Below are 144,179 nucleotides of genomic sequence, written 5' to 3' on the forward strand. Positions count from 1 at the left end.
TCCATTGTCACCCGTTCTCTTCAACATTTACATTCGCCCACTCCTTCAAATCATCAGATGCTCAGATCTCTGCTTCCACTCTTACGCTGACGACACGCAACTTTATTTCCGGATCAATGGAAAAAAAGATCACCAACAACAACTTGAAAACTGCCTCAAATCAATAGAGGACTGGATGACCACCAACTCCCTCCAGCTGAACCAATCAAAGACAGAGCTTCTTATCTTACACCCAAATCATAAGCCCGCAACCAAAACCTCCTGGTCTCCACCAACCGTCTTTGGGCAGACTATCTCCCCAAAGACCAAAGCGAAGAGTCTCGGGGTTATTTTAGACGCACAAATGTCAATGGATGCACAAATAGGATCTGTAGTCAGTCGATCTCACCATCTACTGCGCATGCTTCGCAGACTCATCCCTTTTATCCCAAAAATGACAAAGCAGTGGTAGTTGGAACAATCATTAATTCAGGACTGGACTACGCAAACTCGCTTTACATAGGATTACCACAATATCAACTTGCGCGATTACAACTGATCCAAAACACGGCGGCAAGGCTGATAACAGGAAAAAAACCCTGGGAATCCATTTCTCCTTCACTGAGGAGCTTACATTGGCTAACCGTAAAAAATCGGATCACGTTCAAGACCCTTTGCCTCACCCACAAATGCGTGCATAGAGAAGCTCCGCAATACCTAATGGAGAAAATAAATCATTACACACCAAACCGCAGTCTTCGATCAGCCAACAAAAACCTCCTCCTCGTGCCCAAAGCCCGGTATAAATCCAAGGGTGATCGGAGATTCGCTGTCCAAGGGCCTCTGCTATGGAATGCTCTACCAATCAACATCCGCCTGGAAGAAAATCACCTGGCTTTTAGGAAAAAACTCAAGACCTTCCTCTTTTAGCAGGTGATCAAAGCTTGCCACAGCGCCTAGAGGCGATTCAGTTCGCATTGTGCGCTATATAAGTATTTCATTCATTCATTCATTCAATAAAGCCACAATCGCGACATGGGATCGTGGATTTTTTTCTGATCTCATGCTTTCCAGCCTGGAGGAGAGATGAGGGGTCTCATTGACCCTGCATCTCTCCATAAAGAAGAACTGTCACAAACAATTCCTATTACAAGGGATGTTTACATTCCTTGTAATAGGAATACAAGTGATAAAAAAAAAGTAAAAATAAAAAGAAATAAAGTAAAATAAAAAAATAAAAAAATAAAAATTTTAAACGCCCCCGTCCCCGGTAGCTCGAATTCCAAAGTGAACGCACACATAAGTCCTGCCCACATATGTAAATGCTGTTAAAACCACACATGTGAGGTATTGCCACGTGCGTTAGAGCACAATCAACAATTATTGCACTAGACCTCCTCTGTAATGCGAAACATGTAACCTGTAAAAAAATTTAAAGCGTCGCCTATGGAGTATTTTAAGTACCGAAGTTTGGCGTCATTCCATGAGTGTGTGCAATTTTAAAGCATGACATGTTGGGTATCTATTTACTCTGCGTAATATCATCTTTCACAATATACAAAAAAAATTTGCTAACTTTACTGTTTTGTTATTTTTTAAATCATGAACTAATACCAATATATATATATATAAATTCTGTTTTTTACATGTAGGAGAGGAGTGCCAGAATAGTGCTAGAATATTCTTTATTATTATTTTATTGGATATCACAGTTCATTGTTTTTCCTTGTAGCGCTACACTATATATTTTTATTAGTGCCAGAAACGGCCCGGTATGGAAGTGGTTAATATATTATTTTTTTTATCCGTCCTGCTGTAGTGGTCTCTAGAAGCAGCATTTGTCCATGAATCATCGATATGTAACCTGGGTCATATTCAGTGATAGCTAGCCCTTTGATCTTATGTAGCCCAACTCATCAATCATCTTGGCAGCAGTTGTTTTCTTTGACGCTTGTTTGCAGATGTGTTAATCAAGCATTTCAATCTTTTTCACACCAGGTGGGTTGGAGCCAAGCTCTACCCCTCCACCAGGGACATGAATGGACACTCTGCTGGGTCATCTTTCAACTTACGTCACCTGGCTTTATCAACCAAAAAGTAAAACTCCAGAAAAATTATATTAAACCATGTTGCCTTCCAAAAGGTCACGTTGCACCTAAAGGGCGCATATCACCCTTCTTCAGACACAGCTCCTATAGAACAGTCCATAACTGTCTTAACGCTTTGCGCTTTCTAACATGTGCTTACAAAACAACTCCTATAGAACGTGTTAGGAGATGTGTTTTGGCAAAATCTTACTGAGCTGTGATGCTAACTAATAGGACCACTGCCCCTCATACAGAGACTGTGCAATCAGCTTGATGCTGGTTGATAAATCCACCTGCCCCTGCATGTATGCCAGAGCCATAACACATGTTTGCCCTGTACCACCACACTCTCTACCAACCTCTTAAAATGGTGGATAAAATCTTGAGCCACTTTAACCTGGGTATTTATGTGACTTTGTTGAATGCTATCAAAAATGTAATTAATCTCCCTCTGAGTAACAAAACCCCACTTACTGTCGTCTGAAGCTATGGTTGAGAATTTGTTCCTCAGGATACTGAAGTCCACTCCATTAATAAAACCCACCCCAGCTCCTATGACATCAGCACAATATAGTGCTGAATACATTTCTCCTCTTTTGGTTACTCCTCAGAAATAAGCATCCTGCATGAACCTCATTCTGTGTCCGCACATCTATGGGAGTAATCCACTAGTACAATGCCCACACTTGATTCAGTGTATATTCAGCACATATAGGGTAATAGGATTTTATCAACCACTGTGAGACGTTGAAATGCATTGCGGTGAAGGTATACTGTACCCTGGTAGCCGTTTGCGAAGAGCTTAGATCTATTTGTAGTGGTTCCCCTTTCTTTAACGGAGAATGCCCCTGTGTGTAGTCACTGGCATTACCTGTGCAGGGTTTCAGCTTCTCAGGTGACATGAACCAGGCGTATCTCCCCCATGTCCAGTCCTGCTGCCCACATGTCCAGTAACTGACAGCCTCTCTATTGGACCAATAAGACTGAGATACCACCCCCACAAGGACATTTTCATTCCGTTGATGTGTCATCTGGAGCTCCTTAGTTTGGCCAACAGACACCATACTATGCCTAATGCCGCGTACATATGATCAGACTTTCCGGCAGACTAGGTCCGACGGTCTTCGCAACGGACTTTCAGCAGATTTCCGATGAACTTTCCGAATGAACGGACTTGGCCACACACAAATTAACTAAGTCCGTTTGAAAGTCCATTTGTTTTGAATGTGATGACATAAGACGGGACTAAAAAAGGAAATTCGGGGGGCGTGGCCGGAAGCCGAGCGAGACGGACGTACCCGAGTGGAGCTCCGCCGAGGCCCAACTGTATCCGTGCCCATCCTCGCCTGCCGCACGATTTTACTGCCCACCGGCCCCTCCATCCCGCCGGTGGGCCCTCTAAGCTCCGGACGGAGCCATTATTTTGGGCAGATTCATCGCCATAATCGCTCCCGCGGCCGCGGGCAGCGATCCAGGCCTGACGCCGCCGCCATCTTGCGGCCTACACCGCTCTGCAGAGCCTCCGGGCGGCGGATCCTGAGTCCCGTCTTGGCCGGGACCACCGGAGCTGCACATCGCGGACCCCCCGAGGCGCCCTCCACCTGCGCCGGAGCCCCGCTGGCTGCTGTTTGGATATCTGTGGAGATGCCTGGGATTCAACTGGAAAGGTGAGCTCCGGCGGCCATCTTGCTACACCCACGGCCTTCTGCAGTATAGTTGCTCTCCCTCTCCTGTAGCTAACTTGCTGCATCCTCCAGCGGAGGCATTAACCCCTGCCTCAATGGAGCCTGCCCCCCCCTGAGTGACTGCCTGCCCTCATCAGCCGTACTCTCTTACCCTGCAACTGCCCTCGGCCTGGTCAGCGGCTATCTTGGTCCATCCATCTCCTTCTTCTACTATCTGAGGCCTACACCTGCCTGCTATCTGCCCTGGTTTCTTTTTTGCCCTGCCTTCTGCCTTGTTTCCTCATACAGCCTAGTGGTGCAGTGGTATCTGGACTTCCCACCCCTGATTGTTAGAGAGTGCTGCAGCCTGCTTTCCAGCACCGGCCCCCCTCCCAGTTGGTCTGTGTTCTCCAACCGGAAACGCACTATTTTGGGGTCTCATCTCGGGTCCCCCCTGTTTGACAGACATGTGATCGTTCTACATGGGCCTTAGCCGCCTTCCAATGCTCCTGTGCAACTCGCAGTCGCTACTTCTCTATGGGAAGCACCACATGTAACTGAATATATGCCTAGTCCCAACGCCTCATTTCGAAACACGGGCCGAAACACCTTCCTCAGTCTTTGTCCCCGGATTTGCGGCCCTCACAGACTCTGGATCGATTTTTGAGCAGGCCGGCCTCCCCAGCTCCTTCTCCAGGTTCTTTTACATATGCACAAGTGGCCTCCCAAGTGTCGGCGCACGACGTTCCAAGCTCTCAGTCACACAGCCACTCAATCACGATGTCCGCCCCGGTCACAGTTGACGTACTTGATGATAAATTGCGAGCTCTTCTGCAAGATCTGATGAGCAATGTTTCTAAGGAAATGGGTAAACTGGCCCATGAATTACGGGGAGAGCTTGCTCAGATTGGAGAACGGACTGATGTCCTGGAAACCAAATTTGATGACCTGCTACAGTATGTTCACGCTTTAGAAGAAGACAACGCCGGTCTGAAGCAATCTGTCTCCCAGCTTCAATCCCAACAGGAAGACCTGGAGAATAGGGAACGTCGCCAAAACCTCCGTATTAGAGGTGTCCCTGAGGCCGTCAGTGAGGGAGAGATCAAACCATACCTACTCTCTACTAGTCTCTTTAATGCTGTCGCCCCTAAAATCCCGGACATAGACTGGAGGTTGGATAGGGCTCACAGATCCTTAGCCCCAAAGCCCCCTGCCGGCACCAACCCTAGAGACATTATCGTACGCTTTCACTACTACGACAGCAAAGAAGCTTTGACCATGGCCACCCGGAACAAATCCCGCTTGGAGTTTAAGGGGGCCAAGATACAAATTTTTTGTGACTTATCCCCTATCACGCTTGCCAAACGTTGTAGTTTTCGCCCTGTGACTGCACATCTGCAGAACCATCAGTTCCCGTATCGCTGGGGGTTCCCCTTCCGCCTTTCAGCCACCAAAGATGGGACTCAATACTCCATGAGAGATCTTCAGGAAAGTGAAGCTTTCATACGCAACTTGAGTCTACCACCGTTACCAGAAGAGGATCCCATGCCGCTTCCGACGACACCTAGACCCTCCTCCGTTCCTGCTCGGATCTGGACCCCTGCACGCCAGAAGTCGCAGAAGCCCTTTTCTACTCCTCAGCATAACCTGCACCCTAGACTCCCTCCTTGATGGAAACCTCCATGTGTAATACTTGGCTGACCTAGGCCTCGGCCCTTATCTCACCATGTTTTCTCCTTAATAAGGGGTGTTTGCAATTTTAATTACAGGTATATATTTTTTTTCTACTGCCCCTGTTTTTGGTTGTTGGGACTACAGTATACTGTTCTTATTTCCTGTAACTTTTGCTGGAAGGTGGCGGGGTCTCTCCAGATGAGCTGGAACCCCTGATGTGCCTCCTCTTGTTCCGCGGCTACGGCTGTGGACTCCTGGGTGGTTTTTACCCCCCAGGCCTTTTTTCTACCATTAATGTTCTTTTTTAGGCCTTTTTTTTGGCCTTTTTTTCACTTTTCGTGTGAATTTGATGCTCTTTTCTACGCTATATAGATGCATTGTTATTGTTATATGCCTTCACTTGCTTTTCATTCCTAGGACACACCACGGGTCCCAATATCTTCTTGGTTTGTATGGTTATATCCGTTTCTTATATGTGTATTATGGGTACTTTAAGCTTCCACTGTTTTTTCCACCATGGCTTTGAGGGTGCTCACTTACAATGTTAAGGGCTTGAACTCGATCCATAAGCGCTGGTTAGCTTTGAAGGAGTTCAAATCCTCAAACGCAGATGTGGTCCTAGTCCAGGAGACTCATTTTCGCCCAGGGGGATCTCTTAAATTTGCAGCCAAACACTTCCCGGTCTCTTTTATGGCCTCTGACCCCTCTGGTAAAGCTGAAGTGGCGATACTGATTAAAAAGACATGCCCGCTACGGGTTAAGTCTTCATTTCTCGACCCGCAGGGTAGATATATTCTTCTGGACTGCGACTACTTATCTCGCTCTCTTACAGTTATTAATGTTTATGCTCCCAACTCTGGCCAGCTTCAATTCCTTACTAAGGTCTTGGATAACCTGGGCTCATATGCCCAACCATTCATGATCATTGGTGGGGACTTTAATATGACCATGTCTGCTAGGAAGGATAGACAGACCCTGTTTTCAGACAATCCCTCCTCAAAAACGGAACGTCAATCTACTGCGTTTTCGCAAGCTCATTAGATCTCATAACTTTTTAGATATCTGGAGGATTAAACACCCTACGCACCGGCAGTTTTCCTTCTACTCCCCCCCACACAAGATGTACTCCAGATTAGACTACATCTTTGTTACGGCACCTCTTCTAACGTCGGCGGTAGCCTCGGAGTTGAACCCCATAACATGGTCCGATCATGCATCGGTCCAGCTTGACCTCGCCCTCTCTACACCCAGGACCTGCCACTGGAGTCTTGCCGAATTTTTTCAACTTAACGAAGGGTCTGTGCGGGACGTGTCCACCCTTTGGGAGGCCCACAAGGCCTTTTTCAGAGGATTGTGTATTTCGGCTGGCTCCTGCCTCAAGCGGGACTCAGCTGCGCAGAGACTGGACATTCTTTCGCAACTGCTAAAAGCTGAAGCTCTGCTTGTGTCTTCCCCATCGGTGCCACAGCTTCGCACAGTGACCTCTCTACGTGAACGGTTAAAATCTTTAGATATGCATAAATGTTCTAAGGCTCTACTTTGGGCGAAGCAGAGGTTTTATGAGTTTGCCAACAAGCCTCATAGGATGTTGGTGAACAAGCTAAAGCCCCGTCGCTTTCATTCCTACCCCGATCTCCTGCTACAGTCAGACGGCACTCCGACTTACTGCCCCTTGACGATGTCTAAAGTATTTGGTGCTTTCTACCAAAAATTATATAATTGCCTAGCTTCAGATCCCAACCACGTGTTCTCCCAAGACAGCTTTAATGATTTCTGTGCTTCCTTGAAGCTGCCAGTGTTGTCATCCTCACAAGTAGCTACCCTGAATGCACCCGTCACGCCAGAAGAATTGGCTGCGGTTGTAAAAAACCTCCCGTCCCATAAATCCCCGGGTCCTGACGGGCTTCCCTACATTTATTATAAAACTTTTCTCCCGACACTGAGCCCTCATTTACTTAATCTCTTTACCTCCCTACAGAAGGGCACTGTACCGCATTCTCAGTTCCTCCATGCACACATCACAGTTATCCCGAAACCGGGTAAATCCCCTACCTTACCAGATAACTACAGGCCCATAGCCTTACTAAACTCTGATTATAAAATCTTCACTAAAATCTTGGCTAATAACAGTTAAATTTACAAAAAAAAAATCTTGGCTAATAGGCTTTCCTTAATGATTCCCGCCCTGGTTCATAATGACCAGGTGGGATTTGTACTGGGTAGACGAGCTGGGGACAATACTAGACGCACCATCGATCTCATAGACTTGCTCGATAGGACATCTTGCCCGGCCATCGTTTTGAGTTTAGATGCACAAAAAGCCTTTGACAGGTTGGGATGGCCATACATGTTTGCTACACTCCAGCGTTTTGGCTTTTCTGGTTCTTTCCTCTCAGCCCTGCAAGCCTTATACTCACTTCCCACATCCCAAGTCCAACTGGCATCTTACAGGTCCCCACTCTTTACACATAGTAATGGTACCAGACAGGGTTGTCCCCTCTCCCCCCTGTTGTTTATACTGTGCCTGGAACCTTTAGCTGCAGCTATACGGGAGGACTCAGACATAAGCGGAGTCTCGCTCAGATTGAAAGAATACAAGTTGTCTCTTTTTGCAGACGACATACTCCTCACCCTGACGAAACCTCAAGTCTCCCTTCCCAAACTTCACACTCTTCTAGACACGTTCAGCAGCCTCTCGGGTTATAGGGTTAATACTACTAAAACCGAAGCGCTCCCTATTCATATCCCTCCCCCATTTTAAGCTTCTTTGAAACTTACATACCCCTATCATTGGTGCCCCGTTTCCCTCAAATACCTTGGCATCAACTTGACCGCTAGGGATGAGCTTCGTGTTCGAGTCGAACGTATGTTCGACTCGAACATTGGCTGTTCGTTCGTTCGGCGAAATCCGAACTCTTGGTCCGTTCGCGTCAAAATTCGTGTGGCACGCACGGCCCACAATGCACTGCGATGGCGCAGTGCATTGCTGGCTCGTGATTGGCCAAGCATGCACTGTGACCCCGCATGCTTGGCCAATCGCATCGCCAGCAGCGAGGAGAGCCATGATTGGCCACAGGCATCCTGCCTGTGGCCAATCATAGCTCAGGCTGTGTAGTGCACGCCCCACACTATATAAGGCCGCCAGCGCGGCGGCCTCGTGTAGTGTGTTGGCGTCTGAAGCAGTGGGTGTTCTGTGTACCTTCAACACAGTTACACACCAATCGTTTTTGGCTGATTTCCTATCTTGCTCTTGTGTAGTGGTTATTGTCTGTGCCCTGACCGCAGTATACACCACTATATTCACCTCACCTATATAGCTAGTGATCTAGCTTTAATAATAGAGCTTGCAGTCAGTAGTGTTAGGAGATAGTGCGTGCTGTCTGCGTGCTCTGTACCCAGTACATACCGCTATAATCCACCTACATAGCTGTTCTCTATTTGGGCCCAATTGTCATCTGCAGGAGTTATTGGAAGTTGTGTGTGCTTCCAGCACAGCACAGTATACATCTGTATATACCCCTTTAACTCTGCTGTTTTCTGGTTATTGTCTGCGTGCCCTGACCGCAGTATACACCGTGATATTCACCTCACCTATATAGCTAGTGGTCCATCTTTAATAATAGAGCTTGCAGTCAGTAGTGTCAGGAGATAGTGCGTGCTGTCTGCGTGCTCTGTACCCAGTACATACCGCTATAATCCACCTACATAGCTGTTCTCTATTTGAGCCCAATTGCCATCTGCAGGAGTTATTGGAAGTTGTGTGTGCTTCCAGCACAGCACAGTATACATCTGTATATACCCGTTTATCTCTGCTGTTCTATAAAAAAGGCATCTGCAGGAGTTAGTGGGTGTTGTGTGCCTCCAGCACAATATAAACTACCCAACTACTGTTTTACCCAACTCCCTTCAGGTCATTACCATGTCTGGAAGGCCAGCAAGGAGAGGCAGACAGGCGCGAGCCGATAAAAGAGGGCAAGCAGGCTCTGTGTCTAGAGACAACAGTGCTGGTCGTGGACGCGGTGCATTGTCATCAGCACGTGGCCATGGGACATGCTTGTCCTTCTTTTCTGCAGCTGGACATGTTGAACCGCAACATGCCAATGACTTGGTAGAGTGGATGACCAAGCCCTCTTCATCCTCCTCATCCTCTCTCACCCAGTCTCAGGGTAGTAGCAAAGCAGCTGCCAACGCATCGTCTTCCCTCCTCTCAATGTCATCATCAGTGACTCCTTCCCTAGACCCACCACGTCCTCCTGAGGAGTCTCCTGAACTCTTTGAGCACAGTGTTGGGTACATGCTCCAGGAGGATGCCCAGTGTTTGGTGGGCTCTGATGATGACACTCAGCTAGAGGAAGGCAGTAGCGTGAGCGCAGAGAGAGGGGATGCTCAAGAAGGACAGCAATCTGGCAGTTATGTTCCACAAGCTGCAGCATACTGCCAGGTTTGCTACAGCGATGAAGAGGGAGGGGATGATGAGGGCACTGACTCCACGTGGGTGCCTGGAAGGAGGGAGGAGGAGGAGGAGGAGGAGGAGGCACATGTCCAACGAGGCAGGATGCCCTCCGGGGGCCAGCTTAGGGGCAGCACACCGACTGAATCACACCGCAGAGCTCCGCCTGCGCAGAGCGCTTCCTCTGCGCGTTATTCTAAAAGTTCTTTGGTGTGGGCCTTTTTTGAGACGAGTGCATCAGATCGCACCGCTGCTATTTGCAACATATGTCTCAAGCGTATCTCACGTGGCCAAAACATCAGCCGCTTGGGCACCACATGCTTGACCAGACATATGTTGACCTGCCATGCAGCTCGTTGGCAAGCGTACCTCAAAGACCCACACCAAAGAACAAAGCGGACCTCTCCTTGCTCCTCATCAGCTGGCATCTCCAACCCCACTAGACCTTCAGTCCTCTCTGAAACCTGCTCTGAGAGGAATGAAGGTGTAGAATTAGGTGTGTCACAGCCAAGTGCTTCCGGGAACTCTGCTAGTGGTACATCCACATCCGATTATAGCAGGCAAATGTCCCTGCCCCAGCTGCTGGACCGGCGGAAGAAGTTTACTCCCAGCCATCCACATGCCCAGCGGTTGAATGCTAGCTTGGCTAAATTGCTAGCACTTCAACTGCTGCCTTTTCAGTTGGTAGACTTGGCCCCCTTCCGTGAGTTTGTACAATGTGCGGTTACTCAGTGGCAGGTCCCCAAACGCCACTTTTTCTCACGGAAGGCGATTCCGGCTCTCTACCGGCATGTGGAAGGCAATGTCCTTGCCTCGCTGGACAGGGCGGTCAGCGGTAAGGTGCATAATACCGCTGACTCATGGTCCAGCAGGCATGGACAGGGACGTTACCTGTCTTTCACGGCCCATTGGGTCACTCTTCTGGCTGCTGGGAAGGATGCAGGACAAGGTGCAGTAGTGTTGGAGGTTGTTCCGCCACCACGCCTCCAAAATGCTACTATTGGTTGTGACACACCTCTCTCCTCCACCCCCTCCTCTTCTTCTTCCTCCATGGCCTCTTCCAGTGCTCTGTCCTCAGAACCAGCGGTGCTCCGTAGACGTTCCAGGGGCTACGCAAGTACGCAGGCAAAACGATGCCATGCCGTGCTTGCGCTGGTTTGTTTGGGGGACAGGAGCCACACTGGGGCGGATGTTTTGTCAGCTCTGACGGGGCAGGCCGAGAGGTGGTTGACGCCACGCCAGCTTAAGCCAGGAATGGTGGTTTGCGACAATGGCACCAACCTCCTCTCCGCCCTCCGACAGGGACAACTGACCCATGTGCCCTGTGTAGCTCACGTCCTTAACCTGGTGGTGCAGCGGTTCTTGGGCAGGTACCCCGGCTTACATGATGTCCTGAAGCAGGCCAGGAAAGTCTGTGTGCATTTCCGCCGATCATTTAATGCCTGTGCTCGGCTGGCTGAGCTCCAAAAGGAGTTGAACCTGCCCAAGAACCGCCTTATATGTGACATGCCCACCAGATGGAACTCACCATTGGCCATGCTGCAGCGGCTGCACACGCAACAGAGGGCCATCAATGAGTACCTGTGCGACTACGGCACCAGGACAGGGTCAGGGGAGCTTGGTTTTTTCTCACCACGCCAGTGGGGCATGATCAGGGATGCATGCACTGTCCTGTCACCGTTTGAGGAGGCCACAAGGATGGTGAGCAGTGACAGTGCATGCATCAGTGACACTGTACCTCTTGTCCACCTCTTGGAGCATACGCTGCGTGGAATAATGGACAGGGCACTTGAGGCAGAACAGAGGCAGGAAGAGAAGGACTTCCTTGCCTCTCAAGGCCCCCTTTATCCAGACAGTGTTCCTGCTGTGCCACCCATCACACAGGAAGAGGGTGAGGAGGAGGAAGAGGAGGAGGAGGATGATTGTGTCAGCATGGAGGTGGAGGCTGGCACACAGTCTTATAGGGATGATTTACAGTCCCAAGAAACACATGGACTTGTACGTGGCTGGGAGGAGGTAGCTGCGGATCATGTTGTCCTTAGTGACCCAGAGGACTCCGGACCGAATGCCTCAGCTAACCTACGCTGCATGGCCTCCCTGATCCTGCAAAGCCTGCGGAAGGATCCTCGTATTCTTCGGATCAAGGAGAGGGACCATTACTGGCTGGCCACTCTCCTTGATCCACGGTACAAGGGTAAGGTTGCCGACCTTATCTTGCCATCGCAGAGGGAGCAGAGGATGAGACATCTCCGGGAGGCCTTGCAGAAAGCTCTGTGCAACGCGTTCCCAGAGACTGGGAGGTCACAAACTCCTGGTCCTGGACAACGTGTTGCTGAGGCATTAGTCAGAAGGAGCGGTGGAGAAGGTGGCCGTCTGACTGATGCTTTCAGACAATTTTTTAGTCTGCAGCCCCAAGGTATGATTGGTTCCAGCACCCATCGCCAGCGTCTAATTTGCATGGTGCAGGAATACCTAGGGGCAAGGTCAGACTTGGACACCTTTCCCACTGAAAATCCTCTGGCTTACTGGGTCTTGAGGATGGATCACTGGCCAGAGCTTGCACAGTATGCAATTGAGCTACTGGCCTGTCCTGCATCCAGCGTTCTTTCGGAACGCACCTTCATTGCTGCTGGTGGCTTTGTTACCGATCACAGGGTGCGCCTGTCCACCGAATCAGTTGATCGACTGACCTTCATCAAGATGAATCAGTCTTGGATCACCCACAGCTACCAAGCACCTGAAGCTGATGTAACCGAATAATTTTTTTTGAAATACCACATCCCTTCAAGACTGCCTATGCTGATGCTGAGTGACTGTCCTGTTATGTTGATTGTCTATCCTCTTCCTCCTCCGCTGATATGTTGGAAGAACATTTTTGGTTCTGGGTGATGCCAGCAGCCCAATTTTTCTGCCCCTGTTTAACAGGGGCGTTTAATTACAATTTTTGATGCAATGCTTTGCAGCAGGGCTAATTCCTGCAATAAAACTAGAGTATATGGCAGAGGTTGGATTGTGGTGGCACCAGCACCAGTGCCTAAGGCCCAATTTTTCTGCCCCTGTTTAACAGGGGCGTTTAAGTACAATTTTTGATGCAATGCTTTGCAGCAGGGCTAATTCCTGCAATAAAACTAGAGTATATGGCAGAGGTTGGATTGTGGTGGCACCAGCACCAGTGCCTAAGGCCCAATTTTTCTGCCCCTGTTTAACAGGGGCGTTTAAGTACAATTTTTGATGCAATGCTTTGCAGCAGGGCTAATTCCTGCAATAAAACTAGAGTATATGGCAGAGGTTGGAGTGTGGTTGTTAGAGTCCAGATGTGGAGCCCGACTTGTAGGAGGAGACCTCTCTTACAGCGCTGGTTCAGGAGCCGCTGGAATGGGAACAGCGGTCTCGAGAGCACAGTGGGTAGGAGGGCCTGCTGGATAGAGCCGCTGGAGCTGGTAGAAAAGCGGAGATCCCTCTGAAGGCTGAGTGGACTGCGGGTTGCTGGAAGCTGAGGAATGCAGGCAGTAGCTTCAGAGACCGAAGGTTGGAACTGGCAGCAGGCTGGAGAAGAGTCAGACGGTCCGGGTCAGAAGGTAAGCAGACTGATGGTAACGGAAGGCAGAAGAGGTGTCGGTAAGCAGGCAGAGGTCGGCAACGGAATCACAAGCAGAAGAGGTTTCGAGGTCAGGCAGGCCGGGTCGGGATTGGAGAAGGCAGAGAAGTCAAGCAAGCCGGATCGATAACGGTAGCAGGTAATCAGGTTCAGGATCAGGTATTCAAAGGTAACCGGGTTCAGGATCAGATATTCAGACACACGGAAGCTGAGACGAAACAGCGCCGCACCGGCGCACTTGAGAGTCCTTTAAACGCTCAGTGGCGGGAAGGAGCGCACGCACGCCACGCACGACCACGTGGACGAGCGCGCGTACGAACGCCACTCGCGAACGTGCACACTAACGCGTAAACGAACGCGCACGCGAACGCGTACGCGAACGCGCAGAAGACACACGCCGACGCCTGTGTGCACGCAGCTGTACTTGTCTATTGCTGGTAAGTTCCTGACATTGCCCCCTCCCAAGGGGCAGCCTCCGGATGCCCAACAGGTTCCTCTTTTCTGGATGGGCAGACAAGTATGCGTGAATTAACCGCCTGGCATGGATATTGCTGTTTGGTTCCCAGGAATTGTTCTCTGGCCCAAATCCCTTCCATTTGATCAGAAATTGGATGCGTCCCTGTCTTCTTCTGCAATCAAGGATGGCCTCCACCTCGTACTCCTCGTTTCCATCCACTAAGATGGGTTCTGGAGGTCTAGTTCCTCTATCAGGAAAGGGATCAGGGGTGGCAGGTCTCAGCAGTGACACATGGAACACAGGATGAATCCTAAGCGACTCAGGCAGGGTTAGCTCGTAGGAAACTTCATTAATTTTCCTCTTAACCGGAAATGGTCCCATAAATTTAGGTGCAAGTTTCCTGGAGGGACAAGCCATTTTAATGTTATTGGTAGAAAGCCATACCTGGTCGCCAGGTTGTAGGATCAGTTCCCCTCTTCTTCTCCGGTCAAAGGCTCTCTTACTGTCTGCCTGGGCCTTGGCCACTGCTTCCTGCAACACCCGGTTATTGTGGCTGAGGAAATCCACTGTCTTCTGGACCGCTGGAACTGAGGTTTCTGGAAGAAAATCAGGCAAAAAGGTTAAATGAAAGCCATAATTGGCGAAAAAAGGGGACTGACCGGTGGCCGAATGACAAGCATTATTGTAGGCAAATTCTGCCAAAGGCAGCAGGGACACCCAATCATTCTGTACGAATGATGTGAAGCACCTAATGTACTGCTCAAGAGTCTGGTTGGTCCTTTCTGTCTGCCCATTAGTTTGGGGATGATAGGCCGAGGACAGTGCCAGCTCAATTTTCAGGATCTCGCACAGGGCCCTCCAGAAGCGTGAGGTGAACTGCACTCCTCTGTCGGAGACTATATTCGCTGGAATCCCGTGTAGCCTCACAATCTCCTTAATGAACACGTGGGCAGTCTCCACGGCAGATGGGGTGCCTTTTAAGGGTGAGAAGTGGGCCATTTTGGATAGCCGGTCTACAACCACAAAAATAGTTGAACATCCCTCAGAACATGGAAGCTCGACAATAAAGTCCATACTAATCATTCTCCAGGGTCTGTCGGGTACAGGTAGGGGTTTCAGCAGTCCCCAAGCCCGGTTCCTGGGTGTCTTGTTCTGGATACAGACGGGGCAAGAGCTGATGTACTTTTCGCAAAAGTCCTTCAAATTGGGCCACCAGAACGTGCGTTGTACCAGATCAAGGGTCTTACGGACCCCAAAGTGGCCTGCCAGTGGGTGGTCATGAAGAAGGGACAGCACCTTAACTCGGACATTCTTGGGGACAAAAATTTGACTTCCCCTCCAGAACAAGCCATCTCTGGACATTAAGGTGATTCCGGGGGGTCTTGAGGAGTCAGAGGATGCTTCTCTGATCAGAGAGAGGAGGTCAGGCTGTAAAAGTAAAAAATTCCCGGCAGGTAAAATGGTGTCAGGAACAGATGAGTCCTTAGGATTGTCATACATCCGTGACAGCGCATCCGGTTTCACGTTCTTCGATCCGGGTCGGTACGTGATGTGAAAGGAGAAACGTGAAAAGAACAGGGCCCAGCGGGCTTGTCGGGGTCTCAGTCGCTTGGCAGACCGTAGATATTCTAGGTTCTTGTGGTCTGTGTATATTAGTACCGGGTGAGCAGCGCCCTCCAATAGGTATCTCCACTCCTCCAAGGCGGCCTTAATGGCGAGCAACTCTCGGTCGCCTACGTCGTAATTCTTCTCCGCGGAAGAGAGTTTCCTGGAGAAGAACCCCACGGGATGCATTAGGTCCTTGTTGCCTTGACGTTGGGAGATGACCGCTCCTACGGCCACTTCAGAGGCGTCTACCTCGAGGATGAAGGGTAGAAACGGGTCCGGATGGCTGAGAATTGGGGCGGACGTGAAGAGTTTTTTAAGTCTTTCGAAAGCACTCTGGGCCTCCTGAGTCCAGCAGAAGCGGAAGTTTTGTCTGGTCAGTTGCGTGATGGGCGCAATTATAGCTGAAAAGTCTCTTATGAACTTTCTATAAAAGTTCGCAAAACCGATGAAGCGTTGTACACCCTTCTTATCCAGAGGCGCTGGCCAATCTAGTACAGCAGACACCTTTTGGGGATCCATCCTGATACCCGTTGGAGAGATCACTAGTCCCAGGAATCGGATGCTCTGTAACTCAAATTCGCATTTCTCAGCCTTTGCGTAGAGTCGGTGCTGGCGAAGGCGGTCTAGGACTTTACGGACGTGTTCTCGATGCTGATCAAGAGAGTTGGAAAATATTAAAATGTCGTCCAGGTAGACAATCACGAACACGTCGAGGAAATCCTTAAACACGTCATTGATTAGGTGTTGAAATGTGGCCGGGGCGTTGCAGAGCCCAAAGGGCATCACTAAATATTCATAATGACCGAATCGGGTCCGGAAGGCTGTTTTCCATTCATGCCCGGCCTGGATGCGAACTAGGTTATACGCCCCCCTTAGATCCAACTTGGTGAATATTTTAGCGGATCTCAGTCTCTGAAAGAGTTCGGGTATCAAGGGTAAGGGGTAGCGGTTCTTAACCGTAATCTTGTTTAAGTCTCTATAGTCCACACATGGACGGAGGGACTGATCTTTTTTAGTGACAAAAAAGATTCCAGCTCCTGCTGGGGAAGTTGAAGGACGGATGAACCCCTTCTCTAGGTTCTCGTCCAAGTAGGTCTTCAGTGCCCCCTGCTCCTTTTCTGATAAAGGGAATATGCGTCCGAAAGGAATCTCGGCCCCAGGGAGTAGTTCGATCGGACAATCATAGGGACGATGAGGAGGCAGAGTGTCTGCTCCCTTTTTACTGAACACATCAATAAAGTCATGATAGTGCTTGGGCACAGTCTGCAGTAGGTCTTGATCAGAGTCTACACATAAAAGGGTGGCGGAAGGCTTGGTGGAATCTGTTAGGCAGTGTTTCAAGCAATAGGAAGATGGGAATGTGACTTCTCTGGTAACCCAATTGATGTAGGGGTTGTGGGCCTGGAGCCAGGGTATGCCCAGAATGATTGGGAACATTGGAGAGGAGATGACATCCAACGTCAGGAATTCCTTGTGTTGAGAGGAGATAATGACAGGTAGAGGGAGAGTCTCTTGAGTTACCTTTCCAGAACTGATGCTAGACCCATCGGCCAGAAAAACTGAGAGTTCATGAGCCTTGCCTCGTAACGGGATGCCCTGTCGGCCCGCAAAGGTGGAGTCTATGAAGCAGCGGCATGCCCCGGAGTCAATGATAGCGTTGACTGTCACCGTCCTTCCTTGGAGCTGTAGTGAGAGAGGAACAGCAAGGTGGGTTGAATTGGCAGTCAATGCAGAGAGACTGGTAGAAGCAGAAGGTAGACACTTACTTGTCTTGACAGGGCAATTAGAGACATAGTGACCCGAACCACCGCAGTAGAGGCAGAGATTCTGCTGCCGGCGACGTGCACGCTCTTCTGAAAGCAAAGCGGGGCGCAGTAGTCCTAATTGCATGGGCTCGGAGGTGTCAGGAGCCGTGCAGGGCGGAATAGGGCTGGACGGAGATACATAGCGAGAAGCAGGCATTGGGGCTCTCGCTGTCATCCAGACTGGACGGACTTGCTGAGCGGAGCGCTCTGATCTTCGCTCCCTGAGACGGCGATCAATCTGGATTGCCAAGGAGATCAGGGCCTCCAGGGTTTCTGGTATACCGACTCGAGCCAGTTCGTCCTTAAGTCCTTCAGATAACCCCATGCGAAATTGATGCCTTAAAGCCGCATCATTCCATTCCGTGTCTGCGCTCCAGCGTCGAAAGTCCGAGACATAATCCTCAGCCGGTCTGCGGCCCTGCTGGAGCGCAACCAGAGCAGATTCAGCCGTGGCAGTCTTTTGGGGGTCCTCGTAAAGCTGAGCCATGGCCTCAAAGAAGGATTGCAGAGAGAAGGTTGCGAGTGAATCTCCTTCAAGTAAACGGTGGGCCCAGGTCTACGGTTCTCCTTGTAGGAGGGAGATTACAAATCCTACCTTCGTGGCTTCCAGGGAGAAAGTCCGTGGTTGTAGGGCAAAATAGAGTTGACAAGCGCTCCGAAAAGCCCGAAATTTGGTTCGATCCCCAGAAAACCTTTCCGGAATGGGTACCCTTGGTTCAGGTGGAAGCATGACAACGGATGGTGAGGCGACGGGCTGTGCCGATAAGGAGGCAGGAGCAGAGGCCATGTGACCAGTATCTGTAAGGTCCTGGACCTGTCCTTCAAGCCTGGCGTAGCTATCTTGAAGCGATTTTACCGCTTGGGTAAGGGCCGACAGGTGCGTGCAGATCTCCTTCATGGGAGAGGTCTCTCCTGCGGGCTCAGTCATGGCTGTTTCGTACTGTTAGAGTCCAGATGTGGAGCCCGACTTGTAGGAGGAGACCTCTCTTACAGCGCTGGTTCAGGAGCCGCTGGAATGGGAACAGCGGTCTCGAGAGCACAGTGGGTAGGAGGGCCTGCTGGATAGAGCCGCTGGAGCTGGTAGAAAAGCGGAGATCCCTCTGAAGGCTGAGTGGACTGCGGGTTGCTGGAAGCTGAGGAATGCAGGCAGTAGCTTCAGAGACCGAAGGTTGGAACTGGCAGCAGGCTGGAGAAGAGTCAGACGGTCCGGGTCAGAAGGTAAGCAGACTGATGGTAACGGAAGGCAGAAGAGGTGTCGGTAAGCAGGCAGAGGTCGGCAACGGAATCACAAGCAGAAGAGGTTTCGAGGTCAGGCAGGCCGGGTCGGGATTGGAGAAGGCAGAGAAGTCAAGCAAGCCGGATCGATAACGGTAGCAGGTAATCAGGTTCAGGATCAGGTATTCAAAGGTAACCGGGTTCAGGATCAGATATTCAGACACACGGAAGCTGAGACGAAACAGCGCCGCACCGGCGCACTTGAGAGTCCTTTAAACGCTCAGTGGCGGGAAGGAGCGCACGCACGCCACGCACGACCACGTGGACGAGCGCGCGTACGAACGCCACTCGCGAACGTGCACACTAACGCGTAAACGAACGCGCACGCGAACGCGTACGCGAACGCGCAGAAGACACACGCCGACGCCTGTGTGCACGCAGCTGTACTTGTCTATTGCTGGTAAGTTCCTGACAGTGGTGGCACCAGCACCAGTGCCTAAGGCCCAATTTTTCTGCCCCTGTTTAACAGGGGCGTTTAAGTACAATTTTTGATGCAATGCTTTGCAGCAGGGCTAATTCCTGCAATAAAACTAGAGTATATGGCAGAGGTTGGAGTGTGGTGGCACCAGCACCAGTGCCTAAGGCCCAATTTTTCTGCCCCTGTTTAACAGGGGCATTTAATTACAATTTTTGATGCAATGCTTTGCAGCAGGGCTAATTCCTGCAATAAAACTAGAGTATATGGCAGAGGTTGGAGTGTGGTGGCACCAGCACCAGTGCCTAAGGCCCAATTTTTCTGCCCCTGTTTAACAGGGGCGTTTAAGTACAATTTTTGATGCAATGCTTTGCAGCAGGGCTAATTCCTGCAATAAAACTAGAGTATATGGCAGAGGTTGCAGTGTGATGGCACCAGCACCAGTGCCTAAGGCCCAATTTTTCTGCCCCTGTTTAACAGGGGCGTTTAAAGCGGGAGTCCACCGGGACTCCGCGTTTTTTTTTTTTTTTAAAAGCCAGCAGCTACAAATACTGCAGCTGCTGACTTTTAAATAGTGACACTTACCTGTCCAGCGCGCCCGCGATGTCGGCACCCGAAGCCGATCGCTCGCTCGTGCCGCCGCCATCTTGGGTATGGGAATCAGGAAATGGAGCCTTTTGGCTTCATTTCCCGGTTCCCTACTGCGCATGCGCGAGCCGCGCGGCGCAATCCGGACGGTCCCCGCTGCCTCTGGGAGCTGTGTGTTTCCCAGCAGGCAGCGGGGCACTTGCTGAAGAGGGCGGGCGCTTGCGGAAAGGGGCGTAACGTACGCCCCTTTCCGCAGAGAGCTAGCCCGGAAGTGGGTGCAGTTACCTGGATTATCCAGGTAACTGCACCCCCCTCCCCCCTGAAAGGTGCCGATTGTGGCGCCGGAGGGGGGGGGGATTCCGATGAGCGGAGGTCCATTTTAGGTTGGACCTCCGCTTTAAGTACAATTTTTGATGCAATGCTTTGCAGCAGGGCTAATTCCTGCAATAAAACTAGAGTATATGGCAGAGGTTGGAGTGTGGTGGCACCAGCACCAGTGCCTAAGGCCCAATTTTTCTGCCCCTGTTTAACAGGGGCGTTTAAGTACAATTTTTGATGCAATGCTTTGCAGCAGGGCTAATTCCTGCAATAAAACTAGAGTATATGGCAGAGGTTGGAGTGTGGTGGCACCAGCACCAGTGCCTAAGGCCCAATTTTTCTGCCCCTGTTTAACAGGGGCGTTTAAGTACAATTTTTGATGCAATGCTTTGCAGCAGGGCTAATTCCTGCAATAAAACTAGAGTATATGGCAGAGGTTGCAGTGTGATGGCACCAGTGCCTAAGGCCCAATTTTTCTGCCCCTGTTTAACAGGGACATGTAATTACAATTCTTGATATAATATTTCACAGGAGGGCCCCTTCCTGTGCCCACCCAGAGTAACGGTGAGGACTTATAGTGTTGTGGCACCAGCACCACAACCACCAAAGGTCAATTTTTCTACCACTGTTCAACAATGGCATGTAATTACAATTCTTGATATAATCGTTCACAGCAGGGCGCTCCAGCGCCCACCAAGAGTCACTTTGAGGGCTTACAATGTTGTGGCAAAACCAACACCTTGTTCCGCCATTTCTGCAGAGCATATAGGGCAGGCCCCTACTTTCAAACATCCAATTTACAAACATCTCCTACTTGCAAACGAAAGGAGACAACAGCAAGTGAGATGAAAAAAGATGGACGACAAAACAAATTATACAGGGGTGATAACCCTTCCCTATGTTTTCCAAAAAGCTTAAAAATAGTTTTTTTGACTGGAGCTACACTTTAAAAATGTACCAGTTGAAAATTACAAACAGATTCAACTTAACACAACAAACCTACACAGTCCCTGTCTTGTTTGCACCGCCTGTATACTGCTGTTCTGAGTATATAGGGCCTGGGGGCCACACGTATTTCCTTTTTTTAATATGGGTACGGGGTTCCCCTTAATATGCGTACAAGACCCAAATAGGCTGGTAATGGGCAGGGAGGGCTACCCATGCCATTTTTCTCAATGATTTTCAACCATATTGCAGGAACCAGATATAACATTAAAACCGCAAGCAGTTTTAAATGGTGTTATTTCCGTTTAATGTCATTTTGTGCAGGGACTGTTTTAAACACGGGAAACACGTGGCACTTCACAGGCATACTACAGACACCCCCCAGGCACCATATTTAAAGGAATATTTCACTTTTTTTTTTCACTTTAATCGTCATTAAAATCAGTGCTCCCGCCAAAACGGCCATTTTTAAAAACATTTTAGGCATTGACCCATGTCCCCTGGGGCAGGAGCCAGGTCCCCAAACCCTTTTTAGGACAGTATCTTGCATATTAGCCGTTAAAATTAGCACTTTCCATTTCGAACGTTCGAGTCCCATAGACTTCAATGGGGTTCTAACGTTCGTAACGAACGTGGGGTCCGTTCGAAAGTTCTGGTGCGAACCGAACCGAACCGGGGGGGTGTTCGGCATATCCCTATTGACCACCAAGTACAGCACCCTCTATGAAGCTAACTATGTATCTCTAATTGCGGAAACGCATAGCCTACTCAGAAGTTGGACGTCGTGCCCCCTATCTCTCTTGGGCAGAATTAATGTATTAAAAATGGCCATACTCCCTAAGTTTTTATATCTTTTTGAAACATTACCAGTTGCTATCTCCATGCCTCAGCTTAGGAATATTCAGCGGGCCTTTGCTAAATTTATATGGGGGAATAAGCTACATAGGATAGCCCAAACAGTGGTTTTTGCTCCACGGTCTCATGGTGGGTTGGGAGCCCCCGATATAGTGAAGTACTATTATGCAGCGCATCTTCTGGCGGCTATCTCCTGGTCGTCGTATTTTGCTACCAGTAGATGGTCGGAGCTGGAAATGAGTGTTGTTACTCCTGTTCACCCCTGTGCCATGCTGTGGTCCGATCTGACCTCCTCTATGGCTCAGCTTAGACGTCTAAGCCTTGGGCCGATGCTGTTTACTTTGTCCATATGGAAGAAATGTCACAAGAGGTTCTCTCTCTCTTCTCCATGCTCACCCCTGTTGAATGTCATTTTTAATCCAGACGTGCCTGATAGCCTCTCTGTGAAGAATATGTTTCCTTGGTACAGGTCAGGCATCTTCCAATTACGCCACCTGGTGCACCCGGTGTCTCGCAAATTCCTATCCTTCCCAGAGCTTCAGGATAAATATGACATTCCGGATCGGCTCCTCTTTTCATATCTTCAATTTAAACATTATTTTCATTCCAGATCTCCTGACCTGACTTTGGCCAACCCTAGCACCTTTGTGCTCCCATGGTCCCTGTCAGAAAGGACTTATATCCTCTATCTACAGTATCCTACACGATTCAACCTCGCCCACCGCGGAAACGCATCTCTATATGAGGAGATGGGCCGCAATTTTACCAACTCCCTTAACTATTTCTCAATGGCAGGATATCTGGACTTCTACTTCTAAAGTTTCTAGATGTGTGGAGCAGAGAGAGACGGCTTATAAGATACTAATGTTTTGGTACAAAACCCCTGAAATGTTACATAAATACGATCACACCGTATCTAAGCTGTGTTGGAGGTGCTTACGACATGAGGGCACCCATTACCATATCTTCTGGAGCTGCCCTCTGATTGTACCTTTTTGGGCTATGGTCCGTTCTCTGCTCCAATATGTTTTGGAGATAGATGCTCCGTTAGACCCTAGACATTACTTGTTAGGCTTGCCTATTGCGGCGCTATCTACACACGCCAAGAAACTGACAGCTTATACAGTGGTGTGAAAAAGTGTTTGCCCCCTTCCTCATTTCCTGTTCCTTTGCATGTTTGTCACACTTAAGTGTTTCGGAACATGAAACCAATTTAAACAATAGTCAAGGACAACACAAGTAAACACAAAATGCAATTTGTAAATGAAGGTGTTTATTATTAAAGGTGAAAAAAAATCCAAACCATCATGGCCCTGTGTGAAAAAGTGATTGCCCCCCTTGTTAAAACATACTATAACTGTGGTTGTCCACACCTGAGTTCAATTTCTCTAGCCACACCCAGGCCTGATTATTGCCACACCTGTTCACAATCAAGGCATCACTTAAATAGGAGCTGCTTGACACAGTAAGGTCCACCAGAAGATCCTTAAAAGCTACACATCATGCCGAGACCCAAAGAAATTCAGGAACAATTGAGAAAGAAAGTAATTGAGATCTATCAGTCTGGAAAGGGTTATAAAGCCATTTCCAAAGCTTTGGGAATCCAGCAAACCACAGTGAGAGCCATTATCCACAAATGGTGAAGACATGGAACAGTGGTGAACCTTCCCAGGAGTGGCCGGCCGCCCAAAATTACCCCAAGAGCGCAGCGACGACTCATCCAAGAGGTCACAAAAGACCCCACAACAACGTTCAAGGAACTGCAGGCCTCACTTGCCTCAGTTAAGGTCAGTGTTCATGCCTCCACCATCAGGAAAAGACTGGGCAAAAATGGCCTGCATGGCAGAGTTCCAAGGAGAAAACCACTGCTGAGCAAAAAGAACATCAAAGCTCGTCTCATTTTCTCCACAACACATCTTGATGATCCCCAAGACTTTTGGGACAACATTCTGTGGACCGATGAGACAAAAGTGGAACTCTTTGGAAGGTGTGTGTCCAAGTATATCTGGCGTAGAAGGAACACTGCATTTCATAAAAAGAACATTATACCAACAGTAAAATATGGTGGTGGTAGTGTGATGGTCTGGGGCTGTTTTGCTGCTTCAGGACCTGGAAGACTTGCCGTGATAAAAGGAACTATGAATTCTGCTGTCTACCAAGAGATTCTGAAGGAGAATGTCCGACCATCTGTTCGTGTACTCAAGCTGAAACGAACTTGGGTTCTGCAGCAGGACAATGATCCTAAACACACCAGCAAGTCCACCGCCGAATGGCTGAAGAAAAACAAAATGAAGACTTTGGAGTGGCCTAGCCAAAGTCCTGACCTGAATCCTATTGAGATGTTGTGGTATGACCTTAAAAAGGCCGTTCATGCTCGAAAACCCTCTAATGTAACTGAATTAGGACAATTCTGCAAAGATGAGTGGGCCAAAATTCCTCCAGGACGCTGTAAAAGCCTCATTGCACGTTATCGCAAACGCTTGGTTGCAGTTGTTGCTGCTAAGGGTGGCCCAACCAGTTATTAGGTTTAGGGGGCAATCACTTTTTCACACAGGGCCATGATGGTTTGGATTTTTTTTCACCTTTAATAATAAACACCTTCATTTACAAATTGCATTTTGTGTTTACTTGTGTTGTCCTTGACTATTGTTTAAATTGGTTTGATGTTCCGAAACACTTAAGTGTGACAAACATGCAAAGGAACAGGAAATGAGGAAGGGGGCAAACACTTTTTCACTCCACTGTATCCTCTTGGCTGCTAAGAGAGTGATTCCTGCTCTTTGGTTGTCCCCTTCCCCTCCATCCCATCCGCAGCTAATTTCCGCCATTGCGTATATACGCAGGATGGAACATATGACTGCGCTAGTACAAGACTCCCTACCCAAGTTTTCCAAAATATGGGACAGATGGGATAGTTCCGCGTTCAACCCTGAGGCAACATCCTAACTTGTGGCTATTTACGTTCGGGAATGTTTTCCTCAGGCTTGTTCTCGGGATTCTTACCTTACGTCCACTCCCACGAATACAACTCTTGGTTTATTCATGTATCTTAATCAGCGGTCCCGTGGTGTGTCCTTTCCTCCTTACCCTTTAACGTGATGTATCAAGAGGTTAACATGCTGTATTCCGCCTGCGGCGGTTTTTTCCTGTTACTGTTGCACTGTCAATCTTGAATGTCTACATCGGATGTACAAATTTATCTGCTGTACAAAAATCTTTTTTCAATAAATATACATAAAAAAAAATAAAAAAAAGGAAATTCAATAGCCAGTAGCCAATAGCTTCCCTTGCGTCCGTCTGACCAGCATATAGACGAACGGTTTTCCCGATAGGAATTGAGTCCGTCGGACAGAATTGAAACATGTTCTATTTCTAGGTCCGTCTGATTTTTTTCATGAAAAATGATCGGATTAGCCCACACACGATCGGATTGTCTGACAGACCGATTCCGTCAGACCTAGTCTGCCGGAAAGTCTGGACGCGTGTACGTGGCATTAGTTCAACCTCCTGGGCATCTGCTTCATGTCAATTTAGTTATGCCAATATATGCCACACACAAAAACATATTTCCCTTCTTTTAATTCCTCGCCAAAAACCCCATATCCTACGTCCCTTGCTTCCAAAGAATTTTCAAACACTGTCAAAGTTCGGACCTGAATAACGAACCCCATTAAAGTCAATGGGACTCGAAAATCTAAAGTGCCCATTTTGAAGGCTTATATGCAAGTAATTGGGCATACAATGGTTTTAGGGGTCTGGGTCTTGCCCTGGGGGATATGTATCAATAAAAAAGTTTGTGAAAAACTTCATTTTTAAATGAGCATTGATTTTTGTATTTTTAAAATGAAAGCAAACAAATAAAAAATCCCTTCCAATATAGTGCCTGGAGGGTCCTCTTAGTCTACCTGTAAAGTGGCAGTTCTGTACCATGTCTAGAATCTGCTGCAGCAATAATTGCATTTATAAAGCCCAAAAAAATATATTTTCCCTGCAAGCTGCCTTTATTCTGTTCAGAAACAGCTGGGGAGCCATTGTGTATGATGAGGTCACAATGTAGTGCACTAGGAACAAGATTAGAGATTTTTTGGATACATTCTGGTATCACTTTGACTTTGGGTAGAAGTCACGGGTGCAGAAAAATTGGTCTTTGGGTGTCAGTGGCACCTTCCCACCATAAACCTATAGAGGTACTCTTGATGAAAGCAAGAATTGGCCTTGCTGTAAAAAATTGCAATGATATGCACCTGTCAAACAGATGCAGAAAAATTGGTCTTTGGGTGTTGGTGGTGCCTTCCCACCATGACCCTATAGAGGTACTTTTGATTAAAGCAATAATCGGCATTGCTGTGAAAAATTACAATGATATGCACCTGTTAAACAGGTGCAGAAAAATTGGTCTTTGGGTGTCGGTGGCGTCTTCCCAATGTAAAACTATAGAGGTTCTCTTGATGAAAGAAAGGAATGGCCTTGCTGTAAAAAAAGTCAATGATATGCAACTGTCAAACAGGTACTGAAAAATATATATATATAATTTTTTCAGTGTTATTGTGCCCATGAAACCTATACCAAAAGCATTCTTCCAGATGAAATGATTGAACACCCTCAAAGCCAGGCAGCCTTGAAGTCATGCGGAGATTCCAAATCCCAAAAAGTCTTAATCAGTGACATCGGCATCAGAAGTGTCATAGCTGGTAATCCAGGACTGATTTATTTTTATAAAAGTCGTACGATCCACAGAGTCTGTCGACAGACACATTCTATGATCAGTAATAAAACCTCCTGCAGCACTGAATGCCCTTTCTGAAAGCATGCTGCATACAGGGCAGCCCAACAACTCAATAGAATACTGGGCAAGTTCTGGCCAGTGACCTATTCTCATGACCCATTAAGTCAGTAGATCATCAGCTGGAAAGCTCTCCATCTCTGTTTTGTCCCCGAGGTAATCGTCCACCATGTGATGAAGACAGTGCCGATGGGATGTGGAATCTGACAGCCCTGGGCAGTGAGGACTAAAAAAAAATCTGAAATGCCTCACTTAGGTGGATGCTTTCTTCAGCGCTCCTCTCTTGACCAACAGAAGACTCAAAACTATGTTTTCCATGACACTGTAACCTACTGGAGTCAGGAGAAACATTCAATAAAATCCTCTTTAATGTGTCCTCAAGAGATTTTATCTTCTACACTCTCTGTGGGGACAGGATGAGTTCTGAGACCTTCCCCTTATAACGGAGGTCAAGGAGGGTTGCCAACCAGAAATCATCCTTCTCCTTTATGTCACGTATTATTGGGTCCTTTCGCAGGCTTTGAAGCATGAGGTTGCCGATGCGCCTCAAATTTTAAGAGGCTTGAGAAGCAGACTCCTCGGGGTCACTCAGGATGACTGCATCTGGAACTTCCTCTTCCCAGCCACGTACTACTCCCAAAGGTCCTGGGATTGGAAAGCTAACGCTTACAGATTGACACATGTCTTCAGTGCCAGAATCCTCCTTCTTATCCTCCTCCCCTCTCTCCTTCTGTGTGTTCTGTGACATAGGAATTATGGTGTCTGGATAAAGTGGGCCTTGAGGGGAAAGGGGTCCTCCTCTTCCTCCTGCTGCTCTGCCTCCAGTGCCCTGTCCATAATGCCACACAGAGTCTGCTCCAGCAGGAACACAACACAGATTGTGTCACTGATGCATGCACTGTCACGGCTCACCATCCTCGTGGCCTCCTCAAATGGTGACAATACAGTGCATGGATCCTTAATGATCCGCCATTGGCACGGGGAAAAAAAAGCAGAGGAGCCTGAGCCTGTCGTTGTACCGTATTCGCACAGGTACTCGTTGACGGCCCTCTACTGCATGTATAGCCACTGCAGCATTGACAAAGTTGAGTTCCACCTAGTGGGCATGTCACAAATCAGGCGGTTTACAGGTAGGTAGAATTCCCGCTGAATTTCAGCCAACTGAGGATGGGCTGTGTATGACCGCCTGAAATGGCTACAGACTCTTCTGGCCAGCTTCAGCACATTTTGCAACCCTGGGTATGTATTTAGGAAATGCTGCCCCACCAAATTGAGGACATGTGCCAGGCATGTCACATGTGTCAACCTTCCCTGTCTAAGGGCGGACAGGAGGTTTGAGTCATTATCGCACAACACCATTCCTGGCTCCAGTTGGCGTGGTGTGAGCCACATCTGGGCCTGTCCCTGCAGAGCTGCAAGAATCTCTGCTCCGGTGTGGTTCCTGTTCCCTAAACACACCAGCTGAAGCACTGCATGACACTTTTTAGCCTGACTCATGGAATAGCCCTTTGAACGCTTCAGGGGTACCTGATGCTCATTAGACATGTGCAAAAGGAAAACATTTGTTTAGTTTAGTTTTAATTCATTAATTAATTAATTTTGTTTAGTTATATTCATTAAATTAGTTTTCGGATTACGTTTCATTTTCTACCCAATTCGAAAAATCGGTCTCATTCGAAAATACTTCAACCAAATTAGAAAATATTTCTACCGGATTCAAAATGATTTCAACACGATTCGAAATAATTTTTAACCGCATTCGAAACTATTTCAACTGGATTTGAAAATATTTTGCGACGCGAATTTAGGGCCATGTATCTCGGGGTGACTTGGGGCTAGAAACCACACATTTGGAGATATTGTAGTGCTAGTTCTATTGTGTTTGCTTACCAAATTTGGTGTTTCTAGCTATAAGTGACCCCGAGATATGTGGCCCCAAAGTCGGGTCGCAAAATTTAATTCTCTGCTGCAGAAAAGTGCTTGACATTTTTTGACCCGACTTTGGAGCCACGTATCTCGGGGTCACTTGGTGCTAGAAACCCCAAATGCAGAAAAGTACTTGGCATATTGCCCATATCTGGGGTCACTTGGTGGCAGGTGACGTGGCAAGTGGACAATCCACAACTTGGTCACATGGCACTCGTGGCCGGTCACATGGCACTCGTGGCAGGTCATGTGGCACTCATGGCCGGTGTCGTGGCAAGTGGACAATACACAACTTGTGGCAGGTGACGTGGCAAGTGGACAAATACACAACTTGTGGCAAGTGGACAATGACATGCAGCATATGCACTTGCCTTGCGATCGACATCCGTGACTTCTTCAATCAGGCATGCTGACAATTTCATTGATATCATCAATATAAATGAAATAAGATGTGTGTGGTGCACTGATACACTGCAAGTATGAAAAGTTAACGTGACAGATATATATAAGTAAGTATAAGTAAATAACCATCTTCCAAAATTTCTAATTCAAATAGAAAAGATTAGAACAGAATAGAAAAAAAATATAATTTAATAGAATAAAATAGAAAGAATATACAACCATCTTCTGAAATTCGAATTTGAATATAATAAATTAGAATTTCGAATAGTATGAATTCAAATTTTTAAATTAATTAATTTTAAATTTGGATAGAAAAGATTATAATAAAATAGAAAATAGACTAGAAAAACAATAGAACAGAACAGAATATAATACATTATATTTTATTCTGTTCTGTTCTATTGTTTTTCTAGTTTATTTTTTATATTCTTAGCATCTATTAAATTTTTTTGCAGATCTCCTGCAGACTATTAGTATCTATTTCGTTTTCTCACCAGATCTCCTGCAGGTCGCAACATGTCATTCTCTGCTGCAGAAAAGTGCTTGACATTTTGCAATCTGACTTTGGGGCCCCATAACTCGGGGTCACTTGGAGCTAGAAACCCCAATGCTGGAGATGTTGTAGTGCTAGTTCTACTGTGTTTGCATACCAAATTTGGGGTTTCTAGCTACAAGTGACCCTGAGATACAGGGCCCCAAATTTGGGTCGCAAAATTTAATTTTTCGAATTTGATTGGAATTTCGTCCGAATTCAGTTGAATTCGTTAGCATTGCAATTTGGTAATTCGGATGCATCCGAATGTCCGAATAATGAAAATTCGTCCGAATTTTGATTGGGAGCTAAACGTAATGCACATGTCTAATGCTCATAGGACAATTCTGCAGAGGAGGGCATGGAGGCGTCAGAGGAGGAGGAGAAGGGGGTAGAGCTCACAGGTCTGGCATCATCGCCACCTGCTGTATGGAGACGTGGGGGCATAACAAGCTGCAGCACCGAGCCCTTTCCTGCATCCTTTCGAGTTGCAAGCAGTGTTACCAAGTGTGCTGTGAATGAAATATATTGTCCCTGCCCATGCTTGCCCGGCCACGTGTCAGCAGTAAAGTGGATTTTACATCTGACTGTCTTGCCCAACGATGCAATCGCCCCGTTGCCCCCCCCCCCCCCCCCCCCGGATCCGCCCCTGCTGTCAGTGGAGGCTGCTGAGAGGTAATGACTTGGTATAGCAAGGGCAGACTGAAGTGGGTAAGGAGGAGGAGGAGGAGGAGGGACAGATTTTACCTCTTTATTTATATGGGTACAGGTATTGACTGCTCAGAAGGTACTAGTTATCCTCCGAATCCTCTAAGGAAAATTTGTCTCCCAGTAGGATCCTTTTGAAGTTCAATATTCGTTAAGATGACAGCTGCTCCTGTATCCAAAAGTATATTTGTGCGATGGCCCCCTACTGCCCCTTGGATACTTGGTCTGCCGCTTTTGTCCCTCTCCAGATGACAACACCAGGGCCTGACATCCCTATTGTTCATTGAATGGGGGGTGGGGTTTTATATTCCTTTTATATTCCTCCTGGATTTCTTTAAATCCCCTTTCTATCCTATATAACACTCTCAAAAGAGGACCATACAGTGTAGCATCAGGTGACTTGCTCGGCTCCATTGCCACCTTATCTGATCCAGGTTTTTGCTGCTTTTCATGGCCTTTATAAAGGTCTGGTATGAGGTGGCATTCCTCAGTGCAATTCTGGTATGGTAATCAACACATATGCTCTTATTAGTCATAGAACACAGAAAACTACTGTCATCAGGAGACATATCAGGACAATTGTATGTGGTTTTATAAATGGAGAAGTATTCACTGCAAAAGAGTATTGGATCAATTCCCCTCCTAAATTTTGTATTCTCTAGAGAGTCTGAGCCCATAGTATCTCTTCCTCCCATTATGCATTTCCCTCATCCTACCTGCCAAGTTTCCCCAATTTGAGTTTAACTCTGGAGATAGACCTCTGTGACTCCTGACTGGTAATTGCAGTTTTTCACACATTTGCAAAGGAAGCCATGCACAGAGGAGTGCACATGCATCCCATTGTTTAAAATGTACTGTGCCACTATAGCTAACAGCATGTTTGAGAGACTAATGGGTGAAGTGTCAAATGTCCCCAAAATCTTGTGTGGAGAGTGTTGTGGATTGGGTGCTACCCTCCCTTCTTATAATTCCTATTCCTTGCCCAGCACTTTCTGGCACCGAAGTAAAGAGAGAAGAACTCTGATTTGTGGACTCTTCAGGATTGTCAGTCAAATACATTGTTTGCTGTTCCAAAAGCATCCTGTCTCCTTGCTCCTTTGTCACAAAGCAAGTTGTATCCTTGTTAGCACGACAATGGCTGTGCACTTTATCCATTGCCTGTGCTTTCAAATATAGAATTACATGATCTTTTTTGGGCTAGATGAGTTTTACACTTTTGTAACTCTCTTTTAAGTATTCTTTTTTATTTATTTTCTTTACCATATTTACCATTTAATTCAGACTGTTATTTGAGAGAGTCTCTCTGCAAGCCACTAAGGTCCAGACGTTCCCACTTATCTACTGCTGAGGCTTCCCCTTTGGGTGTTATTTTATTCGGTTATCATTGATCGATTGGCTCTTTGTTGAATCCATTGCAGGTGAGAGCTAAATTTCCCAGCCTTTTGATCCCTGACTACTTAGATGTCCTTATCTCTGTATATATTTTGATTATTTATTTTTCTGTTCAATCTATGTCTACATATGGTTTCTCTTGGAACATTGTTTGCAATGTTATATATATTATGTATCTAATTTATTCATATGTCTATCCATACAGCACTACAATTGTTATATCTATACAAAGCTCCTGATGAATCTCCTTTGTAAGTGAAACATGTCGAGCATCGTATTAAACTGTACTGACTGAGTTCAAAAGAGATTCTTCAAAATCATTGTGTATTGGATGGATCTTTACACATGGTGTTTTTAGTAAAATGTGTAAATTTTCTATTTTTCTTTGTAATACATTTATGAGATTTTTTTATCTTTGGTCTATTGTGTCTGATCCCTATTGGGTTCTCCCTATATTATGTAATTTCGATACCCTTAAAAGTCCCGTGAGGTTGGTTACCTCTTCCCCTGCTCTATATTCGTATATTTATTTGGGATGTGGTATCGTCTGATTTGGTGGCTCCACCTCGTTTCTGAAAATGTTGTCTATAGCTTTAATTAGCTAGACTATCAGAGCTCTGATAATGTTACTGGTGATAGTACAATTATATAAGGTTAGCTATGAAAATAAACACAGAGAATATAATAATATATTAAATACAGAGCATATAACAAAAGAACATCAATGATACTTTATGCAAGGTCGTCCTCTAGATATTGTCTCATCAGCTGGGGTTTTTCCTCCTGGCAGCATTTTTAAACTTCATTCATACACCGCCCAGACACAACCCCATTACCAGCCCATCTAGTATTCTGACAAATCCAAATAGTTAAGAGGCCGTCCTTCTTAATATATAATTTTTCTTTCTGTCCTGCTGTAATGGCCTCTAGAGGCAGCATTCGTCCATGAATCATTGCTATGTGACCTGGGTCATCTTCAGTGATAGCTGGCCCTTTGATCTTGTGTAGCCCAACTCATCAATCTTTTTGCCAGCAGTTGTTCTCTTTGAAATGCTTGATTAACACATCTCCAAACAAGCTTCAATCTTTATCACACCAGGTGGTTTGCAGCCAAGCTCCAATCCCTCCCACCAGGGGCATGCATCGACACCCTGCTGGGTCAACTTTAAACTTAAGTTACATGGCTGTATCAACCAGAAACAAAAAAGGGGAAAGAAGAAAAATTTCCCAAGTAATTATTCAATGAGGAACAGCCAGATTCATCAAAAAATATATAATTCTTTATTGAAAATAGCCACTCCCCTCCAGCTCTTAATTCTGAACATTATTATTTTTTTTATTATTTTTTTCTTTTTTTTATTTCTTTTTTATTATTATTATTTTTCATTTTTTTTCTTCATTATTACTATCTTCAGCCTTGTTTAGTCATACTTTATTACCTGTTTAAAGCTCTGCTGTACTCCATGATCGGGCATTCTTAATGTTGTTACCATGTGACTGGCAGAATAACCGGAAGTGGATGTCTGATGCACCTAGTGGAGACACCATATGTTGTACTTCGCATGGGCTATTTAAAAATACTTACCAGACGTCTGCGCATGCTCTGAAAAAAACTTGAGTGACGAGTGCTCCCTGCAATGAGGACACAGATTACCTACTAGTGGACCTCCCCCCCTCTGTATTCCCCAGGAGCTTTGAAAAGAGACAGGACTAATAGTGCTCAGCGTCATGATACCCGCATGTAGCTATAATGGCACTGTACGCCTATGAGACATGTGGAGTAACAGACAGAGTTTTTTCTCTATCCTATGTGGTTCCCATCCTCCCCGGAAATGGGGGAACTGTCAGTCTGATTGCCTTAATGCTGTGGATGAGGTGGATGTCAGGAGAGTGGTGAGCTGTATTGATTCCCTGTTCCTGGCTGAGAAGTGTACATATACACACACTCACCTGCCCCCTAGATTTCCAATAGCCCGTCCCCATCTGTAACTGATAACCTGGACATTCCCTGTTTACCCTGCTACCTGGGTGAACCCTGAACACTCCTGTCGTGTCCCTCTTTGCTCAACTTACACCTATAGGAAACCATACTCTAATCCCATCATTACCTTTGCTATCAATGCATCTTTAAATTTTCAATTTGCCTTACCGGGGTTAAATCTTGAACTGCTCCTAAATATCGTATATCTATATCTCAGCTGTGGAGAGGATAAATGCTCAATGTGTGGTATCCTTGAGATATTGAGCAAATTGCTCTGAGACTACATCCATCCATGTCCTCACTGGGACTTCTTTATGAGGAGGGTATGTCTGCTTGTGGTGGCTATCTGTGTCCTTGGACAACATTTTTTTTTACTGTAGGTGATGGAGGTTTGCTATACACACAATTTTACTAGCTTTCAGTGTTTATGTGGATTTTTCAATAAAGAATTATATATTTTTTTGATAAATCCGGCTGTTCCTCGTTGAAGAATTACTTGGGAAATTTTTCTTCCTCCCCTTTTTTGTATGCTTACCCCAAATTCAGAGGAACACACCTCAAGTCTTCATCTAACTTAACTTTTGAGGTGACGGTATACGATGACTACATGAGTAATTGTTTAAATTTAGTTTCCTTTTCTAGTCAGGCTTGATTTAGGTATAGCTGTAGTGACAATTTTATCTCTGTTGTATCAACCAGAAAGTAAAACTTCAGAAATATGATATTAAACCATGTTGCCTTCCAACAACTCCAAATGAAACAAATGGTGGGGGATTATTTTTTTCCCACTGATGTCAGCACCTTTTCTATTCCCAATGGCCACAGTCTGGCCCTCCTGAAGTCTGAAGCACAGTAAACTGGCCCTTTGTTTAGAAAGTTTGGTGACCCCTGGAGAGACGATGATAATTGGGGATGAACAAGAGAATTTATCAATGATGCAACCTTTGCACATTCAGTATTCTTATACGGTTATTTTGCAATATGTGTGCATCTGTTGCTCATGCATAGGAATGTGTTTGTTAAAATAGATGCTTACTAAAGCACTGTGCATTACAAGCAATTACTATTTTCTTCTTTTACAAAGTACTTTTATTCACCTTTCTTTCATGCTATGTCACATCTCAGCGATATGGTCCTCCTGCAGCCTCTTTGCAGCCTCTTTCTGCTACATGCATATAATATAATTATGGTTTAATGGCATTTCTCAGGGCTGGCTTCTTGATGATAAAACCAGTGGGATATGATAAAAACAGTGAATATGCCCAAACACTAAACGTCAGCATGGCTGTTTGTAATCTCCACCTGAAGCTTTTATGATGGGTGGCAACACAGGAGTACAATTTGGAAAAAATGTATGTTACCCTATAAAAGGAAGTGCCCAAAATCATGGAAGAATCACCAAGTACTATTGTGATGAACTACATTAATGTGTTAATGATTATGTGAAATTCTAGCAATTGGGGTTATCTACTTTACCATGCTAAAATCTATATGGGATTTAGGTGATTAGGTTTACATATATTATTTTCACCCATCTCATTATTAGCAGGTTGTACAGGAACAGGATCTGTAATTGTAGATTTCACATGCATTAGCACATGCTGCTGAAACCAAATGTCAGCCTGCCATGTACAGTAAACTATAGCAATGCTTATACTGCTTATTAGAAGGCAACAGATAAATAAGAAAAGTCATATTACGATCCAAAGGAACATGAGTACAGGGAAGTAAAATCGAATCATATCCATCACCAATACAAAGAGTTTTGGCCATAGAAGGTTGCATTAGCCACGCAGGACCTTAAGGGAATAAGGTGATAGTATTAAGGAATTCAGTTTGGTTTATTAGTTGAATGGCTGTGATAGTATGATATGCAATCATGCTTTATGAAAGAGGAACTTGGAGCAATCCAAAACAAATTTATGTCTGCTTCAATATCTAATTTTCAATGGGACAAATATTAAAAATATATTCCCAGATTAGTTTATTGTGAACGGGAGAGATGTCTTTATTATTAAAGTATAAAGTCTCACTGCCACTGAATGAAAGACTTTTAGGGAAAAGAATAACTGAGATGGGCACATTTGTCATACATTTTAAACATTTAAAGCCAAACCTTAGTGTATTCTCACACTCTTATTTGCTTTATGTGCTGTATTTTTATCTACATGATTCATATACCCTGTTGTATGTGCTCTGAAGGCTTTCTGGCTGCAACTGGCATCCTAATTGACTGCTTAAATATATTAATTCACAGTACAACTCACCATGATATTGTAATGTATTGCATTAAAATGATCAAAAAATCTCTATAAACTCGACATTAGACTTCCATTGTGATGAAAACTTTAAAATAGAGTCACTAAGCTTCACAATTACAAATTAAGTACATCTAACAAGTAAATGTGCCTGCCCTATATTCATAGATTGTTTAGTATTATAACTAGAAGACAAGGATTTTGAAAGAGAGAGAAAGAGAAATAAAAAAAAGAATAATCACAACAAAAATCCTATGTACACCTACTGTATGTATTTTTGGACCATATTAATTGGATGTGCAACTGAATAATATACTGTAAGCTCCAAAAGTTTGTGGATGCCAGACTTAGAATTGTGCAATTCATTCAATTATTTTTGGTTGCAATTACATTTTTTGGTGAGAATGGGGTGGGTTCTCTGATGGCGTCAACTACATTAGTCAAAGTCTGGCCAAACACCCCAGCAACCCCCTCTCCACACACACAATTACTTACCTGAGCTCTATCTCTCTCCATCGATGTCCACAAAAGTCTAAGCCATCCAGGATACTCCTCCTGATTGGTTGAGGCACAGCATTGGTGCCATTGGCTCCCACGGCTGTCAATCAAAGTCAGTCAGCCAATCGGGGTGGGGGAGAGATTGGGTGGGCCGGGTCAGGACTCCGTGTCTGAATGGACACACAGAGCTGTGACTTGGCTCCAGTGGCCCCATAGGAAGCTGCTGACAGTGGGGGCACTCAAAAGGAGGGAGGGGCCAGGAGTATTAAAGTGTGACCCAACAAGAGGAGGATCTGGTCTGCTCTGTGCAAAACCAACTGCACAGAGGAGGTAAATGTAACATGTTTGTCATTTTTTTAAAAACAATGCTTTACGATTACTTTAATCAATGAGGAAAATCAAATCATTATTATATGGGGCACACCATAACCACTAGTTAGGTTTCAGCTTACTATAGATAGATTGGTAAGTGATGAAATGAGACTGATTGCTTTAGACACATTTTAGGTGCACTTATACATAATTATCAGCATCTTATATATTTAGTACATATAGGCAAATAGTGCCAATATGGGGTAAACAGACACAGCTGGGGATGAAATGAGTTGACAAAAATCCAGCGATTTCCACAGTGGGAAAACACACAAAGTCTTCTAGTTGGAGGGGGGGGGGGGGCGCCCAAAGGACAAACTGAACTAGATTAACACCCCATGAAAAATGGGTAGATTCCCCGTGGGATTTTTTAGCAGCAATGAGGATGCATGCAATGAGGTCATAAAAATCATTAATTATGCATATTTACTTGAACACTGTCTTATCCTTTCAAAATGAATGCATGAATCACATTTGTACCCTTACGTTAGTAGGACTTTCTGTCTGTTGTACACCAGAGCTCATAGTTTAAATTCTTGTGTGTACTGTACATTGTATGATCAGTGTTTTGACTAATAAAACCAATGGATTTTTACGAATAATCAATTTTTTCAACACACAAAGTCTAGGAGGATGGAAAGCACCAGCAACCATCTATGCATGCAATCAAGTGTGTTCTCAAATAAAACACTAACATAAATAAAATTCAATGGGGATCAGTACAGTGAGCATATCTTATATAAACAAATACAGTCATTTCAGGGACCCCTGTCTTTTTGATCACTAACCTGCACTATGCAGGGGGTATGGAGATGTATCTTTAGGTCCTAAATAGGTTATTTATATACAACACATGAGATACTAAAGAGGTGTAGCCACCTATTAACCCATTTATAGCAAACTCTTACAAAAAGGGAGGTTCTTAAACTATACTGTAATACATATTCTAGCTGGCCAACTGTGTCAAAGTGATCACTTGCTGGCCATTCTCTACTCTACTTTCAAAAGATTTTATTTTACAATAAAGGCACTTACATACATATACCAGAATATAAACAATCTGCAGCAGGGAGGGCCCGCTGACACAATGTAAGTAATGAAAACAGGAGACATTAGTGAAAAACAGACAATATCAAAAGGGTACAGTCGGCATGCCCCTCCTCAGCGAGGGGCTAAACAAAAAGAGAGGTAAACAAATGGTGACCCCTCAGGGAGAGCCCACCCAATAGAACCGTTAGGGGTAGCACCCAGGAGCCCCCATCCCGACACCCCTAATAGGGAACTTGCTGTGCCAGGATGGGGGAGTATCCTCCCAGGCCCCCCCCTCTCAGAGGGACAAAGAAGTTGATGGACCGTCCGCAGTGGGCACCGCAACGTTAAATTGGACTGTACGGTGAACCTGTCAATTACAGCTCTGTTGAGCAAACCAAAAACTTAGAACGTCTAGAAGGACAGAGGAAAGAAGAGAGGAGGAGAAGAGTAGGACAGAGGGGTAAGGGGATGTAAGCTATGTCCTAAAAGGGTGCAAGGTTATAGCGTGAGAATGTTTAGCATTCAATGTAAGAGGGGGCGCTTTAGGGGTGAGGTCTGGTCACTAGGGGAGAGCCTGGGGGTACCCCAGGCAGCAGAGAGATTCCCATGTAAGGGGCCCAAGGGTCCCACACCTTTCGGAATTTAGGTGTGGTATCTGACAGAATACCTGACAGTTTTTCTTGGGACATTATCCACGATATCTTCCTCTTAACTGCGAGGAAGGAGGGTCTGGGTTGCTTCCATGCGGAGGCAATCGCAATTTTGGCTCCTAATAGGATAAAATAAGTTAGTTTCTGAGTGTTACCAGACAGCAAAGGAACAGGGGCATTGAGTAACGCAACCTCTGGAGTTCTCGGAACCCGGCAGCCTGTGACTAAGTAAATCAAGTTAAAGATTTTAGTCCAGAACGATCGAAGCCTAGGGCATTCCCACCAGATGTGGATCATGGAGCCACGAAGTTGGCACCCCCTAAAACATAAGGGGTTAGCCGTGGGGTATATTTTGGCTAGCCTGACTGGGGTGAGGTACCACCTGGTTATCAATTTGATGCTAGCCTCCATTAGTGAGGTGTTTTGGATCCCACGAAAGGATCTGGCTAGGGCCAGCTGCCAGGTTTCAAGACTGCCAGAGGTCTGGAGATCAGATTCCCATGCCATCATATAGGGGGATTTGCCCGTTGGGGAAGTGAGAGCCGCATAGATCACTGAAATACCACCCCTCTGCTCCTCGATCCTACCACACCAGGCTTCATATTCAGTAAAGGGAGGAGGAAGGGGTTTGTTTTTCCAAAGTGAGTTCAAGAAGTGAGATATTTGTTGGAAGCGGAACCTCTCTGAGTCTGGTAGCTCTAAGTGTTCAATACAATAAGCCAGGGAAATCGGGCCCCTTGAATTGAAAAAGTGACCTATCCGGTAAAGTCCCTTGTCCAACCACCATCTGAAGGCCTCAATGTCCAGACCAGGGGGGAAGTCGTGATTACGGAACATGTGAGCAAGGGGTCTTAAAGTGGAGACTAGGGAAGGCTCTTTACGAAGACCGTCCCATAGGGCGCAGGAGTGAGATAGGGATGGGGACATGATGGGCGGCCTAGCTTTGGGCGGGCACCACAATAGAAAATCTAGTGTAAAAGAGGGTACGGAACAGCGTTCTATGGACTGCCAATCCGGTTTCTCATATTTGGAGTAAATCGAGGATAGTTGGGCTAGGCGAGCTGCAAGGTAGTATTTGTGAAGGTTAGGTAAGCCCAGCCCCCCCCTGCGTCTGTGCAGGAAGAGCGTATTTTGCGGTAGACGGTACCCCTTATTACCCCAAATATATTTCAGTATTTTGCTTTGCAGAGAGCATAGGTGGTCCTTCCGCACTGGTATTGGGAGGGCTCTAAAATAGTAGAGGATTTTGGGGAGAAGGGTCATTTTTATGGAGTTAATCCGGCCAAGCCAGGATAGTTCGTGTTTGGACCATGAGGAGAGATCAGTTTCCAGCTGTCTGTATAATTTGGGGTAATTGTGGGCATACAACATCTCTATTTTAGGTGTAAGGGAGATACCCAAGTATTGGATGGCAGTGTCACTCCATTGGAACGGAAAGGATTGTTTGAGTGAGAGGACTTGGTGGGTGGGAAGAGAAACATTCAAAGCCACCGACTTGGAGTAATTAACCCGCAAGCCTGAGACCTTGGCAAAGTCGTCTAGTACCCGGGATAAGTTGGGCAGGGTTGTGAGGGGGGAAGTGAGGAATAACAGTATGTCGTCCGCGAAAAGTCCGCATTTGTGCGTTTGACTACCGCACTGGACACCTCCAATGTCTATGTTGTGGCGGACTGCGATCGCCAGTGTTTCAATGGCTATTGCAAATATGAGGGGGGATAGGGGGCACCCCTGTCTGGTCCCCCTGGTGATGGGAATTGGAGCGGAGAGGTATCCCTGCATTCGAATTTGGGCCCTCGGCTGGGAGTATAAGGCCCGTAATAAGCCCAGGAAACGAGCCCCAAATCCCCACCTGTCAAAGAGCTGGAAGATGTACTGCCATGAGACCGAGTCGAAAGCCTTCTGAATATCTAAGGAAAGGAGGAAGCCAGATTGTTTGGGTCCCCCTTCCCAATTAGACTGCAGAATGGATATAATATCGATCGCCCTCCGAATTTGATCAGGTCCCTGTCTGCCGGGGATAAAACCAACTTGGTCCTTGTGGACGTAGCGTCCGATGAAGGAGGCTAGCCTATTGGCCATAACTTTCGTGAGAATTTTGAGGTCATTATTAATAAGGGAAATCGGTCTGTAGTTGCTGACATCTTCCAAGTTCTTGCCCGGTTTGGGGATGACCGTGATATACGCCGTGTTAAGGTGGGGATCCAGGGGGCCTCCATTAGCTTTATGATTACCGAGATTGGCCAGGTGCGGGGCTAGCGTGTTGGCAAAGGCTTTATAGTAAGGGATCGAAAGACGGGTCCAGGGGCGGAGCTTTTTTTAAGATCCTTTATGACTCCCAGTATCTCCTCTACCTGGAAGGGGCCTTCCATGACTTGTTTGTGAACATCCGATAAGGCAGGGATGGGGAGTCCCTCCAAGAACTTTGGAAGGAGGTTATCCTTGGGAGGTGGGGGGTTACTGTAGAGAGAGGTGTAAAAGTTCTGAAAGGCATTCAGAACTGTGACCGGATTAGACGTGGGCGGGTGTCCTGCGCTTCTGATCCGAGGGAGGGTGCTTAGCTTGGTTCTAGGGGAGAGTCTATTAGCCAGGAGTGTGCCTATTTTGTCCGCCTGTGAGTAAAACTTGTGGCCAGACCACCTAACCGATTTTTCTGCTTTCGTGGTGAGGGCGAGATTGAGTTCTAAGCGAGTCTTGTCTAGTATGGAGGTGGGGGTGCGGAGGGGGTCCTTTTTGTGAGGGGCTCTGAGTTTAGAGTATTCCTCTTCTAGCTTCAGGATGGTTGATTGCCTTTCCCGTTTTATTTGAGAACCTAATTGCATGAGTTTTCCCCTAATAAACGCTTTGTGCGCTGCCCACAGGGTTTCGGGGGAGACATCAGGAGTCGCATTAATAGAGAAATATTCCTGCAGTGCTTTGTCGAGATCCATAACTCGTGATGGCTCTGAAAGTAGAGATTCATTTAACCTCCAATGCCTGGGGTGTCTCCCACTCGAACCCCCTAGGGCCGTCACAATTACCAGCGAGTGATCCGAGATCACTGTGTCAGTGATGGAGGCTTTGAGCATCCTGGGAAGGAGCGAGGAGGGGACAAGTATGTGGTCTATCCGTGCATATGATTGGTGTGGCGCTGAGAAGTGAGTGTAGTCTCTCTTTGTGGGGTTTAATTCCCGCCAGACATCGGATAAACCATGAGCGTGAAGCAATTTGGCGATCCGTAGGCTTGCCTTCGTGGGCCTGGTTAAGCGGGAATGTGAGGGGGAGGATTTATCAAGTCCTTGATCAAAGGCGACGTTAGAGTCCCCTCCGACAATAACCGTTCCCTCTAAAAGAGGCGCTAAGGTGCGTAACAGGGATTCGAAGAATTTGGCCTGACCCGTGTTCGGGGAGTAGTAGGAAACCAAGGAGTAAAGTTGGTCCCCCACCGTGCCCTTTACAAGTAAAAACCTGCCCTCCGGATCCGCTTTTTCAAAACTTTTATTGAATTTGCATGTTTTAGCAATCAAAATGGCCACCCCCCTGGTCTTGGATTCCGCGTTGGCTAAGTAGAACTGAGGGAAGTGGGCATGTAGGAACTTGGGACTATACCGGATAGGAAGGTGTGTTTCCTGAAGTAGAATTATATCTAGTTTCAGGGATTTGTAGTAATCAAGGGCTTTTCTCCGTTTGATGGGGGAATTAAGACCCTGAATGTTATGGGTGGCTATCTTAAGCCTAACAGCCTGTGGATCAGCCATGGAGCAGAGGGGGAGCCCAGCTTCTGAAAGCGACCTCACTTACCCAATCCATAGCGGGGTTCTCGGTAAGAGCGTTGGGATCGGTGGCCCGTGGTTGTTTCCCAGGATACCATGCCGACTGGGTTAACTCAGCCAAACCTGAGGAGAAAAAAAGTAGTGTCACGTAAACATTCAGCAGGGGTAGCTTACCATCAAGGGGGGAGAGAGGGGGAGAAAGGGCAAGGAAAGAAAGCGTTCCTGAGAAGAGAAAGAGGAGATCAGGGCAGGAGACACCCCCCGAAATCCCTAGAAAGAACAATGTAGACAACCGACCCAGAAGGTCAGAAGTCCCGACCCTCTGGCGCCTGGGAAAGGCCGAGGGAGGGAGAGTTACACATGTGGTCCCTCGCGGAACTGGAGACCCCTAGTCGGGTAACTACCCGAACTGTTAAATCAACATTAAATAACATTAGAAGATAAGCAGCAATAAGAAAAAAAAGAAAAAAAAACTTTAAGGCACGGCTAAACATAATGATTAGAAGACACTGGGGCTAAACAATGAATGCTGGTCGATAGGCAAAAGGTAGGATGGTATATCCAGGGAGGGTGCTGGGGAATACAGCCCCCTGAAGGGTCCTCAAAGCAGCCCTAGGGCCCATTTCGAGGGGGCACAAATAATATGAGGGGTTACAGGCAGTCCAGTAGATGGACGAAGTACTGCATAGCGTCCCAGGATATTGCAGGCAATGGGGAAAAGAGTAGCACAAGTCCTAGGCAAGGGGAGGGCAAAAAAGGGTGGAGGGCCAAACTTTCAACGTTTGGGGAGCAGTCCTCCGGCCCTCTCCAGGACCTCGGACGGTCAGTCACAGAATGGAGAGTCTGAAAAGGGGTCTGAATGTTGCTCAGGTGGGTGCATTATCCTTGACCTTCTTGGCTCTTCCGGAGGTCCACAACGGGGATTGTGGGCTGTTAGGAGTGGGCCGTTTGTTGGAGCTTTGGCTAGGGTTGGAAGTGTCCATATCAGCTTCTTGAGAAATGATTTTCAGCCTGGTGAGGAGCTTTTCCCCCTCGGGGAAAGTGGAGAAAGCAAAAGACTTCCCTTTGTCCGTGAACCTGACCGCAAATGGGAATGACCATTTGTATTTTATGTCTTTTTGCGACATTGCAAGCAAGAGGGGTTTCAGAGCTCTCCGTCTCTGTATAGTGGAGGGGGAGAGGTCCGCAAAGATCTGAACCTGGTGGCCCTGGTATGTGACGTGTTGCAGGGATCTGGCTCTCTTCATAACTTCTTCTTTCACCGAGAAGTGATGTGGCTTGGCCAGAACATCGCGCGGAGTGCCATCCTTCCTAGGGGGGCCGAGGGTTCTATGGACCCGATCAAGTTCAAGCTTAGTAGCTGGGATGTCAGGGATTAGCTGTTGAATGAGGTCTTGCACCGCCCTGGACACATCAGTTATTGATTCTGGAAGCCCGCGAATTCTGATGTTATATCTGCGTGACCTATTTTCGAGGTCATCGATACGGGCCATGGCTAGGTCTAATTGCTCCTGTACTGAATAAATGTGCCTGGAGTTTTGGATGGATCTGGCTATGGTATCCTCCATTTTATGTTCGATCGTTTCGATCCGGGAGCCTAGGTTAATAAAGTCAGCTTTCAATTCCCCCGTGATTTGCAAGGCAGTTTGGGATAGGCCCCTTTCTAATAGTTCAGAAAATTTGCCAAATAGGGCATCCATGTGGGAGACTGGGTCTGCATGAGCAGCCTCATGGGAGGCCATGGCGGCCTGAGTAGCCCTGTAAGTCCCCGCTGGGGAGGGGGAGAACTCCTGGAGGGTGCGTTCCAGCAGCGAGACCGTGGAGGCCGGGGACGGTGTGGCTTCCTTGGGGAGACCCCTGGGGTTGCCTGGGGTGGCGTGGAGAGGAGGAAAGTCTGTATCTGACCTGAAATCCACTGTGCCTGCGGATCTGTGATCCTGAGATAGGAGCTGTGCTGCGGTGGCCATCTTGGATTTCTCCCACACGTCCAATGAAGCGAACAGCGGGCCCAGATTGCGTTTAGCCAGTCCACCGGTCATTCGGTAATGTGCCCCAACTCTTCGGGAGTCCGTCCCTATAGCTCGGGAAGCGGAAGGGTAGCCGTGTCGTGCGGTAGGGGTTCCGTCGTTCCGCGAGGCAGCGGGGCTTTAGATGATCGCGGCCATCTTGGAAGCCTCGCGCATGCGCACTCCGCCATTCTCTACTCTATCTTGCAGATTGACAACCTCCTATTTGCAAATTAAGCTTACTCTTTACAGTATGGACATACACAGTAACTCTCAAAAGTGAGTACACTCCTGATATTTTATTATATCTTTTCATGTGACAACAATGAAAAAATTACACTTTGCTACAATGTAAAGCAGTAAGTGTACAGCTTGTATAACTGTAATTTGCTGCCCCCTCAAAATAACTTAATGTCTAAACTGCTGGAACCAAAAGTGAGTACACCCCTAAGTGAAAATGTCCAAATTAAGCCCAATTAGCCATTTTCCCTCCCTGGCGTTATGTGACTAGTTAGTGTTACAAGGTCTCGGGTATGAATGGGGAGAAAGTGTGTTAAATTTGGTGTTATCACTCTCACTCTCTCATACTGGTCACTGGAAGTTCAAGATGGCACCTCATGGCAAAGAACTCTCTGAGGATCTGAAAAAATGAATTGTTACCCTACATAAAGATGGCTAGGCTATAAGAAGATTGCCAAGACCCTGAAACTGAGCTGCAGCAGGGTTGCCAAGACCATACAGCAGTTTAACAGGACAGGTTCCACTCAGAACAGGCCTTGCCATGGTCGAACAAAGAAGTTGAGTGCACGTGCTTAGCATCATATCCAGAGGTTGTCTTTGGGAAATAGACATATTAGTTCTGAAAAGCATTGCTGCAGAGGTTGAAGGGGTGAGGGGAGGGGGTAGCCTGTCAGTGCTCAGACCATATACCACACATTGAATCAAATTGGTCTGCATGGCTGTCGTCCCAGAAGGAAGCCTCTTCTAAAGATGATGCACAAGAAAGCCTGCAAACAGTTTGATGAAGACAAGCAGACTAAGGACATGCATTACTGGAACCATGTCCTGTGGTCTGATGAGACTGAGATAAACTTATTCGGTTCAGATGGTGTCAAGTGTGTGTGGCAGCAACCAGATGAGGAGTACAAAGACAAGTGTGTCTTGCCTACAGTCAATCATGGTAGTTGGAGTGTCAAGGTCTGGGGCTGCATGAGTGTTGCCGCCACTGGGGAGCTACAGTTCATTGAGGGAACCATGAATGCCAACATGTACTGTGACATACTAAAGTAGAGCATGATCCCCTCCTTTCGGAGATTGGGCCTCAGGGCAATATTCCAACAGGACCCCAAACACATTCCAAGATGACCACCACCTTGCTAAAGAAGCTGAGGGTAAAGGTGATGGACTGGCCAAGCATGTCTTCAGATATAAACCCTATTGAGCATCTGTGGCGCATCCTCACATGGAAGGTGGTGGAGCACAAGGTCTCTAACATCCACCGGCTCTGTGATGTCATGATGGAGGAGTGGAAGAGGACTCCAGTGGCAACCTGTGAAGCTCTGGTGAACTCCATGCCCAAGAGGGTTAAGGCAGTGCTGGAAAATAATGGTGGCTACACAAAATATTGACACTTTGAGCCCAATTTGGACATTTTGACTTTTTCACATACTCACTTTTGTTGCCAGTGGTTTAGGCATTAATGGCTGTGTGTTGAGTTTTTTAGAGGGGGCAGAAAATTTACACTGTCATACAAGCTGTACACTCCCTACTTTATATTGTAGCAAAGTGCAATGTATTCAGCATTGTCCCATGAAAAGATATAATAAAATATTTACCAAAATGTGGGGGTGTACTCACTTTTGTGAGATATTATATATACAGTATATATAATATCCAAAAGTTGCCACTGCACACATATCAGAGATAAAAAAAAAATAGGCCTGGGTGCACAGCAAAGACTATTATTAATTGTATTGCATATAATCTAAAAGTAAGAGCGGCACTTACAGGTTTTGAAAGGTGAACGCACAATGAAGATTTTATTTGGACATTACAATGAGGTACAAACTTGTCCCGAGGAAGACAAGCTGAGCTTTGGTCTCATCAAAACGTCATAAATAAATAAATAATATAAATAATAAATAATAATAATAATAAAACCTTCATTGAGGGGGCGTAGTGACCGAGCTCCGTAATGGACGCCTGAGAGACAGGCTCTGCTCGGCCGCCAGAGAGAATGGAAAGATCCGAGTATCCTGGCATCCCACTCTGCGCAGACGCATCCACGGGGATGCCTTACCTCTCGGCAGCCGACAGACATGCCGAGGAACAAGAAAGACTGTCCTCATCCCCAGAAGCTGCCTAGCTTCTTCTAGCCTCATGGACACTCGCAAAATGGCAGCAGCGGAGGCCTCCACACGCCGCCCACAGCAGGAGAGCAGGCAGCCTCAGCACCAGGGCACATAAGCAAGGCAGCCCACACAGGCAACAGATGCAGCAGCTCCTCTTCAGGGACAGCCAGCCCATCGGTAAGCAGCCCTGTAAAACAAAAGATGAGGATTCTATCTCCGGACAGGCCTCACCAGGACCCAGAAATGGAGGTAAGCGGGGCCACAGAAACTAATACAGGCACACCATTGCAAGTAACTGACCCCATTGCGACCTACCCCACCTCCAACAAGCAAGGAACAGATGCAGTCCTCAAGGAAATGCTAATGTCACTTAAAGTATCCCTACAAGCAGATCTTACAGCAGGCATCAGAACCTGCCAAAAAGAAGTGCATGCTCTAGGGGGTAGAGTAGACCACATGGAACAACAAATGGTGGACTACTCTATATTATACAACACGCTGGTAGACTCGCATACATCGCATAAAAAAGAAATAATTTGGTTGAAAAATAAGCTGGCAGACCCGGAAGACAGGTCCAGGAGACAAAACATCAAAATGAGAGGAATACCTGAGACTGTCCCAGCTACACAACTGCTCCAATACACCAAACATTCGTCTCAGCTCTGATCCCAAACCAACACCACAAGACTTTGTGAATCCTGTTAATTATTGAGTCCCTAAACCTTTGTTTCTGCCAGAAAACACCTCCAGAGATTTCCTCCTTAAAATGCTACTACCACATAAAGGAACAAATTCTAAATGCTGCACATAGAGAAGAAAACAAACAACCCCAATTTGCGGACATAATTCTGCTACTTGACCTGGCCAAATACACTCTCCAGCAATGCCACAACTTAGCCACCATAACCAAGGCGCAATACCCCGCAAAACTTCTGATAACACACAACGGAGATACAAAACTGGTCTCCACCCTGGACGAGGGACTTGGAGTACTGTGACAGTGGGACATAATACCCCCCAAGACCCACAGGTGGCAACACCTCCCTCACACAGGCCAACTGGCAAGTAGTCTACAGTAGTCGCCTCTACACTAGTAGCAGCTACAACTGCACATGGATCACAACAAGGATCCCTTTCTTAATGTTTTTTCTTACTTTTTTTTAAATGTTATCATTTTCTTACTATTTGTTATGCACTGTGTTCACCAGCAACTATAGAAGATAATCTAAAAGTACATCCTGAATGACACCTTCAGACATAGAGCAACATCCACCTACGGAGGAGAATGACTGATAGACAACAACCTGGTCGCAGTGAGTACGTCACCATACTATACACCCTGAAATATAACAGTGACTATAAAATGCCTATCGATTAATGCTAGAGGTCTCAACCATCCAGCCAAAAGACGTTTCATGTGAGTGGAGGCACTCAAGCATAAATCCGATATACTGTGTGTACAGGAAACCCACTTCTAAACTAACAATCACCCGAAATGCACCCACAGGGAATACCCTCACATATATCTTGCCACTACTCCCGAACGCAAAAAAGGAGGAGTACTTTTGGCAATACAGAATTCCGTATCCTTTCAACACAAATAAACCATCCAAGCAGACAACAGAATATACATCATAGTTAAAGGTGACATCAACTCGACTTCCTATACCATAGCCCTCTGTGTACGCACCAAACTCACGCAAATAGGATTCCTGGCCCGACTATTTAAGAAAATACTATCGCAGCCATATGGTAAGGTCATCATATGCAGAGACTTCAACAAGATCCCAGACCCAAAAATGGACACTACAGCTCACAAAATCCCCAGCACCATGAATATAAACAGCCTAATCCACAGGGTGGACTTGTAAGACGTGTGGAGATGCATGCATGAAAATGAAAGAGACTACACCTTTTTCTCGCATAGACATTGCTCATACTCTCAGCATAGATATGCTCTTAATAGACAAATGGTCCCTGCAGAATATTGATTCCACACAAATCCACGATATTACGTGGTCGGACCATGTAGCAGTATCTATGACAATAGCAGAAAAGGGTTCTCCCACTCCTCACCTATCTGGCGCAGTAATGTTAGGATACTACAAGACCTCAAAATATCCCACAAAATTTCCCAATACTTAAAAGAGTTCTTCCACAATAATGAGCATTCGGCAACTAACTCATTCACAACCTGGAATGCCCACAAAGCCTATATGAGAGGCATACTGATAAAAATTGGAGCTAGGGAAAAAAACGCCACCCATTAGAACACTACTCTTGCCAATATCTGTACTTTAGAAGCACAGAACAAAACAGCACCAAACCACCAATTGACTCACAAACTCACACATCTGAGCCCTTGTACACACGGTCGGAGATTCCAACGGAATGTGTCCGATCAGACCGTATTGTCGGATAATCCGACTGTGTGTGGTCTCTATTGGACTGTTTCGGTCGGAATTTCCAACTAGTTTATAAAATTTTCCAACAACATGCTAATATCGGACATACTCCGATCATGTGTAGCCTACTCCAACGGACAAAGTGCCAAGCATGCTCAGATCAAATTCCTAGACCAAAGCTATTGGCTACTAGCCTGAACGTAGTCCCTTCATAACGAAATAACGTCATCATGTTATGTACAATCGGATTTTCCGACAACTTTGTGCAACGGATTTGGTTGTCAGAATGTCCGACCGTGTGTACAAGGGCTAAGGGAAAGATTAAGAGAACTCTTATTGAACCAATACGATGCATACATCAGACACCTGCAAATAACCTCATATACCAGTGCTAATAAAGTGGGCAAATACCTGGCCAATAAAATGAAAGCAGCCAGAATTAAAATGAGAATACCAAACCTCCTACACTCCATTCACAAACACAAGGTCATCAACCCGCAAGAAAGTGCAGAACAATTTGCTACATACTACAGTGATCTATACAACATACAAAAGGACACGACAGTCACCCAACCTACTATCCCAAACATACAGAAATACCTACAAGACATACAATTGTCTTCTCTTTCAGAAGAACTACTGAACACTCTAAATACACCCTTCACTATACCTGAAATTGAAAAAACAATAGCCACCCTGCCTAATGTCAAATCACGGACCCGGGTGGGTTCTCCAATGAATACCTCAACATTTACAAACATATCCTAGCCCCACATATGCAAAAGACATTCCACAAAGCAGTCAAAGAAGCATCATTTCCCCAAGAGATGCTACAAGCATACATTGTCACTATACCAAAACCCGGTAAAGACCCAACAACACCAAGCAGCTTCAAGCCCATATCTTTATTGAATTCAGATATAAAGGTGTATGTCAAACTCATAGCTAACAGATTAGCAGAATTCGTCCCAGCCTTAATTCAACACGACCAGATGGGATTTGTGACGGGGAGACAAACCTCAGACGATACCAGGCGTATTATAAATGTAATTCACCATGCTAAAACTACCCGAGCACCTTCTCTGCTTCTCTCAATAGATGCAGAGAAGGCATTCGATAGAATACATTGAGGATACATGCCAGAAGTACTAAACAGATTTGGGTTTAGTGAGCACATCTTAAATGCAGTAATGGAACTGTACTCTCACCCATCTGCACAAGTGTACACAGGTATGCTGTCTTCCCCGTTTAATATCTCCAATGGCACTCGCCAACTTTATAATAGAGCCCCTGGCGGAATCCATAAGGAATCATCCTGACATCTGTGGCTTCCAGTTCGAATCCAAAAAACATGTAATTAACTTATTCACAGATGATGTCATATTGATGTTATCCAGCCCACTCAGATCACTGCCATTGGTGCACACCACACTACAGAGATTTGGTGACGTATCATACTACAAGGTGAACTTCGCCAAGTCCCTGATATTAAATCTAGGAATGTCCCAGAAAGACAGAAACAAACTGTAAAAACTCCCTCTCCTACAGCTGGAGCGACAAAGGTGTACCATACTTGGATATCATCCTCACAGCTTCCATAAAAAACTTAGCAGACACTAATTTCAAACCTCTCATGACCAAGCTGGAAGCTCAGATGAGGGACCTAGCTACAAAGGAACTATCATGGATCGGAAGGCTTGCAGCATACAAAATGACCATCCTACCGCAAATTCTGTAAATGTTCAGGACACTCCTCATCCATATCCCATTTCACTATGTCAAGCACATCACCTCGTCTATGTGGAAATACCTATGGAAAGCCAAGAAAGCTAGATGCTCACCTAAAAACTTAATATCACACAGGAAAGCAGGAAGAGCAGGACTCATAGATATCTACGATTACATGTGGGCAACTAGACTCGACCAAATAAGGCAATGGTTCATAGACCTCGACCCACCACTATGGGTAGAAATTGAAAAAACAAATGCTCCACTACTCATAGGGGACATCTGAATGCCTTGGGAGAGCAAAAAATTGCCACCTACTGTATTGATAACTCTCCAAGCATGGAGATTTCTCCTTAACCACTTAACGACCGTCGCATGCCATTGTACGTCATCACAATGGCATGTACAGGCACAAGCACGTACATGTACGTGCTTGCCTTACAGCGATCCGGGATGAGGGGATGGCCGTTGGTTTCTGGCCATCCCCTCTCGATCGCTCCTGGCGAATGAGAAGCTTCCTCCCACTGTGTATTGTATACACAGGCAGGAAGGAAGTGATGTCATTCTCCTCGGGCGGTCTTTTTGACCGGACTACGAGGAGAAAACTAAAAGTAAGTGCACCAAACACTACACTGACAGTAACTAACACACAGGCACACAACCCCCCCCCCCGATCACCCCCCCCATCGCCCCCCGCCCCCCCTCCCCCCCAGTCACAGTGTCACTGATTGCAGTGATCATTTATTTACTGATCACTGCATTCAGTGTCAGTTGTAAAAAGTGTCAGGGCAGTAAGTGTTAGGTCCAGGGTAGCCCCCTACCACCCCCAATAAAGATTTAACCCCCTGATTGCCCTTAGAGTTAAGCCTTTCACCCCCTTTTGCCAGTGTCACTAAGCGATCATTTTTCTGATCGCTGCATTAGTGTCACTGGTGCCGCTAAGTAGCTAGTTATTTTTTTAGGTTCACCGCCAGGTTTTTATAGCGCTAGGTACCCCGATATACTACCCAATAATGGTTTTACCCCCTGATTGCCCCTAGTTAACCCTTTCACCCCCTTTTGCCAGTGTCACTAAGCGATCATTTTTCTGATCGCTGCATTAGTGTCGCTAGGTAGCTAGTTATTTTTTTAGGTTCACTGCCAGGTTTTTATAGCGCTAGGTACCCCGATATACTACCCAATAACGGTTTTAACCCCCTGATTGCCCCTAGTTAACCCTTTCACCCCCTTTTGCCAGTGTCACTAAGCGATAATTTTTCTGATCGCTGCATTAGTTTCGCTAGTGTCGCTAGGTAGCTAGTTATTTTTTTAGGTTCACCGCCAGGTTTTTATAGCGCTAGGTACCCCCATATACTACCCAATAATGGTTTTAACCCCCTGATTGCCCCTAGTTAACCCTTTCACCCCCTTTTGCCAGTGTCACTAAGCGATCATTTTTCTGATCGCTGCATTAGTGTCGCTAGGTAGCTAGTTATTTTTTTAGGTTCACTGCCAGGTTTTTATAGCGCTAGGTACCCCGATATACTACCCAATAACGGTTTTAACCCCCTGATTGCCCCTAGTTAACCCTTTCACCCCCTTTTGCCAGTGTCACTAAGCGATAATTTTTCTGATCGCTGCATTAGTTTCGCTAGTGTCGCTAGGTAGCTAGTTATTTTTTTAGGTTCACCGCCAGGTTTTTATAGCGCTAGGTACCCCCATATACTACCCAATAATGGTTTTAACCCCCTGATTGCCCCTAGTTAACCCTTTCACCCCCTTTTGCCAGTGTCACTAAGCGATCATTTTTCTGATCGCTGCATTAGTGTCACTAGTGTCGCTAGGTAGCTAGTTATTTTTTTAGGTTCACCGCCAGGTTTTTATAGCGCTAGGTACCCCCATATACTACCCAATAATGGTTTTAACCCCCTGATTGCCCCTAGTTAACCCTTTCACCAGCGATCACCGTATAAGTGTCACTGGTGACGCTGGTTAACCAGTTAGTTATTTAGGTTCCCCGTCAGGTTTTTATATAGCACCAGGGACCCCCATATACTACCTAATAAAAATTTGAACCCCCTGATTGCCCCTAGTTAACCCTTTCACCAGTGATCACCGTATAAGTGTTACGGGTGACTCTGGTTAGTTAGTTTGCTTTTTATAGCATCAGGGCACCCACCATTTATTACTCAATAAAGGTTTACCCCCTGATCACCCGGCGGGTGATATCAATTAGGTTTTAGGGTCAGGGTCTGAGTCGCCCCAGGCAGCGCTAGGCTAGTGCCAGTACCGCTAACACCCATGCGCAAAGCATACACCTCCCGTAGTGGTATAGAATCTGAACAGATCAAAATCTGATCTGATCAGATCTATACTAGCGTCCCCAGCAGTTTAGGGTTTAAAAAAAAACGCATTGTTAGCGGGATCAGCCCAGATACCTGCTAGCACCTGCATTTTGCCCCTCCGCCCAGCCCACCCAAGTGCAGTATCGATCGATCGCTGTCACTTACAAAACACTAAACACATAACTGCAGTGTTCGCAGAGTCAGGCCTGATCCCTGCGATTGCCAACAGTTTTTTTTGGTAGCGTTTCATATTTAAATCCGGAAGGCAGTGCTTGGTTTTCGGGGTCCCGTACGTGGCTAGGCTCCCAAAAAGTCCCCCACATGTGGTATCCCTGTACTCGGGAGAAGCAGCAGAATTTATTTTGGGGTGTAATTTGACTTATGCCCATAGCATGTGTGAGCAATATATCATTTAGTGACAACTTTGCGCAATTTTTTTTTTTTTTTATATTCCTGCAACTTGTGGCAAAATATAAAATATTTTATGGACTCAACATGCCTCTCAGTAAATAGCTTGGGGTGTCTACTTTCCAAAATGGGGTCATTTGGGGGGATTTTGTGTTATTTTGGCATTTTATGGCCTTCGAAACTGTGATAGTGAGGAGTGAAATCAAAAATTTGCACCCTTAGAAACCCTGAAGGCAGTGATTGATTTTCGGGGTGCCGTACGCAGCTAAACTCCCAAAAAGTCCCACATATGTGGTATCCCCGTACTCAGGAGAAGCAGCAGAATATATTTTGGGGTGCAATTCCACATATAATTTTTTTTGTGTCATTATTCAATCACTTGGGACAAAAAAATAACATTCAATGGGCTCAACATGCCACCCAGCAATTTCTTTGGGGTGTCTATTTTCCAAAATTGGGTCATTTTGGGGGGATTTGTACTGCCCTGCCATTTTAGCACCTCAAGAAATGAGAGGCAGTCATAAATTAAAAGCTGTGTAAATTCCAGAAAATGTACTCTAGTTTGTAGACGCTATAACTTTTGCGCAAACCAATAAATATACGCTTATTGACATTTTTTTTACTAAAGACATGTGGCTGAATACATTTTGCCCTAAATGTATGACTAAAATTGAGTTTATTTGATTTTTCTTATAACAAAAAGTAGAAAATATCTTTTTTTCTAAAAATGTTTGGTCTTTTTCCATTTATATCGCAAAAAATAAAAATCGCAGAGGCAATCAAATACCATCAAAAGAAAGCTCTATTTGTGGGAAGAAAAGGACGCAAATTTCGTTTGGGTACAACATTGCATGACCGCGCAATTACCAGTTAAAGCAGTGCAGTGCCAAATTGTAAAAAGACCTTTGGTCCTTAGGCTGAAAATTGGTCCGGGGCTAAAGTGGTTAAACAGCAAAGTACAGACAATACTAGATTAGACTGTCACCTATCATTGGATATTCTGGAGTCTATGATACCAGCAATATCACTTAAGAAATTCCCACAATACCGAATTAAAACAATACAGGACTTATACCTAGATAACACACTACTAACGAGCAACCTCCTAATCTCCACATATAAACTCCCACAACATATGCAATTCACATGCCTTAGGATTACACACTTTCTTTTTACCCAGCCTGGAAATATCCCAAAACCTATAAAGCTTGGTCTAAGGCTGGTATCACTTGTCTATATAATTTAACTTCAACTACATCAATAAAATCTTTTACAGATCTATGTGAATTATATAAGCTTCCACAATCAGAAATATTCAGATATCTCCAAATCAAAGATTTTTATACTCCTCTTCTCAATTTAAATGTAAACTTACATAATATTTCTCAATTTGAAAGATTTTGTCTCAAGGAACCACATGCTAAAGGTCGTATTACATAATTGTATACACAATTGATATCTAATTCTAATACTGTTATACCTAAATATGTGGCCAAGTGGGAAAAAGATTTGGATTGTACGATCGATTCTAGGTCTTGGTCCAACATATGGTCTTTCACAAAATTTTCCTCTATAAATATATTGGCATCTGAATCATCATATAAAGTTCTCACACGCTGATATTTGGTTCCTGCGAGAATCGCCAAATTCTCAACAGACAACACTGGCCTCTGCTTTCGTGGCTGTCCAGAAAAAGGTACCTATATACATACCTGGTGGCATTGCTCAATTGTACAATCATTTTGGAAAAAGATCTTTCTGATAATTACAAAATTTTTTGATCGTCCAATTTTTCCAGACCCAATTATAGCTCTCCTTAATTTAAAACCAGCCTTTCTGAATCAGAAACAATTCAAATTAGTTCTTACACTCCTGATAGCCGCAAAGCAGACTATAGCCAATGCGTGGAAAACAGATGTGTTGAATATTGCAGAAACCAAACGTAGAATGAATCAATCTTTCATCCATGCTAAAATGGACGCTATAGATAAAAACCAGATGACAAAGTTTGATATCATATGGAAACCCTGGATTAAATATTATACGTCAGATAATATTGACAACCGAGTTTTATTGTTATGGTGATTAAGATTTTTTATAGAATTACAACATTAGATGATATATAAAACCTCCTCCGGAGAATAATTCCCTCCCCTTCCCCTCCTATATACCTTTTATGTTCTTCCCTTACTATATAATACTTACTATAAACATACTTTAGAAGTTATGGTCAAAACTTTAAAATCATATATTTTCTTTTAGACATATTTATATTTTCATGGGATTAAAATGTTTATAACTCAGCTATAAGAATGTTTTCAAATTCTAAAATATATAAAGGCCATTTATTGTCATTCCCACGAGAATATCTTGAAATTCTTCTTTGCTTTGTATCATTCGTACTTCAATATGTCTACTTTTAATTTCTGGTATCACATAATTTGTCTTATATTCTGTACATGTAATTTATTTTATCATAAAATAAACATTTTTGAACGAGGATTACACACTTTCTATGGACAAACCCTCTCCCAGCGTTAAACATACTGTCCTCAGCTTGGCAATACTATACACAACCACAAATAAAAAGAAAAGGCATATCACTATTCTATAGCTACCTACAGGATAAAACCACCTTTCAGAAAAGCAGAGCAACTGACATGTGGGAAAAGGACTTAGGCACGACCTTCACAAATAATCAATGGCAAAAAGCACTCCAGGAATGCCAATCAGCATCACACAGTGTAGCCAACTGGGAAATGATGGTTAGGATAACAAATAGATGGCAGTACACTCCTACTCAAATCTCAAAAATCTTTCCACAGGCATCAGGATTAGGGATGAGCTTCGTGTTCGAGTCGAACATACGTTCGACTCAAACATCGGCTGCTCGCCCGTTCGGCGAATTCCGAACGTTATGGGCCGTTCGCGCCAAATTCGTGTGGCGCTCATGGCCCACAATGCACTGCGATGGCGCAGTGCATTGCTGGCTCATGATTGGCCAAGCAAGCACTGTGACCCTGCATGCTTGGCCAATCACAGCTCCGGCAGCGAGGAGAGCCATGATTGGCCACAGGCAGGATGCCTGTGGCCAATCATAGCTCAGGCTGTGTAGTACACGCCCCACACTATATAAGGCCGCCAGTGCGGCGGCCTTGTGTAGTGTGTTGGCGTCTGAAGCAGTTAGTGGGTGTTCTGTGTACCTTCAACACAGTATACACCGATCGTTATCGGCCAATTTTTCGATCTTGCTCTTCTGTAGTGGTTGTTGTCTGCGTGCCCTGACCGCATTATACACCGCTATATTCACCTATATAGCTAGCGATATATCTATCTTTTATAATAGAGCTTGCAGTCAGTGTTAGGAGCTTGTGCGTGCTGTCTGCGTGCTCTGTACCCAGTACACACCGCTATATCCACCTACATAGCTCTTCTCTATTTGAGCCATCTGCCATCTGCAGGAGTTATTGGAAGTTGTGTGTGCCTCCAGCACAGCACAGTATACATCTGTATTTACCCTTTATTGCTGGTGTTCTATAATAAAGGCATCTGCAGGAGTTAGTGGGTGTTGTGTGCCTCCAGCACAATATACACCTGTATCTACCCTTTATTGCTGTTCTCTAATAGAGCCATCTGCAGGGCTTAGTGGGTGTTGTGTGCCTCCAGTACAGTATACCCCTTTATCTACCCTTTATTGCTGGTGTTCTATAATAAAGGCAACTGCAGGAGTTAGTGGGTGTTGTGTGCCTCCAGCACAATATACACTACCCAATTGCTGTTTTACCCAACTCCCTTCAGGCCATTACCATGTCTGGAAGGCCAGCAAGGAGAGGCAGACAGGCGCTGGTCGTGGACGCTGTGCATCGTCATCATCAGCACGTGGCCATGGGACACGCTTGTCCTTCTTTTCGGCAGCTGGACATGTTGAGCCGCAACATGCCAACGACTTGGTAGAGTGGATGACCAAGCCCTCTTCATCCTCCTCATCCTCTCTCACCCAGTCTCAGGGTACTAGCAAAGCAGCTTGCAACGCATCGTCTTCCCTTGTCTCAATGTCATCATCAGTGACTCCTTCCCTAGACCCACCATGTCCTCCTGAGGAGTCTCCTGAACTCTTTGAGCACAGTGTTGGGCACATGCTCCAGGAGGATGCCCAGTGTTTTGTAGGCTCTGATGATGATACTCAGCTAGAGGAAGGCAGTAGCGTGAATGCAGAGAGAGGGGATGCTCAAGAAGAACAGCAATCTGGCAGTCATGTTCCACAAGCTGCAGCATACTGCCAGGTTTGCTACAGCGATGAAGAGGGAGGGGATGATGAGGGCACTGGTCCTGGTAGGAGAGAGGAGGAGGAGGAGGAGGCACATGTCCAACGAGGCAGGATGCCCTCCGGGGGCCAGTTTAAGGGCAGCACACCGACTGAATCACACCGCAGAGCTCCCCCTGTTCAGGGTGCTGCCTCTGCGCGTTATTCTAAAAGTTCTTTGGTGTGGGCCTTTTTTGGGACGAGTGCATCAGATCGCACCGCTGCTATTTGCAACATATGTCTCAAGCGTATCTCGCGTGGCCAAAACATCAGCCGCTTGGGCACCACATGCTTGACCAGACATATGTTGACCTGCCATGCAGCTCGTTGGCAAGCGTACCTCAAAGACCCACACCAAAGAACAAAGCGGACCTCTCCTTGCTCCTCATCAGCTGGCATCTCCAACCCCACTAGACCTTCAGTCCTCTCTGAAACCTGCTCTGAGAGGAAAAAAGGTGTAGAACTAGGTGTGTCACAGCCAAGTGCTTCCGGGCACTCTGCTAGCAGTACACCCACGTCCGATTATAGCAGGAAAATGTCCCTGCCCCAGCTGCTGGACCGGCGAAAGAAGTTCACTCCCAGCCATCCACATGCCCAGCGGTTGAATGCTAGCTTGGCTAAATTGCTAGCACTTCAACTGCTGCCTTTTCAGTTTGTAGACTCGGCCCCCTTCCGTGAGTTTGTACAATGTGTGGTTCCTCAGTGGCAGGTCCCCAAACGCCACTTTTCTCACGGAAGGCGATTCCGGCTCTCTACCGGCATGTGGAAGGCAATGTCCTTGCCTCGCTGGACAGGGCGGTCAGCGGTAAGGTGCATATTACTGCTGACTCATGGTCCAGCAGGCATGGACAGGGACGTTACCTGTCTTTCACGGCCCATTGGGTCACTCTTCTGGCAGCTGGGAAGGATGCAGGACAAGGTGCAGTAGTGTTGGAGGTTGTTCCACCACCACGCCTCCAAAATGCTACTGTGTTAAAATTAGCACTTTTAATTTCGAACGTTCGAGTCCCATAGACTTCAATGGGGTTCTAAAGTTCGTACGAATTTGGGGTCCCTTCGAAAGTTCTGGTGCGAACCTGAACCGGGGGGTGTTCGGCTCATCCCTAATCACCATTATGTTGGCGGAACTGTGGCCACCAGGGCCACCTCCTACATACGTTCTGGGAATGCCCATCCGTAACTAGTTTCTGGAACCAGGTTTTCCAACCAATATCTTCAATCACTGGCTTAATTACACCCACAAAACCTGAACTAGCACTACTACACATTGGTATAGAGATGTTCCCACGCAACATGTAATATCACACATATTGCTAAGGGCCAGATCCCTAGTGTTCCAAGCATGGAAGGACACCTCACATCTTAACATCACAGAAGTGACAAGATTAGTTCAATAACACTATAATTTAGAAAGATCACTAGCAATCAGTGCACTGAAATGCGCTGAATTTGACAAACAATGGAATATATGGACAGTGATTCACAAAAGGATATAAACCCACACCTAAACCTTGTACGATTATCTCAACTGTACTACTCAAATTTTGGTACGTACATAAGTGCTTCATGTATTTTTTATTTCTTATTTCTTGTTTATGGGTTCATATGCTATGTTCATGATATGTACAATGACCAAGTAGCCTCCCAAGGTTGAACTCTCTTCTATCCAATGATGCAATAAAGGCACAAATAGAGGGTGTTCCACTCTTCAAGGTGCAGCATGATCCCTTTGGGGCACCTGAAGAGGGAATGAACCACAAACCCGACCGTTCAATGCTGAGAAACATGACCCGTAACTCATTTGCATAAGACTACAGTATTAGAGTCAATATACTACTTCTGTATAAATTCAGTGTATGAACCATACAATGTTTGTAATGAAACCTTTTTCAATAAAAAACTAATGATTAAAAAAAAAAAGACCTGCATTGTGCGTTCGCCATTCAAGACAAACAAAAAAATATTGAAGAGTTCCTACCTCAACCCTAATGTAAACTAAAAATCTGAAAAAAATCAATTTGACTCTAGTATGTTGCAAAATACAACAAAGCCATAGAGATTTTCTGGAAATCCAAAATATTGAACCATTTGTAAAGTTGTTGGTAAACTAACTTTTACCTGTAGCATCATTGCCCTGAATTAAAAGTACTGTATATAACTACTGTATATCCCTTCTTGCAGCCCCAAACTCCACTACCCTTCACTGTTGCCTTGCTCTCCAGCTTTTTGGTGAAAAGACTGTCTCTCACTACAGCCAACTTCCACCTCCCTTTAGATTGTAAGCTCCATGAGCAGGGGACTCCTATTCCAACTGTATTGAGCTGTATTGCAATTATACTGTCTCCCATTATTTTGTAAAGTGCTGCGTAAACTCTTGGCACTAAATAATTCCTGAATATTAATAAAAATAATAATATGCCCCTTAATACTTGCTGCTAATGTAGTCTTAAGCAATCCAAAAGTATATTGATTTTTAAAATGCATTTATCTGGAGCATATCTAAATGTATTAAACAATATATAGAGCATTACATACGCAGTTTGCAGGACTCTGATGTGACTAGCACAAGAAGCAGTACTTGTAAAAAGTTAAATGTATCTATCTTTATTGTAACACCTTAGTGCTACAATCAACCAGCATTATAAAATACACAATTCCACTTCATGGACAGAATCTCAGTTTAGGGTAAACTGTTTATCTAAAATGACATTTATAGAATTATCTAACACATTTGCCACTAGGTTTGAGGTGGAAAGATACATATCTTAAGTTATAGATTCTTCCCTGAAGAAAGTAGATAAAATAAATAAGAATTCAACTTTGTCATATATTACGAAGACACTGGAGGCATAAAAATGAAGCGACCAATAAACCAATGTTTGAGCAAAAAATAAATAATAAATAAAATAAAAAAGCTATGTTGTTTTTTTCTTTTCTATCATTCATTAATTAATATGTTTTTATTTTAAGACATTAAAATAAAGGTCTGTTCTGGATGTTACATTTTTACTCCACAGTGGAGTGTCTATCCCTTTTCAATCATTCCACAACGTTGTTACTCACAACTGTTTTCTATACTTTAGTGATCAACATGGCATTTGTAGGAATGCAAATTTAACATATCATTAGTGTTCTTTATCTTCCAGCAGGTGGAGCTACAAATGAATCTGTAACTGCAGCTCCTGATCCCAGTAAAGCCAAAAGCATGCTATGAAAGCTAAAGAAGCAAGAAGGGAATTTTTAGGAAACAGCGATTAACAGTCAAATAGTGATCAGCAAACATTTGTTTAGATGTGCAGGTATAATTTGATGGCCTAGTAGGGTTATCCCAGATCAGCTCATAATCATATATCCTCATATCACCTGAGGATCAATGTTTATGGTGATGATGTAGGTACATGGAGCATATTTAGAACTTAAACACTAGCCAAACATACTCAACAAAGCTAATCAGCATTGTTGGTAAGCTTTTAATGTTTATTGGTATCTGCCGTTCTATATAGAGATGTGGATTCTTGTACAATCATGTCTTTTCATATCATAGGGAGAATATCTCTTGCCTATGGGTTCCCTAATTAATTTTAAGTTCATATTTTTAAACTTGCATGCAATGAAAATGTAATGTAAATTGACAAGGGCAGACTGACCATTCGAGCACTTTGGGCACTACCCAAGGGCCCGGGGTCAGTAGGGGGCCCGATGAGAGACTCAGTCAGCCCCTCCTACCCATCCCTGCCAGCGGTTGATGCAGAGCTGGCAGAGGACTTATGTGCTAAATGGGATGAGAGCAATGGTGACACCACAGTGGTGATAGGAGCGGGAGCCGCTCTGACCACCTCTCCCCCTGGGGAATTCAGCTGAGGGGCAGGGCCACAATCTATATCCCCACCATGTGGGACAGTCGGTGCTGAACTGGGGTGTGCTGGAGAGTGCACTGCAGAGTGGATTGGTCTCAGAGCTGGTAGTGACCTGTGTGCAGCACAGCACCAGGTTAGTGTGTGATGCCAGCTCAGTAGTTTAGTGTATCACTAAGTTTTAATCTATACTAGCCAGGCTGAGTGTTTCTGCCCAGTGTCTATCCACTAGGTACTATTCCCTGTCCCTGCCCTATATCTAATAACCCTGTTATCTATATACACTGAGTGCCACTTGGTGTTCAGACATCAGTGTCTTATATAGGGAATAGCACTTAGTGTAGTACAGATATTAGTGTCAAAGGTATCAGCACCCTGTACAGAGATCAGTGTTATAAATAGGGAATAGCACTTAGTGAGTGTTATTCACTATATATCATTGATATCTGTACACTGAGCAGTAATCCCTGTATATAATACTGACATCTGTACACAAATGTGTACAGTGCACCGATGTCAGCCTTGTTTATAGGGAATAGTGCTCAGAGAACAGATATCCAAGAACGAACTGACTATTCGAGCACCCGGGCAGTGCCGAGGGCCAGTAGTGGGCCCCACGAGAGGCTCCTGTCCTAGACGTCACTCCCTCCTTCTTTGTATAGAAAGGGTGAAGGAGGAGAGGAGTGGGCTGACATGGGATGGGGGTGGTGTGTACATGGAGGGCACAGTCTGTACAGCTGAGGACAGTGTACACATTTGTGGTGCACAGCTCCTCCACAGGTGAGGAGTGCCATGATGAGGAGAGAACCCACCCACTGTCCTATGTTGTATCTGGGGACAACTTCACTCATGTCCCTTCCTCTCAAGGCTGAATCTGATCAGACTGTCAGTCCAGTCTGGGTGCCACTTCCCCTGCCTGTCTTTTGTCTCTTCATGACTTTCCCTGCCTTGGAAAGCCTCTGCTATGCCTGAGCTGAGGGACAGGAGGGGTGAAAGAGGCTGTCCCCCAGCTCAGGCATAGCAGAGGCTTTCCAAGGTAGGGAAAGTGTCTGTCCCCCAGCTCAGGCATAGCAGAGGCTTTCCAAGGCAGGGGAAGTGTCTGTCCCCCAACTCAGGCATAGCAGAGGCTTTCCAAGGCAGGGAAAGTCAGGCAGAGACAAAAGACAAGCAGGGGAAGTGGCACCCAGACTGCACTGACAGTCTGATCAGATCCAGTCTTGGGAGGAAGGGACATGAGTGGAGTTGTCCCCAGATACAGCATAGGACAGTGGGTGGGTTCTCTCCTCATCATGGGACCCCTCGCCTGTGGAGAAGCTGTGCGCCGCAAATGTATACACTGTCCTCAGCTGTACAGACTACTGACAAAGGATCACTGACTGAGCACAGTACGCTAAGGTAAGTGCCCAGCCACTGAGTTCCCATGTCCCCCCACCCATCCTCTCTCTCTCTCACCCCCTCTCTTTCACCCCTCCTCTCTCTTTCACCCCCTCTCTCGCTCACTCCCCCCTCTCTGCCACCCCTTCTCTTGTGCTTTCACCCCTTTTCTCACCCCCTTTCTCTCACCCCCCTCTTAGTTTCTCTAACCCCCTCTCTCGCTCTCTATTGCCCTCCCTCTTTCTCCTCCCCTCTCTATCACCCCATCTCTCTCTCACCCCTCTCTCTCTCACCCCCCTCTCGGACACCCTCCCCCTCTCTCACCTCTTCTCTTTAACCCCCCTCTCTCTCAACCTCCCCTCTCTCTCCCTTCTCTCTAACCCCCCTCTCTCTCACCCTTTTTCTCTCTTTCACCCCCCCATCTCTCTCCTCCCCTATATCTTTCAATCCCCTATTTTTCTCTTTCTTTCACCACCTCTCTCTCACTCTACCCTCTCTCTCTCTCTCTCTCTCTCTCTCTTTCTCATTTTCTCTCTCACCTCCTCTCTCTCTCTCTCTCTCATCCTCCCGCTCCCCCCTTCTCTCTTTCACCCTCCATCTCTCTCCACCCTTCTTTCTTCCCTATATCTTTCAATCCCCTATTTTTCTCTTTATTTCACCACCTCTTTCTCACCCTCTATCACCCTCACTGCCTCCTCTTTACAGCGGGGTCACCTTTCATCATTTCAGCCTGCTGGGTCACCATCTTTTGTAATCCCGCTTTCTGTTCACTCAGTAAGCAATTTTTTTCCTGTTGTACAGAGACTGTCTGCATCAGGATCTGCTCCTGCCGAGCCTGGGCCTCCTGATGGTGGGCCTGCGCTTGTGTATTAGCCAGTACCAGCTGCTTAACCACATCCTCCATGGCTCATTCAGAAGATTTCACTGTCTGTGCAGCTTTAACCCAAGACATGGGATTAGACTGGACTCCTCAAACTGCCCGCATTCTCCACCAGTTGTAGGGGATCAGAGGGGTGAAGAGGCAGTCCAGTAAAATAAAAGTGGCTTTTAAAAAAACATGAGACCAGACAGACTTGTCTTATCATATGGATGTGCACACAGGTACAGCTTAAAGTTCATCAGCACACAGGCTTAGAGGTAACAGTTCATGGCTCGAAACAGAGCTGCAGTCTTTTTGTGGTTTAAGCTCACCCAGCAGGTACACCATCCAGCAATGGATGTTTCCACACAGCGTGCTGCTGTCTCTCTCTCTCTCTCTCTCTCTCTCCTACTAGCTCCACACTGACACTTTCAGCACACCTGATAATAAGCAGGTCTGAAGGGGAAGTACCTGCCTTCTTCGATTAACCCCCTCTTAACCCTGCCCCAGGCTGACCCTCTACAATATATATATTATATTGTAGGGAGTCAGCCTGGGACCGGTTAAGAGGGGGCTCATTGAAGAGGGCAGGTACTTTTCCTTCAGACCTGCTTATTAGTCAGCTGGTCTGGAATTGTCAGTGGAACTGTGTGCTTGAAGTGAGAGAGACATCAGCCCATTGGGAGGACAGCTCCATTGCTGGGTTGAAAAAGGTGATACTCTTGCACTGTATACTAAAACTAACTGATTGAAATAGACAGCCTACTGTGACAAGCACCGTACAGCTGATCCGTGGCAGATAAATACATGTAAAGAAGGTGGTGCTGTAGAATAACTAATGCATAAACTAAATGACAAAATATCTTCAATTTAAAGTGCAGGTACAAATAATATGGTTGTAAACAAGTCACAATAAATACACAATAAATCAATACAATGAATGAATAGATGAAGTAATGTGCAAAAAACAGTTAATTGAAAAGGTGCACTTAAGATGCAATAAACGTGAACAGCGCAATAAAGGGATATCCCGTGTATCAAACTGGGCTCAAATGACAGCCAAAGTTATAATGTATAAATGACCGATGTGCCAAACTAGGTACAAATAATAAACAAAAAATTATGAGTCCATCAGGCAGTATAAAAAAGGGTGATGATTCCCTTCACCAAGCAGTGAATGGACAGCTGGTGTCAAGCCACTCCAATGCGATGAGACCTCAGTGTGCAGTAGCTTATCACCTTACAGCTGTAAGGTAACAGCGTGTATCTGAATCCAATGTTCAAGATGGCCTCTGGGGGTCCTCTGTATAGCCTCCTATGTGGTTACCTCAGTGCTAGTGGTTAGGACGGAAGAAAGATCCCACATATAACGTAATTGTAGTTTCTAAGGACTCCATTTTGAAAGGAGGAACAATCATAAATGAATTTGGATACTTTAGGTCTAACACAGGTCTGAAGGCCCTCAAAGATTTTATAACCAGAAATAAAGGATAACATATACTTTTGCCCCATTCTTATTTTTGAACTGGAAGGATGGCTCAAATAGTCAATAATTCCTTTACATACATTCGCAAACAGTGCAACTTTATTGGACACATTGGTATACGAGTATCTGAGAAAAAGACTTGAGGAGGTCTTTTTGCAAATGCTAAACTTTGGATAGCATACAGAGTCCAGGCATCTTCCCCCTCATCTGCCCATGCCTCTCCAAAAAGAGCCAACCTTGCTCCTACCTAAGGGGACTGGATGGAAACATCCTCGGAAGGTTTTGTTGGAGGATTTAGCCACCTAATTAGGCTTGGATTTGGTCCCCTTGGCAAAGGATTAGCTGATATCCGTCCACTGCTTGAAGAATAAATGACCAGGTCTGTACAAACTAGCCTCTTTAAAGCTCTCCTTTGACCTCACGGGTGGATGAAAGGACTAGCATTACCATCTTCTTTCTTGTGGGATAAGGCCTGATTTACATCCCGAGGCCCACCGAATAGCTCTTTCCAAGGTCTTGTCAATAAAGAGATTCCCATCGAATGGAACACAATGGGTGATGAATCTCTGTACCTATCTACTTCTCCTGAACCATAGGAATCCATTTTCATCACCCATACTCTAATGCCTTGTACACACGGTCAGATATTCCGATCACAAGATGCGTCAGATTTTTTCCGGCGGATTTTGTCCGAAACTGGTGTTGTCTACACACGGTCGTACAAAGTTGTGTGCGGCACCCTTTGGGCTCCTTCTGCTGATCTCGTGTTTATCGCGTGTTAGTAGAATTTTGGTTAAAAATGATTCACGATTTTCAGACTTGTGCTTCAGATCATTACTGCTTATTAGTGCATGTAGTCAGTTCGCATTTTTTTGTCATTGCGGCCTATATTTTATATAGTACGCTTTGATTATCAGTGCTTATTGTCTGCTCGTGTCTGGTTTTCAGTTCATTCTTTCTGGTCTTGCTGTTTATCGGTGCTTTCTGTTAGTCCGTTCTGACCAGCCAACCGTTTTGAAGCCATGTTTCGTGTACGTACTCATCGTAGAGTTTGTGCTGTGCAGGGGCTCGGTGTTGGGCTTTTAGCTTTGACACAAGCCCAGTCCATGAACAGGGCGAGGAGGAGCTCATGGAGCAAGAATTGGTTGCTCCAGCGTGACCAATTCTCCCACATGCCTTTGCTTCATGAGATCCCGGAGAATAATCCCGATGAATTCAGGAATTATCTCCGGATGACAGACCCCGTTTTTCACCATCTGCTGGCTTTGCTGTCTTATATCAGCAGGCAGGATACCTGCTTGCGGCAAGCCATCACTCCGGAGCAGAGGCTAATTGCCACGTTGCGGTACTTGGTGTCAGGGAGAAGTCTTCAGGATCTAAGGTTCTCGACAGGCATCTCCCACCAGGATCTGGGGATCATTATTCCAGAGACCTGTTCTGCCATTATTCAGGTCCTGCAGAATGACTATATTAAGGTAATTTTTCTCCTTTAACATCACATTCTATGTATTTAATGTTTGCCAATGTATTGTAATTATTTCATCATTCCCTAATTACCATGATTGTAATATGCTGTGCCCCTTTGTCCTCATGCATGCTGGAAGCTTTTAAAGTTCCTTTTTTGTCCTTCATGCATATTTGCCTTCACTAACTTCCCCAGCAAGCTCTTCTGGGCCCATACACTTCTGGCCTAGTCACTTAGCAATGTATTTTGTCACCTCCATAGTAGTGCTTTCCCTTAAACACCCCCTAAAATGTGTATAAATGTTATGAGTGTTCTTAAATTCATGCAGAGTGCCAGGGTTATTTTTTTTTTTGGTGGGCCAAACCCATTAGGAACCCTCCTCCCCCAACTGCTAGGTGTCAGCTGATAGCAATCCTCTATCTGCTGACTTTGCCAAACCCAATACACACTATATCTACTTCTTTTGTGGTCACATTTATGGATGAATTCACCAAAGCATGTAGTTCAAGTGGCTGCCTCAATACTTTCAAATGCTACTGTTTTAAGTTTTTTCTCCTATTATTATCTTGATAGGTAATAGCAGCATGTAAAATGTGCTTCCATTTGTTTATTGTTTTTTTGGGGGGGGATTATGACACTTCTTACCTGTCCAGTGGGCTGCCAATAGTGTAAGTAAGGAGGGGGATGGCCAAAGTATTACACATTATTTATGCATTCAGCTCTCAATGAAGTGGAGAGGGTTACCTGTCCAAAACATTCCCCCCCCCCCCTAATTTTTTGCAATGGGCCATCAGATGGGGTGAGGAATCTGATAAGGGGACCTTATACTTTTGGCTTTAAATACTGATTTCCAAAAATGTTATACTGATCTTGGACAAAAATGTTTGTGTCTAATCTGCTTGCAATGTTAATGTGCAAAATGACTCATTTTTTTTTCTTGTTTGACTCCACAGTTTCCTTTAACGCCACAGGAATGGCAGACTGTGGCCTCCCACTTTGCCACCGTTGGGACTTTCCCAATTGTAGAGGTGCAATTGATGGGAAACGCGTCTGCATCATCCCACCCCCCAACTCGGGGTCCTGCTATTATAATTACAAGGAATATAATAGTATTGTGGTGTTGGCGATGGTGTCAGCGACATACGACTTCCTGTATGTGGATGTGGGGAAAAATGGCCGAATGTCGGATGGTGGAGTGATCGTGCAGATGGAGTTCTACTGGCGGCGTTTCCGGAGTGGCAGTCTGGGCTTGCCACCTCCAGAGGAGAATGTGGAAGGACTCCCCTTTGTCTTTATCACGGATGAAGCCACGCATTGTTCATAATTAAATTTTTTACTCAAAGCACATTCACATGTGCGTTTATAAAAGGGTTTTACAACAAACTAACATATTTGGTGTATATAACATTATTTTCGGTAACATTAATATGACTTGCCGTTTTTATAAAACAGGCATGTATCAAAGCATAACATAAAGAACACAGGAACTTACAAAGTTCAACTTTGAAAAGTGAAAACAATATCAGACATGAGTATGTACAAAGTGTGTTGTTCGAAATATATTTGTGTTTGCACTGTCACTTTATTGATCTGCTGAGATCCCTTTTTTTACTGGTACTCAGGGTATTCATGTGATTTTATTTGATTTTAGTTTATTAATTTGTGTTTTTTTGCATTTGCACTGTTACTTTATTGATCTGTTGAGATCCATTTTCACTGGTACTTAAGGTATTCACATGATTTAGGTGTTTGCAACCTAAGCGCCACACTTTTTGGTTTCAACTAGTGTATTTGCTGTTTTGTCTATAGCAGTGTTGGCAGCTGGGTTGCCTATTTATGTTCACAGCACAGTATTTTCCAAAGCACAAAAATTTCTGTTTACTTTAGACTTAAAATTGCACCCAATGAATGTTTTTGATTTTCGAGCATCACATACAGTTAACACTTAAGGTGTGTTTATAGCTATGGGGGGTAACACTGAAGTTGGAGGATTATTCCTAAAGCTTACAAATACCATGGTGTCAGAGCTCCATCTCCAATGGGATTTAGTATTTTTGAAACAATATGTAACCGAAAATATGGTACCCCGTAGTTTAAGATGGGATGTTTGCCCACAACAGGGCGAGGTTGATCTCGAGTTATGGTATAACCATTTTAATAAGGCGGGGATTCGACTTTTGAATTTCCATTACCATTCCATTTCCATTACCAGGAAACAAAATCGCCTCTCTGAGTTAGATTGAGAGATTAAGGAATTGAAGAATGGATTGCTTGAATACAAGGATTCAGTAGAATACAATTCCTTATGTTCTAACCTTCAGGCCCACCTCATTAACCACTTTCAGACCGGACCATTTTGCTGGTCAATGACCAGAGGTCTTTTTACAATTTGGCACTGCACTGCTTTAACTGGTAATTGCACGGTCATGCAATGTTGTACCCAAACAAAATTTGCGTCCTTTTTTTCCCACAAATAGAGCTTTCTTTTAAAGGTATTTGACTGACTCTGCGATTTTTATTTTTTGCAATATAAACGTAAAAAGACCGCAAATTTTGAAAAAAAAATGATATTTTCTAGTTTTTGTTATTAGCAAAATCCAATAAACTCAATTTTAGTCATACATTTAGGCCAAAATGTATTCAGCCACATGTCTTTGGTAAAAAAAAAGTCAATAACTGTATATTTATTGGTTTGCGCAAAAGTTGTCACATCTACAAACTAAGGTACGTTTTCTGGAATTTACACAGCTTTTAGTTTATGACTGCCTATCTCATTTCTTGAGGTGCTAAAATTGCAGGGCAGTACAAAACCCCCCCAAATGACCCCATTTTGGAAAGTAGACACCCTAAGGAAATTGATAAGAGGCATGTTGAGCCCATTGAATATTTTATTTTTTTGCCTCAAGCGATTGAATAATGACAAAAAAAAATAAAAAAAATTTTTTTTACACAAAGTTGTCACTAAATGATATATTGCTCACACATGCCATGGTTATATGTGGAATTGTACCCCAAAATACATTCTGCTGCTTCTCCTGAGTACGGGGATACCACATGTGGTCGACTTTTTGGAAGCCTAGCCGCGTACGGGACCCCGAAAGCCAAGCACCGCCTTCAGGATTTCTAAGGGCATACATTTGTAAATTTCACTCCTCACTACCTATCACAGTTTTGAAGGCCATAAAATGCCAAGATGGCACAAAACCCCCACAAATGACCCCATTTTAGAAAGTAGACACCCCAAGCTATTTGCTGAGAGGCATGTTGAGTCCATGGAATATTTTATATTTTGCCACAAGTTGCGGGAAAATTACAAACTTTTATTTATTTTTTTTTTTTTTTTACAAAGTTGTCACTAAATGATATATTGCTCACACATGCTATGGGCATATGTGAAATGACACCCCAAAATAAATTCTTCTGCTTCTCCTGAGTACGGGGATACCACATATGTGGGACTTTTTTGGAGCCTAGCCACGTACAGGGCCCCGAAAACCAAGCACCGCCTTCAGGCTTTCTAAGGGCGTAAATTTTTGACTTCACTCCTCACTACCTATTACAGTTTTGAAGGCCATAAAATGCCAAGATGGCACAAAACCCCCACAAATGACCCCATTTTAGAAAGTAGACACCCCAAGCTATTTGCTGAGAGGCATGTTGAGTCCATGGAATATTTTATATTTTGCCACAAGTTGCGGGAAAATTACAAAATTTTATTTTTATTTAAATTTTTTTCACAAAGTTGTCACTAAATGATATATTGTTCACACATGCTATGGGCATATGTGAAATGACACCCCAAAATAAATTCTTCTGCTTCTCCTGAGTACGGGGATACCACATATGTGGGACTTTTTTGGAGCCTAGCCACGTACAGGGCCCCGAAAACCAAGCACCGCCTTCAGGCTTTCTAAGGGCGTAAATTTTTGACTTCACTCCTCACTACCTATTACAGTTTTGAAGGCCATAAAATGCCAAGATGGCACAAAACCCCCACAAATGACCCCATTTTAGAAAGTAGACACCCCAAGCTATTTGCTGAGAGGCATGTTGAGTCCATGGAATATTTTATATTTTGCCACAAGTTGCGGGAAAATTACAAAATTTTATTTTTATTTAAATTTTTTTCACAAAGTTGTCACTAAATGATATATTGTTCACACATGCTATGGGCATATGTGAAATGACACCCCAAAATAAATTTTGCTGCTTCTCCTGAGTACGGGGATACCACATGTGTGGGATTTTTTGGGAGCCTAGCCGTGTACGGGGCCCCGAAAGCCAAGAACCGCCTTCAGGCTTTCTATGGGCGTAAATTTTTGACTTCACTCCTCACTACCTATTACAGTTTTGAAGGCCATAAAATGCCAAGATGGCACAAAACCCCCACAAATGACCCCATTTTAGAAAGTAGACACCAAAAGCTATTTGCTGAGAGGCATGTTGAGTCCATGGAATATTTAATATTTTGCCACAAGTTGAGGGAATATTACAAACTTTTTTTTTTTTCACAAAGTTGTCACTAAATGATATATTGCTCACACATGCCATGGACATATGTGAAATGACACCCCAAAATAAATTCTGCTGCTTCTCCTGAGTATGGGGATACCACATGTGTGGGATTTTTTGGGAGCCTAGCCACGTAGGGGCCCCGAAAATCAAGCACTGCCTTCAGGATTTCTAAGGGTGTAAATTTTTGATTTTACTCCTCACTACCTATCGCAGTTTTGAAGGCCATAAAATGCCAAGATGGCACAAACCCCCCCCCCCCCCCAAATGACCCCATTTTGGAAAGTAGACACCCCTAAATTTAGGGGTACACTAGTGAGACTCACAGGTAAAAAAGCACCTAGGCTGTCAGCGACTGTATCAAAACGCTACAAAAAAAACTGTTAGCGATCGCAGGGATCAGGCCTGACTCTGCGAACACTGCAGTTATGTGTGTTGTGTTTTGTAAGTGACAGTGATCGATCGTTACTGCACTTGGGTGGGCTGGTCTGGGCTTGGCGGAGGGGCTAAACGCAGGTGCTAGCAGGTATCTGGGCTGATCCCGCTAACAATGCCTTTTGGGAAACCTAAACTGCTGGCGACGCTAATATAGATCTGATCAGATACTATATTACTAAGGGAGGTGTATGCTTTGTGCGTGGGTGTTAGCAGTACTGGCACTAACCCGACGCTGCCTGGGGCGACGCAGACCTTATCTGACCCTCAAACTTATATCACCCGCCGGGTGATCAGGGGGTTAAACCTTTAAAACTATAAAAAAATAACTAACCAACCAGCGTCACCTGTAACAGTTATATGGTGATCACTGGTAAAAGGGTTAACTAGGGGCAATCAGGGGGCTTTACGCGGTAGTATATGGGGGTCCCTGGCACTATAAAAAGCTGCGGCGAACCTAAATACCTACCTGCCTAACTAGCGTCACCTGTGACACTAATACAGCGATCAGAAAAACGATCGCTTATTAGGCTGGGTTCACACTGGAGCGATGCGGGAATGCCACGAATCTGCGGCGGGTTCCCGCATCACACTGCCCTATGCGAACTGCTGGGAGTGTCAGTGAAATGTTAATGACACCCCCATATCGCAGTGCGATCTGCAAACTCGGACAGGAATCGGATCGCATGGTGTGAACACCCATGCGATCCGATTCTGCTGCGGACCAAAAAAGGGTCCCGTGCGAGTTTGCGGCGGGTGCGGCGGGTGCGACGCAAATTCAGCCATACTATCTGTATGGCTGAACTCGAATCGCACAGAGATCAGATGTGATTTGCACTGCAGTGCGGTGCGAATCACATCCGTTCTCATAAACCGCTGCAATATGAACCCAGCCTTAGTGACACTGGTGACGGGGGGTGATCACGGGGTTAAACCTTTATTGGGGGGGTTAGGGGGGTACCTTAGAACTAAAGGGGCTAACCCTAACTGCCCTAACAGTTATTACAGTCACAAATGACACCAATGCAAAAAAAAAATGCAATTGGTGTCACTGTGACTGGGGGTGCAGGGGTGATTGGGGGGGTGATCGGGGTGTGAAGGGGGGGTGAGAGTGTGCCTGGCATGTTCTACTGTGTAGTGTAGTGTTGGTGCAACTCACCGATCCTCTCTCCTCGGTGCCGGAACGAAAAATACCGACACGGAGGAGAGATTACATCACTTCCTCTGCCTGTGTTTACATTACAGGAGAGGAAGTGATGCATGCTGCACTTCCATTCGTCAGGAGCGATCGCGAGGGGGTGGCCATGAATGAATGGCCGCCCCCTCATCCCGGATCGCTCCTGAACGGATTCCGACCGCCGCTGGCACCGGGGGGGGGGCCCGATCGGGCCCCCCACCCGCGGGAAGGCAGGGACGTACAGGTACGCCCATATGCCTGCCCGTGCTATTCTGTCGATGTACATCGTCGTGCGGCGGTCGGCAACTGGTTAAAGAGGATAAGGACCAGAAAACAAAAAAACATAAGAAGTACACTACAGATACAGGGGACTATAGGTCAGGAAAGGTGTTTAGGTGGCAAACAACCCCTATGGATGATTCGGCCATGGAAACCAATGCTGTAGGTTCCAGTAATTCGGGAAATACGGTGGGACATCAATCCCTGGCTAAACCTGTGATGAGTAAAAATCAACTACCTGGTAAGGCCCCCCAAACCCATAAGGGATGGGTTCAAAATACCCACACCCCAAAGAATACACAAAGAGGTAGTGTCATGGTCGTCCCAGTGGTCCAATGGCATATAGGAGACCTGCCCGCAGAATCCCCATGTTAAGAACTTGTCGGTATCCTTGGGCGCGCGTCAGCGCGAACGGACGCACGCGGGTGCGCGTTGATACGAACGGGCGCACGCGGGTGCGCGATGTTACCAACGGGCGCACGATGGTGCGAACGGACGCACGCGGGTGCACGGTTACCCGCGGGGGCGCGCAGACTCGCCGTGCGACCGTTTTTGGCACCCAAAGGGCTACTTAAGGAATCTGCCACTGTGCCTCCTTGCTGTCCAGTCTACAGCGTGTCCGGTTATTCTGCTATTTGCTATCTGTTTGCCTCTGATTCCTGTTATCTGGCCTGCTCCTGACGACGTTTGCTTGCTGCCTGCCACCGACCTCCGGCCCGTCTGACTACGCTTCTGCCTCTTCATGTGTACCGTTGTTGCCCGCCTGTTACCGACCCGGCTTGTACTTGACTCTGCTGTCTGTCACCTGCTGTTCCAGCCTGACCACCTGTGCCTGCTGCCGTCTGCTGTCTTCCACCTGCTGTTCCAGCCTGACCACCTGTGCCTGCTGCCGTCTGCTGTTCCAGCCGGACCTCCTGTGCCTGCTGCCGTCTGCTGATTGCCACCTGCTGTTCCAGCCCGTCTGCCTGTGCCCGCTGCCTTCTGCCTGTCTGCCGGGTGTCTACTATCCAGAGCTTCTGTGGTTCCTTCGCTCCTGTTGATCCGGACCAGTCCTACACCAGCCTGGCACTTGTGCCCTCTGAACTCTTGAATTCTTGTTCCCACTTCCAGGGGTTCTCAAACCAGAGGCTTACGAGAGGCCGCTCCCTGCATTCTGGGCTCCCATACCAGGTACGTGACAGTACTGGACAGCCATGTCCGAGCCCACTCAGGGAGCCTCCCCTATGGACGAGCTCTGCCGCCACTTAGCTGGACTTACCCAGGCGGTGAAGAGCCTGCAGGAAGGCTACGGCCGACTGGAAGAACATGTCCAGGCCCTATCTGCTTCTACGCCAGCCGTCCCCGGATCTTCTGCTCCACCTTCGGTGGTGATGATGCCGCCCGAACCCAGGGTCCCTACTCGGGAAAGATTCTCCGGCAACCGGAGTAAATTCAGAGCTTTTCGTAACTCTTCTGAACTCTTCTTTGCCTTGCAACCGAGGACCTTTTCTCTCGAGGCTACCAAAAGTGGGGTTTGTCATTTCACTGCTGACAGACGAACCCCAGGCCTGGGCCCACCGTCTCCTGGAACGAAAAGATCCATCTCTAGATACTCTGAATGCCTTCTTTCAAGCTATGTCTCGGTTGTATGAAGACCCTCAGCTAACTGCCACCGCAGAGGCAGCTTTGCACGCACTACAACAAGGCTGCAGACCCGTGGAGGACTATGTGTCGGAATTTAGACGCTGGTGCTCCGATACGGACTGGAATAATTCTGCCTTACGATACCAGTTTCGCATGGGTCTTTCAGAGCCTTTGAAAGATGAACTTGCCCCGAGTGGGTATCCTTGATATCTAGGGAAGCCCTCATAGATCTATCCATTCAAATAGACAGAGACAAGAGAATGTCGCCTGGAACGTTCCTCCACAAGCTCCACAAGCTCTCGTCCTGTTTGGATGTTACCACGCGTGCCAAGTTCCACCCATTCAGACCCTTCTGCTCCTGCCACGGCCGCCCTGGACTCTCCAGAACCCATGCAGCTGGGGTTGCTCCGACCTTCTTTGACACCTGAGGAGCGCCAACGTCATCGGGCCGGCAACCTTTGCCTCTACTGTGGAGAACCGGGACATTATGTTTGCACTTGCCCTGCTAAACTTCGTAAGTGCTTTTCCATCTCTCCTGCTTCTCCACCCGTTTTGTCGAATATCCAAACCAGCGCAATAATTGACTCTGGGGCTTGTAGTGGCTTTATGGATTTGTCCTTCGCCTTAAAAAATAACATTCCTCTTCGGCCTAGGGTGAAAGGATTTTCGGTGTATCTGGCTGATGGCTCTACTCCTAAGTCTGGACCAGTGACTCAGGAGACTTTTCCGCTGCTTGCTACCATTGCTGGGACTCACCAGGAGCTATTGTGCCTAGATGTTATCAAGTCTCCTTTGTTTCCTGTCATACTAGGCATGCCTTGGTTGAGAGCTCACAACCCACGTATTAATTGGATCTCAGGAAGAATCGAGTTTCCTTCATCTTACTGCCTTCAGCATTGTTTTACGGTTGTCAACGAAGACTCTTCTTCCCTACTCTGCTTGGAAATGGATGCTGAGGTCCGACAAGCTGTACCCAAGGTCTATCACAGCTTCTTGGATGTGTTTAGTAAGAAACCCTACCTCCACATAGGCCGTATGACTGTCCGATAGAATTGCTTTCTGGGGCAGAGATTCCTTTCGGAAGAATTTTCTGAAGCAGAAATTGGGGACCCTGAGATCCTACCTGGACGAAAACCTGGAGAAGGGGTTCATCTGACCTTCCACTTCCCCGGCGGGTGCAGGGATCTTCTTCGTTGAGAAGAAGGACCATTCCCTGCGCCCATGTGTGGATTATCGGGCACTTAATAAAGTCACTATCAAGAACCGTTACCCCCTGCCGTTAGTGCCCGAATTGTTTCAAAGACTGGGATCAGCTGAAGTATTTTCCAAGTTGGATCTTCGGGGTGCCTACAACCTCGTCCGCATTCGGAAGGGTGATGAATGGAATACCGCCTTCCGTACACGTTTCGGGCACTTCGAATATATAGTTATGCCTTTTGGTCTGTGCAGCGCTCCTGCCACATTTCAACACTTTGTAAATTACATTTTCAGAGACTACCTTGATCTGTTTGTAATTATCTATCTGGATGATATTTTGATCTTTTCCTCCACTCTAGCTGAACATCGGGAACAAGTAAGAAACGTCTTATCTCAACTCCGACTTCACGGTCTGTATGCCAAGCCTGAAAAGTGTGTCTTCCAGCAACGAAGCATCCAGTTTCTTGGTCTGATCATCTCAGTGGAAGGTATTGAGATGGACCCCCAGAAAGTTTCTGCTATCCGGGACTGGCCTGCTCCTTCTGACAGGAAGGGGGTCCAACGGTTTGTGGGGTTTGCTAATTTTTACAGGAAATTCATTAAGGGGTTTTCCTCCATCATTTCCCCCATCACCAGACTGACCAAACAGGGTCTAAAGTTCCAATGGACTCTTGAAGCGCAAGAGGCCTTTAAAAACCTGAAAGGCTTGTTTATCTCAGCCTCAGTCCTAAAGCACCCCGACTCAACTCTGCCATATAACCTAGAAGTGGATGCCTCAGAAATAGCGGTCGGGACAGTGCTTTCCCAGAGACAAGGGCCTAAATCCCTTCTGCACCCAGTCGCATTCTTCTCTCGCAAGCTATCCGAGGCGGAAAGAAATTACGACGTTGGTGATCGTGAGCTACTGGCGATTAAGGCGGCACTCGAAGAATGGCGCTGTTATGTCTCTGGATGGTGAGTCTGACTTGGTGGAAGGAGACCTCTCTTACGGCTCTGGTTCAAGTCCCTCTGAAGTGGGAACAGAGGGACGAGAGCACAGCGGGGTAGGAGCGTCTGGCCAGATGCAGCAGCGGACGCTGATGAGATGGAGATCTTCCAGATGCAGGAACTCTCTGCAGCAGGTGGCAGCCGAAGATGGTTGGCAAGCTGGCTGTGAGGTGGACAGTCACGGACCTGGAGAGGTAGTAGCAGGCTCGGAAGGGTCTCTGAGCAGGAGGACAAGCAGGACCAGCAGCGAGCAGGAACCAGCGGGGAGAGGCAGAAGAATAGTCAACAAGCAGGGGTTCAGCAACAGGTATCAGTCCGAGAAAGGTCAAGCAAGCCGGGGTCAGAGCAGGAGAAGGCAGCGGAGTCAAACAGAAGCCGGGTCGGGTATCAGGTAAACTTTCAGGCAGAGTAACAGGTTGCTTCAGGTACTAGCTGCAGACGAACAGCACAGAACATCTGCAGCTGTGCCTTTAAAAAGGGGCACTGGCGCCAATCGCGCTAACGCGCACACGTGCGCGCGCGCACACGCGAACGGCGTTCACCCGCGCGCGCCTGGGGCGCCCGGCGGCGCGCGTGCACGCGCCGACCCGCGGCGCGAGTGCGCATGCGCGAGTGCGCATGCGCGAGCGGCGATCTGCTCGCACATAACAGACGGATCCCTGACATTGCCCCCCCACAAGGGGCAACCTCCGGGTGCCCCTAGCGACTCTCTTTTCCGGATGTGCAGAAAAGAAAGCCTGAATTAATCTATCAGCATGCAGGTTAACAGCAGGTTCCCATGAATTATTCTCCGGGCCATAGCCCTTCCATTTGATCAAGAACTGACCTTGTCCCTGTCGTCTTCTGAAGTCCAAAATGGCCTCCACCTCATACTCCTCATTGCCATTAATCAACACAGGCTCAGGCGGTCTCGTTCCTCTACCGGGAAAGGGATCAGGTACAGCAGGTTTGAGCAAAGATACATGGAAAACTGGGTGTATTTTCATAGAGTCAGGCAAGGACAGTTCATATGACACTTCATTAATCCTCCTCTTAACTGGAAATGGCCCCAAAAATTTGGGTGCCAGTTTCTTGGAGGGACAAGCTAATTTCAAGTTAGAAGTGGAAAGCCATACCTGATCCCCGACTTGAAGAATCAGTTCTCCTCTTCTTCTTTGATCGAAGTTCCTCTTACTGTCCGCCTGAGCCTTAGCTATGGCTTCTTGTAGGATCCGGTTGTTGTGATGGAGAAAGGACACCGTGTCCTGGACTGCTGGAACATGGGATTCTGAAAGGATATCAGGAAGAAAAGACAGATGAAAACCATAGTTAGCAAAAAATGGGGACTGCCCTGTGGTAGCATGACTGGCGTTGTTATAGGCGAATTCCGCCAGGGGTAAAAGGGAAACCCAATCGTCCTGGACAAAGGACGTAAAGCATCGAATGTACTGTTCGAGGGTTTGGTTGGTACGCTCAGTCTGCCCATTGGTCTGGGGGTGATAGGCGGAGGACAAGGCCAGTTCTATTTTCAAGGTCTCACATAGGGCTCTCCAAAAACGAGAAGTGAACTGGACCCCCCTATCTGATACGATATTAGCGGGTACCCCGTGAAGTCTGATTATCTCCCTAATGAAGATATGGGCCGTCTCAGATGCGGAAGGGGTTCCCTTCAAGGGTAGGAAATGGGCCATTTTGACAAGCGGTCGCAAACCACAAAGATGGCTGTTCGTACTGTTATGTCTCTGGATGGTGAGTCTGACTTGGTGGAAGGAGACCTCTCTTACAGCTCTGGTTCAAGTCCCTCTGAAGTGGGAACAGAGGGACGAGAGCACAGCGGGGTAGGAGCGTCTGGCCAGATGCAGCAGCGGACGCTGATGAGATGGACATCTTCCAGATGCAGGAACTCTCTGCAGCAGGTGGCAGCCGAAGATGGTTGGCAAGCTGGCTGTGAGGCGGACAGTCACGGACCTGGAGAGGTAGTAGCAGGCTTGGAAGGGTCTCTGAGCAGGAGGACAAGCAGGACCAGCAGCGAGCAGGAACCAGCGGGGAGAGGCAGAAGAATAGTCAACAAGCAGGGGTTCAGCAACAGGTATCAGTCCGAGAAAGGTCAAGCAAGCAGGGGTCAGAGCAGGAGAAGGCAGCGGAGTCAAACAGTAGCCGGGTCGGGTATCAGGTAAACTTTCAGGCAGAGTAACAGGTTGCTTCAGGTACTAGCTGCAGACGAACAGCACAGAACATCTGCAGCTGTGCCTTTAAAAAGGGGCACTGGCGCCAATCGCGCTAACGCGCACACGTGCGCGCGCACGCCGAGCACGCACGCGAACGGCGTGCACCCGCGCGCGCCTGGAGCGCCCGGAGGCGCGCGTGCACGCGCCGACCCGCGGCGCGAGTGCGGGTCGTGCGGGACGTGGGTGTACCGCTAGCAGAGTTCCCGGAAGCACTTGGCTGTGACACACCTAATTCTACACCTTCATTCCTCTCAGAGCAGGTTTCAGAGAGGACTGAAGGTCTAGTGGGGTTGGAGATGCCAGCTAATGAGGAGCAAGGAGAGGTCCGCTTTGTTCTTTGGTGTGGGTCTTTGAGGTACGCTTGCCAACGAGCTTTTAGAATAACGCGCAGAGGCAGCGCTCTGCACAGGCGGAGCTCTGCGGTGTGATTCAGTCGGTGTGCTGCCCCTAAGCTGGCCCCCGGAGGGCATTCTGCCTCGTTGGACATGTGCCTCCTCCTCCTCTCTCCTTCCAGGCACCCACGTGGAGTCAGTGCCCTCATCACCCCCTCCCTCTTCATCGCTGTAGCAAACCTGGCAGTATGCTGCAGCTTGTGGAACATGACTGCCAGATTGCTGTCCTTCTTGAGCATCCCCTCTCTCTGCGCTCACGCTACTGCCTTCCTCTAGCTGAGTATCATCATCAGAGCCCACAAAACACTGGGCATCCTCCTGGAGCATGTACCCAACACTGTGCTCAAAGAGTTCAGGAGACTCCTCAGGAGGACGTGGTGGGTCTAGGGAAGGAGTCACTGATGATGACATTGAGAGGAGGGAAGACGATGCGTTGGCAGCTGCTTTGCTACTACCCTGAGACTGGGTGAGAGAGGATGAGGAGGATGAAGAGGGCTTGGTCATCCACTCTACCAAGTCGTTGGCATGTTGCGGTTCAACATGTCCAGCTGCCGAAAAGAAGGACAAGCGTGTCCCATGGCCACGTGCTGATGACAATGCACCGCGTCCACGACCAGCACTGTTGTCTCTAGACACAGAGCCTGCTTGCCCTCTTTTATCGGCTCGCGCCTGTCTGCCTCTCCTTGCTGGCCTTCCAGACATGGTAATGGCCTGAAGGGAGTTGGGTAAAAAAGCAGTTGGGTAGTGTATATTGTGCTAGAGGCACACAACACCCACTAACTCCTGCAGATGCCTTTATTATAGAACACCAGAGATAAAGGGGTATATACAGATGTATACTGTGCTTTGCTGGAGGCACACACAACTTCCAATAACTCCTGCAGATGGCAAGTGGGCTCAAATAGAGAAGAGCTATGTAGGTGGATATAGCGGTATGTACTGGGTACAGAGCACGCAGACAGGACGCACTATCTCCTAACACTACTGACTGCAAGCTCTATTATAAAAGATAGATCACTAGCTATATAGGTGAGGTGAATATAGCGGTGTATACTGCGGTCAGGGCACGCAGACAATAACCACTACACAACAGCAAGATCGAAAATCGGCCAAAAACGATCGGTGTGTACTGTGTTGAAGGTACAAAGGAAACACCCACTGCTTCAGACGCCAACACACTACACAAGGCCGCCGCGCTGGCGGCCTTATATAGTGTGGGGCTTGCACTACACAGCCTGAGCTATGATTGGCCACAGGCATCCTGCCTGTGGCCAATCATGGCTCTCCTCGCTGCTGGCGCTGCGATTGGCCAAGCATGCGGGGTCAATGTGAATGCTTGGCCAATCATGAGCCAGCAATGCACTGCGCCATCGCAGTGCATTGTGGGCCATGAGCGCCACACGAATTTGGCGCGAACGGACCAAAATGTTCGGACTTCGCCGAACGGACGAACAGCCAATGTTCGTGTCGAACGCATGTTTGACTCGAACACGAAGCTCATCCCTAACCATGACTAAGACACAGAACTACAATAAGGAGGTGTTTGATAGGAAGAGAAGGGGGGAACTTGATCTCAAGGTCGGGGATCAGGTCTGGTTATCCACCTTGAACTTAAAACTGGCTTGCCCGTCTAAGAAACTGGGTCCAAGGTTTGTGGGTCCTTTTCCGATTGTGAGGAAGTTGAATAGCGTGGCATATGAACTGAAGCTTCCAGAATCATTTCGGATCCATACAGTTTTTCATGTGGCCCTACTCAAACCTGCAGTTCCGGATTCTTTTGCCAACCGAAATGTCGGTCCCCCGGAACCTGTGATTGTCGATGGAGAAATCGAATATGAGCAATATTATGCCTTTTAAATTACAGCGGGATTTTTGTTTCCCTCTCCTTATAACATAACATTTAAACTGCTATTTTGAAGCACCTCCCTGCAAGCATATATTGTCCGGATGTTCCCCCCATCCACCATTGAGGCTCTTCATTTTTTGCAATACGGGATTCGTTTGATTTATTATGTAAACACATAGTGGGTAAGTATGTGATCCTTCAGCCCCCTTGATTCTGAACGACCTAAATGTTCTGCTCCCTTAATACTCATCTATTTAATTTTGTATATGGCAATGCTTTGTGTAGCAATCATATTTATTTGTTTGCTTTTTTTTCTCTAAAGCTTATTGTGAATAATGGAACATCCACTATTTAATTATTTTCTTTATGTGTTTATCCATGCAGTATTATTCTTGTCAATGATATGCAAAGGTCCTGAAGAAACTCGTTTATGAGTGAAACATGTCGAGCATCATACTACATTGACTGAGTTCACAAATGATTCTTCCTGATCTCTATGTATTGTATGGATGTATATATGTGTTCATAGTGCTGTTTTAGCAAAATTTGTTATTTTTTTGTATAATAAATTTCTATGAATTTTTTAAAAAAAAACTATTTTTGATTGCTATGTGATCTTCTTTAATATATGTAATGTTTGATACCATTAGTCCCGCTAAGGCTAGTTACCTCTCCCCCTGCTTCCTTTTTTTATATTTATTTAATCTTAGATGCGCCAAGAGATCTCCTGAAGAAGCGACTTAGTCGTAAAACTAGTAGAGTAATACTATCAACTTGAGAATAAGCTGTTGGATTCCTGGCTCCTTTGAATCAGGGGCTGGGCATTATATCATTGTAACATTGTTTGTGCTACAAACTTGTAAAATAGCTGTCTATCAACCAATGTTTTTAACGTTTAACTTTTTTGAATAAAATTGATGTAATTTTTATCTTATTTTGTTTAATTTCTGGTATCAAGACAGTCCTCAATTCCATTGGTGTCACATGGTAACTTATTTGGAGTAGTCCATGTTAACGCCTCTTTTCTCTTTTGTCCTAATTAATTAGGATGAAGATACCAACTCATAAACCCCTATTTAAACATCTAAGGCCGCGTACACACGGGCGGACTGTTCGCCCAACTTTGTCCGCTGAACAGTGTTTCAGCGGACAGTCCGCTCGTGTGTGGGCTTCAGCGGACAGTTTCAGCGGACAGTCTGACGAACAAAGTTTTTCGGAATTTCCGTAAAACTGTCCGCTGAAACTTGGTTTGAGCGGACAGTCCGCTCGTGTGTAGGCTTGTTCGTCAAACTAAGTTCCGCGCATGCTCAGAAAGGATTTACACGCCGAAGGTTGCATTGCAGTGTATAGGACGTTGTTTTCTAGTCCCGTCGTACGTGCCGTTCACGTCATCACGCACGGTTTCAGCGGACTGTTTGTTCATCGTGTGTGGTCAAGTCCGTTCATGCTAATTTTGAGCGGACTGTTTGTCAAACTGTTTGACGAACAAGGTTGGGCGAACAGTCCGCGCGTGTGTACGCGGCCTAAGAGGTACTACACTATTCAAATCTATTTCATTTTAGTTGTTGTTTACAATATTTGTGTTTGCACTGTCACTTTATTGATCTGCTGAGATCCATTTTTCTCTGGTACTCAGGGTATTAATGTGATTTTATTTGATTTTTGTTGATTCATTTGTGTTTTTTTACATTTGCACTGTTACTTTATTGATCTGTTGAGATCCATTTTCACTGGTACTTAAGGTATTCATGTGATTTAGGTGTTTGCAACCTAAGCGCCACACTTTTTGGTTTCAACAAACTGTGTTGATATTGCCTTCATCACATGGGGTGTCACCCCTGTAAAAGCCAAATTTGGAAAATGCACACAAATTGTGAATCAAACTGGGCATTTTCCTGCTGATCTCATGCCTAATGTCAACATGTGCTATCTCCCATCATGGGGGATCAATGTACGTGTTTTGGGGGTGCAACCCTTTCATCTCAGCCACTTTAGTAGCAAGGAAGGGGTTGCACCCACAAAACGCATACATTGATCCCCCATGATGGGAGATAGCACATGTTGACGCACTGTGTGCTTCTTCCAAATTTGGCTTTACAAAAAATCTAAAACAGTTTTTAAAAAAAGAAAATGGATGCTAGCTAGTTTTGGGTGTTTCAGATTCTCCCTAAAACATCAACGATGTTCTTAATTTTTTGTTGAACATCATTGATGTTTTTCTTGAGATTATCTAAATCGTGATTGCACCCCATTATCTCCCCAATGATGATCTGGGCACTTTCACTGGTAAAATGCGATTCTTCTTCCGCAACCTCCACATCACCTAAAAATAAACCAAAAAAAACACTGTGTATTATAAATATGCAGGCATACATCTATTACCTGAAGCTGTGGTCTCAGACACTAACCTGTTGTGGTGCCAATTTCAACAACCTCTCCTTCCTCCTCCTCTGCTTCTCGTGCTGGTATTTCCCCTTCTTTGGGAGGTGTGGGGTCCCTGGTGTCCTCAGACGTCCTGAGTCTTCTCTGCCCTATGAGAATGTAAAAAAGGAATACTTAGCACACTGATATTTGAGTGCAGAAATAGGAATACGAAACATTGCTTGGAAGTGTCGTACAATTGTATTTTTTGGCAGAGTTCAATGCTGAAAACATTATTTTAGAGACTTTCTACAGCTAGAATACTTACCTGTTTTGTGTAAGTTTCACAGATGGAGACACCCCTATAGTATCCACTGGAGTACGTGTGTGGGACACCCTAATAAAAATGGTGTTTTGGTGTCCCACACTAGTGCTCCTGAGTCCAGATGTGTAAACAGCTATGGAGTGTCCTCTCCTTTACACTGAATAAAGTTTGTATTTCATTCTATTACAAAGCCCTCTAGACAACAAACTTCCTTTGACTAGAAATAGGCCTGAACAAATGTAGTTAACTGCAACTTGACGAAACATCGTAGTTGAAGTGGTGCGAACAAACAATGTTTATTACGAATAATTGAACCCATGAACATGAAAGTGGCCATTTTAAACTGTACAACATTAAATTAAAGCACATGGAGCAGTATGCAAGCAATAATAATAATATGAACACACAACAACTACTTACTTTTTTGAAGAACTCCCTTGATCCTTCTGCACTGATCGTGCTCCCTCAGTTTCAGGTCTGAACAGCATTTCCTCAGTTGATCCTTGGATCGTCGTACCCCAAAATTCTTATGCAGGCTCTTCACAACTTTAGTCATGATCTCGGCCTTTCTGATATCTGGGTTTGGATAAGATCCATACTTCCCATCATAGTCATTCCTCTTCAAAATGTCCACCATCTCCAATATCTCTACAAAGGACATATTTGAGGCCTCAAATCTCCTCTGGGATAGTGACGTTTCTGGCATCGGGCTTTCCTCCTCCTCCTCGGTGCTGTGTCACCACCATGTGCTCTCCCCACTGTGCCAAAAGAGAAGGGGAGGGGAATAGACTAGAAAGAACGCCAGGGGCGAGCGGAGTTTCACGCATGCGCACTGTATATATAACGCAACATGCATGCGTCGTACGTACGATCTGTGAACGGAGGAACTGAAAAGCTGATCGTTGAAGGTACAATTTTAACTTGTTACATCACTAGCCTATACTGCAGGGGTAGGGAGCCTCGGCTCTCCAGCTATTTTGAAACTACAAATCCCATGAGACATTGCAAGACCCTAACAATCACAGGTATGACTCCTAGAGGCAGAGGCATGATGGGATTTGTAATTTCAAAACAGCTGGAGATCCAAGGTTCCCTACCCCTGCTGTACTGCTTCTAGATTGGGCCCTATATTGGGACAAGATTAGGAGAGTTTAGCCTGACATTAGGGTTTGTCTAGTGTTGTGTCTTGCAGAGAATATGGATGGGTCCAATGACCATAGTTTCCTCCCCTGTTCATAGACAAGTACAGGAAGCTGCCCTGTCTGTGGCAATCAAAACACCCGCATTACAGCAACAAATTAAAGAGGCAGGCAGTGATGGAGAAACTTCTGAAGTTGATAAAGCCAGTGGTCCCCAGGGCAGACATCAACTATTTAAAAGCGAAAATTGGTGGCACAAGGAGTACATATCTGAGGGAGTGCAAGAAGGGGCAGGAGTTGATGAAATCTGGAACTGTAGCAGATGACGTTTATGTAACCAGGCTTTGGTACTATAAGAGGCTGCATTTTCTGTCAGACCAGACTGAGGTCAGGGAACCACTCTCCACTCTTCCTTGCATGCTTCCTTCTATGCTTCGTTCCACCCCTGCTGAGGCTTCTGACGCCCAACCTGGGACTTCCAGACAGGAAGAACTGGAGGAGCCCAGCTTGAGCCAGGTATAGTATTGTTCTACATATTTTTGGAGTAAAAATGAATGATGCTAACTTGATTTTTGCTCACTAATTGCTGATTTTATAAAGTGTTTTACATATCAATAGACAGTAGTGGCCAAAATATTTGGGACAAAAATGAAAACTGCTGGGCTCAGAATAATAGTCTTTTCTATTTGTTAACAATTTGCAACAGTCAAGAGCTGAAAATTGTGTGTGTTTGATGAACCAAAAACTAAAAGTTTGTCTCTTTTTCATACACAGGAAGACCTCAGCCAGGAGGACGGCGTGCAATGTGGCATCCAGGAGGAGGCAGGGTTAAGTGGCAGCCAAGATGTGGACGGGCCTAGAAGCCTGACTGAATCGCAGGTCCCTCCCCTCCGCCTTCCACCCAAAAGGGCCAGAAAGGGGGGAATGTGGAGGAGTAAGCACTCAGGCTGATTGGGGAGGCTTCTGCGGCCCTCAAAGCCACCCCCACTTCTCAAGAGGCCTTTGCCGCCTCGGCTGCGTGTAAACTGTGTGAAATGGAGGAGGGGCAATGCCTCATGCGTGAGAAAATCATTGTCAAAACTCTAAATAAGGGGTTGTTGGGCCAAATGACACCAAAAACACACTTGTGTGATTTGGACCATGCTCCTCCTCCTCCTCCTTCTGAAACACCTCCAACACCACAGCCACAGCCTGGAAGGAAGCATGGAAGGAAGACCAGAGTGTGATGACCTGGGTTCAGTCTTTTCTGACAGAAGATGCAGGCTCTTGTATGACCACAGCCTGCGGACATAGATGTCATCTGCTGCTGTTTCTGATCTCTTGGACTTCTGGACCAGACTGTTCTCCATTTGATATGGACTCCTCAGGCCACCACTTTTTGCCTTAAAATAACTGATGTCTGCCCCGGGGGGCCAAAGGCTTCGTCAATTTCCCCAGTTTCCCCAGTGTTGCCTCCCTCTTTACTTGATTATGACACCTAATAAAGTTTTTTTTTTGGTTAAAGAAATACTTGCCTATGTGTTTTACTTAAAAAAGGACAGTTTATTTGTGAGTAGGCAGGTACATTTCAAAAATACAAAGTCAAATTAACAAGGGGCACCAACACCAAACAACCTCCTCGAGATTAAAAAAATAAAAGAATAAAATAAAAAGATAATAATGGTGTTGTGGTAAGTTGACACACAAAACACACCAAAACACACCAAAAAAAAATTACGAACAGGAGCAAAATGTAAAAAAAAGGATATCTTGATTAAAAAACCAACCACAAGGGGGCGCATGCGCGGCGCGCACGAGATAGGACGCACAGGCTGAGAGCTCCTTGAAGCGCGGAGACTGAAAACACTTCCCCGGGGCTATAAGCACAAATTTTCGGCCTGATTTTACTCCACACCCCCGGCGGAACACTCAGCGCATGCCAGGACCTAAACATCGCCGTAGCACACCGGCTCAGAAATCCCTGACGACCTATTTGCTGCGGATGAGGGAACAGAGCGGGATGGCTCAAGATGGCGTCCAGAAGAAGCAGGCACAGACTCCTCCAGGAGCTGCAGCGGCCTCCCCAGCACACTCCCTGGCGGACAGTGAGTACTAGACATGTGCATTTGTTTTCGTCCGAATGCATTTTCGTCCGAATTTCAGGTATTTTCGTTTTCGTTTTGACAAACGATAACGAAAGTGCAGATTCCGAAAAACGAAAGATCCAACATAAATAAATGCTTTTTTTCGTTTTCGTTGTTACAACAGTTCGATATAGAATAGGAGATTCGAAGTGACCGTTCGATATAGAATAGGAGATTCGACGTGACTCCATATGTCTATTGAACCTGTGGTCGAATGTGCCTAAGTTTCGTTTACCTCTATTAGTCCTATTATATAGAAAAGCTTCGACAGAGAAGAAATATTCGACATAGAGAGAACAGAATCGACAGAGAGAAACGATACTGGAATTGGGTGGGGGAAGTAAATTAAAAAAAAAAATGATAATATTCGACGGGATCGTTGCACGTTTATAATAATATTCGACGGGATCGTTGCACGTTTATAATAATATTCGACGGGATCGTCGCAACTATACGACACTGCAATCGTACATTTCGGCAATCGAATGCTCCGCCTATAGGCTATATAGTTTAGCAGCTCCATCGAATCTTCTTTATCCATTCGACAGATACCATAAGCCTTCCAAGACAGATTCGACCGTAATTCATGTGGATTTTCGGACGAATGCAATTTTTGCACGAAAAACGAAATAAATAAAAACGAATTTCGGGAGTAACTAAATAAATAAAATTTACGGACGAAAACGAAAAAACGAAACGAAATATTCTAGTCTGCACATGTCTAGTGAGTACTCTTTACACTTGACAAAAGCTGATTTAGATGAGAGTCTCACACTGATGTATGACAAGCTGGCGCAGAAATTTCAATCTGAACTGCATAAATCCACCAACACTCTTTCCTTGGAGATTGCGGCCCTGGGCACCAGAACAGATTTACTGGAGACCAAACATGATGAATTGTCCCTGGCCTACTCTGACCTCCGTAAGGATCACGAGGCGTTATCAAAAACAGTATCCCAGCTCAAGGCGCATATCGAAGATTTGGACAATAGGAACAGGAGCAACAATCTTAGGGTGCGGGGGGGCCCCGAATCAGTGACGGACCTATTGCCTACGGTCCAGAAGCTGTTACACGTGCTACTCCCTGAAGCCCCTCTTACGGCCTTCGCTTGTGACAGGATCCACAGGGCTTTGCGCTCCCCCTGCCCGAGAAACCCCTGAGGGACATAGTTCTGTGCCTAAAGGACTTTCTAGTAAAAGAAGATGTGCTCCGGGCATCGAGAAACACCCTGAATTTGCGCCTAGAAAATACGCCCATACAAATATACCCGGATATCTCCCTTACCACGTTGGATAAACGCAGGAGAATGAAGGAGGTCACCACAGTGCTCCAGTCTGCTAGGATCCGCTACAGGTGGGGGTTCCCATTCAAGCTGCAAGTCCCACATAATGGCACGACTTATACCGTGATTACACCTACAGAAGGGAAGGAGCTTCTCGTCAAGCTGGGCCTCCTGGAGGCTGCCACATTGCCGAGAATGCCATCCACTCCACGCTATTCTGCCATCTGGGCCATCCCACCTCCCAGGAGGGACCACCGGCTCCCCCAGGACTCTTTGCTGTTCAGGCTGCTAGGCCTTCGGCAGGTAACATCCTATAGAGACTTGACTGGGGTGTTGCACTGCTGGACTCGAGGGGTTGGAGTTTCGGATCATTTGGTCCGGATTACTTTTTTTCTTTGGGTAGATGGGAGCTTTTCTCCCCCCACCCCCCAAGACTGTGTTATGCCCCTTTTTGGCAAATTTTTAAGGTTACTAAAAATTCTTTACTATTTGTTCTCTGTATGTTTAGGTTCCTATATTTTTTATTTTTCTGATACCTTGATGCCTTTTTTCAGTGTTGCTCATGATGTAGAATTTAAGCTGTCATTGAATGCTAGCTTCGATATTACTGTACCTTCCCATGCCAAGGACACTATATACCCCTGGGTTGTCTGCTGATATTGCGCATGGGCGCCCCTCTCGGCCTGGACTCCTCCCATCCCTGTGGCTTTCCTCAGATGTGGACTCATGGGCCTTAAAATTATAACTCACAAAGTTAAGGGATTTAACTCCCCACAAAAAAGCAGGAAGGCCTTCAGAATGTATAAGTCCTTAGGGGCGGAGATCCTCCTTTTACAGGAGACTCACTTCTCCGGTAATAATCATCCTTCCTACTTTGACAAGTCCTATGAACAATGCTTTTACTCGACCTATGAGTCCAGGACCAGAGGGGCGGCCATATTTATAAAAAAACTCTGTATTATTCCAGGTACAACAGACTTATATTGACCCGCTTAGCAGGTTCGTTATAGTACAGGGCTCTGTACAGGATAGGACCCTGACCCTGGCCTCAGTCTATGCCCCTAACTCTGCTCAGGCTACTTTTTTCAAGAGTTTTTTCCAAACTCTAGAAAAATTGTACTCCTCCCACATGATTATAGGGGGGGACTTTAATTTGGTGGCTCACTCAAAGCTGGATAGATCGAGAGATAGCCTGTCCGGCACTGCGTTCCCCAAGTCTCTCCAATATTCCCTGAAGGCTCAGCAACTGTCAGACATATGGAGGGTGCACAATATAGGCTGCAGGGAATACACCTTTTTATCCCACCCCCATGATACCTACTCTCGTTTAGATTATCTATTCTGCACCCCCATTTTGCTTGCAAACTCTACCTTTTCCAACATACATGTTTGCCCATGATCAGATCATCACATTGTATCCTGCCATCTCTCTAGTATAGGCCTGCCATATGCCGATAGGTCCTGGTGCATTAATGACTCTCTCCTTGCAGACCCGGTGGTGTGCGCGCAGTTGACCGAACGCCTCGCAGAATACTTTAGACTCAATAAAATTGAGAATATAGCCCCAACTACCCTTTGGACGGCCCAAAAGGCCGTCATGAGGGGACACCTGATAGAGATCTCCACAACAAGGAAGCGGCAAAAAGCACATGAAGCCCAACAGCTCACCTTAGGACTTCACAAACTTTACCATCAACATAGTCACTCCCCGTCCCAAGACCTGTTGAACCATATTAATGATAAATGAAGAGCCCTAGACACCATCCTGACAGAACATACTGAAAAATCCCTCAGATGGGCCAAAGCGCGATTCCTCCTACACAGCAACTCTGCTTCTACGTCCTTTACCAGGAAACTTAAACAGCATACCCAACCCACACACTTATATAAATTGAGGGACCGGGATGGTAACCTTACCTCTCACCCCAAGGAGGTGTTGCAGATTTTCACCTCCTTCTATCAACAGGTGTATGCTGCTCCACATTCCCCTCCCCCGGATCCTCCCCAGTCCTGGTTAGACCCCCTACGGCTTCCTTGTCTGTCGGATGAACAATTACAGGCCCTTAATGCCCCTTGCACGACAGACGAGGTGGCCTCTGTCATTTCCTCCCTTAAGCCTGCTAAAACCCCGGGTCCCGACGGTTTTTCCGCAACCTACTATAAAAAATTTACGGACTCCTTACTGCCTAAACTGACCAAGCTCTATAATTTTATCTTACAAGGGCAACATTTCCCGGAGGAGATGCTCTTGGCTAGTCTGTCACTCATCCCGAAACCCGGAAAAGACCTCACTCAACCCCAAAATTTCAGGCCCATCTCCGTTATCAACAACGACAAAAAATTTTTGGACGGATATTAGCAGACCGCCTAGCGTCGATAATCACCTCCCTTATTTCACCAGAACAAATGGGTTTTATACCCTCTAGGCAAATCACCGATAATATCCATTTGGCCTCTAATATTATCCAGGATGCAGACGCTAATTCCCGGAGGGTCCTGATGCTGAGCTTGGACATCAATAAGGCCTTTGACAGCGTCCTCTGGCCATACCTGGAGGCTGTCCTAGCTAAATTCGGCTTTCGGGGGGAATTTGTTCATGGATTCCAGGCCCTTTACCATCACCCTTGCATGAGTATTAAGATTCTGGGTGGTAGTTCTGCGTACTTCCCCCTGGGTCGGGGGCACGAGGCAGGGGTGTCCCCTCTCCCCCCTTCTTTTTGCCCTGGCCATGGAACCCCTGACTAGATCCATTCTAGACAATCCGAATATAAGGGGCTATGAGAAAGGTGGCCAGGAATTTAAGATTAGTTTATATGCAGATGATGTCCTTCTGTTCCTATCCGTCCCCCTTATCTCCCTACCCAATTTATTTGCTTCCCTGTCCTCGTTTCCCGGTTTTTCTGGATTGGGTGTGAACCCGACCAAATGTTCAGCCATGCCTATACACCTTCCCACTCCACTTTTAACTTCCCTTAAAGGCTCCTATAAATTTTCTTGGAATCACAACTCCCTTCAATACTTGAGTATTAAGCTCACCCCTACCCTCAGGCAGCTGTATTCCCTTAACTACCCGCAGGCCTTCTCCTCCATCAAAACCCTTCTCAATCAATGGTCCACTTATCGCATATCTTTTTTTAGGGCGTATCCAAGCGTTTAAGATGTCCATTCTCCCAAAGCTTCTTTTTTTGTTTCGATCCCTACCAATATATGTCCCGCGCTCCACTCTGCACGAAGTCCATGCACTATTACTCTAAATTTATCTGGCAAAAGAAAAAGCCCCGTCTAAATTGATCACTGCTCTACCAAGCCAGGCAGATGGGTGATCTAGGGTGTCCTGACCTATGGAAGTACTTCTTGGCCTCTCGTCTGATACAGACGGCGCAATGGCATGTAGACCCATCCTCTATACCATGGTTACGGTTTGAGCGCGCCTCAATAGCCCCATATTACCTCCTGGGTTTACTCTGGTCCAGCTCTGTTTCCCCTAAGGAGATCTCCCCGTTGAATGGCATAGTGGGACAGGCTCTTTATATTTGGTCTCTATATGGGAAGAAATTTCAATTGAAATCTAGGGTTCCTCTCCTATCTTCATTCATAGGGGAGCCCTGTTTCCCCCCAGCCTTCCACTCGGGTACATCCTTCAGTAGATGGACAGAACAGGGCCTTACACAGCTAGATTTCCTGCTACAGAACTCTACTTTTTGCTCATTCGCATTCTTACAGCAAACATACGATCTAGATAGATCAGCTCACTATCAGTTTCTCCAGATAAGACACTTCTACTCCACCACGTTCCAGGAACTGAGGGGAGCTGGGAGGACGCTGTTTGAGGGGTTATGTGGGGAGGCAGCTCGGGGTAGAGGTACTATCTCCGCTCTATATAGATACCTTAATGATCAAAACACTGCCCCTAAGTCAGTGGCAATGATGGGTTGGGAGGCGGAGGTGGCCCAGGCATTTTCCTGTGGAGGACTGGGTGAGTATGATTGACAATATGCACAAATGTACACGCTCTATCACCAATAAAGAAACAGTCCTTAAGCTTCACACCAGGTGGTATTACTCCCCGGACCGTCTGCACAGGATGTTCCCTCTGGTGCCCGACTCTTGTTATAGGGGGTGTCGGGACAAGGGAACGCTCCTTCACACCTTCTGGGAGTGCAAAACTTTAGCACATATCTGGGCTAAAACCTCCACATTGATCGATAGGATCACTGGTACCTCTATCGCTCTTACGTACAAGATGTGTATTCTCTATGCTGATCTCCCAGGGGTTTCCCGCCGCAACAAAGGCTGATCCATACTCTCTTCAGCGTCATTCAGTGGGCGGTGGCGCTGAACTGGAAGAGCCCCCTGGTGCCCTGGTCGCAGGTTATTCTCCGCATGGAGTCCATTAGACTGATGGAACGAATTCACCATACTCTCCTGGATTCCATGCACATATTCATTGGGAAGTGGAGTGGGTGGACGGCCCTCCTGCTTACTCCGAGGCTCGAAGATCCCTGACCCAAACGGGCGAAATGCTTTAAGGTTGCAACTCATGAAGGGGGGGGGGGTCTCCTCTCACGTTAGAGGGGAGGGTTAGATAAAAAGTTTTGGAGACCCTGCTATACAGATGCCATCATGGCTGAGATAGGTGATTGAGCTAGTGCATCAAAGGCTTTTATTTATTCTTGTTACTGTTGGTTATTCTTTTGTAACTGATCTTTCCCAGGGGTACCTCATTGTGGCCTCTTTGGGGACATTTCCGTACCATTTCTTGCCTTTATTTGGATACGTTACTTATCTGACTGTCGGATATGCAAGGTTGAATTATATAAGTGTATCTATATTCGTCACTAAATGCATCATTGCTAATGGTCTTGTATCCATTGATGCTCCTTAATACTGGTATTCTCTGTAATTTTTTCTGTTCTTTTCTAATAAAAAAAAACGTTTGTAAACAAAAAAAAACAACCACAAAATTTAAACAAAAAAAAATGATTCGGGAGATCTGACGAATAGAAATATTCTATTCATGAAATCAGGAAAAAGAATAAAGAAATACGTTTTGGAGAAGTGTGTGTGTGAATATGAGCAGCAAACCAACTTCATTTTTCTAGCATTATCAAGAAAAAGAGAATGCGCTGCATTAAACAATTTTTAACATTGCAGCGTGACGAATGTGCTATATCGATTATGAAAGCTAGTTTTACCTGACTGAGTGCTTCCATCTCAGAAGTTATTCTGAGCATGCATGGCACTTTGTCTGTTGGACTAGGCTACAGACGATTGGATTTGATGCGATCAGATCATATTGTCGGAAAATTTGAGATCCAGCTCTCAAACTTTGTGCATCGGAAATTCCAATGGAAAAAGTCAGATGGAGCCCACACACGGTCGGATTTTCCGACAATATGATCCGATCGCACATTTTTCGTCGGAAAATCTGACCATGTGTACGGGGCATAAGAGCCACAGCAATAGAAGTTAAGGCTATGGCCAGCCTACAGGCTTCTTCTGCCATGTATAAATTCTTTTTAGGTCCTTATCAATCCCACAATTAATCGGATCCCTAAAAGACACTGATTCCTTCAGTGGAAGCATAATATGGGGAGCCAATCTCTTTAAGGAAGGTTCTACCTCGGGAATGGTGTCCCATAATCTAGATTCATTTGAATCCATTTGTATTCAGCCCTCCTTGAGTCAATACTTTGTAGAACCACCTTTCGCTGGAATTACAGATACAAGTCTTTTCCGGGATGTCTTTACCAGTTTGCATAGCTAGAGAGTGACATTTTTGCCCATTCTACTTTGCAAAATAGATCAAGCTTTGTCAGATTGGATGGAGAGCATCTGTGGACAGCAATTTTCAAGTCTTTCCACAAATTCTCAATTGGATTTGGGTGAAGACTTTGACTGTACCATTCTAACACATGGATATGCTTTGATCTAAACCATTCCATTGTAGCTCTGGTGGTATGTTTAAGGTCATTGTCCTGCTGAAAGGTGACCTTCTGCCCCAGTCTCAAGATAGTTTCACTGTAGTGTAGTGAGACAGTGTAATTCATACATCAGTTTAGAGTAGGGACAGCTCAGATAGTTTTAGTGCAGTGTAGTGAGACTGTGTCAGTAATCTTTACATTAGTACTGTATATAGCTAGAGTAGGGACAGTTCAGATAGCGTCAGCGTAGTGACAGTTGAATAGTGTCTATTTGATTGTGTTACTGCCATTTTAACGCCATTTACTTCTGTGTGTATTACTGCCAGTTTGACGCCATATAGTTTTGTGCATTACTGCCAGTTTAACGCCATTTACTTTTGTGTGTGATACTGCCAGTTAAACACCATATAGTTCTGTGCGTTTCTGTATGTTTGCTGCATTATATTGCAGTATGTTTTAGTGTATCCATGGAGTGAGTCTGTGTAGTGTGAGTACTCAAATTAAAGTGCACCAAACACTTCTTTACATTGATTAAATTGCATCTACATACAGGTTTCAACTTCTTCTTTACATTTGCTTGTAAGCACCACCCCCTCCCTCCCAATAATGTCTGAGAGGACAACCAGGAGAGGCAGACATTCCATTGGCACTGTAAGAGGGCCAGCAAGAAATGTGTCCACAGGCAAAGATGGACGTGGTGGTCAGTCCTCAGGCAGGGCATAATTTCCTCTGTTTAGTGAGTTTGCCCGTGCTATCCAGCCACAGCATGCAGATGAGGTGGTGGACTGGCTTACTAAACCTTTCCTCATCCTCCTCATCCTCTGTCACGCATGCAGAGACAAGTGCGCAGTCCCCTGCAGTTGCCAGAGTGGATAAACCTGCCTCCTTGTCCACATCTATTCCTGCCATAGCCCCAACATCAGCCATGGAGGAGCTGAGTTATTTAACCACAGCATCAGCCATTTGCACCTTGATGATGCCCAGGCATTTCTGGATTCAGATGTTAGTTCTGAGGTTAAGGATGACAGGAACATGAGCCTAGAGAGAGGGAGGAACACTGGTAGACAAATTGGCATTCATGTTCCCCAAGGCGCAGCGTATTGTCAAGTTGTCTCCAGATGGTAATGATGAAGATGGAGGAGATGGAGATGATGATGAGGTCACTGATGCGACTTGGGTGCCAGATAGAGCAGAGGAGGAAACTGAAGGTGAGGCGGCACAACCCCAAGGAGGCCGACATCAAGAAAGAGTAGAGAGAGCAACCCTATTCCATCACATTCTGTAGCTGTTATCTCCTGGCCCACTAGCCAAAGCTTAGCTGTCTGGGCCATTTTCAGCACTTCTGCAGTAGATCGCACTGTTGCTATCTGCAAACTGTGTCTCAGGCACATCAAACATAGCAAAAACACCAATCATATGCATATCATTGCAATTTGTTTTGCCTTCATTAAGAGCATCTCCATAGGGTTATGTGGGAAGGCGCCCCCGACACCCAAAGAGTAATTTTTCTGCACCTGTTTGACAAGTACATATCATTGCAATTTTTTACAGCAAGGCCAATTCTTCATTTCGTCAGGAATACCTCAATAGGGTAACGGTGGGAAGGCACCACCAACACCCAAAGACCAATTTTTACACATCCATTACTTTTATCCAAAGTCAAAGTGACACCAGAATGTATCCAAAAAATCTCTATGTTGCTCAGTGTGTATGATGAGGCCACAATGTAGTACACTGGGAGCAAGATTAAAGGCAGCTTGCAGGGAAAATGTCATTTTTTGGGGCTTTATAAATGCAATTAATGCTGCAGCAGATTTTAGACATGGTACTGATCTGCCACTTTACAGGTAGACTAAGGAGACCCCCAGGAACTATATTGGAATTTTTCATTTTTTATGCTTTCACTTTAAAAATCTAAAAACCGCTCATTAAAAAATAAAAATTTTCACAAACTTTTTTTTTTTATTGCTACATTTTTGATATTACTGCATATAAGACTTCAAAATGGGCACTTTTGATTTTTGACATTCGGGTCCCATTGACTTTAAATGGGGTCCGTTATTCAGGTCTGAACTTTCGCGGTGTTCGGAAGTTCTGGTGCAAACCTAAAAGGGGTCCGTTCAGTCCATCCCTAATAGATCGATAGATAGATAGATAGATAGACATTATGAATATATAACTGCATTTCCTATTTGCTTTTTTATCTATATTTTATACCTATAAGGATGCTTTCAATTATGAATTACAATGTGTGGCTGCAGCACCAGAATTAATTAGTGTAAGGTGCACCATAGGGAAGGCATCTGTGCCCAAAGCTACCACTGTCAATTTCCCAATGCTGAAAACTGCTTTTCATACTAACATGTTGAGCCAAGATTGCATGATAACCAAAGTGTATTACTGTATATAGCTTTTTACATAAGCAATGGTGCTATCCTAATGATCTACAAAAAGCTATTAGTGAAAACATCTGTACAAAGTTTACATTATAATGACATTGAATTGCAGTTATTAATACTTCCATCTTTTAAGAAAAAAATAAAAATGCATGATTTCAACTAAATGGAAATCGTATTGGAAAATAGCCAAAAAACTGTCACATCTAGCTTTTCCCAGTCATCTTAAATTTCTTTAGTCTTCGAATTAGATTAATTATAGATTAATGGAGATTACCAATATGACAACATGTAGGATTCTAATTAAACAATCTATAACTCATTAGCAAATTATTGCTATACCTACATGAATCTTAAATTTAATCTGCTGTCTCTGGATACGCTGCATTTGCAACAGCACTGACAAGACCAATGTTTATTGATTATTTTAATAATACGCTGTAAACACTAACTCACAGGTATAGTGGGAAACATTCAATAATTCAATGAAAATCTTCTCCTGAAGAGTGTATTATGCCATACCTGGGACAAGATGGAAACAACAGGAAAGAAAATAATGGATATCTATCAATCTATCTATCTATCTATCTATCTATCTATCTATCTATCTATCTATCTATCTATCTATCTATCTATCTATCTATCTATCTATCTATCTATCTCTATTGGTTTTGTACAGAACACAGAACCACAAGGCATTTCCTGTTAAAGTAAAAAAGTATATTTTCCTCCTTGGAATGTTTCCCAGACTTAACTCTACATCACTAATTTATCCTGCGGTGATGTGGAGATTGGAGGGAGGAAACAGTGAGTGCCGCATGGGACAAAAAATGGTCTCTCCCTGAAGTATTGATTTCCCAACAGGATTTCTCATAAATAAAAAGGCAATGCTATTGTGTGTGATAAGAAAGGTATGTGTTTACTTTGTTCTTTTGCAGGCAGGCTTCTTTTTTTTTTTATAACCCACTACTTCAAAAAAGTTGACCCAGTCTTAAAAAAATTGTACATTTCAGGGGAAGAAGCCTGTCTTTCCTCTCATTCATGTGTAGCTCCCTCTAGTTGTGCTAGGTATTAGTGTAGGCCAATTTCTTTTAGCTCAGGACAAAGTCCGAGCTGTGAATCTGGGTCAGGGTTCAGTGACTCAGTGACTCAGGGCTGGATGATGCATTCTAGCAGCTTCTCTTGTGCCTCCTCCTGTTTTCTAGTACATTGGATACTGTTCTAGACATAGTAGGTAGAGGTTAGAAGGAGTTGCTTGGAATATTTATGAGGGCCTCAGCCAGTCCCCGGTAAAGGGCTGCCAGGGGGCAGACCACCTCATAAATGGGCATGAGTCGGGGGATTGGGTGGAAGATAGAGCTGGAGTGCTGAGCAGGCTGTCGGTGTCCCTCAAGGGTGTCCCCTAGTCTGGGGGGTGACTTTGAGCCAGGGCTCAGGTGCTGGAAAGATCCTTCCAAAACACACAGAGGAGTCCCTTCCTGGGGGCATGGCAGCAAGGAGAAAGGACAGTAGGAGCAGGACAGCACTACTGGGAGATTTCCTGAGAGTTAGCCAGGTGGGCTGGTGAGTGCCAGTCTGGAGGACTGCAGTGGAGAAGATAGCATGGAGGGCTAGTAAAGGGGCAGCTGCAGCCAGGTGGGTTGGCAGTGATTGAAGAGGTGGTGCTGAGATCAGTAGCCATAGGAAGAATAGTACAAACTGTAATTCTTGCTATACAACCAAGGGGTCTCATGTTCCTGTCTGTAATGGACTATTGCTTCTAATCTGTCAGATATTCACAGAGATCCAGCTGGGTTCTGCAAGCATGTGTGTGCTGGAGGAAGAGGTGGAGCTGTATATAGAGACTGTATAGAGACTGTATATAGGAAGAGTGTTCCTAAAGTTCTGCTGAAGTTGAGTGGTCATCCCATAACCTCCCATACCTATCCAAATTATTACTCTCAATAAATAACAAAAAACAAAGTCACAGACTGTTCTCTGTCTCAAGAGTGCCTGTGAAAATCTGGTGTACCTGGCTGTGCAGGGTGGGGGGATCCCAGATTCATTGCAGCTCTTTGGGGGGGGGGGGCACTACACATATTGCAGCCAGACAATCTGGGTCTGCCACTTTGTACAGAAGTACAATATGCATCTTGCATCTAACAAAAAGCTTAACCACTTCAATACAGGGCACTTATACACCTTCCTGCCCAGACTAATTTTCAGCTTTGAGCACTGTCGCATTTTGAATGACAATTGCGTGGTCATGCTACACTGTACCCAAACTAAATTTTTATAATTTTGTTCTCACAAATAGAGCTTTCTTTTGGTGGTATTTGATCGCCTCTGGGATTTTTATTTTCTGCTAAACAAATAAAAAAAGACCGAAATGTTTTTGTTTCAGTTACAGAACTTTGTAAATAAGTAAGTTTTCTCCTTCACTGATGGCCACTGATGGGGCTGCACTGATGGGCACTGATAAGGTGGCAATGATGGGCACCAATGAAGTGGCACTGATGAGGTGGCATTGATGGACACTGATATGTGGCACTGATACGCAGCACTGATAGGTGGCACTGATATGCGACACAGATGGGCACTGATAGGTGGCACAAATAAGCACTGATAGGCAGCACGGATGGGCATGGATAGGTGGCATGGATGGGCATGGATAGGAGGCACTGATGGGTATGGATAGCTGGCACAGATGATCATGGATAGGTGGCATGGATGGGCACTGATAGGTGGCATTGTAGTGTAAGGTGTTGTATTGATGGATGCCAATCAGTGCCCACAATGGGCATCACAGATTGGTATGCATTATTGTTTGGCACTGATTGGCATCCATTGTGGGCACTGATTGGCATCCATTGAGGGAACTGACTGGCATCCCTGGTGGTCTAGGGTGGCATACCTGGTGCTGGGTATCCCTGGTGGTGTCCCTGGTGGTCCAGTGTGGGTATCCTCGGGGGGGGGGGGGGCTGCACTGATAATCGATCGGCACAGACCCACCCCTGTCAGAGGAGTAGCCGATTGGCTTTCCTCTACTCGCGTCTGACAGATGCGAGTGAGGAAAAGCCGATCAATGGTTCTTCCTATTTACACTGTGATCAGCCATGATTGGACATGGCTGATGATGTGGTAAAGAGTCTCCGTCGGAGACTCTTTACCAAGATCGTAGTTGCGGTGTATCAGACTAATCGTTGGAGACTCTTTACCGAGATCATAGTTGCGGTGTATCAGACTGACATGCCACAACAACGGTCACCGCGACCAGCTTAATATCCTGAGGACGTCATATGAAGCCCAGTCAGGATATTGAAACCACTTTGCCGTCGTCATTCTGCTATATGGTGGGCAGCAAGTGGTTAATACAAGCATTGAAGGTGTAAAGCATGTCAAGGTGATGATGGATGCATATTCTGCTTCTTACCTGGCAACCCCCTGTATCATGAGTTAACATATTATTTGTGCAGACTTTGAAGCTACACAAGGGCCCACTTATGCCCCGTGCACACAAGCGGATTTTCCGTCGGAAAAAACTTGGATGTTTTTTCCGATGGAATTCCACTTAAGTTTGTCTTGACTACACACGGTCACACAAAAGTTTTCTGAACTTTCGACTGTCAAGAACACACTGACGTACAACACTACGATGAGCCGAGAAAATGAAGTTCAATGCTTCTAAGTATGCGTCAAATTTTTTCCAAGCATGCGTAGGAATTTTGCGCATCGGAATTTGTATAGACGATTCGAATTTCCAATTGTAACTTTTTCTGACTGAAAAATAGAGAACCTGCTCTCAATCTTTTGCTGGCTGGAATTCTGCCAGCAAAAGTCCGATGGAGCATACATATGGTCGGAATTTCTGACCAAAAGCTCACATCCGACTTTTACTGACAGAATTTCTGATCGTGTGTATGGGGCTTTAGAAACAGTGGGATAAAATACATTGATAGATCTAAATAGTCTTTTCAGGGTACACAATTATCAACCAGTACAGCCTATAGCAATCCATAGAATGACATAACATCTGTGCAGACTGCTGTATACAATGCTCACACAGTCGCACAGTTTTGTCAGTCCAACAATGGCCTGTGCAAAAGCCCTGGACCATTCCCACCAACCCTTGACCTGTACTCATCTACTACAGCTAGGTGGTAGTGTTTGAATGATCATTGATCTTTTTAACCACTTCCCGACCGGCGCACGCCGATGTACGTCGGCAGAATGGCACGGGCAGGCATATTGGCATACAGGTATGTCCATTTCTATATGCCGCCCTGCCATCGCGTGTGCGCCGCTGGCGGACCCTGGACCCCAGGAGTCCGGTCGCAGGTCCTGCGGACTCGATCGCCGTGGGGATACCCGCAATCGTCTCACGGAGTGGCTGAATGGGGAGATGCCATTGTAAACAGCATCTCCCTGTTCTGCCTAGCAACAAGTGACACTGATCTCTGCTCCATGTGATTGGAGCAGAGATCAGTGTTCACTAACACAAAGCCCAGCCCCCCAAAGTTAGTAACACACCCCTAGGAACACTTAACCCCCACACTGCCACCCCCTGGTTAACCCTTTCACTGCCAGTGTAATTTACACAGGAATCAGTGCATTTGTATAGCACTGATTGCTGTATAAATGACAATGGTCCCAAAAATGTGTCAAAAATGTCCGATGTGTCCGCCATAATGTCGCAGTCACAATAAAAATCGCTGATTGCCGCCATTACTAGTAAAAAAGAATACATTTATAAAAATGCCATAAAACTATCCCCTATTTTGTAAACGCTATAACTTTTGCGCAAACCAATCAATAATCGCTTATTGCGATTTTTTTACCAAAAATATGTAGAAGAATACGTATCGGCCTAAACATTTATAACAAAAAGTAAAAAATAATGTGTTTTTGCTCTATTTTTGTTTTTAGCGCAAAAAATAAAAACCGCAGGGGTGATCAAATACTACCAAAAGAAAGGTCTATTTGTGGGGAAAAAAAATTTTTGTTTTGGAGACACGTCGTGCGACTGCGCAATTGTCAGTTAAAGCAACGCAGTGCCGAATCGCAAAAAGTGGTCTGGTCTTAAGCCAGCAAAATGGTCCGGTCTGAAAGTGGTTAGGTACCAGATCAGAGCATGCATTTTGTTTGAAAAAAAGAAAGAGAACGAAGCGGGACTATTACGGTGCTATACAGTCAATTTAAAGAAAGAAAGATGACCCCCTCAGAGGGGAGTGCAGAGACACAAATGCTATATGATGTAAAAATAGACAAAAGCTTTATTATACATAATTATTAAAATGAAATCGAGTTTCAAAATTACAGATACCAATACAATAATTAGGAGTAAAATATCCACACTTGATTAATTGATTCAACTGGAAATATACTTGGCTGTTCTGATGGAGTCCCAACATGTTTCGCCTAAACAAAGGCTTCTTCAGGGGAGCCAGTAATTGACATAAGGTGGTCGTAAAAATAAGAGTTCACTGTAGGTGAAATACAACAAAAGCTGTGAATTAGATCTCAAAAATATAGTGCAGCCCAATCCCTTCATGCTCATACATTTTGTAGAAGACATCAAATGAATTTAGAGAGACTTGTATCTGGGATAAATAATACGCCTACCTATCTCCAACCAAGAGCCCCACCAACACGATTAGGTAGAGACACCTATAGGACATGGAGAGCGGACCAATAAAGAGATCCCCAAATGGTGGCTGCAGAAGATAAATGGAACAGACAAATACCCACTGTCATTAGAATTTATAGGGCCCAATGGGCTCCCATTATTAAATTACCATACTACAGGAAGTTACAATGTGATTTGAAGTTAAAAGACATTGGGAGCCTACCTGAAACAATTAATCTTTGGTGTATCTCATGTATGGAATAAGGGGTATTAAAAGCCCATAGATAAGCAGCTCCCGAAAGGCGATAAGATACAGGTGAGAAAACTGAAATATAATTAATGGGAGAGTTTCCATGAATGGGCAGATATGCAGATAACAGGTACATTTTTTAACAGAAAATGAGAATTGTATTTATATTATAGTTTAAATGTAGCATTATGCTCAAACTGCTTGAGTAAATATCTAAGAGAAAGGGCTTACCAAATGCTAACAGAGTGAAGGGATTACACTGCTCCACAACACTCCAAGCTAGGACACATTGTAGTTGGAGAGTCTAACAATGGATTGCAAGATCAAGTCAATCAACCAACACAAGACGATCCTATTAATATAAATGTAAGAGGATAAAATTAGAAACTGGTGTGACCAAAAAATAGGAAAAGAGGAATGGATGGTGTGGACAGTCCAAGCTCTAATCATCCAACTAACCTTAAACTCGCGGTGTCCAAACTAAAGTGTCCTGCAGAGCCGACAAACACCTGCATCGTGGGTGTGCCTTTTATCTCCCAATCACTTGGCGTCGCATAACGTACGCCAAGTGAGAGCGGACAAAAAAGCAGAACTGCGCATGCGTCCCGGGTAGTGGAGCCTACAAGCCCCATGATGACCCGCAGCGGCGGTTCTGTAACCACGGTAACTTTAACGCCACTACGGGCCTTCACAGGAACTGCACGGACAGCAGCGTAAAAGGTTTGCTGTGAAACAGCAACCAGCTGCAAATCGCCAGCCCGCCGGGACACATAGATCGTATTGAGCAGCCTGCATATTAGCGGGTCGGGTTTCCACACAACCCGACCCGTGCGTCCATACAGGCACCAGTCATGGGGAGGAGAGGTCCGCTTCCCAAAGGGGTCCCCGTCGAGAGGATGGGCACGAGGGGGAGAAAATATGTAACTAATGAAACTGATAAGAAATATAAGAAAAATGATAACGCACAAATGGGTAATCATTAGTCGATTAGACCAGAGAGCAAGTAGTGGGCTGCACTTATTAGCCAAGATCCACACAGTTGCAAAGACAATAAATGGAAAATTGTTGAAAACACAATATAAAAATGTATAGACTAGACACAATTAATATGTAATGGGGACAATTAATTAAGCAATGTATGACTTACAACGATATAACACAAATGTAATCCCCATGTCAGCATAATCATGAAAGGCAAAAAGCAAAAAACAAAACACATGTTGGAATCTTGAACGACCCTTAACATCAATATAGTACTGTATAATAATGTTTAAATAGCTCAACATTGATACGGAAAATACTAATACACAAAGAAATTTTTTTTTTAATAATTATAATTATAATGACGAGATAATTACACTATGTGCGGAACAGGGAAAACGGGTGAGGAAGAGGAAAAAAAAAAAAGGGGGGGGGGGAAGAAGGTGTAGTGAAAATAGAAGGTATAGAAAGTAGTAAAAAAAAAAGGTTTTTTCTTATAGCGGTTAATAAGGGAAACCGGTTCCAGAATCACTGGAGTGTGGATCTTAATTCGAGTTGTATTAAAGAATTATTTATAATTTGTATAGATGAATGAATAATGCTGAATACAAATTAGTAATTTAGTATCAGGATTAGTTTAAAGAAAATGTTTGTAGGTTATGTATTCATTTAATCCCGGATTTTTTGTGGCCTCCAGAGTATATATCCATCTGGTCTCAAGTTGCAAAAGGCTGGTATCAATTTCACCCCCTCGAGCATGGAGAGGTACATGCTCGAGGGCAGAAAAATGTACAACATTGGGGTCAAAGTTATGAAACTGACCTATATGTCTGTTCAATGCTGTAGTGCAGAGTCGTTTAAATAGTGGTAACATATGGTCCCTAATCCTTTTAAAAAATGGACGCTTGGTTTTTCCGATATAGAAACATCCGCAGGAACAGCTAGCGAGATAAACTATTGCTACGGTTTTACATGTTACATTATATCTGATGGTATGGCGAGACCCATCAGGTAATGTAGTATATGATGAATTAGAAATGAAACGACAAACATCGCAGTGGCCACACGGATATGTGCCATTGCGAATCGGTTTAGTGGGTTGTCACATATCAAAGTGACTTGTAACTAATCTAACTTTCATAGATTGTGACCTTCGATAAGTGAGTTGAGGATATGGTTTGATGTATTTATGAATCGTCTGGTCGGCTAGGAGTAAAGGCCAATATTTAGTGAGAATTTCATTCATCTGGTTGTGTTGCCGGGAGTACTGAGTAATAATGCGTATAGGTGGATTCGAAGTGGATTTGGGTTTGGGGTAAATTAGATAATTTCTATTCAATTTAACTACTTTATTGAAAGTACATTTGAGTAATGATTTACTATAGCCCCGCTGGTTTAATCTGGTAGATAGATCCTTTGCAGCTGCTCGAAAGTCCTGATCTTGAGTACAATTTAGACGAAGACGTAAGTATTGACTGTAAGGGATACTGTTTAATAGTGATCGGGGATGTGCACTTGCAGCATGCAAAATAGTGTTGCCTGCTGAGGGTTTACGATAAAGGGAAGAATTAATTACTCCCCTATTATCTAGTTTGATGCATAAATCAAGGAAATTAACCTGAGTCTGGCTGTACTCCATTGTAAACTTTAAATTGAAATGGTTGGTGGCTAAACCATCAAAAAACTCATGCAGTTGGTCACAGGTGCCTGTCCAAAGGATCAGAACATCATCGATATAGCGGTGCCAACCCAGGATGAACTGACTCAAATCCCGGAGTTGGTTGCTAGAAAAAATTTGTCGTTCCCACCCCCCCAGGTACAGATTGGCATAGGAAGGGGCACATTTCATGCCCATTGCTACACCCTGTACCTGGAGGTAGTGGGAACGATCAAACATAAAAATATTATGAGTAAGGATGAACTCCAAGAGTTGGAGCACAAACCCATAATAGGCTTCGGAGGATGGTCCTCTTTCTCTCAAGAAAGAGTGTATCACTTGAATGCCTTTGGTATGTGGAATGGAGTTATAAAGACACTCCACATCTAAGGCGACCAGCCATGTATTCAAAGGAAGCTGTTTACCGTCCAAAATTCTTAACAAATCAATAGTGTCCTTCACATAAGAGGGTAAGGATAATACGTGTGGGAATAGATGTTTATCAACTAATGCGCTAGCATTTTCAGTTAGTCCCTGACATCCCAACACAATGGGTCGGCCTGGGGGTTAACAAGTGATTTGTGCAATTTTGGCAATGAGTAGAAAGTGGGAATTTTTGGATTTTTTACATTAAGGTATTTCCAAGTATTTAAATCGATTGTGCCCTGGCGATAGGCTTTAAAGATGAGTTGATAGTATTCAATGTTGAAGTTTTCAATTAGAAGTTTGGATATCGGACGATAACAATCTTTGTTGTTTAGGATGTCAAGGCACATCTTTTTGTATGCCTGGGCATCCATAACACACACATTGCCCCCTTTGTCTGCGGGTTTAATTATCAAGTCTGGAGGTTTTGGAATGCCTGGCAGTGTTTATGAGAAAGGTTATAGGGTTCCTGTTCGTCAGGTTCAAGATTTCTGATTTCTGAAGTTAATTGACTGACAAAGGCCCATATATTAGGATTACTTTGAAGCAAGGGGAAAGATTTTGATTTTAATTTAAATGTTGCTGAGGGAGGGAAAGACACTCCCGAGACTGAAACTAAAAGTGTAGTCAGATCAGATGACTGTTCATCAGCAGTGTTCCCCTCGTCCCATAGGGACATCAGGTCATCCATGGCCTGAAGCTCACTGGACAAAAGTTCCGTAGGAGAAAGAGCAGGATTGTTCGTTGCTTGAGATTTATCATACATTACCTTGAACAAAAGGCATCTAGCAAAGAGGTGTATATCTTTGACAAATTGAAATTTGTCTAGATTCGTTGATGGACAGAATGTGAGACCTAATTTTAGTATTTCAATCTGTTCCCTGGTTAGGGAGACCGAGGACAGGTTCACCACCTCAAGACCTAGTGCATTTGTGGATGGGGTAGTGAGGGTGGATATGATTTGGGTTCCGGAGTCTGAACTAAAAAAATTGGTGCAATACGAGGATCGGTGGGCTGTGAATGAGAAGGAAACATGGAGGGAAGTGTGGGTTCACTTACTCTCCGAACTAGAGATCCAAGACGAGTGTTTAAGGGATGTGGTATAGGTGCTGGAGTGTCCAGTGCGGGGTGTATAGGGGGGGTCTAATGATGTGCTTGGATGTGAATGAACTAAGGGCATAGGAGTGGAGGCCTGTGTACGATTTGCTTTGGAAGGAGCCGCAGTGAGTTGGTGTGCTGTTACCGTGGTTCTAGGTGAGGAGGTCGCAGACGTGTCCAAACAGTCCCCCTTTCTCTTCTTGGGAATCCTCTCTTGGGTTAGGTCTCTATAAGATGTAGATGTGCTAGAAGAAAAAGAAACAACATTAGGAATAATGGTGTCTGTCTAAGGAACATTCGAAGTATATGGGCTTCTTTGGGAAGTAGTTTGATTTATATTTTGCCATTTGTAGGCAAAATGATTTTCATAGGCTAATTTGTCCCGAAGAAATTTACCTTCCTTGGCATTAATGATATCCCGTGTGTAATGCTCATTGCTCAAGATAAGTGCGTAAATTGTTCTCACGTTGTGTAAAACGAATAGGGTTTTCTACTATGCTGTTATCCTCATACCAAGAGGTAATTTGAAGATCAAGCTGTTCTAGCTCTAATTCATTTTGTTCAACTAAAAGTGAGATCATTTGAAAGGAGCAGGATTGAAGATTGCTCTCCCAGGAATTTTTCAATGAATCACTGATTTTATTCAGATTAGGGAAAATTTGAATTCTTAGACCCCAAGGAACAACTTGATGTTCTACATATTTTTCAAAATAGATTTTATGCCAGTAAATTCTAGCTTTTCGTTCTAGGAGGCATTGTAATCTCATGAAAGATCGATCTAGTTCCGCATCTGTAATATTTGCATCTTTTCTAGAGGCCTGAACCTTTGTCATAAGACCCTCCCATGCATTCCCACAAAAATACCACACTTCACAGTCTAGTTAACAAGACATACATACATTTAATATTGGATCAGACATATACATTTAACATGCAAATGAAGAAAAAAAGAAAACAAAAAAAAACAAAGCAGAAAGAAATTTTTTTTTTTTGGAATAAAGAGGTTCAATCTTAGTTGATTTAAAGATTTGGAAAATTATGCCACGCCTGTTTGGAGGTGTGTTTTAGACACCGAAAATTTATGCAAGCTAGGAAAAAGGAGAAACCAGGTCGGGCAAAGAATTATCGAGGCACCTCATCCCCAAAAAAATCAGATGAAAAAAAGAAAGAGAACGAAGCGGGACTATTACGGTGCTATACAGTCAATTTAAAGAAAGAAAGATGACCCCCTCAGAGGGGAGTGCAGAGACACAAATGCTATATGATGTAAAAATAGACAAAAGCTTTATTATACATAATTATTAAAATGAAATCGAGTTTCAAAATTACAGATACCAATACAATAATTAGGAGTAAAATATCCACACTTGATTAATTGATTCAACTGGAAATATACTTGGCTGTTCTGATGGAGTCCCAACATGTTTCGCCTAAACAAAGATCTAATCTACCCCAAACCCAAATCCACTTCGAATCCACCTATACGCATTATTACTCAGTAGTCCCGGCAACACAACCAGATGAGGGAAAGTCTCACTAAATATTGGCCTTTACTCCTAGCCGACCAGATTATTCATAAATACATCAAACCATATCCTCAACTCACTTATCGAAGGTCACAATCTATGAAAGATAGATTAGTTACAAGTCACTTTGATATGCGACAAACCACTAAACTGATTCGCAATGGCACATATCCGTGTGGCCACTGCGATGTTTGTCGTTTCATTTCTAATTCATCATATACTACATTACCTGATGGGTCTCACCATACCATCAGATATAATGTAACATGTAAAACCGTAGGAATAGTTTATCTCGCTAGCTGTTCCTGCGGATGTTTCTATATCGGAAAAACCAAGCGTCCGTTTTTTAAAAGGATTAAGGACCATATGTTACCACTATTTAAACGACTCTGCACTACAGCATTGAACAGACATATAGGTCAGTTTCATAACTTTGACCCCAATGTTGTACATTTTTCTGCCCTCGAGCATGTACCTCTCCATGCTCGAGGGGGTGAAATTGATCCCCGGCCTTTGCAACTTGAGACCAGATGGATATATACTCTGGAGGCCACAAAAAATCCGGGATTAAATGAATACATAACCTACAAACATTTTCTTTAAACTAATCCTGATACTAAATTACTAATTTGTATTCAGCATTATTCATTCATCTATACAAATTATAAATAATTCTTTAATACAACTCGAATTAAGATCCATACTCCAGTGATTCTGGAACCGTTTTCCCTTATTAACCGCTATAAGAAAAAACCTTTTTTTTTACTACTTTCTATACCTTCTATTTTCACTACACCTTCTTCCCCCCCCCCCCCTTTTTTTTTTTCTTCCTCTTCTTCCCCCGTTTTCCCTGTTCCGCACATAGTGTAATTATCTCGTCATTATAATTATAATTATTACATTTTTTTTTTCTTTGTGTATTAGTATTTTCCGTATCAATGTTGAGCTATTTAAACATTATTATACAGTACCATATTGATGTTAAGGGTCGTTCAAGATTCCAACATGTGTTTTGTTTTTTGCTTTTTGCCTTTCATGATTATGCTGACATGGGGATTACATTTGTGTTATATCGTTGTAAGTCATACATTGCTTAATTAATTGTCCCCATTACATATTAATTGTGTCTAGTCTATACATTTTTATATTGTGTTTTCAACAATTTTCCATTTATTGTCTTTGCAACTGTGTGGATCTTGGCTAATAAGTGCAGCCCACTACTTGCTCTCTGGTCTAATCGACTAATGATTACCCATTTGTGCGTTATCATTTTTCTTATATTTCTTATCAGTTTCATTAGTTACATATTTTCTCCCCCTCGTGCCCATCCTCTCGACGGGGACCCCTTTGGGAATTGGACCTCTCCTCCCCATGACTGGTGCCTGTATGGACGCACGGGTCGGGTTGTGTGGAAATCCGACCCGCTAATATGCAGGCTGCTCAATACGATCTATGTGTCCCGGCGGGCTGGCAATTTGCAGCTGGTTGCTGTTTCACAGCAAACCTTTTACGCTGCTGTCCGTGCAGTTCCTGTGAAGGCCCGTAGCGGCGTTTAAGTTACCGTGGTTATGGAACCGCCGCTGCGGGGCATCATGGGGCTTGTAGGCTCCACTACCCGGGACGCATGCGCAGTTCTGCTTTTTTGTCCGCTCTCACTTGGCGTACGTTATGCGACGCCAAGTGATTGGGAGATAAAAGGCACACCCACGATGCAGGTGTTTGTCGGCTCTGCAGGACACTTTAGTTTGGACACCGCGAGTTTAAGGTTAGTTGGATGATTAGAGCTTGGACTGTCCACACCATCCATTCCTCTTTTCCTATTTTTTGGTCACACCAGTTTCTAATTTTATCCTCTTACATTTATATTAATAGGATCGACTTGTGTTGGTTGATTGACTTGATCTTGCAATCCATTGTTAGACTCTCCAACTACAATGTGTCCTAGCTTGGAGTGTTGTGGAGCAGTGTAATCCCTTCACTCTGTTAGCATTTGGTAAGCCCTTTCTCTTAGATATTTACTCAAGCAGTTTGAGCATAATGCTACATTTAAACTATAATATAAATACAATTCTCATTTTCTATTAAAAAATGTACCTGTTATCTGCATATCTGCCCATTCATGGAAACTCTCCCATTAATTATATTTCAGTTTTCTCACCTGTATCTTATCGCCTTTCGGGAGCTGCTTATCTATGGGCTTTTAATCCCCCTTATTCCATACATGAGATACACCAAAGATTAATTGTTTCAGGTAGGCTCCCAATGTCTTTTAACTTCAAATCACATTGTAACTTCCTGTAGTATGGTAATTTAATAATGGGAGCCCATTGGGCCCTATAAATTCTAATGACAGTGGGTATTTGTCTGTTCCATTTATCTTCTGCAGCCACCATTTGGGGATCTCTTTATTGATCCGCTCTCCATGTCCTATAGGTGTCTCTACCTAATCGTGTTGGTGGGGCTCTTGGTTGGAGATAGGTAGGCGTATTATTTATCCCAGATACAAGTCTCTCTAAATTCATTTGATGTCTTCTACAAAATGTATGAGCATGAAGGGATTGGGCTGCACTATATTTTTGAGATCTAATTCATAGCTTTTGTTGTATTTCACCTACAGTGAACTCTTATTTTTACGACCACCTTATGTCAATTACTGGCTCCCCTGAAGAAGCCTTTGTTTAGGCGAAACATGTTGGGACTCCATCAGAACAGCCAAGTTTATTTACAGTTGAATCAATCAATCAAGTGTGGATATTTTACTCCTAATTATTGTATTGGTATCTGTAATTTTGAAACTCGATTTCATTTTAATAATTATGTATAATAAAGCTTTTGTCTATTTTTACATCATATAGCATTTGTTCCCCTCTGAGGGGGTCATCTTTCTTTCTTTAAATTGACTGTATAGCACCGTAATAGTCCCGCTTTGTTCTCTTTCTTTTTTTCATCTGATTTTTTATGGGATGAGGTGCCTCGATAATTCTTTGCCCGACCTGGTTTCTCCTTTTTCCTTGCATGCATTTTGTTTGTTAGCACACAGTCCTATATTAAACTATGTATTCAATTTGTTTGTTTGTTTTTTGTTTTTTTACATGTATATCAAAACAAACAATTATACAAAGTAAATACATCTTTTTTATTGCAGTGATCAGTCCACACCTACAGTGTTCATTGCAAAATAATCTCCTGAGGAATTCTTAACTGGCGAAACATGTAGAGATAACAATTTACACGTATAGTGGTATCGGTTACTGATCAATTTATCCTTGTTTATGGATTTTTTAATTGAATAAAACTTATATTTTTCTATATATATATTTCTCCTTTTATATATGTATGCGCTTAAAAAGTCCCCAAAAGATTTTCTTTTCTGTGTTTTTCTAGGTGGTAGTGTTGTGTTCAACACCTGGTCACCAGCTTACTTACACCTCCCCCCAACCCTTCTATTCACTGAGGGGAATTTACCATAAAGCTTACTTTATTATTAGAAATCTTTCATGCCAAGTCTGCTGTGCTTCACTGCCAACCTCCTTTCACCTTTTCTGCCAGTTCCAACTTTGTCAGACAGGCAGTACCATTCACTTATCCACCCACAATATGCATTTCAAAGGTGAAAGCTTCTTCCTCAGAGCCTAGCCTTTCACCTTCAAAACATGCAAGCGGCAATGGCCCCTGTTATTTCCTCCATGACCTCTGGAGTACATTATTTACTCTAGACCAATTGCTTCTATTCGATGACTATTTACATTGCAAGATTGCTACAGATGTTTGTGAGTAGTTTTCTTTTTATTCACTTTTAACCACTTGCTTACTGGGCACTTAAACACCATTCTGCCCAGACCAATTTTCAGCTTTCGGTGCTCTCACAATTTGAATGACAATTACTCAGTCATGCAACACTGTACCCAAATGAATTTTGTGTCCTTTTTTTCCCACAAATAGAGCTTTCTTTTGGTGGTATTTGATCACCTCTGGGGTTTTTATTTTTTGCGCTATAAATGAAAAAAGACCGAAAATTTTGAAAAAAAACGCATATTTCTTTGTTTCTGTGACAGAATTATGCAAATTATTAATTTTTCTTCATAAATTTTGGCCACATTTTATACTGCTACATATCTTTGGTAAAAATAACCCAAATTAGTGGATATTATTTGGTCTTTGTGAAAGTTAGAGAGTCTACAAGGTGTGGTGCGAATCGCACAAAATTGATCACATCTGATGTACTGGTGGCCTATCTCGCTTCTTGTGACCCGAACAAGTCAGGAAAGTACAAATACCCCCCAAATGACCTCTTTTTGCAAAGTAGACATTCCAAGGTATTTAGTAAGAGGCATAGTGAGCTTTTTAATGTTGTCATTTTTTTCCCACAATTCTTTGCAAAATTAAGATTTTTCATTTTTTTTTTCTCCACAAAATTGTCATTGTAATAGGTTATTTCTCTCATGTGGCATGTGTATACCACAAATGACACCCCCCAAAAAATTCTGCTACTCCTCCTGAGTATTATAATACCACATGTGTGGGACTTTTTTCACAGCCTGGCCACATAGAGAGGCCCAACATGCAGGTAGCGCCATCATGTGTTCTAGGAACATAAATTACACATCTAACTTGTTGACTATTTATTACACTTTTGAAGCACCAGGACAATGACACATGACACTGATGACAGATGGCACTTATACGTGGCAATGATGACACTTATACGTGGCACTGATGACAGGTGGCACTGATGACAGATGGCACTAATATGTGGCATTGATGACAGATGGCACTAATATGTGGCACTGATGACACGTGGCACTTATACGTGGCACGGATGACACGTGGCACTTATACGTGGCACTGAAGACACGTGGCACTTATACGTGGCACTGAAGACACGTGGCACTAATACGTGGCACTGATGACAGATGGCACTAATACGTGGCACTAATACGTGCCACCGATGACAGATGCCACTAATACATGGCACCGATGACGCGTGACACTGATGACAGGTGGCACTGATAAGTGGCATTGATGACACGTGACACTGACAACAGATGGCATGTGACACTGACAGGTGGCACTGATGACAAATGGCACTGATACGTGGCACTGATGACAGATGGCACTATGTGGCACTGATGATACATGGCACTGATGACACGTGGCACTGACGACAGGTGGCACTGACGACAGGTGGCACTGGGGGCAGGTAGCACTGGGGGCAGGTAGCACTGGGGGCAGGTAGCACTGGGGTGGATGGCACTGGGGGCAGGTAGCACTGGGGTGGATGGCACTGGGGGCAGGTAGCACTGGGATGGATGGCACTGGGGGCAGGTAGCACTGGGGTGGATGGCACTGGGGGCAGGTAGCACTGGGGTGGATGGCACTGGGGTGGATGGCACTGGGGCAGATGGCACTGGGGCGGATGGCACTGGGGCGGATGGCACTGGGGCAGATGGCACTGCTGGGGCAGATGGCACTGCTGGGGCGGATGGCACTGCTGGGGGAGGATGGCACTTTTTATTTTATTTTTTTACTTTTTTTTTTTTTTTTTTTTTTTACTACAGGCAGAACGGCTGCCGCTGCAGCCGTTCATCTCTCCCCTCTCACACTGTCTGTGCGAGGAGGGAGAGCGGCGCTGAGAGATGATCTCATATGTTTACATATGAGATCATCTCCCATTGGACACGCCGATCACGCTGTAAACGGCCGCTGTGATTGGCCGTTTACAGCGATCTGTGTTTGCCTGTCCCCGGGGGACACGGGGAACACAGAACTTCCGCGATGCGCGCCCGCGGTGGCGCGCATTGCGGAAGTAAACATCAGGACGTCCAGGGACGACCACCTGGACGAACGCGCCTGCTCTACGGCCGTCATTCGGCCATAGGGCGGGCGCGAGGTGGTTAATAAAAATCAAAAGCATAATGCACAAGGCTGGTGCGCCTTTTTTTTTCTTTTCTCTTTGACTGTTAGGATACCCCTATCCTTGAGAGCAGCAAGGCCTGTGACATATAATATCACGATACATAGACTGTCTGGTAATCAACTCGTGCACAGGAGCATTTGTTTTCTGCTATCAAAATGTTTGGTCCCATCCTCTGAGTGGTCGGTCTTAGGCTTGCATTATTTGTTAGTAACAGCATGCTTGCACCCCACATGTACATGCCCTTGCTTACTGCTCTTTCTGCATGACCCCCTGTGTACACCCTGGGGAAATATTGCCATTTCCTGTGGTGTCCTCAGTCAGAAGGCTATGTGTAGCCCTGTATCTCTGAAGGGCTGGGTCTTTATACTCCAATTCCAGTTCCTTCACCTTGGCAATCAATAAACTTGCATGTCGGTCAATGCATTTGTTCCATTCTGCACCTAGCTATTCAGAGTACCAACAGATAGTCCCTACTTTCTACTGGCTTCGCAATAGGCTCCTCCAATAAGCCAGGCTGTGTTGACAATTTCTGAGCCTTTATTGAAATGAACAAGGTGAGGTGGAACTAGGAATACACAGAAAGAAACATACAGTAAGAATGAGTTAAATATAACAATAGTGTCTTCTGTCACTGAAGTTTGTAGCAGATGCTAGGTGCAAGTAGATCCAACTCTTACCAGCATTGCTGCAAACCAGCAAGACACAAGTTTAGCGCTCCACTGTAGATATGTGCTAAGGCTTGATATATTCCTTTTTTAATCAACTTGTCAAAAGGTCCTTTCTGTATGCCTGGTATAAATCGGGGGTTACCCAATATAGGGACTAGAGGGGAATTCTGTGTCGATATCTTATTCTTAGCTAAGAGATGGTAACATATCTGAAATGTGGGTCCTATTGTAGGGTGTAGCTTCGTATCTAATGTCAGATTTCTGTAGCACCAAGGTGCTCTATGTAATAGCTCCCTACATTGTGCTTGCTCTAATTTTACCCATATTTTCTGATCTCCATGTCGACACCAGTCTAGCAATCTACCCAGATGTATTGCCTGGTAATATTTATATACATCTGGTGTTGCTAATCCCCCGTATTGCTTCGGTAATGTTAATAATGTCCTCCGTATCCTTGGTTGTTTATCTGCCCAAATAAATTTCATAAATAATGTTTGTATAGTTCTAAAAAATTTCCTTGGTATTAACATTGGGATTGCCTGGAGGAGGTACAGGAGTTTTGGCAAAATATTCATCTTGATTATATTATTTCTTCCAAACCAGGAATGTATTCCCCTGTGCCATCTCTCCAGGCATCCTCGCACCATCTTCAATACTGGTGCGAAATTTAATTCATATATCTTATTGAAGTCTGTTGCGATCGTTATTCCCAAGTATTTCAGGCCATAGTCCGTCCAATTAAATTTGTAATTTAATTTTATTAGTCTCGTCATTTTCTCTGGGACTGCTATCATTAAGGCTTCTGACTTGGAGCAGTTTATTTTAAAGTGGGATAGTGTACTGTATGTCTCAATTTCCTTACATAGATTTGGGAGCGAAATTGTCGGATTCGTCACTGTGAAAAGCATATCATCTGCATATGCTGCCACTTTATTATGAGTTTCTCCTATGGTTATTCCTTGGATATCCCTGTTGAGCCTTACTCTGCATAGCAGTGGTTCAAGGGTCAACGCAAATAACAAAGGGGACAATGGACATCCCTGTCTGGTCCCATTTGTTATTGGGAAAGATGAAGATACCACTCCATTTACTCTTACTTGAGCTGTAGGTTTTCCATACAAGCTTGTTATCCAGCCTATCATTTTCCCCCCTAGCTTTATATGTCGGAGTACCGAGAACATGAACCCCCACCCCACCCGATCAAAAGCCTTTTCTGCATCTGTTCCCAGAAATATACAGGGGGTCTCGGTGGAGTTGACTGTATGTATTAGGTTTAAGGCCTTAATAGTATTGTCCCTTGATTCTCTTGTAGGGACAAATCCCACTTGGTCTTGATGAATCAGAGAGGGCAAATACTGTTGTATCCTCAAGGCTAGTAATTTGCTGAATATTTTCAGATCCGCGTTCAGTAAAGATATTGGCCTATAGCTTCCACATTGTTTCGGGTCTTTACCTTCTTTCTGTATCACTGTAATTGTAGCTTTAAGTGTGTCTGAGTGGAAAGTCGATATGTCTCCTATTTCATTGAACAGTTTAACCATATATGGGCATAATTCCGGCATAAGCGTCTTATAATATTGGGCTGATAGTCCGTCTGGGCCAGGTGCTTTCCCACTTTTTATCTGTTTTATCGTGTTTTGTACCTCTTCTAGTGTGATTGGGGATTCCATCTCCTCCCGTGCAGTACTTGTCAGAGTCGGCATTTCACTTGAGCTTATGTATTCATTTATCTCAGCTTGATCTAATGCCCTCAAGTTCAGATTATACAATGAGGAGTAGAAATCGCCAAACACACCAGCAATCTGTTCTGGCACCCGTTCTTCCTCCCCACTTTTTTTTCTTATTATAGGTATGTATGTCTTGGATTGTATTTCCCGTAATGCTCTCGCTAGTTGTTTTCCGCATTTATTGCGGGATTCATAGCTACACTTATGTCCTATCTGAATTGCCATTTTAGTTCTGTACTGTAGCAGATCTGTAACTTGCCTACGTGTACTTATTAATTCTTGTTCAACTTCTAGGTTCTGGGCATGTTTATGTTGGGCTTCTAGATGTTGCATTTTTACTAATAGTTCTGTTAACTTAGTTTCTCTTTCCTTCTTAATCCTTGCTCCATGCTTAATCATTACTCCTCTGATTACTGCCTTGTGCGTTTCCCAGATTGTTCCCGAGGAACTTTCTGGGCCTTCATTCTCCTGAAAGAAGAATTTTATCTCCTTTCTGACGTCCTCCAGGACTAAAGGATCCTGAAGGAGGCTCTCATTAAGTTTCCACATCCTAGGGGTTAGGTGTTTTTTCTCCATTAAGTTATATTTTAGAAAAATTGGGGCATGATCTGACCAGGTAATTAGACCAATAGTGGCTTCCTTAACTGAGGATAATTGTTTATGCGGAATAAAAAATATATCTATCCGTGAGTACACTCTATGCGGATTAGAGAAAAAAGAGTAATCTCTTTCCTTGGGGTGTAATAATCGCCATATATCTACCAGTTTTGTTTCTGTTATTGCCTGGGCTATCCTCTTTCTTATTTTAGGTGTCACTGACGATGTCCCCGATGAGGTGTCTTCACTGGGGATTAATGGGATATTAAGATCTCCCCCCATAATCAACTGTCCTTCTTCGAATTCCATAAGTTTATCAAGTATCTCTTTAACAAAAAAGTCTTGTTGTATATTGGGGGCATAATATGTTGCTAATGTAACTCCTACCCCTCCTATAGTCCCCTTTACAAACAGATACCTTCCCTTTGCATCTATCATGGAATCCCTATGATTCCATGCTACTGTTTTTGATATCATGATGGTGACTCCCTTAGTTTTGGAAATCGGATTAAATGCATGGTAAACCGTTGGATACCCCGTAGACCTCAGCAGAGTGAGATTATTTTCTCTGAAATGTGTTTCTTGGATAAACGCTACATCTATCTTCAGTCTCTTTAAATCATGGAATAACATTGGTCTTTTTTCCGGAACGTTCAGTCCCTTTACATTTAGGGACATTATTTTTAAAGTTTCCATATCTCCTCCGGAGGAGAGGCAGAGGCAATTGAGAAGAAAAAAAAAAAGAAAAAAAGGGGGGGAGAACCCCCTCTAAACCTACCCCCTCCCACCCCCCTCCCTCCCGTCCAATCTACTACTCCCTCCCTCCCTCCCCCACTACCAATCCCTGGGTTGGCCTTCAGCAACGATCTCCCCATGGATCTCAAAGCTCTACTGCTTTTAACCACTCAATTTCCGGACCCTCCGGATTATGGGTGTTTACCTAATGGGGTTTTGTGGTTGTGCCTGGCTGCTCCCGGGCGAGCTTCCCCCGTGCCCTCCGCCAGTCTTTTATAATATCACGTTTTCTACTGTCACCTGTTACTTCTCTGCACACATTGTGTCTACTCCAACATGGCTCTTGCGAAAGAAGGGGGATATCAGAAAAAAAAGGAGAAAGAAACCCCAAGCAAGACATAGTTAAATATGTCCGTCCCTTTCCATCTACGTATATACTTCTATATATATCCACCTATACCCTTGCATATACATATATGAACACACACATCCACAGCTGAACCTGTGTTTGCAAATGCAACATGTACCCATCTCTATATTTATCCAAAACTTAAGCCTCCCCTGTATATATAGTTTATATTAATCCCCCCCCCCCCTTTCCCATTCTCCATGTCTCCTCTCCGTTTCTCTCTTCCTTCCTCCAAGAGCCATATTGTGTATTGACCTTATTCCAAAAAAAAAAACAGTACATTAATCCAATAATGCAACCATACAATACAATACCCTACATTCCTCATCCCAAAGAAATAAAAAGAGGGGGGGGGGGTGAGGAGGAGAGAGGGAGAGAAGAAGGGGGGGGCAGAGCCGGAGGCCACATCTCATAAAGTTATTTTATTCATCCTTAGGTTCGGGTAGGGGGGTCTGGTCCCAATCCGTAAGCCTTCCGTTTCCCCCAGGTCCCTAGCTATGTGCTTTATTTTATTAGTGGTGATATTAATAGTTGATAATATTAGTGATTAGTGATTAGTGATTAGTGATTAACCATATTTATTAATTATCCTCAAAAAAAAAGGAAACCAACAGTTTCTTGTGTTCTAATTCTATATACTCTCCCCCACCTACTCATTGTCCCTCATTGTCCCGCCCTCTCATCCCTCACAAATCTAAACCATCCCATGTGCCACCATCATACCCATATGCATTTACTGCATTTACTGACCCTCCACATCCATTACTCCCTCCCTCCGCCAAAAAAGAAAAAAAAAAAAAAAACATAAAAAAAAATATTATATATTATATTAAATGCCCCCCCTCCTCCCAACACTTTTAAATAAAAGAAAAAAAAAAGAAAAACCACTGCAACCCCTATCATCTCATTTTCCCCCTCTTTATCCCTAGTGAAATATAATACTCTCCTGAGTGACCACCTCTCCTAGGAACCTAGGTCATGTAAATCCCCCCCAGGGACCTGAGCCCCCCCCTTATTATAATTATATAATCTTATTTGTGTACTTATCTTAGACTTAGACTCTCCACCTGTATCCACCCCCCACCCCCCCCCCTCCCGAGCCCCCCCCACCCACCTGCTAGCCCCACCTCGTCCCTCATTATCTCCATTCATCCTAATCCAAAAAAAAAAGGAATTGAGAGCATCTCTCTCTCCTCCCATACTTCTTAAATCATCATGGGGGGGAACGATTAGACAAGTTGGAAGCCTATGGGATGAGGCTGCGGAGTAAAAAAAAAAAAGGAGATGGAAGAAAAAAAAAAAAAAATAGAGAAGGGGAAAAGCCCCGATAGGCGCACAAAAAAAAAGAACAGATTCAGAGACATGAATTAATTTGGCTTAATTTCTAACACGAGTCTCATTGTGCTGTAATATGTCTTTCTCATCCTTCCCACTCCCTCTCCTTCCCTCCTGTACTTTCTGTTTTTTTTCTCTGTAGCTGAGAGAGTGGGAGTCTCCAGTTCGGCACCATAAATGGCTCAACACCTATAAAGGCAAATAACTTTGAAAGATCGCTGTACAGTCTCAATGTGCATGTAGATGTTCCTTTTCTTATTACCACAGCAAGAGGGTATTTCCATCTGTATGTATGTCCCTCCCGTCGTACACAGTCCAAGACAGTACGCAACTGTGCTCTGCGCTGTAATGTGGCCCGCGATAGGTCAGGTAAGAGCTTCACTACTGATCCCTCTATCTCAATATTGCCAGCCGCCCATGCCTTCCTCAGCAGAGTCTCCTTATGCGCATATCTATGGAGGCGGCAAATTATATCCCTGGGCCTTTGCGGGTCTACTGATTTAGGTCCTAACGCCCTGTGTACTCTGTCCAAGTCCATATTGGGCGGGACATTACCCTCTAAGATCATGTGAAAAATGCTCATTACCTTCTCCTGCAAGTCCTCCTGCTCAGCGACTTCTGGGACGCCTCGGAGCCTCAAGTTGCAGCGACGACTACGATCTTCAAGTTCCTCGATCTGAAGTTGCATCTCCACCAACGTCTCACCCTGCTCTTTGCTCTCCCTCTCCACTCTCTCCATTTTTCCTTCAAATGAGGATACTCTTACCTCCCCCGCTATCAGGCGGTCGGAAATGAGCTGGATCTCGGTGTGTACTTGCTGGATCTCAGCACGGTGTGTCTCCTCCACTCTCTTAATGAGAGCCTCTATATCGGCTTTTGTTGGTAGAGCCTGGATTAGACTCTTCAGATCCTCCGCTTCCGATCGTATACAACGAGGGGTAGCTTCCTCGTTTTCCCCTTTGCCATTCCCGGCCTCGGTTGAGCTTTTCAACCCCCCCCCCCCTATTCCTCCGCGTGCTCACCTCCGCTTCCGATCGTTTAATATGAGGGGTAGCTCCTTCGTTTTCCTCTCTGCCGTTCCCAGCCTCGATTGAGCTTTCCATCTCCCCCCTATTCGTCCGCGTGCTCACCACCTCGCGGGCCTTGGCTATGTCCGTAGTCTCCGCGATGTGCCCGGCAGCCGACATCCGCCTCGGGGAGAAATACTGCTGTATAGCGGGTTGCGGGGCACTGTGCCCTGCAGCTCTGCGAGAGGTTTTCGTTTCTCTCTGTCTAGGTGTGCTCATTCCGGGATCCTCAGGTGCAAATCACCTATGACTGGCGGTTCAGCTAGGAGCACAGACTCTGCACGCCCTCACTCAGCCATGCTCAGACCACTCCCCCCAGTCTTTACTTTCTGACCGGGCTTTGCAGCAGTTTCTTCTTCACATGCGCTTTTAAAAAATAGAGCCCAAGTTTCCCAGCATTCTTCTTGTTAGAGTGAGGATGATGGGAGGATGGAAACCTTATGCCGCGTTCACACAACCGGACAACGTGATGACGTAACCGGGACTAAACAAGGAAGTTCAATAGCCAGTAGTCAATAGCTTCCCTTGCATCATATTTGGTCCATCAGATCAGCACACAGACAAACGGTATTCCCGATTTTAGTCTGTCAGAATTGAGTCTGTCAGATAGATTTGAAACATGTTCTATTTCTAGGTTCGTCTGATTTTTTTGCGAAAAATGATCAGACTAGCCCACACATGTTCGGATTGTCCGACGGAGTAATTCCTTCGGACCTAGTCTGCTGGAAAGTCCGGTCGTGTGTACGCGGCATTACAGATTCAAACAATGACCAAAAGTAACCAAGTTCCATTAATTAGGTATGCTGTATGCTGGAGGCATAAGAACCTGAATCCTGCATGACAGTGAACAAAGGCCCAGGACTGTCCTGCAGGAAACAGGACATTGTCATCTGTGATATGTAAGATGCAGGTATGTTTTTGGGTATGGTTAGGCATGCAATACAGAGCTTTGTGTGGGCAGGGCATACTCGCATGGAAAGATAGGGACTACTCCAGGTTGTGAGATGGGGCTAAACAGCCCTGCTAATGGGGACCACTCTGTAGATGCACTCACTAATACCCGGGACCAGGACGCGCACCGTTCATGCAAGAATCAGCATTAAGATGGAACACTACAGATTTGGCACCAAATGCAGCTAGGGAGGGAGCCAAAGCTCTGACCCCCTTGCTAACCAGAGGACGCCTCACCCATGTCCAATGCCACCTTACCACTGGCTGACTGTTATCACATTCCCACCAGTCCTTAGTCATAGCAACAGCAGGTTAGATATCTTTCTGTCATCACCACTGTACAATTAAACCTTCCTGGGTGCCACTCTTACCTCTCCTCTTCATCCCTATAAGTGTGTTCAGACCCTGTTATTTTGAGACACCATGTACCCTTATATATCCCTTTAATCAACTGAGCAACTCAATACTACAGACCATAGCACAGCGCACATAAAAGACAATTCATCCATAACTACTTAATGTTGGCTGCCCACTTCATATATTGTACAGAGGTAACAAATCCTTATCGACAGTCCATAACTGGTGTTTTTTCTGGCTCCAAGTGAGATCCCATGTGAGCGATTCAGAGGCAGGGAACCCAGTGCTCCAGCGGGATTACATGGCTCAGCAGCCCCGAAAGTGCACTCCCACGACGAACCCCCTTGTAAGTCCACCCCTCCCAAATATATATCAACTCACTACAAGGATCCATGAAAAATCAGGGAAAGTGTCCAGTTACTGTTAATCTCTTCCCATCTCAGGCACCCCAAAATAGCTACACAGCTACACAGTGCAAATACCTTAACAGTGAAAATACTTTCAATAATGACCCATAAGCATCTGCTTATATGTACCTACAGTGCCTTGAAAAAGTATTCATACCCCTTGACATTTTCCACATTTTGTCATGTTACAACCAAAAATGTAAATGTATGTTATTGGGATTTTGTTTGATAGACCAACACAAAGTGGTGCATAATTGTGAAATGGAAAGAAAATGATAAATGTTTTTCACATAAAAAAAAAAAATATATATATATATGTGAAAAGTGTGACGTGCATTTGTATTATGCCCCCTTTTACGCTGATACCCCTAACTACAATCTAGTGAAACCAATTACCTTCAGAAGTCACCTAAATAGTAAATAGAGTTCACCTGGATGTAATTTAATCTCAGTATAAATACTACTGTTCTGTGAAGTCCTCAGAGGTTTGTTAGTGATCCTTAGTGAACAAGCAGCATCATGAAGGCAAAGGAACACACCAGCACAGGTCAGGGATAAAGCTGTGGAGAAATTTAAAGCAGGGTTAGGTTATACAAAAATATCACAAGCATTGAACATCTCACGAAGCACTGTTCAATCCATCATCCAAAAATGGAAAGAGTATGGCACAACTGCAAACCTACCAAGACATGGCCATCCACCTAAACTGACAAGCCGGGCAAGGAGAACATTCATCAGAGAAGCAGCCAAGAGGCCCATGGTAACTCTGGAGGAGCTGCAGAGATCCACAGCTCAGGCGGGAGGATCTGTCTACAGTAACTATGAGCCCTTGTACACAGGGTCGGAGAATCCGTCGGAATGTGTCCTATCGGACCGCGTCGTCGGATACTCCGACTGTGTGTGGTATGCATCGGACTGATTCCGTCGGAATATCCGTCGGACCCAATTTTCCAACATGTTGGAAATATTTCCCGACCAACTGGGCCGATCGGACATACTCCGATCATGTGTAGCCTACTCCGACGGATAAGGTGCCACACATGCTCACATTCAAATTCCGACACGGAAGTGCTCGTTCAGGTAAAACTACTGCTCGTAAGCGATATAGCACATTCGTCATGCTGCAATGTTAAAAATTCTTTCATCAAGCGCATTCTCTTGTTCTTTACAATGCTGCAAGAACAAACTTCTTTTGATGCTCATAGTCACACACACTTCTCCCGAACGGATTTCATTACTCTTTTTTAACCATTTCAGCAATACAATTTTAGTTTGCGTCATATCTACACAATTTTAGATTTGGTTTATTCTTTTTTGGATGCTTTTTTATTTTTAATTCCTAAAAATCTCCTTTAAAGACAGTTTGCTAATTTCTCCTTTTTTTGGGGTGTTTTTTGTGTGTAAACTTACCACAACAACATTATTTTATTTTTTATCTTTGTTTTTTCTTTTTTAATCTACAGGAGGTTGTTTAGTGTTGGTACCCCTTGTTATTCATTTCACTTTGTATTTTTGAAATGTACCTGCCTGCTCACAAATAAACTGGCCTTTTGGAAGGAAAACACATTACACAAGTATTTCATCAAACAAAAAAAACCTTTATTTTGGTCGCTATAAAATAAAAATAGGAACGCAGCACTGGAGAAACTTCTTAACTTTGGTGCAGCCTTTGGCCCCCAGGGCAGACATGAACAAATTCTAATAGAAAAAATTGGTGGCCTGAGGAGTAGATATCTCAGGGAGAGAAGTCTGATCCCGAAGTCCTAGAGAACAGGAAATTAAGATGGCATTTCTGTCCCCAGGAGGTGGATCTTCAAGAGGCTGCATCTTCTGGCAGACCAGACTGAACCCAGGTCATCACTCTCTCGTCTTCCTTGGGCACTTCCCACCAGGCATCCTTCCAGGCTGTGGCTGGGCTCCTGTAGTTGGTGCAGGAGGAGAAGGAGGGCGTTGGTCAACCTCCTGGCTGCCACTTGCCACAGCCTCCCCCGACTGACGTCTTCCTGTGTATGAAAAGGGGACATAGTTTTAGTTTTTTGATCATCAATCACACCATTTTGTGCTCCTGGCTTTTGCTAATTGAATGTTACCAAATAGAACAGACTATCATTCTGAGACCAGCATTTTTCTTCCGTCCCAATCATTTTTGGTCACTACTGTCTATTGAGATGTAAACCACTTTGAGAAATCCCAACTTACTGATCAATAAGAACATCTAGTTAACATCATTAAATGTAACACAAGAAATATGTTCAACAATGCAATACCTGTCTCAAGCTGGGCCCCACCACATGTTGCTGCCTGGAAGGCCCAGGTTGGACATCAGAAGCCTCAGTTGGGGGTGAAGGATGCCTTGGAGGAAGCCTGGAGAGTGGTGGCCTGAGTGGTGGCCTGGGTACCCCTTGGTCTACCAGAAAATGCAGCCTGTCAAAGTGAACCATCCTGGGGTAATAAACTGTATCTCCTGCTCTCAAGGACTCCAGGTGCTTCTTTCTCTCCCTGAGATATGTAAGCTTCATGGCCACAATTTTCCGATTCAGATAGGCCATGTCTGCCGTGGGGACCATGACCTGCAACAAAGAAAGCAGTTTCTCCAGTGCTGCGTTCCTCTTTGTTCTGTCAGTATAAAACTTGTTGTGGAACTGCCACAGGCAGGGCATCTCCATGTACAGTTCTATGAATAGCCCCATAAAGTTTGCATTTGTGAAAGGATCCATATTGTCTGCAAGACACAACACAAGACAAACCCTCAAATACTAATAATGCCATTAAAAACCCTCCTAATCTTGTCCCAGCATCGGCCTAGATAGAAGCAGTCTAGTCTAGTGAAGCACCAAGTTAAAAATGTTACCTTCCTTTCCACGTTCGTCACGTCCGCACCTCACTCTCTTCCCAGATCGTACGGACGATACACGCGTGTTGCGTTTTATATACAGTGCCCCTTGCGTTTTATATACAGTGCCCCTGGCATTCTTTCCAGACTATTCCCTGCCCCTTCGCTTCTGGCGCAGTGGGGAGAGCACATGGCGGAGAGAACGCAGGTGCGCACTAATAATAGTTCCACTAACGAGGAGGAGGGTGAGGAAAGCCCGGAGCCTGAAACGTCCCGATCCAGGAAGACAAGATTTAAGGCCTCAAATATGTCTTTTGGAGAGATGTTGGAGATGGTGGACAAATTGAACAGGACCGACTATGATGGGAAGTATGGACCTTACCCAAACCCAAATATCAGAAAGGCCAAGTTTATGAATAAAGTTGTGAAGAGTCTTCTGAAGAATTTTGGGGTACACCGATCCAAGGATCAACTGAGAAAACGCTGGTCAGACCTAAAACTGAGGGAGCACGAGCAATACCTAAGGATCAAGCGTGTTCTTAAAAAAAGTAAGTCGTTGTCGTGTGTTCATATGATTATTCTTGCTTGCATACTGCTCCATGTGCTTTGATTTCATGTTGGGCATTTTAAAATGTCCACTTTCAAGTTCATGGTTTCGTTCGTTCATATGAAACATAGTTCTGCAGGGAAGTATTCCAGCTTAACAAACTCGGCCCAAAAACACAATTGTACTACACTTCCAAGCAATGTTTCATATTCCTATTTCTGCCCTCTGTGTGCTAATTAGTCTTTGTTTACATTCTCATAGGGGAGAGAAGACTCGGCAAGTATGAGGACACCAGGGACCACACCCCTCCCAAAGAAGGGCAACTTCCAAAAGCAGAAACAGAGGAGCAAGAGCAGGAGGAGGAGGAGGAAGGAGAGATCGTGGAGGTTGGACAAATTGTCACCACAACAGGTAAGCTCATCAATGTATATAACCATATTTGGATTACATGGTGTGTTTGTTTGCTTTGCTTTGTTGGTGATGTGGAAGAAGATTCCCGTTTTACCAGTGAAAGTGCCCAGATCTTGATCGGGGAGATAATGGGGTGCAATCGGGATTTGGAAATTATCCAACAAAACATCAATGATGTTAAAAATAAAATGAAGAACATCATTGATGTTTTGGGGAGAGTGTGAAACAACAAAAACTAGATAGGGTTTTATTTTTGCTTTTTAACATAAAAATTTTGTATTTTGCATAATTAAAAATTTGGAAGATGCACAGAGTGTGTAAACATGCGCTATCTCCCATCATGGGGGATCAATGTACGTGTTTTGTGGAAAGTGTCTGAGATGAAGGGGTTGCAGCCCCAAAGCATGTACATTGATCCCCATGATGGGAGATAGCACATGTTGACACACTGTGTGCATCTTCCAAATTTGTTTTTTTCAGGGGTGACACGCCATGTGATGAAGGCAATATCAGCCCAGTTTGTACATAATCATGTCTGATATTGTCTTCACTTTTCAAAGTTGAACTTTGTAAGTTCCTGTGTTCTGTATTTTACGGTTTGAGACATGCCTGTTTACACAAAAACAACAAGGAAACAAAATGCTCATTAAACTCTGTTTTGGATACACAAAATCTCTTGGTTTGTTGTAAAAACCTTTTCAAAACGCACATGTGAATGTGCTTCTATTAAAAAGTTGAATTCTCAACAATGTGTGGCTTCCTTTTTCATTGCTCATAAAATGTATTTGTAGTCAAATTTGAGTTTGTGCTGAGAAGGAGTGTGATTTACTAAAGGTAACTCCACTTTGCACTCCAAGTGCAGTTTCAGGTATACTTTTGCAGTGCACTTGTAGTGCATAGTGGATGTGCCTTTAGTAAAAAACACCCAGAGCGAGATGTAAATTTGGACAATCATGCCATTTTCCTGCCATGGTGCTGAAAATGAGCACGATTTTGGTCAGTAATTCACTACATACATTAGTTAACAAAAACAAGGTGTGTGTGTAGCAGACCCACAACATTATTGGATTATCTGAAGAAGAGACTGTCCCCTCATGTCGCTCTGAACTTGGGTTTGCACTGTTGGTGAAAAAGGCACAACTTAAAAAAAAAGGCAAAGTGGGAGGCTACAGTCTGCCATTCCTGTGGCGTTGAAGAACACTGTGTAGTGAAACAAGAACAAAAATTTGTAATTTGACAAATCAACATTGCAAGCAGATTAGACACCCACATTTTTGGTCAAAATTCTTATAACATTTTGGGAACTGAGTATTTAAAGCCTAAAGTATAAGTTCCCCTTATGAGAGTCATATCCCCCCCCCCCCATCTGATGGGCCCTTGCTAAAAAATGAGGGGGGGTGTTTAGGACAGGTAACCCTCTCCACTTGATTGAGAGCTGAATGCCTAAATAATGTGTGATACTTTGGGAAGCCACTCCTTAGTTACACTATTGGCAGCCCACCGGACAGGTAAGAAGTGTCATAATAACAAAATGGAAGGACATTTTGACATTCTGCTATTACATAGCAAGAAAATTAATGTGTTAAAAAAATAAAAATAGCATTTGAAAGTATTGAGGCAGGCCCTTACACTACATGCTTTGGTGAATTTGTCCATAAATGTGATCATGAAAAGGGTAGGTATAGTGTGTATTGGGTTTGGTCAAGTCATCAGATAGAGGATTGCTATCAGCTGAGGTAGCAGTTGGGGAGAGGGGGGTTACTAATGAGTTTGGCACAACTCCAAAAATAAAAAAAGGTCACTTTGCAGGAATTGAAGCACACACATCACATTTGTAGAGATTTTAGGGGGTGTTTAGGGTAAAGCAATACTATGGAGCTGCCAAAAGACATTGTTAAGTGACTAGAATAGAGTTTTATGGGCCAAGAAGAGCATAGTGGGGAAGTTAGTGAGGCAAATATGCATGAGGACAAAGGGGCAGAGTATATGAATTAGAGCATATTGCAATGATGGTAATTAGGGAATGAGGAAAGAAATGCAAGACATTAGCAATCATGAAATACATAGAATGTGATGTTTAAGGATAAAACTTAGCATAATATAGTCCTTCTGCAGGACCTGAATGATGGCAGAACAGGTCTCTGGAATAATGATCCCCAGAGCCTGGGGGGAGATGCCTGTAGAGAACTTGAGGTCCTAAAGACTTCTCCCTGTCGCCAAGTAGCGCAACATGGCGATGAGCCTCTGCTCTGGAGTGATGGCTTGCCACATGCAGGTATCCTGCCTGCTGATATAAGGGGTCAGCAAAGCCAGCAGATGGTGAAAAACGGAGTCCGTCATCCTGAGAAAATTCCTGAAATGATCAGGATTATTCTCGCGGATCTCACGGAACAAAGGCATGTGCGAGAACTGGTGACGCTGGCACAACCAATTCTTGGTCCACAAACGCCTCCCCTCCCTGTTCATGGACCGGGGTTGTGTCAAAGTAAGAACCCCAACACGAAGCCCCTGCACAGCACAAACTGTACGTCAAGTACGTAGACGAAACATGGTTTGAAAACGGTCGGCTCGTCAGAACGGACACCAGAAAGCACCGATAAACAGCAAGGCCTGAAAGAACGACCTGAATAGCAGAAGCAAGCAGACAATAAAAAAATGCCTTTCAAAGAGTAATATACAAAGATATAGTCCACAATGAGAAACAAATACTTAATGACTGCACGCACTGATTATCAGATACGCAAACACAAGCACAAACTGAAGAGCAGTAGCGATCTGAATCACTAATGTGAAAAGCGCGAATCGTCTCTCCCCAAACTTCTACTAACACGAGATCAGCAGAAGGAGCCAAAAGGGTGCCGAACGTGGTGCTGAACTTCCCTTTTCTAGTCCCGCCGTACACAGCTTACGTCACCGCGTTCTTGGCAACCGCAAAATCAGACAACTTGGTCCGACCGTGTGTATGCAACAGTTTCAGACACAATCCGTCTGACAAAATCCGTCGGGCAAAATCCGACGGATTTGGTTGGCAGAATGTCCAACCGTGTGTACAGGGGCTTAGTCGTAAACTCCACAAATCTGGCCTTTATGGAAGAGTGGCAAGAAGAAAGTAATTGTTAACGAAAGCCAAAAGAAGTCCTGTTTGCAGTTTGCAAGAAGCCATGTGGGGGACACAGGAAACATGTGGAAGAAAGGGCTCTGCTCAGATGAGACCATAATTAAGCTTTTTGGCCTAAAACAAAACGCTATGTGTGGTTGAAAACTCACGATGGGGATTTTGTGTTCAGGGTGATGTGCAGTGTTAAACTTTGTAGTGGCAGCATCATGTTGTGGGGATGCTTTTCTTCATCAGGGACAGGGAAGCTGGTCAGAGTTGATGGGTAGATTTATATAAATACATGGCAATCTTAGAAGTAAATCTGTCATGTCGCATACACACGATCAGATTTCTCGTCGAAAAAAGATATGCCGGCTTTTCCAACGGGATTACACACAAGTTTGCCTTGCATACACACGGTCATACAAAAATTTGCTGAAAGTTCAATGCTTTTGAGCATGCATCGAATTGTTTCCGAGCATGCGTAGGAATTTTGCACGTCAGAATTGCCACAGACGATCGCATTTTAGGATAGGAACTTTACCCAACCGAAAAATTGAGAGCATGCTCTTAATCTTTTGCTGGCTGGAATTCGGCCAGCAAAAGACAGATGGAGCGTACACACGGTTGCATTTCCCGATGAAAAACTCTCATCTGTCTTTTGCTGGCCAAAATTCTGATTGTGTGTACGCGGCATTAGAGTCTGCAAGACTTGAGACTGAGGCAGCGATTCACCTTCTAGCAGGACATTGACCCTAAACATACAGCCTAGCTACAATGTAATGGTTTAGATCAAAGAATATTCATGTGTTAGAATAACCCAGTCATAGTCCAGACCTAAATCCAATTGAGAATCTGTGGCAAGACTTGAATTGCTGTTCACAGACGCTCTCCACCTAATCTGAAAGGGCTTGAGCTATTTTACAAAGAAGAATGGGCAAAAATGTCTCTCTAGATGTGCAAATCTGGTAAAGACATCCCCAAAAAGACTTGCAGCTGTAATTGCAGTGAAATATAGTTCTACAAAGTATTGACCCAGGGGGGCTGAATACAAATGCACGCCACACTTTTCACATATTTATTTGTGACAAAAAAATGAAAACCATTTATCATTTTCCTTCCACTTCATAATTATGTGCCACTTTGTGTTGGTCTATCACATACAAGCCCAATAAAATACATTTACATTTTTGGTTGTAACATGACAAAATGTGGAAAATTCCAAGGGGTGTGAATACTTTTTCAAGGCACTGTATGTTTGTGTGCAATATACAGATTGTGTGTATGTTTGTGTGTACAATGCAGTGCTCTGCATATGTTCATGTATATTTGTGTGTAATGTGTATGTATGTTTATGTACAGTACAAGTGCTATGTGAATGCATGTTCTTAATGTGCAGTTTGTGTATATACAGTGGTGTGAAAAAGTGTTTGCCCCCTTCCTCATTTCCTGTTCCTTTGCATGTTTGTCACACTTAAGTGTTTCGGAACATCAAACCAATTTAAACAATAGTCAAGGACAACACAAGTAAACACAAAATGCAATTTGTAAATGAAGGTGTTTATTATTAAAGGTGAAAAAAAATCCAAACCATCATGGCCCTGTGTGAAAAAGTGATTGCCCCCTAAACCTAATAACTGGTTGGGCCACCCTTAGCAGCAACAACTGCAACCAAGCGTTTGCGATAACGTGCAATGAGGCTTTTACAGCGTCCTGGAGGAATTTTGGCCCACTCATCTTTGCAGAATTGTCCTAATTCAGTTACATTAGAGGGTTTTCGAGCATGAACGGCCTTTTTAAGGTCATACCACAACATCTCAATAGGATTCAGGTCAGGACTTTGGCTAGGCCACTCCAAAGTCTTCATTTTGTTTTTCTTCAGCCATTCGGTGGTGGACTTGCTGGTGTGTTTAGGATCATTGTCCTGCTGCAGAACCCAAGTTCGTTTCAGCTTGAGTACACGAACAGATGGTCGGACATTCTCCTTCAGGATCTCTTGGTAGACAGCAGAATTCATAGTTCCTTTTATCACGGCAAGTCTTCCAGATCCTGAAGCAGCAAAACAGCCCCAGACCATCACACTACCACCACCATATTTTACTGTTGGTATAATGTTCTTTTTATGAAATGCAGTGTTCCTTCTACGCCAGATATACTTGGACACACACCTTCCAAAGAGTTCCACTTTTGTCTCATCGGTCCACAGAATGTTGTCCCAAAAGTCTTGGGGATCATCAAGATGTGTTGTGGAGAAATTGAGACGAGCTTTGATGTTCTTTTTGCTCAGCAGTGGTTTTCTCCTTGGAACTCTGCCATGCAGGCCATTTTTGCCCAGTCTTTTCCTGATGGTGGAGGCATGAACGCTGACCTTAACTGAGGCAAGTGAGGCCTGCAGTTCCTTGGACGTTGTTGTGGGGTCTTTTGTGACCTCTTGGATGAGTCGTCGCTGCGCTCTTGGGGTAATTTTGGGCGGCCGGCCACTCCTGGGAAGGTTCACCACTGTTCCATGTCTTCGCCATTTGTGGATAATGGCTCTCTGTGGTTCGCTGGATTCCCAAAGCTTTGGAAATGGCTTTATAACCCTTTCCAGACTGATAGATCTCAATTACTTTCTTTCTCAATTGTTCCTGAATTTCTTTGGGTCTCGGCATGATGTGTAGCTTTTAAGGATCTTCTGGTGGACCTTACTGTGTCAAGCAGCTCCTATTTAAGTGATGCCTTGATTGTGAACAGGTGTGGCAATAATCAGGCCTGGGTGTGGCTAGAGAAATTGAACTCAGGTGTGGACAACCACAGTTATAGTATGTTTTAACAAGGGGGGCAATCACTTTTTCACACAGGGCCATGATGGTTTGGATTTTTTTTCACCTTTAATAATAAACACCTTCATTTACAAATTGCATTTTGTGTTTACTTGTGTTGTCCTTGACTATTGTTTAAATTGGTTTGATGTTCCGAAACACTTAAGTGTGACAAACATGCAAAGCAACAGGAAATGAGGAAGGGGGCAAACACTTTTTCACACCACTGTATTTGTGCGTGCAGTGCAGAGCTAAATGGGTATGTATATATGTATTTATTTATGCACTCACATAATGTGACAAATGCTTAAAATGTGAAGAAACTATGCTTTTTACAATAAATCCAGAAACATCATATCAACAAAAACTGTAAAATTACCAATCCATTTGCATTTACATGTTGCTTACCACTTTTTACCAAAAAAATACTTTTCTTTATATGTGCCCTTTTAAATCATAGCAGCAGTCCTCAAACTATGGCTCAATGAATGCTGTATAATGTCAAATGCTTAGGCTCTGTATGCAAGGCTTTTTCTTTGTACACGCGGTCAGAAATTCCAACGGAAAATGTTGTCGGAAAATCCCACCGTGTGTGGGCTCCATCTGACTTTTTCCGTCGGAATGTCCGACCAACAAAGTTTGAGAGCTGGATCTAAAATTTTTCAACAACATGATCCGATCGCATCAATTCCGATCGCCTGTAGCCTATTCGGACGGACAAAGTGCCACGCATGCTCAGAATAAATTCTGAGACGGAAGCGCTCGGTCAGGTAAAACTAGCAGAATCGATATGGCACATTCGTCACGCTGCAATGTTAAAAATTGTTTAATGCAGCGCATTTTCTTTTTCTTTATAATGCTAGAATGAAGTTGTTTTGCTGCTCATATACGCACACACTTCTCCAAAACATATTTCTTTATTCTTTTTCCTGATTTCATGAATAGAATATTTTTATTCATCAGATCTCCCAAATCATTTTTTATTTTTATTTTTTGTTTAAATTTTGTGGTTGGTTTTTTAATCAAGATCTCCTTTTGTGACATTTTACTCATCTTCGTAATTTTTTTGGTGTGTCAACTTACCACAACGCCATTTTTATCTTTTTATTTTATTTTTTTATTTTTTAATCTCGAGGAGGTTGTTTGGTGTTGGTGCCCCTTATTAATTTGACTTTGTATTTTTGAAATGTACCTGCCTACTCACAAATAAACTGTACTTTTTGAAGTAAAACATATAGGCAAGTATTTCTTGAACCAAAAAAACGTTTATTAGGTGTCAGAAACAAAAAAAGAGGGAAGCAACGCTGGAGAAACTGGGGAAATTGTCAAAGCCTTTGGCCCCCAGGGCACACATCAATTATTTAAATGCAAAAATTGGTGGCCTGAGGAGTACATATTTAAGGGAGAACAGTCTGGACCAGAAGTCCAAGAGATCAGGAACAGCAGCAGATGAAATCTATGTCCCCAGGCTGTCACGTACCTAATGGTTTTGAGCCCGAATTGCAGAGGGAAGCCTCCCTTACGGCTCCCACTACCGGTTCCCTGGTAAGGTAACGGGAGACACAGGAGTAAGGAGGGGCATGGGGGGCTGGCAGGATCAACAGACTGGAAAGGATGGACAGATTGGGTCAGCTCAGCAGACAGGATCAACTCATCAGACTGGATAAGCTCAGCAACCTGGATCAGCTGAGCACACTGGATTAGCTTAGCAGACTGGAACAGCTTGGCAGGTAGGATCAGCTCAGCAAACTGGATAAGCTTAGCAGACTGGAACAGCTTGGCAGGTAGGATCAGCTCAGCAAACTGGATCAGCTTAGCAGACTGGAACAGCTTGGCAGGTAGGATCAGCTCAGCAAACTGGATCAGCTTAGCAGACTGGATCATCAAACAGGCCTGGCCGGTATCAGGCTGGAAGCAAGGTACAAGGGAGCAGGCAGGAGAGTAGTCACAGACAGGCCAAGGTCAGGTATCAGGCTGGCAGCAAAGGTACAAGAGAGCAGGCAGGAGAGTAGTCACAGACAGGCCCGGGGTCAGGTGCAGGCAGATAACAGGTAGGTCACAGACAAGCCTGGTCTAAATCACAGGTAAGTATTTCAGATCAGGTTCTCTGGCACACAACGCTGTAGAGCAGACAGCGGGGACCATCTGTGACAGACAGGCTTAAATAGCCCATCTGGACGCGAGCCAGAGAGCCTGGGGCACAGATTTTTGGCATGATCTCCATGACATAGGCTGGGGTCATACAAGAGCCTGCATCTTCTGTCAGACCAGACTGAAACCAGGTTATCACACTCTGGTCTTCCTTCCATGCTTCCTTCCAGGCTGTGGCTGTGGTGCTGGAGGTGTGGCAGAAGGATAAGGAGCATGATCCAAGTCACACAAGTGTGTTTTTTGTGTCATTTGGCCCAACAACCCCTTATTTAATGTTTTCGTGATGATTTCCTCACACATGAGGCATTGCCCCTCCTCCATTTGGTCCAGTTTGCACGCAGCCAAGGTGGCAAAGGCCTCTTGATATGTGGGGGTGGCTTTGAGGGCCGCAGAAGCCTCACCAATTAGCCTGAGCGCTGACTCCTCATTCAAATATTTTGGCCACTACTGTCTATTGATATGTAAAACACTTTATAAAATCAGCAATTAGTGAGCAAAAATCAAGTTAACATCATTCATTTTTACTCCAAAAATATGTAGAACAATACTATACCTGGCTCAAGCCTGGCTCCTCCACACCTTCCTGACTGGAAGGCCCAGGTTGGGCATCGGAAGCCTCAGCAGGGGTGGAACAAAGCATAGAAGGAAACGTGGAAGGAAGAGTAGAGAGTGATTCCCTGATCTGAGTCTGGTCTGACAGAAAATGCAGTTTCTCATAGTACAACAGCCTGAGGACATAAACTTCATATGCTGCAGCTCCAGATCTCATGGACTACTGCACCTTCTTGTGCTCCCTCAGATATGTACTCCTCAGGCCACCAATTTTCGTTTTTAACCACTTGAGACCCACGCTATAGCCGAATAATGGCTACATCGCGGATCTCCTTTGCCGGGACTACGTCTATTGACGTCGTCCCGTGCACGAGCGGCCTGCGCCCCCCCTGAAGGGCGCGTGCGGCGCGCTCTGTGATCGGCGAGTCTATGAGACTCGCCTGATCACCGATCCGAGCAAGGGGTCGATCCGACCCCTTACCATGTGATCAGCTGTCAGCCAATGACAGCTGATCATGTGATACAACGGAGCCGGTAATCGGCTATTATTCCTATTGGCGCTGACAGCTCGAGGAAAAAAAAAGAGCCGATCACCGGCGGCCGTGATCGGGACATTAGTCCCGATCACGGCCAGCCCTGCCAGTGCCCACCTGCCCCCTGCCAGTGCCACATGAATAAAAAATGTGTCCCCCCCTGTCAGTGCCACCCAGCAGTGCCCATAGTGCCACCCAGCAGTGCCCACAGTGCCATCCAGCAGTGCCCACAATCTGCCTCAACAAAGGTGCTGCACCCCAGTGCCACATATCTGTGCCCATCAGTGTCATCTACCAGTGCCCATCAGTGCCCAGCAGTGCCGCCCATCAGTGCCCAGCAGTGCCACCTATCAGAGCCACCTATCAGTGCCACCTATCAGTGCCCATCAGTCCCATCTATCAGTGGTACCTATCAGTGCCCCTTTGTGCCACCCATCCATGCCACCCATCCGTGCCATCTTATCTGTGCCCATCTTTGCCCATCAGTGCCACCTTATCTGTGCCCATCGGTGCCGCCCTATCTGTGCCTATCAGTGCCGCCTTAACTATGCCTATCAGTGCCCACCAGTGCAGCCTATCAGTGCCCACCAATGCAGCCTATCAGTGCCCACCAATGCAGCCTATCAGTGCCCACCAGTGTAGCCTATCAGTGCCCACCAGTGCAGCCTATCAGTGCCCACCAGTGCAGCCTATCAGTGCCCACCAATGCAGCCTATCAGTGCCCACCAATGCAGCCTATCAGTGCCCACCAGTGCAGCCTATCAGTGCCCACCAATGCAGCCTATCAGTGCCCACCAATGCAGCATATCAGTGCCCACCAGTGTAGCCTATCAGTGCCCACAATGCAGCCTATCAGTGCCCACCAATGCAGCCTATCAGTGCCCACCAGTGCAGCCTACCAGTGCCACCTCATCAGCGCACTTCAATGAAGGAGAAAAATGACCTGTTTGCAAAATTTTATAACAAACTATTAAACATGATTTTTTTTTTTGCATCTTTTTTTGTTTGTTTAGCAAAAAATAAAACTCCCAGCTGTAATTAAATACCACCAAAAGAAAGCTCTATTTGTGGGAAAAAAATGATAAAAATTTCATTTGGGTACAGTGTTGTATGACCGCGTAATTGTCATTCAAAGTGCATCAGCGCTGAAAGCTGAAAATTGGTCTGGGCATGAGGGGGGTTTAAGTGCCCAGTAAGCAAGTGGTTAAATAGGTGATGTCTGCCCTGGGGACCACTGGCTTCACCAACTCCAGCAGTTTATCCATCGCTGCCTGCCTCTTTAATTTGTTGCTGTAATGGGGATGTTTAGCTTCCCAGACAGGGCAGAGGAAGCTGTGGTCGTTAAACCCATCCATATTCTCTGCAAGACACAACACAAGACAAACCCTAATGTCAGGCTAAACTCTCCTAATCGTGTCCCAATATAGGTCTCAATCTAGAAGCAGTATAGGCTAGTGGTGTACCAAGATCGATGCTTCAGTTCCTTCTTCCTCCGCACACAGATCGTATGTATGATGCGCGCATGTTATGTTTTATATACAGTGCGCATGCATGAAACTCTGCCTGCCCGTGACATTCTTTATAGTCTATTCCCCGCCCCTTATCTTTCGGCGCAGTGGGAGAGCACATGGCGGTGAGAGACAGCAGGTGCACACTAATTATTCTACTAATGAGGATGAGGGGGACGACGAAAGCCCAGAGCCAGAAATGTCCCGATCCCAGAGGAGATTTAAGGCCTCAAATATGTCTTTTGTTGAGATGTTGGAGATGGTGGACATATTGAAGAGGAATGACTATGATGGGAAGTATGGACCTTACCCAAACCCAAATATCAGAAAGGCCAAGATCATGACTAAAGTTGTGAAGAGTCTTCAAATGAATTTTGGGGTACGATGATCCAAGGATCAACTGAGAAAACGCTGGTCAGACCTGAAACTGAGGGAGCATGATCAGTACAGAAGGATCAAGCGAGTTCTTCAAAAAAGTAGGTAGTTGTCATATGTTCATATTATTTTTATTGCTTGCATACAGTTCTATGTGCTTTGATTTAATGTTGTACATTTTAAAATGGCCACTTTCATGTTCATGGGTTTAATCGCTCGTAATAAACATTGTTCATTTGCCTACTTCAAAGATAATGTTTTGGCAAGTTGCACTTGACTACATTTGTTCATGCCTATCTATTTCTAGTCAAAGGAAGTTTGTTGTCTAGAGGGCTTTGTAAAAGAATGAAATGCAAACTTGATTCAGTGTAAAGGAGAGGACACTCAGTAGCTGTTTACACATCTGGACTCAGGAGCACTAGTGTGGGACACCAGAACTCCCTTTTTATTAGGGTGTCCCACACACTTGGATACTATAGGGGTGTTTCCATCTGTCAAACTTTCGCAAAACAGGTAAGTATTCCAGCTTTAGAAAATGTCATAAATAATGTTTTCAGCTTTGAACTCTGCCAAAAACCCAATCGTACAACACTTCCAAGCAATGTTTCATATTCCTATTTCTTCACTCAAAGATCTGTGTGCTAAGTATTCCTTTTTTACATTCTTATAGGGGAGAGAAGAATCGGGACGTCTGAGGACACCAGGGACCCTAAACCTCCCAAAGAAGGGGAAATACCAACACCAGAAGCAGAGGAGGAGGAAGGAGAGGTTGTTGAAATTGGTGAAATTGGCACCACAACAGGTGAGTGTCTGAGACCACAGCTTCAGGTAATAGATGTATGCCTGCATATTTATAATACACAGTGTTTTTTTTGGTTTATTTTTAGGTGATGTGGATGTTGTGGAAGAAGAATCACATTTTACCAGTGAAAGTTCCCAGATCATCATTGGGGAGATAATGGGGTACAATCGCGGTTTAGATAATATCAAGATAAATATCAATGATGTTCAACAAAAAATTATGTTTTAGGGAGACTCTTTCAATTTTTAAAAAACTGTTTTACATTTTTAGAAAAGCCAAATTTGGAAGATGCACACAGTATGTCAACATGTGCTATCTCCCATCATGGGGGATCAATGTTCACGTTTTGTGAATGCAACCCCCTTCCTTGCTGCTAAAGTGGCTGAGATGAAGGAGCTGTACCCCCAAAACATGTACATTGATGCCCCATGATGGGAGATAGCACATGTTGACATTAGGTATGGGATCAGGAGGAAAATGCCCAGCTTGATTCACAATTTGTGTGCATCTTCCAAATTTGGCTTTTACAGGGGTGACACCCCATGTGGAGAAGGCAATATCAACACAGTTTGGACATACTCATGTCTGATATTGTCTTCACTTTTCAAAGTTGAACTTTGTAAGTTCCTGTGTTCTGTATGTTATGCTTTGATACATGCCTGTTTCCTCAAAAATGGCAAGTTATATTAATGTTAGCAATCCAAATAACTGACACTATGACAGATGATCAGGGTAGGTACCTTTTTTTGAAAGGAACATGTAAAGGTAGAAGAATCACACTAGCAAATGTATACGCACCAAATAATGAACAAGTATCTTTCTTCCGAAAGATAACACTCCTTCTGGCAGACTTCCAAGAAGACACCTTAATTCTAGGGGGAGATTTTAACATACCTCTAAATCCTCTCCTAGATACCTCAAATGGTATCGCTTCCATTCCTTACTCAGCCCTGAAAGCTATTAAAAAAGAACTCCAATCTCTAAATCTCCATTAAACATGGGATACACTACACCCCGATTGTAAAGACTATACCTTCTTCTCACCACCACATGACAAATATTCAAGAATAGATTACTTTTTCATGACCCAAGCAGATCTTCCATTCCTCCAAAAGGCATCCATTGACCCCATGTATCTCTCAGACCACCACCCCATCTCCATGAATTTGATACTTCCCGAATCCCTTCCCAACTCTCACACATGGAAACTCGATTCGTCCTTACTTACCGATCCAACAATAGTAGCAAGTAGAACAAAGTATTAAACAATTCTTCTCAGAAAACGATGAGACAACTACCACTCGCCCTCTTACATGGGAAGCACATAAATGTGTCATACGGGGGAAACTCATCACCGCAGCTGCTAAATGTCAGAAATTTTAATTAAGACAACTTCAGGATCTAACCCTTCGAATCAGTAAACTAGAAAAAGTACATAAACGTACCCTAGCACTTGATACTTTGAACCTACTGATCTCCACCAGAAAAGACTTACTAGACCTATTAGGAAAACAAACTTGATGCAAATTCGTTTTAAGCTAAAAGACCTTTCATGAGTACGGAAATAAAGCCCGCAAATTACTAGCAAAAGCAATACAGTCCAAAAAAGCCAGCTCTACAATTCATTCCCTCACAGACAAAAAGGGTAACAAAATCCACTCTACACCAGATATAGCCTAACAGTTCAGGGCATACTACTCTAAACCATACAATCTCACTGCATCAGACACAGCTAACCAGACAACAGAAAGATCACATATGATCTCTGAATTCCTCAAACGATATAGCCCAAAACCCATTTCGGAAATCATATCCCATGATTTAGACAAACCTCTTACAATGGAAGAGGCGAAGCATGCATTGAACACGCTAAAAACAGGTAAAAGCCCAGGCCCTGATGGACTAACAGTCGGTTACTATAAATCTTTTATGACCACCCTGACACCCATATTTCTAGCAACATTTAATACATATGCAACACCTCATACCCCTCCTCAGGATTTACTGACAGCCCATATAACGGTCATCCCTAAACCTGGAAAAGACTCACAACTCACTACCAACTATAGACCTATCTCATTACTAAATGTTGACCTCAAATGGTAGGCACAAATTCTAGCCAACAGGCTGCTCCCCCTACTCTCCAACCTGATTCACCTTGATCAGATGGGATTTATCCCCGGAAGAGAGGCAAGGTATAATACCCTCAAAGCCATTAACATACAACACTGGATTAAGACCACCAACCATCAGGGATTTTTTCTATCATTAGACGCAGAGAAGGCATTTGATAGAGTGGCCTGGGATTATATGACAAATTCCCTAATGGTCATTGGCCTTCCTACACGTATGTTAAATTACATCCTCACACACTACTCCAATCCCACTGCAAGAGTCAGAGTGAATGGCCACCTATCAAATGCCTTCTCCATCTCGAACAGGACCCATCAGGGATGCCCCCTATTACCCCTAATTTATGTCCTTACATTAGAACCACTCCTGAGATGTAGCGGAAAAAATGTAGACATCAATGGCATTGACGTGAATAACCGCACTTATAAAACGTCAGCATTCGCGTACGACATCCTTTTCTTTCTCTCCGAACTATTAACTACGATACCAAACCTTCTTAAAACACTAACACACTTCAAACTCCTGTCAAACCTCCAAATGAACTTTGCGAAGTCTATGGTCCTGAATATATCTCTACCTGATGAACAATACCTACAATGCCAACATAACTTCCCCTTTAAATGCTATTACTTACCTAGGTATACAACTTACAGCCTCTAATCAAACCTATACGCTGCAAACTACCAACCCATTTTAAAATCTATCACAAGTGACCAAAAAAATGGTCAGTGGGACTATTTTCATGGTTTGGCAGAGCGGCAATAATACAAATTTATATTCTACCATGGCTACTGTACATCCTCCAGACAGTACTAATCAAACTTCTACCGCCTTTTTTGCAGCCTATAGGAAAGCCACAACAGAATTCATTTGGGGCACAATACGCCCCAGATTAAACTATTCAAGACTCACCTCCCCAAAGCTCAAGGGGGGACTAGGCTTGCCAGATCTCAGAAAATAGCAACAAGCATGACATTTGACTAGAATCATAGACTGGAACATACACTTCCATAACAAAGATTGGGTCCACTTAGAAAATTCCCTTTCTTCCATCCCAATCGTGCAAACTCCATGGTTGCTCGAAATTCACATCCCATCCGCATATAAATTCCATCCCCTTACTGGGCCTACCCTACTCACCTACAAACATATCTGCACCAAACATAAAATATCATCAAACATAGGTCCATTGACCCCACTTAGAATGAACACGGCATTTACACCGGGAATGCAAATCTCTTTTCTGAAAGAGAATTGGCCATACCCAAAAGTTCAGACTTCCCAATTTTTTTAGGACAGCAAACAAATCTCCTATTCCAATCTAACAGCCAAATTACACTCAGAGGCCGCGTACACACGCGCGGACTGTTCGCCCAACTTTGTCCGTCCAACAGTTTCAGCAAACAGTCCGCTCAAAATTAGCATGGACGGACATGCCCACACACGACGAACGAACAGTTTGCTGAAACCGTGCGCGATGACGTGAACAGCACGTACGACGGGACGAAAAATACGACGTCCTATACACTGCATTATAGCTTTCGGCGTGAAAATCCTTTCTGAGCATGCGCGCAACTTTGTTTGACGAACAAGCCTACACACGAGCGGGCTGTTCGCTGAAACAAGGTTTCAGCGGACAGTTTTTCGGAAATTCCGAAAAACCTTGTCCGTCCAACTGTCCGCTGAAACTGTCCGCTGAAAGCCCACACACGAGCGGACTGTCCGCCCAAACACTGTTCAGCGGACAAAGTTGGGCGAACAGTCCGCCCGTGTGTACGCGGCCAAAGACAATTCCCTATTGGACATACCTACAAATCAGACATTTTCTTGATACAAAAGCGAAGAGCTTGGAATGGACAAGACTGCTTACCCCATTCAAAGAAATGTGCCTAAAAACAGAGCCCCAAAAACACCTCATATCTTTCACATAGTCACTATTGTTCTCTGATCTAAACATTTCCAACAACTGGTCTAACGATCAATGGGTCACAGATCTAGACATCAACATCTCAGATAAGGATTGGGAATCAATATACTTGATTGCCCATAGGGGATCCCTAAACATTTATGCACAAGAAAACGCATTTAAAATAATATCAAGATGGTACAGGACACCCCTAACATTAAACCGGATCTTCCCAACACTATCCAAGCACTGCTGGAGATGTGGAACCGAAATTGGTTCTCTAATGCACATCTGGTGGTCATGCACCAAAATACAACCTTTCTGGAAGAAAGTACATAATTTAATACACAAGATTACCACTTATGAGCTCCATTTTACACCAGCGCAATTCTTGCTACACCATTCAATAAGGCTGACACATAAATATTTACGCTCCCTGACCGTGCGCTTAATCTCGGTAGCAAACATGTGTATCCCTCGTAAGGGGTGTTCTTCAGACCCACCGAACATAAAGAAATGGCTTAGTCGTATTAAAAAAAAGCAGAAATGGAAGAATTGATCCATCAAGCAAAAGATACACCCTCCAAATACATTCAGACGTGGTCCTGTTGGAAACACTTTACCACAACCGACGAATATCGTAAACATCTTACATCTTTCACCTTTAATGGGTAACATGTACCTAATAAACCTGATAAACCTTCATGTACACCCTGATATCATGAACACTTTACACCCTTATTATACCAATCTCTATATCCCTCTGAAATGTCAATGTATAGAATACACCCGGGAAAACATACGAGGCAACGAGGCACTCTTTTGTCCAACAACCACACTTACAGTAACTTTCTCCAGAAACAATTCCGGTGACCTAGCCTTCACCAGGACGAATTCACCCCTTATAAGGACATGACTGCAAAAATTTGAAATACCACCTGATGTATGGATCACACTTCTAAACACAACTCTTAAACTCGCTCCCCTATAACTACTACCTATTTGGAAGTTCTTGTTTAAACAAGTCATTGTTAATGTTTGTTCATATGGAAGGTTACTTTGAATTGATGAAATACCTTTTACTTCAACATGTACAGCGGCTGAGCCCGCACCTGTTACGCTCCTATTTTCAGTTTTCCTAGAAGAACAAATTGGATAAGACCACAATGATGATATAGTTCACCCTATCAAAACCAAACTATGAATAGACTTTATTCAGTTGAGCTTCCACCACTAACCCACGCCTGGGCACAGCCAGAACCCTTTAGGGGTGAACGGACGTGGAGAACACTAACTGGAGCTTATACCAACACTATCGTACCTAGCTGTACAAATCAACACACCTTCATCCTCTTACACAGAGCAGACTTAGAAGTTAACACACTTTGGCACATTCTAAAAGATGTTCACATTTATTATGTATCTACTTCAACATAGCTTGAAACTCTTATAGTTGTAAGCTCTACTTGCATTCTGTTTATTGATTCTGTCGAATTGTTCAGTTGTACCGAAGCATTTTACTTTCTGTAAACCATTATAAAATTAATAAAATGCATTAAAAAAAAAAAAAAAAAATAGGAGGACGGACATTGAGGAGTTGAACACCGGATCGAACCATTCATTATATGTTCAACAACGTGTGTAGTCGCAGGTTGCAGTATGTGGGCAGGACCAAGCGTGCCTTGTAGGTATGCCTTGGCGAACACATCAACATGAAAAAGGGTTTTAGGTACCACTCAGTTTCCAAACATTATGCCATACATCACAATAGAGATCTGACCAACACTCTTTTTTGAGTATAGATAGAATCAATGCCCATTGGAGGGGCAGCTCTTTGGTGACAGAGCTGTCAAAACTTGAAATGTCATGGATACATAGGATACATTGCTATACCCCTCATGGTTTGAATGTAGATGTGGATGTAAATGCTTTTATAGATAATTCTTGAAAGTTTTTTCTTCAAGCTATTTTTGAATGATGCATTTAGGGTGCTTTCACATGTAGGCATTGGCGTAGGTGTTGGCAGTAAAGTGCTGCTATTTTTAGC

The sequence above is a fragment of the Lithobates pipiens genome, unplaced genomic scaffold, assembly GCF_037356315.1.
Source record: "Lithobates pipiens isolate NorthernLeopardFrog02 unplaced genomic scaffold, aLitPip1_a1.2 Scaffold_8, whole genome shotgun sequence".
Classification (NCBI taxonomy): Eukaryota; Metazoa; Chordata; class Amphibia; order Anura; family Ranidae; genus Lithobates; species Lithobates pipiens.